The 144179-nt window shown below is 42.4% G+C and overlaps 2 protein-coding genes across 3 annotated transcripts; one reads left to right on the top strand and one right to left on the bottom strand.

Moving 5' to 3' along the window:
- The first annotated feature begins 41630 nt into the window (after positions 1 to 41630).
- Positions 41631 to 87808, top strand: Palmd (palmdelphin). Of its 2 annotated transcripts, XR_004945295.1 has the most exons (9): positions 41631 to 42143; positions 55856 to 55936; positions 60672 to 60796; positions 79215 to 79329; positions 79457 to 79490; positions 79609 to 79722; positions 82078 to 83175; positions 86227 to 87338; positions 87435 to 87580. XR_004945295.1 is itself a non-coding variant. In XM_036191448.1 (8 exons), exons 1-8 carry the CDS (start codon positions 42099 to 42101, stop codon positions 87476 to 87478), a joined length of 1656 nt encoding a protein of 551 aa, XP_036047341.1. In that variant the 5' UTR covers positions 41632 to 42098; the 3' UTR covers positions 87479 to 87808. The 2 variants fall into 2 exon arrangements, 1 of the variants encoding a protein (XP_036047341.1); XM_036191448.1 differs by lacking the exon at positions 86227 to 87338 and having other exon boundaries at positions 41632 to 42143; positions 87435 to 87808.
- Positions 87809 to 101694: 13886 nt separating this feature from the next.
- Positions 101695 to 143800, bottom strand: Frrs1 (ferric chelate reductase 1). The gene is made up of 16 exons (XM_036190964.1): positions 143775 to 143800; positions 133199 to 133415; positions 131479 to 131615; positions 129858 to 129952; positions 128430 to 128577; positions 125598 to 125780; positions 116599 to 116697; positions 114843 to 114990; positions 111460 to 111573; positions 110081 to 110196; positions 107338 to 107424; positions 105555 to 105652; positions 105245 to 105303; positions 102798 to 102941; positions 102266 to 102327; positions 101695 to 102188 (listed from the first exon to the last, which is right to left on the bottom strand). The coding sequence occupies exons 2-16, from the start codon at positions 133392 to 133394 to the stop codon at positions 102096 to 102098; spliced, it is 1779 nt and encodes a 592-aa protein (XP_036046857.1). The 5' UTR covers positions 133395 to 133415; positions 143775 to 143800; the 3' UTR covers positions 101695 to 102095.
- Between the last annotated feature and the right edge of the window lie 379 nt (positions 143801 to 144179).

The following is a 144179-nucleotide window of genomic DNA, read 5'->3' as shown; positions in this document are numbered from 1 at the left end:
CTTTGCAGAAATACAAATGGTACATGTTCTCATTTATAAGCAGAAGCTGAAAAGTTAATCTCAAAGAAGTGGAAAGTAGAGTAATGATTGCCACTGCAGGAAGAATATAACGAATAATTTCTAATATTCTATAACACAGCATGATAACTAGGGTGACAAAATCACCCATAGAGACAATCTGAAGGTGTCTGAACCAAAAAAAAAAAAAAAAAAAAAAAAATGATACATGTCTTAGGAAATAGATAAGCTGATTATTCTGATATAATCATTACATGTTGTATACATATCTTGAAAAAGCAGAGTATACCCTAGATTGCACAATTACAAAGTCAAGTAAAAATAAAAATAGATGTACAAAAGGACTGTCTCTTGCTAGCTTCCTTCAGAATGCATGCAATATGTCAGAGAGACAAGAGATTCAAATGCAGCCAAGACTCTCAGATACAGTACATGGTTAGCTACAGACTTTTGGCCTCACTAGATAAAGAAAGAGAGGATGGGTTTTTGTTTGGTCTGTTTGCTTGGTTTCATCATTTGGCGTTTTTTGCTGTTGTTTGATTTGTTGTCGCTTTGTGTTGTTTAGTGCTATGTGACTCACCCTGTTAGATGTGCTGCACTTACAAGTCACTACATGTTTAAACACCAGCAGAGTACAAGGTTGGGTTGAGACCAGAGACATACACACAAAATAATAACAATAACAATAATGAACAGCACAGTCCTTTCCAGATGCCTGCACCAAGCCAGGAAGATTGTAAACTTCTGTTCCTCCTGTCATCACCATTTTATCCGTGGTCCAGATGGACATTCATTCAAGTATGAGGGGTTTTCCCTTGTCAAAATCAAAACAAGCACGTCATCTTCTCAAGTTCTTCCCAGAAATCCACAAAGCCAACACTTTCTGTAGTGGTGTGTAACATCAGGAGCAAGGAAATCTATCTGAATATTTCCAAGGTTTCCAGTGTTTCCATGGGCAGCATCTCTTCACAACTGTGATGACTCGCCCAAGTCACCCGGTTCAATCCCACCCTTAGGTCATGACTAGCTATTTTTACTTCCCATGGAAACTTGCTAAAAAAGATATCTTCTCATGCTCTCCCTAGACATATTGAATCAGAAATTACTCTAATGGGAATGAAAAGTCACCTTAGTGAAGCCTCCAAGTGGATCTTACTTGCTTTAAGGCTTTAGAAACATTGGCCTTGTCTAGATCTCTTCACCTTAATTGTCACTGATAATAGGGAGAGAACAACCTAGGCTACAATGAAGACTTGACAAGACTAAGAGAGTCTAAAACTAGTGCTGTAAGGGATTCATTCAGCCAGAGCTGAGAAGGATTTGAACATGTTGCTAGGAGCAGGAGAAAGTCTACTAATAAAAAAGACATGAGCCAGTGAGGTGGTAAAGGCACTTGCTGCTGAGCCTGACAACCTGAGTTGGGGCTCCAAGACCCACAGGGTGGAAGGAAAGAACAGGTTCCCAAAGTTGTCCCCTGACCACCACACATACACCATGGTATATGCATGCCCACACACGTGCACATACCCAATAAATAAATAAACGTAAAAGAATCAACATTAACTTAAAAAAATTCCTGTATGTTAACTTTTAAAAAGTATTAATTGAATTTACAGACTTAATCCAGTCTTCATAAACTCCCACATCTTTTCTTGTAATCCTTCAGTTAATAAAACCAGACAAGGAGATGTAGAGCCCATGATCCCAGCAGTCTTGGGGCAGAGGATTAAGGCCAGTTCAAGGTACTCAGAAATACTGTAGGAACAGAGAAAGCACTGAGTGAGTAGAGCCCTGAGTATGTATTGTTGACATGAGCACAGTCATGTCTAGAACTCCAATGCCTCAGCACCAGAGGAGTAGCATAAGCCTTACCTGGGTGAGGCTCAAGGGGGAGGGATGACAAAGCTCTCCTCCAGGGACCAAGTACGAGTATTTATGGATGAGTGGTCAGTGTGTGCAAAGACTAGAAACTGTAGCTTTTTCCTCCTGAATGCTTACAGCCTGCGACTGCTCACCTACAAAGACATCCTACCAAGACTAGCTATCCCCTTCTCGTGTGCTGTAAGTACACTGAGGTTCTGGGTTGCTGGAGGTAGTAGATATACTCTATCACAGAGAGCATACACACTTGCACATGTACACACTTGCACACATAAACACTTACGCACACACACACATGCACACATACACACATGCACACGTACACACTTGCACACATACACACATACACACACACACACACACACACACACACACACACACACTCACACGAGCACATCCCAGCATTCCTGCACAAGTGTATGTTTGACCTTTCTTCATTTTCTCAATGCCTAGTCAGGCTTGTAGGGTGAGAGCAGCATGAGTCACAGCACAAGACTTTGTTAGAAGGAGAAAGAGAAAGGGAGAAAAGGATAGAGAGAGAGGAGTGGGGAGGGGAGAGAAAGGAGTAGAAAGAGGAGGAAGAAGAGGAAAAAGAAGAGGAAGAACGAAATTGAGTGAAGACACAATAAGAAAGAGACTATTTAGAGGAAGAAAGGAGTCCAGGAGGGAATAGCAGACAAGAGATGGTCAATAGTGTGGTGAACTTAAGGAAATAGCAGTCATATAGGAAACTGGCCTCATAAAACCCATTATATTTTATGCTACTTTTTTGAAGTTAATTTTAAAGTGTCTTTTTTAAAACATAAGATGAACAAGTGTACCTGTACCAGACTGGTACTATGTGGACTTAGTGGGTTTTCCTCCTTGCTTAGGTCCGAAGAATTTGGAGTACAAGAGGCATACGCATGGTTGGAAAGGAACCACAGTCTCCCTGTGTTCTCTGAAGGACAGTGCCCTGTTGCTGACATGCTGCTCACCTGCTTAGCCAGAGCAGCCCAGCACGTGACTTCCCATCTCCTGCTGAAACACCTGCTCCAGCTTCTCCAAGTCCTGAGCCAGGTATGTGTTTAGCTCTGTGGTGAGGACTGCCAGCTTCCCTTGCCGGACATGCCCATCAATCACATTAGAGGCTTAGAGTCAGGGAAAGAATGATTAAGTGCCAAACTGTCTTCAGGAACAGTCTGTGTTCTCTTCCCTTCTAGGCTGAGTATCCTGCAAACTGCAAAGACTCCATTACCAGATACAAAAACAAACAACAGCTTCCTATAAATCCTGCAATCAACTCCACAACTGCACACACAAATCTCTTTTAAAAACCCTTTCACAGTACATATGTGTTACTGATTTTTATGCACAACAAGGCATGTTTATATGTAGATATGGCTCTCTTTGCAAATTCTGGCAGGTACAGATATTTTTGGCACCTGGAAATGCTCTGTAGCAAAAACCTAAAATATAAGGGAACGATTAGAGATGGGGTGACCCACAGACCTAGGAAGACCTTGAAAAGAATATTAGTAAAACCTAATGGACTTGGAAGAAAGGGCTGGTGAAGTCCTGGGGTGCTTCAAAGAGGCTTTCAGCACACATTTTAAAGACATTGAGTGAACAGATCACTAAACTGTGACCCATCCAGATGACAGCGTATTATTCAGGGCTAAGAAGAAATGAGCTCGCAAGCAGTGAAAGGGAAGGGAGGAAACTTGAAAGCACGTTACCACGTGACTGAAGCCAATCTGAAAGGGTTGCATACTGTATGAGTCCGAATACGTGATGTTCTGGAAAGGGCAAAACTATGATGACAATAAAAAGAATGCGTGTATTGTGCTGGTTAGTTTTAACCATCAATTTAACACAGCCTAAAATTACCTGCAGAGGGAGTTTTAATAAGGAATTATATACAGCAAGTTGGCCTGTGGGCATGTCTCTGGGGGGATTTGTTAACTGATGTAGGAAGACCTAGTCCTTTGTGGGTGGTGCCATTCCCTAGTCAGGAGGGCCCTGAACCACAGAAGAAAGGAGAAAATGAACTTAGTGCAAGCAAGGATATGTTTATTTTCTCTTTGTCCTTGAGTGTGGATCTGATATGAATAGCTACTCAAGTTCCTGCCTTGATTTCCCCCAAAGTGATTAATTGTAACTTGGAATCATAAGCCAATTAAATATTTTCATACCCTTTATTGTTTTTTCCATAGTATTTGTCACAGCAATAGAGATGAAGCCAGGAGATACAGGGGTGTGTGTGTGTGTGTGTGTGTGTGTGTGTGTGTGTGTGTGTGTGTGTGTATTTGTACTCTATGTAAATGATACTATATGATACTATAATATTGGAAATATTGGATATATCTCTATATGTTTGTCTAACTCACAAAGAGTGAACACTAAACGGTGGACTCTGGTTGAGAATGCTGTGTCCATGCAGTCTCTCTGGCCATACAAATTCTCCATTCCACCTAGGAAGTTTATAGGTGAAGTCTCTCTGTCTGTGTCAGAGAAGGCATGTATGGGAACTCCTTTATTCTAAACCTACAATTTCTAGAAAACAAGGGGAGAAATCAAAATGCAGGATCCATTACTGGAAGATGGATGAAAAGGTGTCCTCCCCACATAGCCACAAAAAGGTTAGCAGTACCACCGTCTGCAGGAATGGGCAAAGTGGGAAATGTATTTAATGAACTGGAATGATCCCACTAAGGAGAGCTCCAGGCAGGCTGCTAACTGTGCCAGCTGGCTTCTTTTTCATGCTTACAGTTAAATAGAAGAGGAGAGATGAGCTGAAGAAAGAAGAAACACCATATAGAAAGCAGCCAGGGTTGGGTGAGTTTAAAAATGAAACTCTCATTCTCAGCTCTCTCAAGATTATCAAATTAAGGAATAAATTTAAATCAACAGCTAAATCCAGTGGGAACACTTCTAAGATCCTTGGCAAAAACCTTAGACATACCTCAGGGAGTGTCCAAGGAAAGTATGCACTCAGTCAACAGCCTAACTTCTCAAAGCTGTGTCTCCTTTAAAAAGAACGTGTTCTAAGACCTTTAAATGATTTCCTCAGTGGCCTTGGGGGGAAAGGTTGTGGTAAAGGGGATGCATCTTGAAAAGGCATGCCTGCTTGGCTTTTGTTTAATGGAACAGACTGGTTATTAGGAGCCCACAAACATTTAAAAGAATTAGGTTATATTAATAAAACTCAAAGAGATTTTGTATTCACAGTATAAAAACGAGAGAGTTTTGGAGCTTCAAACCACTATGAACAAGAAGCAAGTTTAGAAGATCACTCAGCTGTGAATTCCAGTCTAATAGAAGAAAAAGAAAGAAAGTTCAGGAGGTCCCCATAAAGATGCCTTCCCAGAGAGTAAGACAAGCACTCATCAGGGATTAGCAAGGAATGTTTGGCTATATTTCAGAACTACAGTGGGCCAGTGGTTCATTTTCTTCTCTGCCTATCCCATAATCTAGTGGTTGTGGGTCTATAAGAAACACATACCCAAGTCCTTAGATCTAGCAGAACAATATTCAGGGAAACACACCCTGATCTGACTGGTGTAATGTTGTCATAGACTTTGAAACAATACTGTAACCACATGAGACTTGAGAGTCTTTAAGAAGGAGATTGGTACATTTTTAAGTAGGAGGCACCTGAATCACAGGAGAAAAGAAGTTAGCCTTTGGTAATCAGCTTCAAACATAATCCACAGTGATCCTTGCCCTCACCTACTTCTGACCTGAACAGCTCCCTCTTCAGATGAATTGGAACCACCCCATATGATCAGTTTAATATGGCGGAAATGACTGGGTGTGACTTCTAAGAGTATAGACAACATCTCAGCTTCTGTCTTGATCTTTCAGTTCATTTGCTTTGGGGTAATGGAGCTATATACTACGGGAAAATTCAACATGACAACAACCACTACAAGAACAATAGAGGCAGCTGATTAATATCTACCTTAGGAGACTACCTTGTAAATGGAATCTAACTAGCCCCCGTCAAGACTTCAGCAATCCCAGCTGGCATGTGAATGCAACAACAATTTTAGGACATGATCCTAAAGCCTTGACCCAGAGAACCATGGGACAGAATTGCTTACTAATAAGAGATGATCACTATATTGAGCCACTAAAGTTAGGGGAGAGTTTTTTACATAAGAAGAGATAGTAAATAGAGCAAGTTTGAAAAGTTAGATCAGTGTGGGAAGGGACTCTAACACTGTGGATAGTACCTCTCTGTGATGATCAATAGTACCTTCCAGGATGCTTCAGAAAGCAAATGACGCTCAGAAGGAAGGTCATAGCTTGACAGAGAAGTTGAAAGTGAAGTTTAAACATTTTGAAATACTCTGGCATTCTTTCATAAAGTTACTGAAATGGTTTTACTTCCAGTGTTTAGGTAAGGATGGTTGTGGAATCAGTCGTGTGATTGAAAAAGACATTAGGAATAAATAATTTACATGTGTCTGATACTCAGGCCATTACTCTCACATTAACCCTTTGAGACTGTTATTATTAATTCAGTTTTGTAGTTGGAGAAACTAATACTTTAAAAACCATTGCCCTAAGGTCACAACAGCGGTGCCAAGACTGAACTTTGTGTCTGAGATAATCAAGACTTTCCTTTCTTCTGCCAGGTCCGTGTGGTAGATAAAAAAGCAGTGAAAATTTTCATTCTGTATTCTCAGACTCAAGTTTGTTGAGGATAAAAGTTGTAAATACACTGCATTGGTTACTTTTCTCTTGCCATGGTAAAATATGATCGAATCAACTTAAGAGTTTATTTTGGCTTATGGTTCCAGAGGGCTAGATATCCATGAGAAGTGTGGCGATAGCATTGTGGTCCAAGGCTCCCAATCAACCCAAGCAGACGCAAGAGGTCGGGAACAGACTCAGAAGCTGAACTATGACAAGGAATGTCAGTTGAAGCAAGTATTTAAGCATAAAAATCAAAAACATTTGTTGCCAAGTTACAGTTACAAATTTTCACCCATCAGAATTCAAAGATTAGGGGCTTTCCTTAAGTGGTCCACCATTGTCACCCAACATACAACGCAAACTTTTCAGTCCAACCAATCAGATTCATTTGTTCTTTCTGTTGCTAAGAACATCCATGTTGTTTCTAGAGAACTAAAGATGAATTTCTATGGTTTAAGGGGAAGGGTCAGCTATTGGAAGATTCCCAGCCCTCTAGGGCTTGGGGACCTGAACTTTGTTTCAACCTTCAGGTAAAATGGAGTCTGAAAGAAAAAAAAAATGGCAGTGCTTAGGACAAGATGCTTTTGACTGTTCCCAACAATCGAAAGAGAAAGCTCAGAGATCACATCTCAGCCACACATTGCTAACATAGACAATAAGCAGAAAGTGAAGCAAGACCCTGAACCCTCAAAGTCTTCCCTCAGTGACTGACTTCCTCCAGCTAGCCCATAACTCCTGAAGGCTTCGCAGTTTCCCCAAACACCACCACCAATAGAGAATCAAGTGTTCAGACACATGTGTCTATGGGGACAATTTCTCATTCAACCAATCACATATACCAAGTAGGTATTTCATGTTAACTAGCCATTTTTTTCTCATAGAAGCAAAGAAACAATGTAAACAGCAAATACCACTGAAATTCATAGAAGAAGGAGATTCACATGGGCTTTTAAATAAAGCTTTATGGAAAGAAGGATGGTTTTAGCAAATGAAGGATACAATTAGAATAGGGAAAGAAGAGGCTCGCCCTATCAAGAGCTGCTGAATAAATTTCAGCCAAAGCTCGGTGAGCCTGTATGTGCCCTGGGACTCTTAACTGTAGAAGTGGGTGGGTCTCTGACATTTTTCCTGTTCTTGGGACTTCTTTCCTCCTATCTGGTTGCCGTGTCCACCCTCACTATGAGAGTTCTTGCCTAGCCTTACTGTATTTCGTTTTTGTCCTGTTTGATTGTTGTGTCTCAGAGATCTGCTCTTTTCTAATGGGAAATAGAAGGGGAGTGGATCAGGGGAAGAGATGGGGAGGCTGGGAAGAGTGGAGGGCTGGGAAATTGTGCTGGGAATGTATTGTATGAGTGAAGAATCTATCTTCAGTTTAAAAAAAAAAAAACAGTCTCAGCCAAAGCCTCAAAGTGGGAAGCATATCATGTTTAGGAAACACAAATGAGACTGCTTTGCTCAACGAAAGAGTCATAGTGGACCCCTAATGAAGAGCAGGAAGTAAGGCGCCTTGGTGGCTGAAATGAGAAGGTTGAGCTTGCTGCTGAGTGCAGCAAAAAGTCATCAGATTTCTGAACAAAGCAGTGACCTGTGCAGGTGGTGATTTGTAGAGGTAAGGCTGTTTCCCAATGTCTGTAGAGGTGAGCCTGCCTTCCAGTGTCTGTAGAGGTGAAGCTGCCTTCCATTATCTGTAGAGGTGAGGCTGCCTTCCAGTGTCTGTAGAGGTGAGGCTGCCTTCCAGTGTCTGTAGAGGTGAGGCTGCCTTCCAGTGTCTGTAGAGGTGAAGCTGCCTTCCAGTGTCTGTAGAGGTGAGGCTGCCTTCCAGTGTCTGTAGAGGTGAGGCTGCCTTCCAGTGTCTGTAGAGGTGAGGCTGCCTTCCAGTGTCTGTAGAGGTGAGGCTGCCTTCCAGTGTCTGTAGAGGTGAGGCTGCCTTCCAGTGTCTGTAGAGGTGAGGCTACCTTCCATTATCTGTAGAGGTGAGGCTGTCTTCCATTATCTGTAGAGGTGAGCCTGCCTTCCAGTGTCTGTAGAGGTGAGGCTGCCTTCCAGTGTCTGTAGAGGTGAGGCTACCTTCCATTATCTGTAGAGGTGAGGCTGTCTTCCATTATCTGTAGAGGTGAGCCTGCCTTCCAGTGTCTGTAGAGGTGAGGCTGCCTTCCAGTGTCAGTAGAACTGAGGCTGCCATCCTGTGTCCAGTAAAAACAGCCATCTCCGTTCCCTTTGCAGTTGGTTGCCAGACCTGCTTCATCAGGAAGTCTATAATTGTTCTCTTTAAAATGCCACCTCTTTTTATCTTAATTGCCCAAGAATTCCAGGGGAATTCATAGTGCAGTTCAGGGTTCAGTCATTCATCCAAGTTTGAGGAGAACAGAGAGAATGGCGGATCTCTTGGTCTACTACCACCATAGCTTGACTCAACATTACAGAGTCCTGGGACTGTTATAAGGACACGGTCCACTGTTAAGGTCACAACTAAACTCACATATCAGAGATATGGCCATAGTGTTTTTACATATTTGGATTTCCAATTCATCTGTAATTCTCACCTGCTTGGGCCTTGTTCTGCAGTATCACCTCAGACAAGAACTGCTGGATCCAGGCACTCAACACGGATGAGTAACTCAATCACTCCCACCTCATCTCTGTTCATATGGACAATTCAAATCCCTGGCCCTCCAACCCTTCCCTTAAAGTAACACAAACAGGACTTAATACCTGTAAGTGGCATTGAGAATTAAGTGTGTTGAAAGATGTAAATCACTTACATAGGCTAGTACTTGGTAAGTTCTCATTAAATGTCATTATTCCTATTATTTATACTTGAGAATGCCTCCTGAGTAGCAGGAAGTGTCTCAGGGGTATAGACTAAGAACACGACTGTTACAAAAACTATGTCAAGCTCTTCTCGGTGCCTTGGAACTAAAATTTGATCACCTCTCTTTCCCACAGTAAATACAGAGCGCTGTCGAAAAGGCCAATGTTCATCACACTAGGTAGTTACTGAAAGTGAGAATGGATGAGTCAGGGTTTCCAATCCACACTGAGCTCTGTGTGATATAAATAGCCCTTTCATGTTCCAGTGAGCAAGCTGGAGCACAGAACTCTAGTAAAGAGAACAAACAGCCAAGTGGCTCTTCCAAACAAAAGGGGGTGGTCATTGTTGTGCCATAAAGGATTGGGTTCACTTCATAGAAAAGTGTGACTTTCTATATGGTTTTTGTGCTGTTAATTTAATATACAAAACCCTTCCATATCCTGTCTCCCAGCCCACATTGAGATTGTGCATATTAGTATACACATGAAACTTAGAGGAGACTATTATTTCATGCCCAGTATCTCTGCCATTAAGAACCACAAAGAAGGGCTAGCAAGATGTCTCAGCAGAGAAAGGCACTTGCCAACAAGTCTAGTGACCTGAATTTGATCCCTGAAACTCACACAGTAAGAGATAAGTGACTCCCCCAAGTTGTCTTCTGACCTCCACAGGCACTCCCATGCACATGCACGCACACACGCATACACATGTTAAGAAATTTCAATGTTCCTTTTTTTTTTTAGAAAGGAGAGTAGCGTGGTGTAAGTTTCCTCAGAAAAGCTGTGATGGGTAGCGTGCAGAGCAGGGTTCGATCTGCACATGCTGTCATTGACATGGGTCGCTTTTCTTTCTTTCAAATTCCAGTCTCCTGGTAGCAACAACACTCTACAGAGTCTAGTTCTTAAGGATGAACTCCTGGAGGAAAGGAACTCCTCAGAGTTCTTGGGGTCTGCTCCGGAAATTCCAACCCCTGCCAACTATTACTTAAATAAATACAGCCAAAGTTCTTTAATTTCCAGCTAATCTCAACACCCCCCACACACACTTTTATCCATAAACTGAGATTACAGTTTAACAAAAAATAAAAAATAAAAACAGTATTTGAAATTTGTCATCTGACGCCCAAATCTATTCTGAACCACAAAAGCAGCATTTCATGCTGAGAGAACTTGAACCAAACCATCTCTTCTCCTTGAAGATTTATTTCCTTCACTGGGACTCTTCAGCATCACATCATACCATATCTCACTGGGATTCAGTAATGACGCTGCCTTGGTAACCAAGAAAGCTATGCTATAATCATGTGTGACTGTGGGTTTCTGTCAGTCACATGGAAACAAAGAATGTTCTAGAGAGTAGCGGGAAACTTGGTGAGGTTCCTCTGCAGGTGGTCAGCCTCCTTTGTCCTCACCCCTGTTGGTGAACACTGTCCTGACTGTGCACTGGTCCTGCCCCTGTCGCTGTCTCATCTCCTTCTGTGGCCCCCCCAGAGTCCCGGCAGGATCTACATGTCTAAAGTTGTCAGTCCACCTACACTGGCTATAGCAGCTGACTGGCCCCAAAGCAGTAACAGTGGACAGAGAATGGAAGGCCCTGTGTTTCAAAAGCTGTTTTAAATTACAGGAATTATCTGTGAACAGCAAAAGCAATGTTGAGGGGTCAGCCCCTAATGAACAGCTGATCACCTTCTCAACAATAACGTGGACATTTATAATGTGTCATCTAACTGACAGGATTGGAATAGCCAGACTCCCTGGAACCAGAGGGTCAAATCCAAGCAAAATTAGCTCCCTAGAACCAGAGGGTTAGATCCAGGCAAAATTAGCTTAGCTTTCCATCAAGGTAATGACTGTAATCTTTAGCACTCCCTGGGGTGCTTTATAGTCAAGGTCCCAGGGAGAACAGGCCAGCAATTAATCTCAGTAGAGTCCTTCCAGTTTCAGAATAGACAATAAGACTCATTTACTCTGTTCTCCTCTGTAACATGTTCTTACTTGGAGCTGCTTGTGAGAACGAGTCTTTCAAGCCACATCCAATGATATTACACCTTTTAATAAGTTGATCCTATGGAGAACTTGATGGCCCACACTGAGCGCAAAAGAGTAGAGCTACATGACAGAGCTGGCTCTAAAATTGAGCCCTTAATGACATTGGGAAATGCATGGGTATTTAGCCACCAAAAGCCTTCCAAGACTGTTAGGGACCTGAAATTCACAAGCAGGAACTAGGCCTGGGGCCGAACCACCTTATATGAAATGTGCTATAAGCACAATAGTGTTTTAGGTTCAAAGCAGTTCCATGGAGAAAGAGAAATCCACCAAATAGAAGGAGCAGCGCCACAAGCATGGTGGAAATAGTCCCCTGTGGCAACCTTATTATCAATTTTGCTCATAAAGAAGAGGGACGTGTACAATCAGGACATTTTCAAACAGGAAAGGATATCATCTTTAAAAAAAAAATAAATAAAGTATTGATTTCCCCCCAAACAAGAATAGGTTTGCTTCAGAACAGAAGGAGCAGGTACATCAGAGCATCATTCACTCACAGAAGAAGAAAGAAGAGGAATCTCCAGGAATAAGCCAGAAGCTAGGGATTTGGAGGAGAAATGAGAGTCCCGGGAGGTCAGGGAGGCAAGAAGGCAAACCCAACACTACTTCAATCCCCATATTCAGACTAAATTCCCCCTCTACAAAGGCTGCAAACAAAAATAAAAGTCCCTGTTCTAGAACAGAGCAAATGGATTATATAACCTCATGCTGAGTAAAATTGCTAAGTACTTTTCTAGAGAGCCTTGAAAGCGCTCCCATCTCCTCTGGCAGTAAACACGTGACCTGGATCAGATACATTCTCTACCCTGAGCTCCCTCCTAGGAAAGTTTAAAAAGAATGAATACAAGAAATGAAAGGACTGGTGGTGTGGGCAGTGGGGCATAGGGTCCTACAAACTTACCCACCTGAAATTACAGCAATAAAATGAATCATTTAAAAGAACCACTATTAGCCAGGCAGGGGTGGCACATGCCTGTAGCACTAGGGAGACAGAGGCAGGCAGATCTCTGGGAGTTTTGTTCCAGCTTGATCTACAGAGTGAGTTCAAGAACAGCCAGGGCTACACAGAGAAACTAGCCACGACTTAAACGATAGAGTGTGATTCCCCAAGCTTTCTGACAATGCTATACGGTCACACTTTGCTTCTAAAAATTCTTTGCACAGCTGGCTCTATAGACGTTTACATTCAGAGTTATTCTCAGCTGTCGGCGAGATTTGCAGCAGTTGGAGAATTCCGTGGAGTCCTCAACACCACATTCCAGGACTTGAAGCTAATGCCACTATTTCAAACTTGTCTTTTAAAAATAAATGCATGTTACTTAGAAGGTTTCAGCTATCAAAAGAATGATGTTAGAAATATAACATATACAAAAAAAACCTCAAAGATTTATAGCAAATATTTTCTATGTATATAGCAATATTGTAAGATAAATATATATAGGCATCATGCTTAATAATGATTCCAGCACCAAAACTTCAAAGGGAGTTGGTATTTAGTAGAGTAGATTAGTAAATTTAAGTTAGTAGGTATTTGGTAGAGTAATTCAGTAAATTAGAAGAGCAATTTGATCAAGAAATTTAATAAACTATATTGATGCCAGTCTCAGGTTCAAATTAATCCACTAATCAAATATTTGCTGAGCAGCTACTGTGGTACACCATTGCTTGGAGCGAAACAGTTTAAAATCCCAAGCATCATGAAGCTAGCTAGCACCATAGTGTGAACAAACAGAAAGAAAGCACCTTTCCTCTCTCTCTCTCTCTCTCTCTCTCTCTCTCTCTCTCTCTCTCTCTCTTTCTCACTCTCGCTCTCGCTGTGTGTGTGTGTGTGTGTGTTGTGTGTCCATAGTTCAGGTGGGTTGTGCACTTGAGTGCAGGTGCAGCAGGTGCATGAGTGTGCATGTGCACATAGTACCTTGAGATCAATCTTAAATGTCTTCTTCAATTGCTAACCACCTTATTTGTTTTGTTTTGTTTTGTTTTGTTTTGTTTTGTTTTTGACACAGGGTCCCTCACTGAACCTAGGACATATCAACTTCACTAGTTTGGCTAGTCCATAAGCTCCAAGGATCTTCTTTTGTCCATTTCCCACACCTGCCTTTTACACAGGTACCATGGGTACTCCAGAACTGAAATAAGATCGTCATTTTTGTATGACAAGCACTCTACCAAGTGAGATGTCTCCCCAGAAGCCCCCAAAATAAACACTCTTGAAATAGGGAAATGATATGATGCTGTGTGTGTAAAAAGTAGCAAACACCATGCAGAAGCAGCTGAGTGGAAAGACTGAAGAGGAGCTGTCCTGCAATGCTAACTAAGGTAGTCTGAGTAAACTGTCTAAGAAAGCGATCCAGCAAACAAGAGAGGTGGCTGGGGGAGGAACATACAGACAGAGATCTGTGTGAAGACCCTGAGGTGCAGCATGCCAGTTTGCAGGAATAGGAAGAGGGGTGCAGAACAGTAGAAAATGAGGTGAGGGTTGAGGGAAACTCGGTCTGTACAGGTCAGGGTTGGTGTTTTGGCTTTTACATCAAAGGCTTTGCAAAGAGGAGTGAAATGATATCTTATGCTTTATCATAGCTGTTCTGGTTACATTATTAAATCCAATAGTAATGAGGAAAAATGGAATCATGGAAAACAAGGAGTAGAGGCAATAAGTGGCTTGTAGTAGTGTGCTGATGATAAAGATAGGGAGAATTGATCATATAAAATACTTAGTGCAATTTTAAAATGGACAAATGGGAGTTTCTGACTAGAAACGGTACAAAAGACAAAAATATAGGGTAATTAGGATTTGGTCCTGAGCAATTAAGAGAGTGGTATTGCCATCACCTGAAGCGGGGGTAACTGGGGGTGAAAGACTGCAAAGTTGTAGATCGGATTTCTACCTTGATGCATTAGGCTTGACTATTACTAGCTTTAATATAGTTGTGATTTCAATGAGCCACAGAGGCAACTGTTTCGAAGTGTTATAACAAATGAAAGCTCTAAATTGGCAAGTTCCAGACCTGTGTTGGAAAAAAAAAAAGTGAATGACACCAAAGGATGTTATTTGGTTTACACACACACACACACACACACACACACACACACACACACACAAAGTATGCCATACATGTGCGCACACACACGTAAATATGCACACACACTCAATATAAGAATAAAGTGCATGTGTTGTGCCTATAATAGTATATCTCTCTCTTCACATTAAAAGGCGATAATATTTCAGCAAACTGGAAACTGGACGAAACAGTTGAGACTGCAAGAACAAAGGTTTTCAGCAGGTGAGAAAAGAGGAGCTGAGCACACAAGGATCAGCCTTCTCAGTGAGGAAAATAAGGAGAAGCAAGCTCTGATGGTACAGTGCATGGGCATGGACACTGGTGGGTGGATAAACATGGTGTCTGAGGGCTGGAGAATTTTTTCTGTTGTAACTGAGGATTATGAAGACATATCAGGTTTGAGAGAAACACATAAATAAAAATTAACAAGCAAAGTGAGGAAGTAAATGAACCAGGGAATCATCATTCAAGACTACATGAGGACCACTGCATCAGCATCACCTGATGCAGTCCTTCACTCACTGTAGGGTTTCCTCCACAGTGGGGTAGTGTTTCCTAGTCCCTCCAAGATGCATCCACAGACTTAGCTTCTAGCCTTGGCGAGTAGGAACCTGAAACCAAAGCAAACCAGGAACCACTGGAATGGTTGAAAAATGGTAGACATTTGGTACAGAGCAAAGGGATGACATAAGACCAGAGATTTGGGTGGATATGGGAAATTCTGTCAGGACCACGCTCTGGAAAGAGTATCCTACAAGACACAGATGGTCTCCTAGGGAAGAAATTACAGAGATGCTGTGGTTCTAGGCAGTAATGAAATTCAAGATAATGATCTTGTGATTCTCCCAGGGTAAAGTACTGCAGAAAGGACAATAGAATGTAAGCAGAAGAAGACAAAAAAGGTTTTAACACAGCTTTGTGGGTAAGTAGCTTTCCAGAAACTTGAGATTGCTGAACTGCTTCTATGGGCACTTTGTGGGTGTGGAGAAAATGAGAGATGGCAGGTGGGGTCAGCAGAGGCCCTGCAGGACTTTATTTCTCCAAGGAAAATATCCACAGTGGTTTTACAGACTAGATGTTTATTGAGGTCATACATTCCCCCTTTTAAAACATATTTAAGTAACGTAAAAGTGTATTGCATGTTAGTGTACCATGTTAGCTGAAATTACTATTACTATGCAAATATGATAGACTAAATACCCTGGTTGTATAATTATTAGTTCTTGATTTTTTTTAAATGAGCTGAATATAATGGGGAAAATAGATATGCCAGGGAAATTGTTATCAAAATAAATATCTATTGGAAAATAAAATGCATTTAACATATGTTTCAGTTTCATTCTGTCACTGACAAATGCCATGACCAAAAGCAACTTGGAGGAAGAATGGATTTATTTGGCTTATACTTCCAGGTCACAGTTTATCACTAAGGGGTCAAGACAGTAACTCAAAGCAGAAGCAACTGATAAAGGCTACTTGTTGGTATGCTAGAAGGCTAGTGCTTTGCTACCTTCCTTATATAGTACAGGACCATCTTTCCAGGGAACGGTGCTGCCCACAGAGGCCTGGGCCTTTCTACATCAATTAACAACAAGGCAACTTCCCCCAGACATGCTCACAGATCAATCTGATCTGGCCAATCTCTCGGGTGACTCTAGGCTGTGTCTACTTAAAGCTAACTAAAACAGTGTGTTAGTCATCGATACCTTAATACAAATTGTGATCACTAAATTGACCCAGTGCTCTCTAATCCCTATACACAAGTCTGATGTGAAGAAATAGGAGTTCTCAGTAGGAAAATGAAAATACTGACTAATATTCTAATAGCTATTATTACTAATAGTCAAAACATAGAAACATTCCAAATGTTCATCAGTTAATGAATAGGTAAGTAAAATGTGATAAATCCATAAAGTGATATATTATCTGGCAATGAAATGTGTGAAGCTCTGATGACATCACAACATGAATGAGATTTATTATGCTAAAGAAAGGAAATCAACCACAAACCAAGCTAATTATTATACAATTCCATTTATGCAAAATGTCTAGAATTGGCAAATCTGTAAGATCATGAGTACAGAGATTGGGAATGACAGCTCAGAGGCAAGATATTTCTTCTAGTATTAATCAGAATGTTCTAAAACTAATTGTGATACAAATATACTTCTAGAAAACTGTTACACAATTACTTGAGTGGATTGCATGCTATGTGATTTGTATCTCTCTAAAACTATTTTTAATTTAAAAACATTTTCAGCTGGGGGTGTGGCTCAGTGGCCATGCATGTTCAGCCTGCCTGAGGTCCTGGGGTCAATCCTTGGCACCACAAAAGAAAATAGAAAAAAAGTGACAGAGGAGAGGAAACTCTGAACAAGATAGGGCGACCTTTGGAGGGATGAAGAGTGGCATTAAAATAGACTACAAGGAAAACATTGTCAAACACTAAAGGAAGCCCTGACTCTCTCGGAATTTAACCCAGAGCCCAGCTGGTATTCTGTACGCATTGCTAAACTGCCTCGACCACTATCTTGGACCCACGCTGCCTGAGATGGCCAGTGCTTCCACAGCAAACACATCCCAAGCCAACCCAGAGTTCTCAAAGCACCATGTGTGAACGGAGTTCAGTATCTAGTTTCAGGCCCAAATGAACTGAAATTATAATTCTGCTGCAGGCTGTGGGTGTGGCTTTAGTAGGTCTCTATGTTGCCCTTAGTCTCAACATCCAGTGGGAGAGAAAACCTGAAGTACCTAGCTTATGGTATCATTGTAAGAGTTAAATGAACTGAGCAAAGCAAATACTTATGAAGCAGCTGCTACACGCTGCCTGCTTAGTCACAGTAATAGTACCATTTTAGGACTGGGAAGGGAGCTGCCTAGAGAGTCCAGTGCATGTTCAGATTCGTGCTCCAGCAGTCTCCACTCCAGGCCATGGGAAGGGAGGACAGAAGGAAGAGAGGGAAGCAGGGAAGGAGGGGGACAGAGGGGGAAAAGAGGGAGAGACAGAAAGAGGGAGGGAGAGGGGAGAAAGAAGTACAGTACTTTCAAACTCTCCTTCCTTCTCTCCCAGATAGTACTACTCCTGTCTTTGGATGAAATTAATTCTTGCTATCAAAGACAGCTGTTACATGGATAGCTGTATCTCCTCCCAAATACTCAGACCTAATGTAGAATAACATTGTGTTAACCTGTTGAAATGAATCAGGCTCGATGCTATCAAAATGGCCTTTGTAAATTCATAGAAAAATTCTCCAAAAAAAAGTACCAGAAGAACTGAACACATTCAACAAATAATTGCTACCAGGAATTGTAACTTTCTGAATTTGTAGACCTATGTTCTAGCAGGCAGACAGATATTCTAATGTGTCTGAAATTGTAATTTACAAAGTAATAAAAAAATAATAGCTACTTACAAGTGCATATTATTAATAGTTATTATTTCTTACAGTCATAGAGTACTTACTAATAACAAAATTAGGCCTAAAGTATGAGGAGACACATGAGACAATGATTAATTCTGTCCCTCAAGGTGGGCTTCAGAGAGGTCTAGTCTCAGCAAGGCTTACAAGGGTAAGAACTTAGCAAATGGGTCTAGGAGCACCAATTAACTACCTTATCAACATAATCAGAAATTATGGAATGGATTAAAGAGGGAAAAGACGCTGACACCCTTGAAAGGCTCATGCAGAATTCCATTTCCTATGTAGTTATCAAAATGAATAAAGAACAGACGTCAGAAGATGTGGTAGGAGAGACACTGGGAGGAACATGTTTCCTTAGGAGGCAGGTGGTTCCTCTATAGGTAGACATTGCCTAAATTAATACTCCATTTCACACGACTAATTTCTGCAAAGAGCTGGCAAGCACTATTTGGGAAGCCATCATACTCATGAAAGTATATGGAATTACAAAAACCAAAGTAGCTTCTCACTGGGAGAAAGTATCTATTATCTCTGAAAATAGCTATGTTCACAGGTAGACCATGGCTATTATAGTCTTGAGTCAATTTTTTAAGTACCACCAATTACCTGGAGGCAATTTTTCCCAGTTAGAAGATACTATACTTATTAAAAGGAAAACAAACATGGAAACATGAAAAAAATTACCCACAGATTTAAAACAAAAAAAACACCATACACAGGCTGGGCGGTGGTGGCACACACCTTTAATCCCAGCACTCGGGAGGCAGAGGCAGGTGGATCTCTGTGAGTTTGAGGCCAGCCTGGTCTACAGAGTGAGATCCAGGAAAGGCACAAAGCTACACAGAGAAACCCTGTCTCAAAGAAACACACACACACACACACACACACACACACACACACACACACACACCATACACTTTGGCTTCAGGACAAAAAGAAGTTGAGGAGGTATTGAGCTGGAAACTCCTTTCTTGATGTGTGTTTATCATGCTCCAAGATGCTGTGAAGGGTACTGGGAAAGAACTGTACCTAACAATCCCACTTAGCTGTGGTCCCTTCATGTGAGATGTACTACTTGTGCAATAAAGGCTTGACTGTTATGAGGTGACCACTAGCTTTCTAGTCTGATTTTATGGCTGCTCTCTACAGGCACAAAATTCATATCCGGTACCGCATACCTGGCCAAAGGCCTGTGGCTGGGGAAGTCATAATGAGGAAGCTGCTGCTATTGTTCTGTTAAGTGGATGAAATGTACCTGTCAGGTTGCCTTCTAAATAAATAGTTGTGTCTGTGCCTATAGATTGGTGTACGCACTAGTGTTAGAGGAGTTTCTTTCTGCAGTGAGTAGCAGTTACTACAGACTCATAACTGGTCACAGTGCAGAGAATACGTGATTGTGGAATGTTCCTATACATTCCTCTGAGGTTCAGGGTGGGGAAAGGTTGGCCTAATTTAAAAATTGTAAATAAAAATAAAATAAATGGGGCTGAAAAAATGGTTCTACAGTGAAGAGCACTTGCTGCTCTTGCAGAGGATGTAGTTTCAGCTCCCAGCACCCACATAGTGGCTCATAATCATTACCTATAACTCCAGTTCCAGGGAATCCAGCACTCTCTCCCAGTCTCCATGGGCACCACACACATACGGGGCATATACATAATTGCTTGAACAACATTCATATTTCTCTAAACTTCATGGGTCCATGAGTGTGAAAAGAAGAATGTGACTCAGAAAGAACCCAAGTTTTCACCTTGAGAAAACTCAAGCATATCTCTTCAGAAAAACCTTCCAGGGTTGGGAATTTAGTTCAGTGGTAGAGCGCTTGCCTAGCAAGCACAAGGACCTGGGTTCAGTCCTCAGCTCTGGGAAAAAAAAAAAAAAAAAAAAAACCTTCCTCATGTCTCTGTCTAAATTAGATACATCCTATCAAAGTCACTGCCCCATCAACTAATTCTGAGTGAGCTCCTTCTTTGTTTCTTCTGTAGCATTTAACTCAGTGCAACATTTCATTTGTGCCTAAAGTCTTTCACCACAGAATCTGAGGTCCAGGAGAGCAGACAATGGCTACTTTTCATATTATTCTACCACTGCTCTTTATCTAGTACCTGCTCATGGTAGATGGGTCATAAATATTTGTTGCATGAACAGAATCAACTGCACCACAACAATCACAACTTTAAGATGTATGGCAGTGGAGGCGTTCACTTTGTAAATAGATGCTCTCAGAACTTTCCTTCATTATTTGGTTCTGACAACCTCTTATTATTTTTTTAATTATTTATTTTATTTTATGTGTATGAGTGTGGGGCCTGCGTATATGTCTTTGTACCACATTTGTCCTTAGTACCCATGGAAGTCAGAAGAGCATGTCACATTCCCCTGGAACTGGTGTTATGAGTGACTATAAATTATTGGTGAAATTATTAAGGCTACTCCATGTACAATGAAAGGAGAGAACCAACTCCCACAAGTTGTCCTCTGACCTCCATACATGCACAGTGACATGCATGCAGGTATGCACATAGGCATATGCGCACACGCACTAAGTAAAAATTTGAAGGAATATGAACCTTAGACTCACAAATATAAGATAGATAGGATATCTTCTTTAATATTGTAACTGTAATTCTTGCTTGATAATTGTTTTGTTATCTGAAATTTTACTATATAAAAGTTAAAACCTTGCTTTTTGAAAAAAAGAAAAGGGGAAGTGCTGTGGGATGTTTTGTATGTCAAATGTGTTGCTCTGATTGGGTAAAATAAATAAAGTGCTGATTGACCAGTAGCCAGGCAGGAAGGATAGGGTAGGCGGGACAAGGAGAAGGAGGATGGTGGGAAGTGGAAGGCTGGGAGAGAGGCACTGCCAGCCACCACTATGAAAGGAAGAAGTAAGGTACTGGTAAGCCACGAGCCACATGGCAAAGTATAGATTAATAGAAATGGGTAAATTTAAGATATAAGAACTAGATAGCAAGAAGCCTACCACAGCCATACAATTTGTAAACAATATAAGTCTCTGTGTACTTACTTGGGTCTGAGCAACTGTGGACTGGCGGGTGAGAGAGATTTGTCCTCACTGTGGGCCAGGCAGGAAAACTCTAACTGCAATAAATGGTCATGTGGATGCTGGGAATTGAACGTAGGTCCTCTGCAAAAAACAAGTGCTCTTAACTTCTGAACCATTTCTCCAGTCCCACAGCAACAATTTGAAACCAAATTAATTTGACATTCCAATGAATTTTTCCTTTCTAACTAACCACACAGACACCAACATATGACCTACTGACACACAGATAGTAGGTAGAATGGATGTTCTGTTATAGGCCTGATCTCAAGCTACTTCCTTAAGGAGAAGATTGCTTTTTAGTGCAAGGATTGACCACTCAACAGAGTAGAGTCTGAGTGTTTGATTTGACGCACATCTCATTGAGATTATGGGAAGTATTTTCACCACTAAATGTATAATTCAAGTTAACCTAAATGCTTGGAGAATTGGTAGACTAATAAATATACCTAGATTTGCTTCTGGTTTTCTCTAAAAATAATAAGTCCATGATTAAGTAGAGGGAAGGGCTTTGTTAAGTAGTGGGGATACATGAGGTAATGACCAAGAAGTCTATGCACATTTGGAGGAAAGAGAGTAAATGAAACCAGCCATGATATGAGATTAATTATGCATGCTACTTGAGTCAGTACGTTGGCTACAAGCTCGAAATGTGTTAGCACTTCTTGGTCTGGCAGAAAGAACCAAGAGCTATTGACAGAAATGGGAATAAAAGCTGCAGTGCTTCATTTTGTATCTTGATATTCCAAAGGCCATTGCCCACTGAAAAGAACTTTCCTCAGGCCACAGTCCAAGCAAGACAGCCAGGGAAAGCATGAAGGATAAAACTGAAATTGCAATTGCCTTTGACTCTCTTGTTCCTAGCCAGGGAGGGCAGAACACTCCTAAAAGCCCAAGTCCTTTCTCTTGGCCCCAGGAGGTTCCCATCATCTCTTACTCCTCTGTTGGAATTCTCTGTCTGTCTGTCCTCTAGTGATCTATATCAGCTGCTCATTCAGTGATACTGGTCCCTCCTGCTGGACTTTTCTCTGTTATCTACTTAATCACACTCAGAGCTTACCAAGGTTGGGAGAAAGGTCTCTTATGCTTCTTTGTCTTTAAAGGCAGCACCTTGAACTGATTGTCCAAGACTTATTTTTGTTTTATGTATATGGATATTTTGCCTACATGTATGTCTGTACAACATGTACATGCAGTGCCCATGGAGACCAGTCCTCTGGGAAAAGATAGTCAGTGCTCTTAACACTGAGCAATGCCTCCAGACCCTGTATTTAAGCTTTATATGAAGTCAGATTCCTTCATGTTCAAATCTGGGATGATTCGGTCATACACATAAAAATAACCTCCCCAAAAATAACTAACTGGTATCCCCAGCTCAGATACGTGTCTTTTCAACAGTCTCCCACATCAAGGTGAATGTTACACTCAAGGTACTAGGAGTTCCTGGAGCCCCTGAGTCAAAGAATACATAACATGGATGTCTACCCACTTCTCCCAGAATGCCACCTGCAAGTGCCCTGCTAATACCACATCCCCAAAATGATTCAAATTATGTTTTCTTGTGCTCTGCTTCCTCCTTCTCTTGTTAAGGAGAAACTCTGAGAGAGCCTGAACTTGGTCTTCAAAGCAAATGGAGGAAATGTAAAAGCTCAAATAGCTCAGAGCTCTTTTATTTGAAGAACCTTACATAAAACCGAGAAAAGACTTCATTGATTTAAAAAAAAAAAAAAAGAGTAAACTAAAATCAGTGGTTTGGGTCAATACGAAAAGAAATGCTGACTACGAATTGGGTAGCATTTAGGACTTCTTTGTAGGAGTAAATATTTCTCCCAAGTAGAGAGGGCAGTAGGCTGCCATGCAACATGTTCTGTGTCAGCTAGAACATTAGCTCTTTGGAATAAAGAGTCTTGTGAATAAAGCTCAATCCTGAGTTATTCCCCACGGAGAGATCATGCAGTCTCCTTTTTGTGAAATGTCAAGACTTAAGGAGGGGAAGGAGATTATCGATAAACGAATGGCCGGAGCTGAGTTGTCACATTCTTTTTTGGGCACAAGCCTGTCCTTATTTGGTGCCCTGTGCTAACAAGTCACTCCTCCTCTTTATAAATAGCTTGGCATTTGGCAGCTGCCATTTGTAATAGTGTATAAGGATCCCTCTGTGTATGTCCCCTGCTGTATACTCACTGTGCGCCTTCTGCTTGCCTTCCATTTGTCCCCATGTGCATCCACACTTGTGGATTTGTAGGAAAGGGGGAAGACCCTACAGTCCCGCAAAGCTCGTGAAAACTGAAGCTACTCACATGGTCTGACAAGCTCACTGGCTCCACTAGCTCGAGGAAACTACTCCATTCCCTCATGGTGAGATGCACCTCCTCTCCCCTTCACACAGAGGGACCAGCTAAGTTCAAAGAGGGAACTCCCAAAAAGGCTGTTGTACTATTTATTGTCTTGTTTTGTTTCCACCCCACCCATCTTCAAAGAGGAGATATGAACAAATGAAGGAGCTAAGGATACACTTCGATAAGAATAAAACTGTCACATGGAGAACGTTAGGCAATAAAGCCTTAAAGAAAATTAACAGAAGATGGTTATCTGGGTGGACCTTGGTTTCCAAGTTGAGCTGCTATTGTTATTCCACTCAGGAACTGACCTCTGCTGCTGCTTATGATGTGGGCACCCTGACAGCCTCAGATTTCATCTTAAAGAATTCCAAGTTTCCTGGGGGATGGGGGTGGGGAGAGACTGACCTTAGGAATTCCGAAAAGAGAGAAATTTATATTTTGTTTTAAAATTTCCCTTCAAAATGTATTTGCATAACATTTTCAATTAAATATATTAAAAAGATATTTTTATTGCTGGGATTTTAAGAATTGGGTGACACACAAGTGATGAGAAACAGGCAGCTGTCCCTGTCACTGCTGGGAGACATTCTAAGTCTTCAGATTCCATAGGAAATGTGGACTCTGGTTAAACTCTAAGGAGGTCCCTACAGATCTGTTTGTGGTGATTCTATTTCTTGGAGCTTGGTGCTGTTTAGAATCTCACCCCACCCACACCACAGCATGGCTGTATAATGCAATCCTTTCAGTCTTTGCCCTGAGCACACATTAAGCAATCTAACTCCTACACTTAGAATCTCACCAGAAAAGAAAAGGGAACAGAAGGAGAAGAGGGGGAGGGAGGAAGAAAAAAGGGAAGGGAAGGAAGGAAAATAACGGGTATGGACCCAAAAGAATTTCACTTTGTATGATAGATTCAATGATGGAACAACAAAGATATTTCCTGTTTTAGAGTGTAACTTCCAAATGGAAAATGATGAGGATTTTGGAGGGAGGAGGGCATTTTTAGGGTCCTTTGGAAAGGTCTATGTAAGGCACATATAATAAACACTGGCAACGCATCCATCTCTCTAAAAAGAGACCCATTAAATATTTTGGAAGTAAGCTTTCAGTTGGCATCTTTCAAAATACTTATTTCCAAAAATCCTGAAGCTCGAATTACCATTGTCTGGAACCCAATCTGTCAGTAAGCAAGCCCCCAGCCTTCATTCTTACCAGTGGAACGGGCTGAAGGGCAGACACATTGACAGCCGGCTCATTTCTGGCTTTGCTGTGTAAATCCACTTTAACATAACTGGCTCACACCCTGGCTTTTAGAGGGATGGTTCTGCCTAGAAGCTGAACTAATTGGATAAGCTTATAGAATATTTCCATAATGACAAAGAATCAAACCCAACCTTCCAAGATTTCCAGGCAGTCTAATGGAAAATCTGCTGGACAGGGAATGTTACCATTTAATGAACTGGCACCCTGCCCAAGCTGGCTTCAGTTTTCCCATGCTTGGAATAAAATCATTGGATGGATTTTTGATCCTGGAGAAGGATGAGTGTGCTCTTTCCCTTGAGCCAGTCAGGTATGGTATTGACATATATGTGTAGAGAGGTGCACTCGGCAAGTGTGAAAGCACTAAACGGAAAATAATGTACATCCTAGTTTCCTTTCCATGGCTGTGACAGCATACTCGGATTAAACGTAGTTTAGAGGATGGAACAGTTTACTTTAGCTTACATCTCCAGGCCACAATCTATCATTGGGAGACATCAAGGCAGGAACGTGATAGGCAGTCCTTCCTATTCCAGACAGCATCCCCTCCTACTGAAGAGTCCACGGGCAAAGAGAACCATGATTTTAATATGGGACTTGAATGTCACTAATAAATACATAGAGATAAACATTCTTTATCCCGTATGTGTATGTATGTGTGTACATAATATATGTGCAAATATAGTGTACAGAGAGACATACTTTGAAAATCACATGCCTTATGTGACAAACTGGCATTTATATGCCTGTATGTGACAACTGGGTAGTATGTCATCCATCATCCCCTAAGGAACCTGGAAAGAGTCTATGAAGACTTCAGAAAGCAAGGGCTTTCTGGGATGTTCCCTTTGCTTCCCCCTTTGAGCACTCCTGACTTGTTCTTGTCATTAACTCTGATTTGTACAAATCTAAAACTTTCAACCAGGCCCCCTGTCCTCTGTGCTAGGCTGAACCTGGCCATTCCTCTACCCTAACTCTGATTGTAGTGATCTTTTCACGTTCTTCAGTGTTTACTCTCTTCCATTCCCTCCGTCTTCTTCACTGAAATGAGTTCACTGCTTTATTTATCTTTGTAGTACATGGCATGTTGTTACCTAGTCAGTAGATGGTTTATGAAGTGTGTTTTGTATGGATAGAAGCAGGAAGCAACTGGAATTCAGAATTGTGAGCTTCTGCTCAGCAGTGCGTTCTCTTCACATTTCTGTATCCAATATCCAAATTGCTCACATGAGAGGTGGGAAAAAATGTTCTATGAAACTTCTTAGGGAATACAGTTATTTGAAGAATCCCCAAGTCCAATGTTGAGAAGCTAATAGAGTCATGGAATCAACAACTTGATCATGGGGAAACAGCTCTTAAAAGATATGTTTCAGGTTCTCTGTTGGCTTTAATTGGCTCTGTATAAATGCTGGGTGATGTTTTTTGCCATACCATCAACAAATGTAATTCAAGCTACAGAAAAAAAAATGAAAAGGGAATGTAAGATTTTAACCAGATAGAAAGGACTTAGCAGGGCAGTGGTGGTGCACACCTTGAATCCCTTTAATCCCAACACTCAGGAGGCACAGACAGGCAGATCTCTGCGAGTTGGAGGCCAGACTGGTCTACAGTGTGAGTTCCAGGACTGTCAAGGTAAAACAAAAGAAGGAGAAAAAGAAGAGAAAAAAGAATGAGAAGATTAAACTACGTTTAATCCGAGTATGCTGTCACAGCCATGGAAAGGAAACTAGGAGGAGGAGGAGGAGGAGGAGGAGGAGGAGGAGGAGGAGGAGGAGGAGGAGGAGGAGAAGAAGAAGAAGAAGAAGAAGAAGAAGAAGAAGAAGAAGAAGAAGAAGAAGAAGAAGAAGAAGGAGAAGAAGAACTAGAAGAAGAAGAAATTATTTTTGCAAATCTGGGGCCAAAACTTCCAGCTATTCAAATGTTAAAAAATGTTATCAGTTACTCATCAAACTAAAATCACAGACTTCTGGAGATAAAAAGAGAAGTAATGTTTCAAAACCCAAAGCAAGAAGACTGAAGAGGTGGTTCAGCAGTTAAGAGCACTGTCTGCTCTGCAGAGGACCCAGGTTCAGTTCTCAGAACCCATCTGGTAACTCACAACCCCCTGTAACTCCAATGCCCTCTTCTGGAAACCCCCTGTACTAGGCACACATGAGGTACACATACATGCATGCAGGCAAACATGCACATACATATAAAGTTTTAAAAATCATTTTTAAAAAGTAATAAAAGGTCAATATTTTTAGTGCAAAAACTATCAGAAGCAATCTAGGTATTTAAGTTTTAAATTTTAGTTTAACTCAGTTATTAAATCCAACATTTTCGTTAACTTGACAGTGTTTGTAGTTACTCAGCCAAAAACAAAACAGAACCCCAACAACCTTTTCCTGGAGAGGCACAGTAAAAAATAATTTCTTAAACAGGATGTGGGTTACCTAACAATGGTGTTTTGCGTGGGTCTCCATTCGATGCTAAAATGTAGGAGGGACAGAGATGTACTTAGCAAGGACAGTTTGATATGGGCTCTCACATATGATGGACGCTATTCAAACTACATTTTATTTCGGAAACAAACATTTGAAATATCACATTGGATTGGCTCTCTCAAACTGAAAGTGTCGTGAAGGTAGCACAGTGGGCCAGCGTTTTGGAAAGCCTCCAACACTGAGAACAGCTCTGAGGGAAGGGCGGCTTCCTTCCCTGCCAACAGAGGAAGGAGAGGGAGTCAGGCCAGCGGGCCTCAGGGAATGCTCCTGCTCACAGCAAATACAATTAGATTTGAACCAACGGGGTCCTTCCCATCTTCCACCTCAGTGCACACTGTACAAGGGACTGATGTATGAGTAGTAAATTCAGAGAGTGTCTCAAATATGCTAAATAGTAGCATGTTGTTTATGTGGGTAAGGGAAGAGATATAAATAAGGAACCGTTTTCACTTGGCTTAGTAGGCTTATGGGGAAATTACTGTGCAAGTTTTGTTTGTTAATATGCTGTGTTTTTATCTGTGGTTATTTGTAATAGGGTAAAAAACAGCTGTACCTTTTATTTCCATACAGTCAAAAAAATTATTTCATTAAATATCTTTTCCCAGCTTATTTTTTTCCCCAACAGTAGTTTGACCTCCAGGAAACCCAGTCTGAAGTAATTAATAATGCTTAAAGAGAAAGCAGGCTGCTAAGCCACACACAGTAGTCTAATATTGTAGTCATTTTTAGTACATTAGTGTACTTTCAGACTACTTTCTTTACTGAATAGTTACATCTTCCAGTAAGTGTCTAAGAAAGATGATTATGGATGTGCCCAACCTTTAAAAGTTTGATTTCATAAATCATCAAAATGATGAAATTTACATGCCATGCATAATGTATTATTTGAGGTACATGATTATATATTGTTTAACCTGGTAGTGAGGCATCTCATTATGATTATGTGAACTTAGAGGTGAGATGGATTATAGCACTAAGATGAAGCTTTGGGGCTAGATGCTCCTAGATTTAAATCCTCACTTCATAGCTCACCATATCTATGACCTGTTCACACTTTAATCTTTTTGAGTGTTAATTTCCCAAGCCATAGAAGTTATAGCACACAGCAACTAACAATGCATATTGCAAAATAACCAGAAGAAAATATTTTTCATCTTTTCATCTCAAAGAAATGGTAAATGATTGAAGAAATGAATGACCCTGATTTGATTCTTATGGAATATATTCATGTATAGAAACAAATATGATACTGTGCCCTATATGAGCACAACTAGAACATGTCTGTTAAAGATAAAACTTTATGACTGAGTGATGGTGGCATATGTCTTTAATTCCAGCACTCAGGAAGCAGAAGCAGGTGCATCTCTGAGTTCAAGGTCAGCCTGGTCTACAGAGTGAGTTCCAGCACAGCCAAGGGTATGCAGAGAAACCCTGTCTCAAAAAATAAAATAAATAAATAAATAAAAACTTAATAAATTCCCAGTCTACTAGGTAGACCTATAAAGCACTTGATAAATATTGAAAAGTCCAATGAATCAGGTGACCACCATTTGACAGTTAATTGGTGTCCATTAACTATCAAATCTACCTAAGCATTTAGAAGTCAAACAAAAACTCTTTGTTATGTAGAAGTTGCACTGTAGATAAAGAAGACAGACAACAACAGAAACACATTTGATGATATTGTAGAAAACAGTAAAGGCTGTAGTAAAAACAGAAAATAAAGTGGGCTGCTAAGGTTGGTATTAGCAGAAAGATCTTGGGTGTTAAACATGGTGTGGTCAAGGTAGGGCTCTTTGAGAGGAGATCATCCAGGGAGATGTATAGTTAAAAATAAGGGATTGATCCATGTGGGCGTGTGAACTCCCTACAGAGATGATGTCTGAAGCCTAGGGCAGAAGTCTAAGTTAGAGCTATAAATACACTTGGGCATCTAACTGGCATAAACTCTGTAAGATACATAGAGAATAGATTTTTTTTAAAAAAAGATCACCATCAAGTAGGCACTAGTCTATGACAATTTTAAGAGAAATAGAAGAAGGAACCAGAACAGAAGGCTGAAAGGACACCAGTGAAGAGGGATCAAAGTAGAGAGTGAGATGTTGGGTGACCATGAGGGAAAAGGAAGAGAAGGATGTACTCTGCACAGTGCTGTGTACAGTTCAAGTAAGATGAGCACCTACATTGTGGACCATACCAAAGTGTGTTTATCCTAGCAACCTGAAAGGTCAAATTACCTAGCAAAGAAATAAATAGTACTGTAGTTCTGACAATATAGAATGCCCTGGAGTGGAAATGCACCAGTGGGAATACACTAAAAAAAGAAAAGAAAAAGAAAATACACCAGTACCAGAGATCTCTTGTGGTGTGTGTGGTTTCCCTAGTCACAAACAACTGTGTTTCTTGCCCACATTAATTTAGTCTCATTGGGGGGTCCACTAGAGAAGGACACAGTTGGGGGAGGGGGGCTGTCACACTGTAGGAGTCAGGAAGAGCTGACTCTTAGGATTGGTTAACGTGGAAACCTGAGATTCCAGGATAGTCTGGATGAGCCCTTCCAGAGGTAGTATAAGGAGGAAGCTCTTGAGACCCCTGTGGTAGCACATGCCTGTAATAAGAGTAGTAGGCAGACGGGGCAGAGGATCAGGAGGTAGACACTAGCCTGGAATCCATAACAAGTTCAAGGCCAGCCTGGGCTATATAAGGAGACTCCACCCCAAACAAAATCTATAAAGGAAAAATTTCAAAATGACAAAACATTTACAAAGGAAACCAAGTGAGTATGGGCACATGACTGCAATCCTAACACTCAGGAGGCTGACAACTTCAACGTGAGCCTAGGCCTTGATCAGTTTTGAGACACTGAGAGTGTTATAATTTGAATGTAATTGACCCCTATAAACTCATAGGGAGGGGCACTATTAGGAGGTGTGGCTTTGTTAGAGTAGGTGTGGCCTTGTTGGAGGAGGTGGGTTACTGTGGGGGCGGGCTTTGAGGTCTCCTAGGCTCAAGCTACTCCCAGTGTCACCGTTGACTTCCTGTTGCCTTCTGATCAAAATGTAGCCAGCACCATGTCTGCCTGCCCTCTGCTATGCTCCCAGCCATGATGATAATGGACTGAACTTCTGAAACTGCAAACCACCACCTCAATTAATTTTTTTTTTCCTTATCAGAGTTATGGTGGTCATGGTGTCTCTTCACAGCAATAGAAACCCTATTTGGAAAAAAAAAAAAAAAAAAAAAACACAGTTTTTTAGACTCTTCTCCTTAGGCTTTTATACCAATTTAGGCCTCCAGAAGTCTGAAAAGGTTAGGAGTCCATTTCCTCACACAAGACCTTGTTTCAAAAGATTCCAGAAAAGATGTTTCAAATATTCATCCTAGAAACAGCCACTCGAGGATGTGTGTGATTACCTACTATTCATGTTTATATCTATAGGTATACCTAAGCACTGAGATCCCCCTTGCTTCATCCTTTCTACTCATCCATGTTTTGTGCTACTATAACAACGACCACCACCTACCACAGGCTGTGTAAATTAGAAATGTAAATTATACACAACAGAAGTTTATTTGGTTCATAATTCTGGAGACTGAGTATTTCAAGGTCAAAAGGTTGCATATGGAGGGGCATTTGGCTATATCATAAAGTGGTGAAAGTTATCATGTAATAAAAAGCACACACTTTTTTAACTAGTGTAATACTGACTCACAAAAGTACCCTTGAGTCTAACTGCTTCTCAAAAGTGCACATGGATTAAATTTCCTCCTGCATTTTGGAAGGGATGCTTAAACCACACCTGGCTTCTTGGTCCAGACCTTCTGAAGACTAGGAAGAATTCTGAGTATTTTGCCTCTTAACAATCATTAGCAAGGTTGTAATATTTTCCCATAGGCACTCACTCCCAGTGCCTATTTCTTACCTGTACTATTATAGTATTATTACTAAAAAAAAAGTTTCATACAATATATTTTGATCACATTTTCCCCAATTCCTCCCAAATCCTCCCTGTCTCCCTACCCACCCAATATTATGTTCTTTCTCTCTCTCTCTCTCTCTCTCTCTCTCTCTCTCTCTCTCTCTCTCTCTCTCTCTCTCTCTCTCTGTCTCTTTTAAACACAAACAAAAGAGCAACACAAAAATTAAAATTAAAACATGCAAAAGAACAATACAGGGAAAAAAGCCAAAACAAAGCAATATGAAACCAAAAGTCCACAAAAGTATCACTGGGTTTGTTTTGTGTTGGCTACCTACTCCTGGGCATGGGCACTGCCCTGAACTGTGGCTGATAAACCCAGTGAGGCTCCACTGAAGAAAACCGGTTTTGCCTTTATCAGCTGGTATCAATGGCAGATGGCTTCTTGGTTAGGAACGAGACTCCTTGTTCAATTCCCCTCTCAATGCTGGGACCCATCCGGCTTGAACCTGAGCAGGTCTTGTGTATGTTGCCACAGTCTGTGAGTTCATATGGGCATCGGTGATGTTGTGTCTGAGAAAACACTGTTTCCTTGGAGTCCCTCATCACCTCTGCCTCTTATAATCTTTCCACTTCCCTTCCGCTTAGATTCCTGAGCCTTAAGAAGTGAGGTTTGATGAAAAAAAAAAAAATCCTTTGGTTGACTGAGTGTTCCAAAGCCTCTGCTCTCTGCATGTGGTCCAGTCATGGATCTCTGTCTTAATTCCCATCCACTGCAAGAAGAAGCTTCTCTGATGTGGTTGATCAAGGCACTTCTGTAAGTATAGCGGTTCGTCATTGGGAATCATTTTAATGTTATATTCCTTTAGCAAAATACCAGTATTAGGTTTTCCCCTAGACGCACGATCTATGAGTTTTGGGTTCTTGGCCACTTTAGCGGTGTTAGGCATGGGTTCCATCTTCAGAGTGGACCATAAATCCAATCAGAAAGTACTTGGTTACTCCCATAACACCTGTGCCTCTGTTACGTTTGCATCAGTATATCGTGCAGGAAGGTGACTATTGTAGGTCATAGGATTCATAGCTGGGTGATATTAATGATTACCTTTCTCCTCTGCTAGCATGCAGAGTACCTTCCAGTACCTTGAATGTGAGTTACTAGATATGAAGCTTCTAGTTATGCACCAGCTCAACTTCTCTGTTCTATGACATATATACCAGTTCTCTTCAGCAATTGGACCTTACCATCGGGTTGTGAAGAGTAATCAATAGCCAGATAATACCCTGTGATATTTGAGCATTTCCATGGAGCCCCTTTGACAACTCACCAAAATGGAACCTACTCCTGGTACTAGTGATTTTCCTTGGTGCTATAAGATGTCTAGTCGGGCCATTGTCTTCTGTACTATTTAGTGACTCCATTTATATTATTTTCAAATATGTAAATATGTATGTATTTTAGGGAGCTTCAAAAGAGGGGGTGTCCCTATGGTTTTCAAAAGGCCTTTAGTGTTAGTTGTCCCTCCCATATTCTCTCCCTTACCCTTCACCCCCATCCCCCTTCCTATCTAAGCCTCCTATTCTAGTCCCCATTTGTCTCTCTGTAACACTGTACCCTATTTCCCCTTCCCTAGGGGATCCTCTCCTCCCCTCTAGTCCCTTACTAGGTACATAAACGCTGTGGTTATTCAGATTAGAGCACATATATTGAAAGCTTAAAGGCTAACAATCGTATCTAAGGGAAAACATACAAGATTAGTCCTTTGGGGTCCGGGTTGTCTCACTCAGGGTTGTTTTTTTCTAACTCTATTTGTTTACCTTCAATTTCATAATTTCAAATGTTCTTAACAGCTAAATGATACCATATTTTCATTCAGTTCTAAAAAGATTTTAATTTCCTTCTTGATTTCTGTATTGACTCATTTTTCACTCAGTAGTGAGTTGTCAGTTTGTCAGTTGTCCATGAATTTATAAGCTTTCTGTTGTTTCTATTGTTGAAATCTAGCTTTAATCCATGGGGTTATATAGGATACAGGGTATTGTAGTGGGTTGCCATCCCAGCATTGGCCTGGAAGTTCCAACCCCCATTGAGGCTTCGGTAATGGTCACGCCCAAAAGGCAGAGCTGAGAGAGGATGCTGAAGACCCAGGATCAAGAAGAGAGGCTTCTCTTGGTTCCAGGACCCCAGACACTGGAGTAGACCGAGCAGAATTCTCCAGAGAATACTGCAGGACTGTGCCATACCTTTCCTAGACCCTACAACCTATCCCTTTGTTTGTAAGTTACCCCACAAAATAATCCCTTTTAACTACGTGGAGTGGCCTTAATAATTTCACCAATATCTGGCACCCAATGTGGGGCACGAACCCATGACCCTGAGATTAAGAGTCTCATGCTCTATCGACTGAGCTGTCTTCAAGATTCTAATTCTCTCCATGCTTACTCTTGATTTCTTGGAATCCTTTCTTACATGTCATGTCATATTTAAATCCAAACCTTCCATTCTGATAAAAAATAAGTTTTTCCAATAGCAATCTCTGAAGTCTCCAGAAGGAAGATGGGGTCCCAACAACAACAACTCTACCCAATCCAGAATGATGCCATGGTAATCATCATCATACTACATTTCTTGCCAGAATTTCAGACAATCTTACCCATTAGTCTGAGAGTTGCTGCAGAATCTACAGTTAGTCTAACTGAGATTTAACTATCTGAGCTTTCTCATAATACCCAACAGAGATACCATTGCCCCCTAAACAGCAGGAAGCAGTTCTAAGAAAACGACGCCCCTTCTCCCTAAGGTTTCATATTTCTCAGGGTTATGGATGATGGTTCTAGGGTTGGGGGTGGAAGAAACTGTTAAACTCAGTACTCTCCTTAAGGAAAGAAAATATATCTCAAAAAAAAGGGAAAAGAAGAAATGGAATGGATAGGTATAAAATATTATGGTAGACTATCATATACATTAGTAAACAAATTTAGTAAAATAGCAGCCTTAGATAATTTGCACTGTAATTTGCACTGTTATGAATTCTTATATGTTGATACAAATATAAACTTTTTATATTCCTATTTAAGATAATTTGTATATTGATACAAATACAGAACTATGTTTGTTATAACACATATTTTTACTCTTATTTGAAATATTTGTATATTGATACAAATGTAAATTTATATTTGTCATACTGTATGTATGTTCTACTTCTGTTTAAGATATTCTGTATGCTGATATATATTTAGGATTATTATCATGTTGCATATTGCACTATACATTCCTACCTCTGTTAAAGATACTTTGTGTATTCTCACAATTTTAAAGTCATTGTCCTTTTACTGTACATTTGCTTACAAACTGTTTGCCTTGTTTACATGAAGCCTTAGTCCTTAGGTTGTTTAGGTAGGTAAGACTTATAGACTTATTGTCACCTATGCTTGTCATCTCTATAGTTATGTTAGTTAGGTTATCCAGATTTATAAATACATAGGTCAGATGGACAGGTAATCTTCAAACACTTCATGGACCTAGAGAATATGGCATTTAAATAACTTAGAATTCTGTTGACATGAGAGATAATTGCTCCTGGCAGCACCAATTTGATCCTGAGAGAATGTTGGGCTTCTAAGACATTTCCATTTGGAAGTTTGTCTTCTTGGCACAAAATGGCCTACTGGGCAAAGAACTGCCCTTGCCTCGACTGCTGACAGTATGAATGCTGTCCTTTCTGGACAAGCAGGACATAAGGAAAGCAACCACTGTACTTTGCCAAGACAGGGTAAGATGGTCTTTCAGAATTCCTGCTTCTGAAAATGGTCTGTCAGATACTCTAGGCCTGTGGCCAATTTGAATGCACCAATGATGCTGAGAAACATTAGGTGACTGTCCAGGCTGCCAGCTGTCTCTGTCTTCTCTTGCAAGACTCCTGAAAGTTGCTTGTGTCCTTCTCCCATTTCTCAGGTATTATTATATTCCTTCTCAGGTCTTTGATGAGGTTGAAGACTAGCAGTTATAGTTACAACTTTATATATATATATGAAATCTTAGATAGAATATTTTAAGTATTAGACTCAGGTTCTTTAGGATAGGACACCTTTTGGAATGATCTTTGTAACATGCCACCTACATACACTCGAGACTTCCCTGGATTTTAGTATGTGTTTTTTGTTTGATATTGTTTGCATTTATTGTAATTCCAATTTATCTAGGTCATTATCCCTCATTACTCCTGGACAATATTTGATAACCATTTTTTTGTATATAGTCTTGTATTAGGTTAGAACCTTCTTATTTAGACAAAAGGGGGAGATGTAGTGGGTAGCCATTCTAGCCTTGGCCTGGAAGTTCCAACCCCCATTGAGGCTTCAGTAATGGTCACACCCACAAGGCAGGGCTGAGAGAGGAGGCTGAAGAACCAGGATTGAGAGGAGAGGCTTCTCTTGGTTCCAGGACCCCGGATGCTGGAAGTAGACCGAGCAGAGTTCTCCAGAGAACACCGCCAGACTGTGCCATACCTTTCCCAGACCCTGCAACCTATCCCTTCATTTGTAAGTTACCCCACAAAATAAACCTCCCTTTTAACTACGTGGAGTGGCCTTAATAATTTCACCAATAGGGTATTACTTCAGTTTTCTTATATCTGTTGAGATTTGCTGTGTTTCCAAGTATGAGGTCAATTTTGGAGAAATTTCTATGAGCTGCTGAGGAGAAAGTGTATTCTTTTATGTTAGGTGGAATATTCCGTAGATGTATACTTCAACCAAGCTGTCCATTTCTTCCAACTTGTTTTCAAGATTTAAAATTCTCACTTCCATCTTCTAATCTGTTGGTAAGGCTTACATCTGATGTTTTTAATAACTTCCTAAAATTTTCATTTCCAGGTTTATTTCAGTTTGAGTTTTCTGTCATGATTCTACTTCTTTGTTAAATTCCACTTTCGTGTCTTGAAATGCTCTCATTATTTCATTCAACTATTTGTGTTTTCATAATCTTCATTAAGACATTTATTAGTATCCTTTTATAAGGTCCTTGAACATATTCACGATTGCTATTTGGAAGTATTTGTCTTAAATTTCAGCTAACTTGCTGTTCTCAGGGCCTATTGCCACAGGGTCACTGAGTTCTTCAGGAAGCATAGGGTCTTAGCTGTTCATGTTTGTGTTTGGGGGACAGGATCTACACATCTGGAGTCAGGACATTTGGGGGTTGTGTCTTTGATGGGTAGGTGTTCCATTCTTTGGTTGCAGTTGCCCATTCTGGATCCTAGGCAAGTGTGGTGGTTACAGTGTTCCTGGCAGAGTGCTTCTTCAGATCAGAGGCGAACACAGAGTGATGCAGGTAAGCTGGAAGGAAAAGCTGAGAAGGGCAAAGGACTGGGGTCCACACCAAGAGGCAGGGTCCTCCGGAAATCTATTTCCTACCTTCTGATAGCTTTTCTTGTCTCGTTTTTCCTTCTTCCTATGTATCCTAGGAAAAGGTGACATCTTTATTCTCCTAAAATATAAATCTGATCTTTCCTCTCCCGTGCCCTCCCTTCACTTTCCATTAACATCGATCTCTATGTACAGATACATATTTCTGCCAGTCTTTCTAATACTTCTCTCTGCTCAAGTAAGGATGATGATCTTTCAGTCCTCTAACCCTAGAAGATGTCTTTTCTGCATATAAGTCCAGCTTTCTCCTTGAGGTCACTTCCTGGCCCCTCCCATCAGTCTCGGTCTTCTTACACTCCCTTTGCACTTACAGCGGGTGCCACCACGGCTGTTACTCACACGCTCTACGAAAGGAGCCCAGTGGCAATCCCCGAACACCGCAGGATGTTGCCAGGGCAAGGTAATAAGGTCTCAAACAGTGTGATAGTTAATACTTCCTTACAGCAAGATGTAATGGTGGTTAGCTTATTGGTTTGTTTTGTTTTGTTTTGTTTGTTCACTTTTATTTTCAAACACAGATCTTGCCTCTCCAACCAGACAGTAAAATTCTTTGCAAAAAGAGGAACTGTTTAAATTTTTTTATGCCCCACTGACTCCCAGTAAAAGTCAGGAAATGCTATACTTTGAATGTGTGATGTCCCCACAGACTCGTGTGTTTGAGCTCTCATCTCCAGCTGATAGTCTTGTTTGGGGAGGTTGTGGATCCTTTGAAACAAGTGACAGGGCTAGCAGAGGTGGGCCCGTGGGGACTGGCTTTTAAGGTTATACCTCATCCCTGCCTCTGGCTCAGACTCTTTTATTCCTGATCTTCAAGATGCAGCAAGCCTGACCACAAGTTACTGCCACCTCAGCCTCCATGCCTTCCCTCCCATGGTCTATATCACTTGGACTGTGAGCCAACGTGAACCTCTCTTGCTTTAAGACGCTTGTTTTGTTTTGTTTTGTTTTGTTTTTTCTCTATGGCAGTATCACTATGTCCTGAGAAAGCATCTCTCTTGGACATCAAGTCCAGAAGCATGACTGAGCAAGAGTCTGGTTTGCTGTTCTCTGAACTCCATCTCTGGGTTTGTATCTAAGCCATGTATCCCAGCGGCTACTCCAGCCAGTCACTGAATAGGACACGATACAGGAGCACTCTGAGGGTTGCCCTTGGCTCCAGGACTCCCAGGTGTCATGGTCAGTGTTCCTTAAACAGCGCTGCAGAACCAGCTGCTTCCACACAACTCTCCCTCTCCCCTCCACTCAGATTGCCAAACTGTTCCAGTTTCAGATTTTTCTGATTCTCGCTCAGTTTTCTCTCATATATTCATTTCTCATAGTAAAGTTTTGTCCACATAGCCTTTCTTGGCATTTGTTTCTCAGAGGACCCAAAATAATACAATCACCCTCTGTATCGCATATTATATTTGCCTTTTATTGCTTACTAGAAGATAAATTTCTAGAGAACAAGAATTTTGTTGGGGCTGGAGAGATGGCTCAGAGGATAAGAGCACTGGCTGCCTTCCAGAGGTCCTGAGTTCAATTCCCAGCAACCACATGGTGCCTCACAACCATCTGTAATGAGATCTGGCGCCCTCTTCTGGCCTGCAAGGACACATGCAGGCCGAATACTGTATACATAATAAATAAATAAATCTTTAAAAAAAAAAAAAAAAAAAAAAGAATTTTGTTTAAGAATCTCAAACATGCCGGGCGGTGGTGGCACATGCCTTTAATCCCAGCGCTCGGGAGGCAGAGCCAGGCAGAACTCTGTGAGTTCGAAGCCAGCCTGGTCTCCAAAGCGAGTTCCAGGAAAGGTGCAAAGCTACACAGAGAAACCCTGTCTCGAAAAACAAACAAAAAACAAAAAGAATCCCAAACACCTAGTACAGTACTACCTGATGGGCATTCAGTAAATGAATGCAGGGTAAATGACTAAAAAGTGCTTGAAAAATATTATCAGTTTTAACAATATTAATTGTGTGAATGAATACACACACAATACTTATCAGCTCTCAAAATTCTGCTCTGTCCTAAATTCCTCACCTACAGCAGAAATGAGATTTGGGTGATAAATTGATTTTAGGAAAAGATCCATGTTATTAATTGGGTGGCTGCCCATTAGTTTGGGCAAGCAAATGCAGAATTCTGACTTGAGATATTCATCATGGCTGCTTTCTTGTCCTTAATATCAGTCAGGATCTACAGTTAAACAAAATCAAAAGCTTTGAAGATTTAATCCTTTTTTGTTGGTTTAAACATCCATCCAATAATAATCAAATTTGATCCCTGCCTAATTCAGCCTCTTATTCTCTACTCCTAAATGTCTCTCAAGAACAAAAGAAAAAAAGACCAATTTTTCTCCATTGTGATCTCAGATTCATTTTGAAATATACTTTTAGTCATGTGTATGGGAGGGGGTGCACAGAAGTGCAGGTGCCTGCAGAGGCCCTGAGTCAGATCTCCTGGATCTGAGCTTACAGGTGAGTATGAGCCCCTGACATGGATGCTGGGAATCAAACTCAGGTCATCTAGAAGAAGAAGACATGTTCTTAACCACTGAGCAATCTTTCCAGGACCCAGACTCTTTTGTTTTGATTTGATTTTTTTTAAGTAAGCTTACAAAGCAGTGTATTTCCAGACAGGATCTTCTGATACAATTCATTTTGACCTGTTCCTCACCTCCCCACTCCCTGCCCCCAGTTCTGTGCCTAGCCTTCCTTGCAGTACCCTTTCTTCTGTCATCCTCTCCTGTTCCACTTAGCTTTATTTTCTTTCTTATCCCCCTTTCTTTTTTTCTTTCTAGTCACATGGGACCTGTGGTGGTTTCAGTAAGAATGACCTCCACAGGCTCATACGTCTGAATGCTTGATCTGAAGTTAGTGGAACTGTTTTAGGAAGGACTAGGAGGTGTGGCCTTGCTGGAGGAGGTGTGTCACTGGGGATGGGAACAAGATGTGAGCTCTGAGCTACTGCTCCAGCACCATGCCTTCCTGCTGACATGCTCCCCACCATGATGGTCATGAACTAGCCCTCTGAAACTGTAAGCAAGTCCCCAATTAAGTCGTTTATTAGTCGCCTTGGCTTTGGTGTCTCTACTCAGCAATAGAACAGTCACGAGGACAGGACCCTTTAGTTTCCTCATGCTTACCCATGTTAGCTCTTATCTGTATACACAGTTAGCAGTTAGAGGCCACGATTCCCAGGAGAGAGAAAGAATATACAGTAATTGTCTTTCTGAGCCAGGTTACTTTACACAAAATAATGTTTTCCAGTCCCATATGTTTTCCTACAAATTTCTCTTTTTTTTTGAGCTGAAGATCAAACCCAGGGCCTTGCGCTTGCTAGGTGAGCGCTCTACCACAGAGCTAAATCCCCAACCCTTTCCTACAAATTTCATAACTTTGTTTTCTTTATGGCTGAATAAAATGCCACAGTTTCTTTATCCATTCATCTGTGGATAGACATGTAGACCGGTTCTGTGTCTCTGCTACTGTGAAAGGATTTGCACTAAGGATGGGTATACAAGTATCTTAATAGCAGGTATGGCATCCTTTGGGTGCATCCCCAGGAGTGGAAAAGCTGGATCATACCGTAGTTCTGTTTTTATTTTTTTACCACCCTCCACACTGATCTCGTGCACTGGATGCACGGTTTTCGCCGCCACCACCACCAGTGTCTGCGTTCCTCTTCCCACCTCCTTTCCAGGTCTGCTGCCGCTTGCTTTCTTCATGGTGGCCATCCTCGCTGCTTCAGTCTGTAATTCTGGTGGCAAGAGATGTAGAACGCTTTTTTACATACTTGTTGGTCATTTATCTTTCTTTCTTTTTTTTTTTTTAATTGTATCTCTTCTGTTTCCATCATTGGCCCATGTACTGATTGTCAACTTTATTTCTTTGGTGTCTAATTTTTGCTGTTCTTTATATATTCTACATATTAAACCCCTTGTGGTTTCAGATTCTTGAAAGGGATGAGCTTCCTGTGCAGGTGACTGACTCAGGATGTAGTCTCTGTGGTTGGGAAGATGGGAATAAAAGGATGAAGCAATCCTATTTCACTACGTTCTGTTAATTTCCCTAGAATAGAATAACACAGGGTTCTGCCTAAAGTTCTCCATCTAGCTGTTAAGCATCCTGGGAGCTTGGTGGAGGAGGCTGCTGTGGTCCAACTCCCTCATAAAGATCGACTTAACCTTCAGCCTGTGTCTCTCCTTGCCCTGTGTCCTCGGGCATTGCTTAATGGATGTGTGTTACAAAGTCAGACAGCTGACCTTCCCATCCCGGCTTTGCTACTCATTAGCCATGTGGCAAATAATCTCCCTGAACCTGTTGCCTCATTTTAAAATAGGAATAACAGCACCTATCACTCAACACCTCGCAGATAAATAAGATGAAATGCTTTTGTCTACGGACAAATATTTGCTACTACTATGACAAATATCAGAAAGACAAAGAAATGTAAGCCGGAGTTCTCTGTTTAACCTCTCCAGCTGTATGGTGATAGTAAGGTGCTGATAGCATCCAAACACATAATAACGTGGAGGACGGTAATTGGGGTTCATGACTTCAAACTACACCTAAAGAATAGGGAGGGGAAAGAAAACAAAAGTCAACAGGAGCGCTTCCTGGTCTCTGCTCTGACCTGAGTTTCACGGGGCCTTCCTCTCAAGGGTAGGGATTGTCCACCAAGGGTTACAGAATGCCTAGTCACATTCTCTTGTGCTCACTCCTTTTCCTGGCATAACTGCTGAGGTCAAAATGGGCACCCTCCCGAAACCGAAGAGTGTCACTTCTGAATGGGATCCAAAAACAGGAGCTGCGTTCCCCCAGACATCCCAGGATGGCACCAAGAACTCCCAGGGAGCCAGCTTCAGCACCTTAACACCTTTGATCTTCCCCAGACCTAAGATTCCAAGGTCTCTGACAGAAAATTGGAGGTGGGACTTTGGGAGGGGAGGGGAGATTAATGTCAATATTCTACTGTAGGAGTGTTTACAGGAGCCATCATTATTATCTAAAGCCAAGCAGGGGGAGGATGACAGACAAATGACTTAGCCCTTATGCCCCAGTCTCTGTCTCTGTGTCTCTCTGTCTGTCTCTGTCTCTCTGTCTCTGTCTCTGTCTCTGTCTCTGTCTCTCTCTCTCTCTCTCTCTGTGTGTGTGTGTGTGTGTGTGTGTGTGTGTGTGTGTGTGTGTGTGTAAGCTCTGTAGCCAAAGTGAGGTCAACTAATTGAGGTAACCTTAAGCACACAGGGTGTGCTGCTGCGGGAACCCCGGCTGCCCCTGAACACACACGCACGCACGCATGCAGGGCAGTTCCCCGTGACGCTCCTGGAAAATAATGACTTGGATAAGGAACAGTTAATAAGAAAATGTGCCTCGCTAACCGTGCACAGAACAACAAAGAGCTGGCAGCCCCTGAAGGAAAAGGGCTTGTGCGGCTGCCGTTCAAACTTGTCAGTCAACTGATGCCAGCAGCCTCAGCGTCTGCCTCCCCAGCACACCCTCATTACATGTGTCTGTCTGGCCTCATCTGTGCCTCGGCTCAGAGGCGCTCCTGACAAGCCGGGATTCTCTTCCTCTCTCCCGGGTACAAAGAGCAGATTTCTCTCCGAGTCTCCTCTCCCCAAGGAGGCACCTTGATTTATGGTAGCTTGGGACTTCCTTCAGCGTCTGCCTGTCCTTGACTTCTAGAATGGAAGAAGCTGAGCTGGTGAAGGGAAGACTCCAGGCCATCACAGTAAGTCTGCACAGAGTTTTAAGTCATTAAGGTGGCCGCTTAGATGGTTAGCTGTCCTTGTCTCCCAGGCAGTCGTCACAAGTGGAGAAACAGAACTGTCAGCCTTCATGGACTCCAGTCTGTTTCTCTGAACCCTCGGGACCCTCGGTGTGACACGGGGGCTTCAGAACCTGAGATCAAGGAAGATGTTTCTGGATTTTATAAATGGTGTTTGCATTTTAAAAAGCCATCAAGAGGTTTTGTTTTGTTTGTTTTTAAGTACTTTGTAAAGTCTCACTCACCTTCTGTGTAATATTAGAAATGTGGTTTTTTCCTTCAAGTTCCTTCTAGCAGACAAAAATTTTTAATAGCCACCCGATCATGAAACATTTTAAAGCAGTGAATATAGGCCCCAAAAGTTTTTTTTTTTTTTTTTTTTAAGGAGGATACCAAAAGGAAGAAGATCTGAAATTTTTTATTCTTAGTGTCATAGTATATTCCAGAAAACCTAACCGAATTAAAGCAAAGCTTGGCATATACTCAAGCGAAGTGTTAAACAGGAGAAAACTCGGGAAGGCTCGCATGAGAATATTTCTCAGAGATCAGTTTCCAGAGTAGACATAGCTCGGATAGGATCTCGATAAAGGAATGCCATGCATGAGATGGATTGGAAAATATTACCCTAATGCCAGGAAGAAAATTAGTACATTTTATGTTTATTCTGGGAAAGAGTCAAAGCAAGAATTCCTTTTCTTAAATGATACCATTCTTTTTCTTTTATTTCCCACGTGTTGTATCTGGCAGTAACCTGGAAACCCCGGCCCGGTCATCTATCATCATTAGCTGGAACTTGGGGTGGCATTTTGGAGGAAAAGCAGCTTTGCGAATCCACACCCCTATGTGTCACATTTTCTGCCCCTGAAAAGTGACTGTCCAAAAGAAGGAAATACTTTTTCAAAACTGATACTGAATCATGGAAGGCATGAGGTCATTCTGCTTTGCTCTTCAAATTCTCATCTTAATTAAGCTAAATTCTAATTTAGGATTTTTTTTTTAACTAAGTGAACATAGTAGGAGGTTTTTTCCTACCCAGAAGGGATTCAATAAATAAAAATATTTTCTCCACCAGTGAAAAGAAACCAAGAGTCCACAGATAAGATTGGGCACTTTTCTGTAGAGATTACTTTTTAATTTCTGAGTTCTAATCACTGTAATTTTCCTTTCGCCAAAAAGCCTTGGTCTGGCCTTTCGTTGGTTTGGTTTTGTTGTAAAATCCAGCCCCAGTCTCAGCTGTCCCCCTTGAAGGGACAGGAACTCCACCGCACTCTGTTGTTCTTGGCATGGCCCTTTTACATTACAGCTGTTGTCTGAAGGTTACTTCACTGAACTGGGTTGTTCAAAACTAGGCTTCTCTGCCCCTGCCCACTCACCCCCAAGATTCCATCTCCTAAATAACCAGATGAAGCCACAACTCAATGAAGCACACTTCTTCTGTGCTTCTGCTATTGTAGTGGGGAACATCTCATTTTAAAGTCTTGTTACGTGTGGTTTGTAGCTTAGACCATTTGGTGAAGTAGTCCATGGTCCAAACAGATGGCTGCATACAGTTATTCAGAGGGCCTAGGAATTTTCACTGAGGGGTCACATTTAAACAGATAGAAGGCAGGTCAAAATGCCTTAAAAGGGAATTGAGTGGGTTGATTCCTGAATATAAAGATATTTTTATTATTAAAAATAATAAACTTTTTTAAATGATCCTGTGAGCCTAAACACATCCCATTAGAGTTAATTAAGTCTTTCAAGTAAGGTCACAAAATTCAGCTTGAAAGTAAAATTCTTGCTTAAAGCCTGTGGGGCAAAAACTGGCCAAAGTTTATAGGAGCGAATTTCCATTAGTCTCCACCGCAAAGAGCTCAGTCTCACTTGTCACCACCTAGAGGGGAAATGAAGCAGTGCCGTGTCCATGGAGACAGCACAACTGCCCTCCTCCTGGGCACCCTGGGAAAGGCCAGCCTTCTCCACCCTGGCCTTGCCCAGGAAGCAGCCCCAGCTATTCTTTCTACCTAGGGAAAGAAAACACACAGTACACAGGGAGCTTTCAAGAATTATCTCATTTCTGAAAGGCATGAAAATTATGGGGCCCTGATCCAGACTGAAACTTGGAGATCATCATTTAACCATCCTCCTAGACTGAAATAATTTTTTATAGACCTCAATGACGGCGTCAGAAGCACTTTCCTAAGCAGCAAGACACAGCAACTCACAGACTTCATTTTGTAAGGAATGAAAACAATCAAACTTTGACACTGCAAGAACAGTTTGATTTTTTTACTAAATTATGATCCTCTAACTCCTAGCAATAAATAAAATAAACTTCATTATTATACTTCCTCCACAGGGTTTCAAGTGACTAAAAAGGCATTCTTCTTACTGTGAATAATTGAAAAATTCATCTGCATATAATTTGGCTGAGCCAAGTGACAATATTGCTTTAAAAATATTTTAACCCTGTGATGATGCCATTCATTTCTCATACCAGTAAATTTAATTTTAAGATTATTCATAAATTTTCTCAAAGACTTAAAAACAATGAAGGCCAAATTATGAAAGTATTTGGGAAGAGTTACTGAAAGGCGAGCCTTTCAGTCTGGATGCTCCAAACAGAATCTCTTATTTAGTTACCTTCCCATTCTGTCTTCATGGCTCCACCCTGTAGCAAATCTTCATTTGCTAAATTGATAACCAAAATACTCGTTAGTTAACAAGTTCCACTTCCAACTGTAATTTGAAAACAGGGAAACTTTACACTGACTAAATATTATATTTTGAACCCCAAAAGTTTCTTGAGGCCATTTTCAAGTTAGTACACATTTAACAAATAACTGATTATACAGACAAAGAGCTGTTGACATAGACTTTTAATTCCCTTTAAAAAAAAATGAGGTCCCACTATGTAGCCCCAGGTAGCTTGGAATTCACCATGTGGACTAGGCTGGCCTTAAACTCACAGAGATCTGCCTGCTTCAGCCTCCAAAGTGCTGTGATTAAAGGGTTGAGCCAATGCACTCAACTTGAAATTGATATTTAGTGTTACTGGAAATGGTAATACCAATTTCTCTAGTACTTTGAGGGGTATGCAGAATAGCATGTCACAGTGACAACAAGATCTCTACACAGCTACTCCCTGGAAGTAAACACAGTCCAAAGTGAAGAACAGAAAAAATTCCAGATGAGTTCCTAGAGAATAGAGAGATCCCCCTTAGATGAGTAAAATCTAGTCCGCCTACATGTTCTTCCATGGGGAATATACTGCTGTATCCTATTTCCTCTGGGAATATTAGAAAACACAGCACCTAACATTGCCCTACTCAAATGGAATTACTGGATCTTACCCATCTGGAGATGACAGACTAGGGAACACAGGGTATTTCTGGACAATGTTCTGACGAATTCTGAGAACTAATGTCAATTTGCAGAGAACTGACCCAATTAGGAGATGAGAAGTAATAAGTTGGCTGGTACATTTATTCTTGCTGAAAGGCTTAACTTTGATGGTTGAGGATGTGCCTATCAACTCATCATTCACACCTTTATTCAAAGGCTGATCATCTATTGAGTCTTACGCATTTAATTTGAAAGTTTTATGAGGAGAAACTGGGAGCATCAGGTGTGAAGATGGTAAAGGGCTGCAGTTGTGAGTGGAGTGATTTGGGAGGGTGGGCCTCCCAAAAAGGGTAACATCTGAGCCCAGACATGAAGGAGGTAGGTTCTCTCAAAAGTTAAACCACAGTAGGAATCCAAAGCCAAAGCACCTGCCTAGGCCTCCCTCTCTTTGGCAAGGGCCCACAGAAAGTCCTGACATTGCAATCTGAGCAACGGTGCCAGATTTGCAGGCCAAAGCTGCCCATGACGCAAAATAATAAGGCTCTCTCACATTTCCCTGGGTCCACTCCCTGTTTCTTTCCACTCCCAGTGAATATTTTCTTGACATAAAGGAATTTAGGAGGCAAGAAGTTCTTGCATAAATCAGAGGAAATCTCCCCATTTTAACAAGGTATATTAAAATCGCAACATAATACTAATTCTCGATAGCTCTTCAGTTCATAGTCCCTGTCCCTGGGCACTCCCATTCACCGTGCTCTGTCTTTGTCAATATTTGGGATCATCTAACAGTCAGTAAAGTAGCTTATCACCCAGAAGCAGGATATCCTGTTGAAATGTGAGGGCCACAGCACACAACCAAAATGCAAGAAGGACCCAATATTAGAGATTTCAAGATAATAACACCAAAATATTAGAATCAGATCTGGTCCTTTCTCGGCACACTGGCTCTTGTGACTTCACAGGTCACATGGCCTAAAGAGACCCTGTACCAGAATGTTTAAACAATGAAGCTCTGCCGATTTCCACCATGCTGTACCAAGATCACATGTTTCTTCCAGAGGAGGAGAGGTTTCTTTAAACAAATGTACCAGGCCACGTTTCTTTGCCAAACATAACAGCCCACCCATAAAGGAGGTCATGTGCTGAGGTACAATAATTTTGATAGCCCATTAAGGAAACTTCTTTTTGATAGTGGGAAGGTTTTTCCGATGTGCTGCTGAGTGATAAAGCTGCTCTGCTAGATCCTCTCCTGACAGAATTTTCTGTACCTCACTGGATGATCTAAAATAAAATATGCTTCTTTAGAAAACTATGATCAAACAAACTCTAGACTCAATGTTTAACTACAGTCTAAACAAATGCTGCCTACTTCAATGCTAATAATTGAAACAGAATTTCCACTTTCCCATCTCTAAGTCTCAAAGCATACTCATCATGTGCATCCCCATGAGGCAAGAAGTATCCCTGGTGGATTCTACTGACCCCCTTTTCCAACACAGATTATTGCTCTACCCCTGTAGTCTCTGGCCGCCTTCCTCAGTCTGATATGACTAGAAGTGGGCAAAGAGACTCTGCTGCCATTTCAGAAGCACTTGGCACTGTTTTATGAAGGTTTGAAGGACCCCAAGTCAACTCTCAGAGTGTACACTGTTCCAGCCTCCTTTACCTCCTCCCATCCCATAGCCATCACTCATCTCCCTCCTGCCAGGACTTAGGACAACCAGGACATCTTCACATCTTTCAGCTACCTTGGCAATGAGCTCAACAGTAGCTGATACACAATAATAATAATAATAATAATAATAATAACAATAATAATAATGAGGAGGAGGAACAGGAGGGGAGGAAGAGAAAGAGAAGAAGGAGGAGGAAGAGAAGAAGAAGAAGAAGAAGAAGAAGAAGAAGAAGAAGAAGAAGAAGAAGAAGAAGAAGAAGTTAATAAGTGAGCAAATACAAAAATACAATCAGGCTGTGAAGCAGAAGGAGCAAGCTGATAATCATGTAGCCTGCTAATAGATTTTTTTTCAACTGAAACCCAAGCCGATTTTACCATAGCCTCTTAATAATTCAGAGACTTGTTGTGCTTGTTAACTGTCCATGTTTGTGTTGTCACTGTTCATTAGAATAAACAAGGTCAGACAGAAGTGAAAGGACAGAGCCTAAGCTGTTAGAGTGTCCTGTAAGGCTAGAAAAGAAGGAGAGACTTGCAGAGCGAGTAACGTTGAGAAAGGTGGAGCTTGAACTTACTCTGTAAGGAGTGGTGACAATCCAAAGCCCTACCGCCATGGCTGACCTAAAAATCAAGGTACTGGGGCTGGAGAGAAGGCTCAGCCGTTAGGAGCACTGGCTAATCTTCCAGAGGACCTGGGTTAGATTCCCAGCATGCACATGATGACTCACAACCATCTTTAACCCTGTCCAGGGGATCCAATGTCCTCTTCTAGCCCCTGCAAGCTCTACACACATGACACACAGACATACATGCAAGTAAAACACACACGCACGTTTTTAAAAATACAAACATAAACATAAATACAAATAAAATAAAAATCAACCTATATTATTTTTAAAATAAAATAAATTGCTGGGCGGTGGTGGCACATGCCTTTAATCCCAGCACTCGGGAGGCAAAGGCAGTTGGATCTCTGTGAGTTCAAGGCCAGCCTGGGCTACAGAGTGAGTTCCAGGACAGGCTCCAAAGCTACACAGGGAAACCCTGTCTTGAAAAACCAAAATAATAATAATAATAATAATAATAATAATAATAATAATAATAATGGTGCTCCTTAACTACATGTAGAGATCATCACAGGATCCAGAAATCAGTGGTTTCTTTCTCCATGCTCTCATCCTCTTTTTTAATTTCAGTTGCTGCATATCCAGAACTTCTGGTGTGTGGTGGCTCTGGATGCTCTTCCATGTGGTAACGATTCTCTGGGTTTATTTCTTCTATTCATCCACCTTACCTTGGCTCTAGCCAATGAGGCCACATAGTTTCACTTAGTGAGCTTTCAAGTTTTCTGAAAACATTTTTAATAATGAAACCCCAGTCCATGCTTACTTCATCCTTGAAAGCTTGATACAGAAAGTTATCTGGATGGCTTCTTTTATACGTCTGGTGCAGTTAGTCTCCAATTTCTGTCTGTCTTCTCACAGGGCACTGCTTTTAAAAATACTAAGAGAGTTGATTTCAGGGAGGTAGCTCAGTTACTTGGTTCCTGCTGAGTAGACATTATTGATTTGAACCCCCCAGAACCCACATTATAAAATCTCGGTTGTGGTATGGTATGCTTGTAATCCTGGGAAGGTAGAAACAGGCAGACCCTGGGGTCTCATGACCAGTCAGCTCTAAGCCAGTGAGAGATCTTGTCTCAAAAAACAAGGTGGGGGCTTGGGGATTTAGCTCAGTGGTAGAGTGCTTACCTAGCAAGCGCAAGGCCCTGGGTTCGGTCCTCAGCTCTGGCAAAAAATAAAAAATAAATAAAAAGCAAGGTGGGTGAAATGTGAGGAATGATTCTCAAGGTTGGCTACTGACCTTCATAGGCACATGCACACAAGCACAATAGTCAATTTCAAATTAATATACCTTCCTGTTAACATTTGCAGAAACTTACAACACAGTATTGTCTTAGTTAGGGTTTTATTGCTGTGAGGAGACACCATGACCGTGGCAACTCTTGTAAAGGAAAACATTTAACTGGGGTGGCTTACAGTTTCAGAGATTTAGTCCATTATCATCATGTCGGGAAGCACAGCAGCCTGCAGGGTTGCTGGAGGAGGGGTTGAGAGTTCTATCTATCTGCCATCCAGACAGCTAGGCAGCAGGAAGTGAGCTGGCTTGAACATTTGAGACCTCAAGGCCTGCCCTCCCTAGTGACACACTTCTAACAACAAAGTCACATCTACTCCAACAAGGCCACACCTCCTAATAGTGCCACTGCCTATGAGCCCATGGGGGCCATTTTCTTTCAAACCACCACAAGTATATTTGATTTCTTTTTGTTGCTGTGATACCTAAGAGGACAATAAAGGGAAGAAAGATTTGTTACAGCTCAGAGTTTCAGGGGTGCAGTCCTCTATTGCTCAGCCTCGTGCCCTTGGGCAGAGCATCATGATGGCAGAGGTATGTGGTGGAAGAAAGAGAGGAAAAGGCTGAGAAGGAGGCAGTCTTCCCGGGCCCTACCCCTTCCTCTAGCTAGTCCCTATCTCCCTAAGCTCCCGCCACCTGCCACATTAGCACCACCAGCTGAAAACTAAGCCATCACCACAGGAATACATGAAGAACATTTCATATTCACACCATATAATGAGGCTTTGTGTAAGGCCATGGGGAAACCACAAAATACTGCATCTCTAAGATCCAGGTGTCTTTTCCTGGGTTCTTTCACATACATAATAGAATTATAATGGTCCCAACCTCACAGAGATCTGAGGAAGACTAAATAAATTAACATGTTTATAGCATTAAGTGCTTCCTGACTCTAAGACTTCGTCAGTGTTAGACATTATTTGGACTGTCATAATCCTCATCTCTGGATCTCGAAATAAATAAACAACACAAGGTCTGGGAGGTGTGAGTTTCAAATATTTGGGTTTGTTGTTTTGTTTTGGAGTGCTGAGGATGAACTAAGGCCACACACATACTAGGCAAATAGTAACATTAAGCTACATCCTTACCCTGTCTTTAATTTTCAGAACCAAACCCTGCCTCCCAGACATTTCTATCTAAATACAACATCCCTTGTCTAAATACAACTGGGCTCTAATGTTGCCAGGGAATAGTCAATGAATTTATCAGTCTTCAAATACTCATAATACATCGCTATACCTCTTCCAAAATTGGGACATTTGCCATTTTTGTCTTTTGATATTTTTTACTTCGTCCAAGATTCCAAGGAGTTTGCATCATATAATTCTTACAGTTGTGTTTATAAATTTTTCTTTCCTCCTAAATGAAAACCACCAGAGACTGAAACCTAGTGTAGCTGTTACAGGTTCCACTTCCTCTCAAGCATCAGCTTCTCCTTAGGTACTCATGTCCTGCCCTTTCTAGGATCAAGATTTTTCTCCTACATTATATATATAGTCATCTTACTACCTCTATTATTTTGTTATCAATTTAATGTGTCATTCACACACACACACACACACACACACACACACACACACACACACACTTGTTGCTCTGTGTCTTCCATCCTCATGTCATCCTGAATTTTTGCAGTATTTATACTATTATTAAAAATGGTTGTCACTATCTTATCGTTATTTTTTGGTTATGTGAGGCTATTGGGCAAGTCTCAGTTAGATATTAAACTACTTCATCTAGCTTATTTTATTTGTATCATAGCTTTCTTGTCCCCCTTTCTGAGATGATTTTTCATTGTGTTTAGACATTCCCATTCACAAACTACCCTTGTCTCATGATCTGTCTTCCCATTGACTTATTTGTTCCTCTTTCAAGAATTCGCTTCCAACACCAAGATCAAGGCCTCCTGCAGGCTGACAAGGGCTCTGCCCCTGCCTGGGCTATTCCTCCACACACATCGAAATTTCTTAAATGACTTTTTCCAAGAATTCTTGAAGTCTACTTTCACTAAGATCTAGTAAACTTCTTTACGGCATCAGAATTTGTCTTTAAGAAATGTGTGTTCGCCCATACCTTTCTCTCGGGGCTATCACTACTTTGCACCCTTAGCCCGCTCTGCGAGTTGGTAGTATTTAAATGAGCGACTTCTACTGCTGTTCTTCAGATCCTAAGGATGCAAGTAACAGCAAACTGGTCATGGCGTCACAAGCCACTCGGCTTTTCGCAGAATGGACCCGAAACCGTTTGACTCATCAAAAGCCCTCCCCTCACTCTGGCCTGCCTCTTCCAGTTGCTTCAGCTGGCTTAGGAAGACCCCACCAATGCTCTCTTTCTGTCCAGGTGGGAGCTAGTGAAATCGCCGGAGGCCTCGATTTCCTTTACTTTCGCTATCAATGCTCCCAACCGTGCTCCCTTCTTTCGGGGAGAAGTGAGTGGAGCCCAGGACTGAGAATTCCTGAGATCTTCTTCCTTACTAAGAAAAGCTTATGAAGCAAGTTGCGTTACTCCTTAAGGTAAACTCTTACATGTGAAGTGAAGTATTTGGACCATGTGAGCAATAAATCTCTTCTATCTTATAATACCATAGCACAGTTATTGTTTTGACCTCTTGCTTCTTGCAATCTGTTTATCTTCCAGTTGCTTCTTTTAGTCATGTGGCCCAATTCATCAAGTCTCACTATAAATAATGTCTGACTGTCTAAAATAAACTTCCGCGTGAAAGTTTCTACCCCTGAGGCCTAAGAGCTTTGGGAAGGACCTTCCTCAGCCTTTCCTCTCTTTCCATTTAAAACAAAAGCAAAAAAGTTCCCCATCGTGCCTCATCCATCCCTTCCCAATGTCCCAACCTTTATCTCCAGCTCAGAATCTTCTTTTCATCTCCCTCCATCCTTATTCCAAGCATCTAACACCTAGCTCCACCAAGTGGTGCCAAAAGCATCTCCAACTCAGTATGAGTTCCAGAGTCTTCTAGCCCTCTCCTGAATGTCCTGTTTCTGTGAATGATCTGCTCTTTTCTGTTACTGTATCTACCCCACGTGATCCCAGTTTGTTAAGGCGAGGGTCTCCCTTGTCTCTGCCTGTCTCTGTCTCTCATCTTACCAAAGGAGTGATAGAACTACAAATGAGCACAACCACATCTGCTTTTTGTTTGTTGTTTGTTGGTTGGTTTTGTTTTGTTTTGTTTTTTAAGACAGAGTCTCGGAGTTGGGGATTTAGCTCAGTGGTAGAGCGCTTGGCGCAAGGCCGTGGGTTCGGTCCTCAGTTCCAGCAAAAAAAAAAAAAAAAAAGACGGAGCCTCACGCTATAGCCCTGGCTACCAAGTAATGCACTGTGCTGATCAAGCTGTGCTCAAACTCACAGAGATCTGCCTGCCTCTGCCTCCTAAATATGAGGATTAATGACATGTGCCATTATATCTGGCCTGGTAGGTTTTTTGTAGGGTTTTTTGTTTGTTGTTTTGTTTTTCTTTTTCTTTTTTTTAGACAGAGTTTCTCACTGGAAACTCACTATGTAGAACAGGCTGGCTTCAAATCCATAGAGATCTGCCTGCCTCTGCATCCTGAGTGCTGGTATTAAAGTCATGCACCCTGCCTCACTTTCTTTTAAATGTGAGTTCTGGAGATCAAACTCAGGTCATCAGGTTGCACTCCAAATGCTTTTATCCACTGAAACATCTTGCCAAAACCTCAGTAGTTTCAAAACACTGAAAAACTACTATTGATATGAATATCACATCTGTACATAAGTATCTAAGTACTAAATAAATTAATAATAAGTAACTTAATATAAATCCTGCTTGGAAGAATCAATCATATATGAATATTGCTGATCAATAATTAATCAACATCTCCACAATACACTCTTAAGTATTGTGCTTACTTTTGTGAAGTATGAGATGGGGCAATATCATTGTATACTACATGGTCATCATGACTTTCAATTACACAAAGTGAATAGATTAATTTTCAAAATAAGAGGTAGTTTTTTATAGAGTTGAAACGTGTGGCTTTCAATGGCTGAAATAAGCTCAGTAAAGCAGCCAAAAACCCAGGCAGTTGATCACTGAGCAAAAGTCTAATAGAGCAAGAAGTCTAATTGTACATTAATGAAGTCATCAGCAATAAAAGTCACTCAGAATAGTCACAATAACAAATGCTCAGCATGCCAAGTTTCCTGCTTGGGAAATTGGGGGAAGCAGGTAATGTTTCTCATCCATTTGTTTCACACTAGGTTGCAGAGGGTCTAGCTGGCTGGTAACCTCTGGAACAGTAGCAGTAGAGCTCTATATAAAACTTAAGGTTGAGTTAGAGTTTATTTGGAAATATTGAAACTAAATTATTCCCAGAGTATTTTTCAGTAATGCTTATATATTACTATCAAATTAGTAAAGGAATGACAATCTACTCCTGATTAATGCCTTATGTGGGGGGGGGGGGCACTCCTATCTTAAAATAGGATCATGCCTTTAACATTATAAAATTACATTCCCACCTGCCTTGACTGATGGGAGAGCGGCATCACATTGCCTCCAAGTGACAAAACACTGGTATTCCTAAGCAACACTTGCATAATCCCTGTGTTGTCAAAACACTTTAGAAGTCCAACCTCAACCCATAGCTTCCACTATTTGATTACTAACCCCAAGAGAAGATCAACACACACTGGCAGCCAGTGATACGAGGGAGTTATTGCTGGGTTTGGCTGACACTGAGTCAGACGTCCTGTGCACCTCTCTGTGAGCTACTCCTGGCGAAGGGTGGGGAGCATCACCCCAGGGAACTACACTAATCATGGCTCCCACTTCTATCTGTCCTGAGGTCTCCAGAATGCAGGGAACAAAGCTGGCTTAAGGAATTTCCTACTTAAGAAAAGGCCGATCTCAAGTTGTCTGGTTCAAATCTTGGCTCTGTCTATCACTTAGTAGTTATGAAGATTTGAATAGTTCATCTCCCTAAACATCCATCTTCCCTTTTGTGAAAAGAAAATTATTATGGTATGTCTTTGTTATTACATCTTATTAAGTGAAATAGTGTCTCCGAGGCACTTAACAAAATATTTGGCACAAACCAAATGCTACTAATATCTGCTCAGTGAACATAGAGAATTGGCTCACAGAGGCTTACAGACTTTTGTGACCAATGTCTAGATTGCAACACACACACACACACACACACACACACACACAAACACGCACGCACGCACGCAAAAAAAAAAAAAAAAAAAAAGAACTTAAACTTATAAAGAGTGACTCTAAAGACCCATGCTTGTTTGTTGCCTGGTTGTTTTTCCCCAAAAGAACTATTTATAAAAAATACAAAAGCAATGTTGATGAAGTCATGTATTCTTCCTACACACAAAGGGAAGCCCAGCACAACAGCTGGGAACAACGTGTTTTTCGTCAACCAAGGTACCTGAACTCACACATCAAAAAAGAAGACTTTTAATCTTCAAAGGGATCACCTCAGGAAGCTGTGTGTACTTCCAATAGCTCGGCCAAATACTTTCATAATCTCCCGTCTGCATCAGCCCCTGGCTTGGCCTGGGATTCTTCCAGGTGCCTTTGTTGGCAACAAAATTTTATGCAGAGAATTTTCAGTTTTGAAAGTGGATTTAAGACAAACTCATGAATAAGATTGAAAATAATATCACCTCAGATTTTTGTTTGTTTGGTTGGTTGGTTGTGTTTGTTTTTTGCTTTTGTGTTTTTTCAGTTTTTAATGAGAAAATAAGACTTTTTTTTTTTCTTTTAACTTGGATAACCAAATATATCGATTCTAGCCAGTGCATCTCTAGGGCATTTTGGATAAATAGAAACACTGTCAGCGTGAGCCGGTTGCTTTCTATATGAATACTAATGTTACATAGTTAATTATTGAATTTTACTGAACAGACACCTCTTGAGCCCTAAGAACTTTCACAGGTACTAGTTTATCCTGTGTCCATGTCTTACAAGGTAGGGACTTTCAGTTTCCCCATTTCACAGTTTAGATTACTGAGGTACCATGGAATTTTTTCTAATGACATGGAGCAGAGAAATGGAAGAGTCAGAAGCCAAACCCAGGCTGCCTGTTGATCTGTGTTTACCGTTTGCTAGAGAACAGAACCTATCAGCAGAAACAACACTGCTCTTCTGATTGTAAGATTGTTTGATCACTTGGTTCGTTGACTCATTCACTGAGGTACTGGGTTTAAACTTGGTGGAAAATATATCTTGCCATGCATTATTATTATTTTTCACCTCAGCTGATGGAGAGTGACAGAGTAACATCTAAGCTCCCTTTCTTCATTGTCTTGTGTGTGACCCCAGGAGGAAGCTGCCCCACTTTCCAGCTTCCTCACTCTGTGCGGATCCGGCCCCTGGCTATCTTTCCTGTTTTCCACGTGTGGGCCTTTCACCCAGCACGTCTTCTGTCTGCGCCAGGAGCAGTCTCCCCCCACATGTTTCAAAACTCCCTCCTTCAAACTCACCTTTTTCCATTACTTCACTCCTAAGTCTACATCACCAGCCTGATGGCGAAGGAGAAACAGGGCAAAGAGAAAGAAAATGGTGAAACTTTCCCTCTCCACTAAAACACCTTTTTTTGTCACTGCCCACCCCCCACCCCCCCCACACACACACCACCAACTTTTCTCTCCTTTGTTGTAACACACAAGTTTCCAGGGTGGCCTCTTCCCAAGGCCAACAGTGTATGGATGCCTATCCTTCCAGACAATGGCAACCTCCAGATCTCACCCCTGTGTAAACTTTCTTTAATTTCAGGATAAAAGAAAAATCCAAGAAGAAATCTCACAGAAGCGTCTAAAAATAGAGGAGGAAAAATCGAAACACCAACATCTAAAGGTAACATCTGATTTCCGTTTCCTTTCAATGGTCTTGTGTTCAAACAGTCTGACAGCATTTACAAGCCCACCACCATAAAGATGCTTTAGGAGAGAAAGGCTTCCCAGGTTAGCTCAACCACCATCCTAATCACCCGAGAAGAGGCCAGTGACCCACAGATAATTGCATCTAAGATGAATACCTTTTGTCAAACCAGAGGAAAGTTGGGCACACAGTTTAATTGCATCTATGATTAGGTGCAGAGTTTCCAAATCTTCCTCAGTAACCTTGAGAAGTCAGCCTTGAGAATTTGATTTGGCCCTGGTACAGCCTTGCTTAACATCCCTGGGGAGTGGATCCAGCTAGGAAGTTCCTTTTGAAATCAATGAAAGGCCAGCCCTTCCCCAGGGGCTACAGAGCAGACACTGTCTCGCCTGGTCAAGGATGCCTGTGTTCCAAAGCTCCTTGCAATGAGTCCAATGTTGTTTGCATATGGTTGGTTTTCTATTTTATTTTGTTTTGACAGAACATGAGATCATAACTATAAATAAGTCTCCATTTGAAAACTCAGACTTTACATCTTCCACAGGGTGTGGTCATTCTGTAATTAAAGCACATAGGGTTTCAACATTGTATTACGTAGTTTGGTCAGAGGATCCAAGTAAAGGACAAACAGGAGCTCCTTGTGAATAGGCCCAAGCAGGAAACTGTTCTTATCTGGTAGGGCTGCTATCAATAGATCGAACAATTCTCTCAATGAACAATGCCGCACAGTGAAAACTCTCCCAACTTAAACTTGCCAGATTCAGCTACATCCACTTTCCTCATGGAAAAAATATTGACCTCTGAAAAGGCACATCATTCAGGACTCTGATTAGCCTCTGTCCTGAGGATTCTGTTGACTACTGTGTTCCCATTGAAGGTGATATTTCCACTGTTTTATGGATGACTGAAAGTCATAGTTAACCTGCTATTCTTACAAAATATCACGCTGAATTTGTGTTGAATAGTAGACACACTCAAGAGATACAATGTGTACACCCAGAAAAATCGATGAGATAAAAACAAAGCTTAGCAATTCAAATGAAGTCAGTCAATTCTCAATTGCTCGAGATAGATTCAGAATTATTGGCTCCCCTCCCCTTCCCTCTCAAATACACATACACAATTTGAGTCCTGCTATGAATAGTTTGTTAATTCAGAGTAAAACCATACATCTCTGGCAATCAAGAACTGCTACTCGTGCAGTATGGAAGGCCATGTAACTGCCAAGCTCACAATAACCAAAGGGGTTTGAATATTCCCTCAGCTCTTTTGAGGAAGTAAGTTTCACACAGGAAAAGGCTGACTCGCTCAAAGATTCATTTCTGAGGTGGCCTTGGTGGCAGTATGTGTCAAAAACAATCCCAACAAGAATCTGTAATCTCTCCTATTCCTGTGTTTTCTGAAACCAAGGAGCATCTTCTAATCCAGTCAATGTGTGTACCAAGCTTTGGATGGCTGTCCACTGTTGTGCAGATTGTGTAGTGCACCATGCAATGAGCTGCTGAAAACCCACCTATTGGTGAAATTATTAAGGCCACCCCATGTAGTTAAAAGGGGGGTTTATTTTGTGGGGTAACTTACAAGTGAAAGGATAGGTAACAGGGTCTGGAAAAGGTGTGGCACAGTCTGGCCGTGTTCTCTGGAGAACTCTGCTTGGTCTACCTCCAGTAGACCAACCAGATCTCAGGTCTTCAGGGTCCTCTCTTGGCCCTGCCTTGTAGGCGTGACAGTTACTGAAGCCTCAATGGGAGTTGGAACTTCCAGATCAAAGCTGGAATGGCTACCCACTACACCCACACACACACACCCTTGCCAGCTGTGTACTCTACCCAGGGCCTGCCTGTACCTGAAGCAAGAGATTTTCATTGTTTTCTGTTCCAAGGTGTTCTGTACTTTCCTTCAAGGACCCAAAAGGGAGGAGATGAGGGGAAGGGGGAAGTAACATGTCCTAATTTAAGAAATTAAAGATTAAATTTAAGAAGACAAGTTAAATGGTGGTGTTCCTATTTAGACAATAGACATTAACTGTGCAATGTGAAGATGTCAAAGAAAATTTTTGTAAAGATGTGGGTTTAAAGTAGAGAGCCTTAGATGGTAAGTAGAATTTACCCAGGTACACATAGGGCCTTTCAGTGAACATAGCACTTATTACTTTTGAGGTACTATGCAAGACCCTAAAAATACAACAAAGCTTGCCCTGTGCCTTTTAAAATAACAGGCACGTGACTCCTCGTGGCATTTGTCCTGTGATGAACACTGTACTGGGCACAATGACTGCTGAGGAAATACAGGGCAAAGAGTGGATATTGCAACATTCTTTCAAGTTTGCAGAAATTACTGGCTATTCCAACAGAAACCAGGCCCAATTCCAAAACCAGGCTCAAAAATGTGCAAAAGTATTTTTAAAATCAATTTTATGCTATTTCGCCTAGTCTTGAAAGTTCTATTACCTATTTTCTTTTCCATCCAGCTGTCCCAGCTCCCATGACTCTTCACTGCTGCCCTGATTGCAAGCTAGTTTATTACACCACAATGGTACACATAGACATTTGCAATCTTCTCCTCCTGTGCCACATACACACACACACACACACACACACACACACACACACACACACACACACATACACACACACACACACACACACCAGAATAGTTGGAATACCATGATCATTATCTCCTGATGCTTAGACCCATAATATGCATGCAAATTTCTGTGGGCATGCATTACATTACAATCAAATGATTCTGAAATGTGTCTACTGCAGACCTCCTTGCCTGTAATAGCATTCATCAGGAAAAACAAATTACAGTCAATATAGAATATTTTTTTCTTTTCTATAAGTCCATTCAACTCACAGTAAAAAAAAATAAAAATAAAAATAAAAATTTAGTCCAAGTCTGCTATAATTGCTGAGTACAATGTAGTAACACTTCAGGAGACCTTTTTATAAAAACTGACAAATATGGTTTGTATGTTACTATATCACTTGATTTTCATTTAGTACTTGAGCCTTTGGTTCTATTATTTGCCTTTGTGGTGATGGTGATTAAACCCAGGGCCTCATACATACTAGGCAAGCAGTCCCCAGTGAGCAACATCAGCAGCCCACACTGCTTTTGATTCTGAACTTCATTGTCATGAACTAGTTAACCTGGTGGTATCACAGATTACGTCTAGCTTAGTATCACTGAACTGTGCCATCTGAGTGTTTCTTAGATCAATAGGCAAGCAAATGGCACTGTCCTTATGGACTAAAGACTAGAACTTACTGATGTGTAAGAATGGATTTGCAAGTAAATAAGATTTAAAGGGCAAAGAAGATGACTCACTTGGCTAAGTGCTTGCCAGAGAAGCACAGAGACCTAAGTTGAGATCCTCAGTACACATATATGAAACCAAGCACACCAGTGTACACTTATAATCCTAGCTCTGAGGAGGTGGAGACAGGGGCTTGCAGTCAAATAGTCTGGCCAAATCCTGTCTCAAAAGTAAGGTAGAGAGCCAGCAAGATGACTTACTGAGGAAAGCTGCTTACTGCCAAGGCTGGTGACCTACATTCAATCCTGGGACCCATACAGTTGGGGAAGTCAACCAACTCCTGTATATTGTCCTCTAACCTTCATCATGCACCAGCACACAAGGCATGAGCACCACCCGTGTACACAAAATAAGTAAAATGCAATTTGAAAAATACCAAGTTGGAAAGTGAGAGAGGAAGACACCAGCAGTGACCTCTGACCTCCACATGTACCAACAAATATGCACATGTATAGTCATATGCACAAATATAGACACACACAAGCTTATATACACTCATACACCACACACACACACACACACACACACACACACACACACACACACACACACACACACAAGATTTAAATGTCTAAAAACTAGTCAGAAAAGAGCCTACAGGTTTCACAGAAGGAAAACACCAAATTCATGGAGGCACAAGACAGGAGAAAATGAGTGCTCTTTACCATGCCCACTATTAAAATTCATGACAGTTGAAGGCAACAAGAGATTTTTGAAATTGTTGACATATATAAGGAAATAAATGTCTTCTTTACTACACATTAACTATCCTCAAATTCTATCAATTAAAAAAATTAATTAAAATCCAGGTAAATTCTTACAATGCTGATCAGTTTTCTTGGTGTCTTAGCCCCCAAGACTCAAACATGGACCTATATTATTATTGATCACTGGGTCTGGAGAGGGACCAGTTTTGTAAACAGCTAATCAGCTATGATTATGAAGGTTTTGATTCACTGGGGAGACCCTCTGGCCCCAGAACAGTAACACAAACTGCTCTTGTGGTATGTGTTAGCCAGACAGAATGACTGCAAATTCTGAAAGGGTCAACAATAGGTGATGATGTAGGGCTCTTACTTCATCTAGTGGTCTGTAACCCAGGTTCTGCGGCATCTATCTTCAGACCTCCTTACTCTAAAGGATTTTTACATGATCATACCGGATATCTGTAGTTATTGTAATATTGATTTGGTTTCCTTTTAAAGAAGAAAGGGGCCAAGGAGTTTACAAAGATGGAAAGATGCCAGATTTATTGAGCTAAGTCGGTGGGAAAAAAATAATCCCTCTTTAATATGTCCACTGTTACCATTCATAAGACTCCCAAGCAATAAGAGATTTGGGGAATTGTTGGCAAATATAAGAACATACGTTTATATTTCCTGACATCAGAAAAAAGCCTTGAGGGAGAAATGGCTCCTGGATGGAATCAGCAGTGGAAAAGAACAGGAAGAGATGAAGAAGCAAAATCAGCAAGACCAGCACCAGACCCAGGTTCTAGAGCAAAGCATCCTCAGGTATGCCCTTTCTGGGGTACTTCTCCAATCTCCCTCCCTAAAAGAGAGCTGGCGGTCATGAAGAAAACTGGAAAGTTTAAGTATTAGATGGGATGATTAGTGAATCCACAAACTCGGATATCATGGGAGAAAGATGTAGGGGAGGAAAGAAGTTATTTTCCAACCTATATACAGAAGATAGATGGCAACTTTTCCTTTCGTGTGTGTGTGTGTGTGTGTGTGTGTGTGTGTGTGTGTGCATGTATACATGTGTGTGCACAGGTATACTCACACATAGCTATCCTATGTGTGATAGAAGCCAAAGGTTGATGTTGGCATGCCTTTCTCAGTGGCTTCTTCCATTATTTTTCAATATTCTATTAATTTTTGAGAGTTTCATATGATGTACCCCCAAGTACTCCCAGATAAATCCCTTTCTCCCTACCCCCAGAACTTCATGTCTTCTTTGTTGTTGTTGTTGTTGTTGTTGTTGTTTTAAATAAGCCATGGGCTCCAACATGTGCTAACCTGGGTGTGGGGACCTCCACTGAAATGTGGTCAGATGGCCAGAAGCTACACCTTTACAGAAAACTGAATTTGAAAACAAATTGCCCACAGCTCCTCATTTAGGGCTGTGGGCTTATAGATGCTTTCCCATTCCGTGCTAAAATGTTGACCAGCTTGACCTTGTATAGTCTTATGCCTCAACTGCTGTGCTCAACATGTCTTGGTCCTTGGAACCTGACTGGGGGTGGGGGCGTGTGGAAATACATAAAGAAAGGCTGGGATTGGGAGGGTTGTGTGTGCTCTGAAGGAGCTGCATCAACTGCCAGAACAGCCTGGAACCTCAGCATGTCTATTGTGCGCTGCACAGAGGGAGCAGTTAGCTGGTCTTGATCTGGAGGTGAGCAGTCTCAGGCTGTAAATATCCAGGAGCAGAAAGCTATAGTTGCTAGTTTTTGAACACACTGATCTATCATTTGCAAACACTCCAACTTGTGCCACAGGAAAGCTTTGCCAGTCTAAGCCTGACCTGTATGAACAAGACTTTACCAATTTTCCATGGGTCTGAGGCATTGGTCCTTGACATGGATGTGTCCTTCATCTGCTCTTTACATAGTTTGTCTGGGCTTCCTCAGCTTCCCCAAGGCTGTCATGTGCTCATGAACACATGATCCTGTCATGTCCAGAGATGCTGTTTAACTCCAACCCTCCCCAACATCTGGCTCTTACAGTCTTTCCAACCCCTCCTTCTTGGTCAGTGTTTCTATTGCTGTGATGAAACATCATGAACAAAATAACCTGGAGAGAAATGGGTTTAATTGGCTTACACTTCCACAACATTATTCATTATCAAAGGAAGTCAGGATAAGAACTCAAACAGGGCAGGATCTTAGAGGCGGGAGCTGATGCAGAGCCCCTGGGTGGGTGCTGCTTACTGGCTTGCTCCCCATGGCTTGCCCAGCCTGCTTTCTTACAGAACCTAGAACCACTAGTCCAGGGATGGCACCAACCACAGGGGCTGAGCCCTTCCACAAAAATCACTAATTAAGAAAATGTTGCACAGGTTTACTTACAGCCTAATCTTATGGAGGCATTTTCTTAATTGTGGTTTCCTTCTCTCAGATGATTTTAGGTTGTGTCAAGTTGACATTAGCCTATCCAACACACTGTCTTCCCTCATGGTCCCTGATCCTTGGGAAGAGGATGTAGTATAGATGCGATATGTGTGGCTTAGCACTCCATAGACATTTATTCTCTGCACTATGACCAGTTCTGAGTGTCCTCATTAACCACTATGTGCTGTACAAAGATGAGATCTGTCCTCATCTATGGGTAGAGAGACATACATTTTGAAGGCAATTTGATACTGTCAATTTTAGCAGAATATAGTAATTAGTTCAACCCTGGGATCTGTGAGCTCCCCAAGCATGGGTTCTTGGCCACATTTACAGTACCAAGCATGAATTTCCCCCTGTGAAACAGGTTTAAAATCCAATCGGAAGGTCATTGGTCCATCCTTATTTTTTGAGACAAGATGTTTCACAGAACTTGTAAGTCAGGATGTCTCACAGCATCAGCTAGGCTACTGACCAGCAAGCTGCTGGGATGACAAGTGTGCGCCATCAGGCCCTGCTTTTAAATAGATGCTGGGGACATGTTGGTGCAACAAGCTCTTTATCCACTAAGCCCTCTCCCCAACCCCCAAATATGGAATGTCTTGTGATTTAATCATGACAATGATTTAAAGTCTATTCCTCTTTGAAATCTAAGGAACTTCTAGGACCTCACTAAAGTGAGAACAGTGGGGAAGGGCTGAGCAGGAGGTGTGGTGTGAGAATCTTCAGCAGACCTGCTGTGACCACATTCTCTCCATGCTCACCAGAGAAGACAAACCGATCTCATCAGTCCTAAAATAAACGATTCAGGATAAAAGCCTTTTTTTTTCTGATTACTTCCACTGCACTTGCTCATTTACATGCATTTTATATTTAGTAGATTAGACTTTTGGCTGTGCTACCTTGCTTAGATGGCTTTAAATGAACAACTCTTAAACAGTAATGTAATTGAGATTTTCTTAATTCTTTTACCCTCTAACACTAGTTCTTTGCTAAGTATGTTTCCAAACAATAGATAATAAACATTGTCTTAAAAACCAAGAAACAGCAAGAACCAACTGCCTCTACAGTTGACCACTCCATCCCTTAGGAAGCCTCCCTTTAGCTCAAGCTTCATACCCAGAATCCATCCAGCTTAAGCTGGTGATGTCTTTCTCCATTCCCCAACACAGAATCCTTATCTCTAATGACTCCCAGGCTAATCCCCGTAAACCTCCCCTCCATGCTGACACCACCTCAGAACCTCCTTTTCCAGCCTTTCCACATATTGAACACCTACAGCTTTCCCTGTACCTGATGATAATTGAAGCGGCTATGTACAATCAGGGTGCAGGGGCAGGTCTATGTAGTGATTCTTTGTAATCCCAGAGTGTTTACTAGGATTCTCTGATTGCCTTTCAGCCTTGCCTGAATGCTCCAAGAAGCACATAGCTTCTAGCCATACTGATAGTGGCTGTCTAGACAGAGCTCCTGTCTCAGCAAGAATTTTAAAGAGGGAGGAGATGTTTAATGAGCTATAGAGGATATGCTGTCCCCATTCGGTCTTAATAACCTTTAGAGAAAGACATCCATCACCTTTTGCAGAGACATCTGAAAAAAAGCAGACAGACAGGTATTCCCTCATTCAACTCTCTCAGTGACTACAAAATGTCACACAGCAACCTCTAGGGACTCAAAAGGCCTCTCACAGAAAGCTATTTTCTCTCATAGGAAGAGTTCAGTGGTGTTTGTCCCTTTGTTCTGACCAGAAAACCTGCCCACCTCCCTCTATTCTCTTTATCAAATTGTCACTCATATGCCCTGTTTCTGGCATCTCGCTGGAACTTAATTTGGGCCTTTCAGGATGCTGTTAAGGCATCAGGGCTCCTTCTTGAGCACCAGATGAATTTAGTCCACTGATAGAAATAATAATAATCATCATTCTTTGAAAGGCGTCCTACAATTTATGAAGTATTTGCCCAAACATGAACCCTTTTAACAGTCACAGTGATCCTAAAAATAAAACACTAATAACTCCATGCCATCCATGAGGAAATGGCTCAAAGAAGGTATGAGACTTTGTGCCCAGCCACGGGGCCCAAGAGAGCAAGCCAAGCTCTAAAGTCAGAGCTCTGCAGCTAGAAAAGGAAAAGAAAACTTTAAGTAGAAATGTTTTGGAAGCAATGATACAGTTGATGTGGGCAAGAATCTTGAATAATCAACAAAAAGCTCTTTTCAAGGAACTATCCTAAAGAGATGTATTTGCAAGAAGTTCGTAAAGAATCTACATCTTTGTTGGCCTTTAGAGGCGTGTTTATCTTGTTTTTTTAAAATATGTGCAAGAACAGAATGTTCTGAAACAAAACATGAGTGTGAATAATATGTGTGCCTTTTCTGTATTTCAGCAGCCCAGCAAGTGCTCTGCACTGTTAAATCACATTGCCAAGCAGCTTTACCCAGCCTCTGGACAGGTTTTTTTCTCAGATATTTCTAAGAAATAAAGAATCAAGTGCATGTTTTTCAATTCAATCTTCTGCCTAAATAATTACCACAGTGCTTAAGAATCTTTTACTACCAATGAAATCAGTAGGTTCCTACTACTTCTCCATAGCCAACCAATACAGTGAAACCAAGCAAAGCTGTGCCTCCTTCGTGAGCAGAGAGAATCCAAGTGCTGCCTGTGATTTATCACTCAGGTGCCTGCCCAGGGGTGACATTTGTCGCTCTGCCAGGCCCCTCAGCAAAAGGATAAGAGTTAAACAGGGACATCAAAATAGAAATGATGCCATTACCTCAGAGTTCGCAACAAGGCCAGACCCTGCCTGGGAAGTGTTCATTCCTTCTATGTTCATGGTTTTGTGACAGTTTGCCTTCAGCTTCTTCATCTCTTCCACTACCCACAGTCTGTGAGCTCAGCTAGTCTGCTTTTGCCACTCTCAGCCTCAGTTTCCATGCTTGTAAGTTGGGATAGCTGGAGCCACACCACAGGACTCTTGGGAATACAGTGATTTCTCTGACACACGGTAGGTGATTAATATAAATATATTGGCAGATATATAATACCATTGTTCACTGAAAGTATAAATCAAAGAGCTAGGGAGCTGGCTAAAGCCATTGCTGTGCAAGTGTTCTAGTTAATTCCATGACCAAAAGCAACTTGAGGGAGAAAATGGCTATTTGGCTTAGAATTTACAGTCCTTTGGGGAACCAAGGCAGAAATCTAGAGGTAGGAACTGAAGTGGATGCTTACTGGCCTGCGTCCCCTAGCTTGCTCAGTCACCTTTCTTACACAGCCCAAGTACCCTTTCCATCAATTAACAGTAAAGAAAATTCCCCACAGATCAGTCTGATGGAGAAAATTCCTCCATATATACATGTCATTAAATCTTACACCCACCTGTGTGGCAGTTAACAAATAGAAAAATTAATATTAATAAGGGTTAACTCGCCCCTCATTGCACTGCTAAAAAGTTAGCAGCTCAGGTTTTAAGCTGAATTCCAATTCCTAATCATGAAACAGACTGTGTCTCCAATCCTGTGGCCCTATTCTACAAAAGTTAAGTCCTGAACACTCTGACAGCATTGTTTTATTTCCAACACAAGCAGCAGTTTCATTAAATGTCTTAGTATTTAGACATTCACCTGAGCATTTAACACAGCTGGAGGGGGCGAGGCGGAGCTCAAGGATTCCCAAACTCACATATAACCTTTAAGGAAAGCCGTGTCTTTTACTCATCTTGGTGGTTTTTTCCTTCCAAAGAAAAACAACATTGCACAAACTAAGTGGGTTTCCATGGTTTCTGTCCCTGAACCACAACTGCAGCCCAGGAACATATTACTAAGTATTTTGCCTGGTTCCCTGGTTAATACCTGAAGAGGCAACGTTCCCAGGAGAAAGCCACATTAGACATCTTCTAAACTACTTCACTCAGAGCTTTGGTTTGTCTCCTCTTAAAGGATCCCTGCTTGTCTTGTGACCTCTGAACCATTTACTTTATGATTGATGGTACAGCTACTCTGAACTCTTGATCCAGACCGCCATGCACACAACCTAGGTGGTGGTATAGGTGTCCTTCTCTGACACGTCAGTGCTGTTCTGCACCCACACACACACTTAATAGGACATCCAGGATTCTATACACACACACACACACACACACACACACACACACACACACACACACACACTCAAGAAGTCTGCAAAGGAGCTATGTTCCCAGCAAATTGTTATTACCATCCTGGGTCCTTTCCTGCACCTGTCCTATGGATCTCCATAATCGAAATTGCCTTCAATCAAGCTCCTCTTCAGACACTTTCTACTTCTTGAACTGTGTCCAAAGACCTCTGACTTTAATTGGCACATGCAGAGTGCCTGACAGAAATGTCATAAGCATAAAATGTAAAAGGTTAACTGCCAAGGAGAATGATGCAAACACACTAAATTCCCTTTGAGAAGGATAAGCTAAGCTACTTATGATTAAATGTTCTCTAAGCTTTTTTTTTCACATTCCCAAGGACCCTTCTGACCTTTTGCCTTCTGTTAATAAAGCTTTCATTGGTGCCTAGATAGTGAGAAGCTGCTTTATCCATATAGTAAAGTTGGGCCAGGTACGTGTGAAGTATTGGGTTTCTGTGTAATTCTGCAGTATAAGAAAGGCCAAAGAGTGGGTGGGGGCAACAGCTGAAGCCACATCCCACAGCACTAACCACACCCCTCCACAAAGGGGGATAGAATATGAGACAATCCATTCTGCCCAGTATCATAGAACAGGAACGCACTTGGTTAGCTCAGAGGGTAGTAGGCAAGATTCGATTACAAAAGGAAACCCAAAATGTAAAGTTCAGTCCCTCTTTGCTGCTTAGTGATGTTACTTACCCAATGCACAGCACGTGTTCCTTCATGAAACCAGCACCTCACCAAAGAAGTGAGAGGTTTGGATGAAAACAGCACATTCTAAGTGTTTCTGCCTTCCTACTTTAACCCAACGAAGTATATCTAGCACTGTATACCAAGGACATAGTCAAGCTTTTCTCTGTGACAACATGAGAGAGAAGGAATGAAGGGCGGGGGGACCCACCACTTGTCTCTTATTAAAGTTCTGTTGCCTAGAAACACTTAAGAAGTTATTCTGAGGCAATTACATGAGTCAGGATCATTCCAAGCATGTTTTTTCACTCTCCATCTTTGACTAATTGGTTTACCAGATTTGTAATAGTTCATCTGCTGTTGTTTTTAATTTCCCAGATAGACCGATTATTTTTAAGTCGGGAGCCTCAGTTTTAACTTAGCCAAATAAGCTAAGTAAAAACCCAACTCCCAACAAAGAAGGAAGCAAAGGCTGCCTATTCCACCAAATACACACCCATACCACACACAGTCCTCCATGTACTGAGAATAGCTCTGAATATATAGGTTATAAGAAGAAAAGTAGCCGATAGATGGGTCGATGGATGAGTGAATGATAGAAATAGAATAGCAAATAAGTTGTATAGTAATGAACTGGAAAGAAAAAACCTCCTCAAGCGTCTTTCAAAAACAAAAATAATGAACACACAATTATCTTTGGGTCGAGAGAAGGCTATATGGTAGCAGTGCCCGGGGTTTTGAGTTGTTGATGGCATGTTTTTAACATTTCACCATCACCTTCCCCTCCCTTCATGCTCCTTCACTTTCTCAGCCCACACCTGTGCCTTCTCTTGCTCATCCCTAACAGTCTCATTTCATGTCATCAGAAACAGAGTTTGAATGATAACTGACCCAGGATACACACCCACCACCGCGGTAGTTCAAGAGGTAGGTTAGAACAACCTCCAAAGGTCCTTTCATGACACCCTCAACCCAGTGATGCCAGCAGCCAAGCACTGTTCTAAGCCATCCTCCAAAGGCAGTCCCAACTGAGTTTTACACATAAAGCAGGAAGGAACAGAACATTATGAATGCAGTAACAGGCAGGCCTTGAGAAGGCTGGTTTTGGACCCATGTGTTCTTCAGTCATTTCCTTGAATTTGCTCTCCACTCTTCTGAAGGTGACTCCAGAGTCATAGACTCCCCCAGAAAACACATAGATTTAGACCCCTTAACTTGTCCAAGTATTTTTACATTTATTTTCTCATTCCAAATGGCACTCCATGTCTTAAAACACAAATTTAAAAGCCTTTACAAGGATGTGTAGATCTTTGGCTCTGATGATGAAAGAAAATACAGGGGAAGAAAAGCAGGAAGTAAATTGATTTTGAGGATTCATCCTCTAAGTCTCGGTTACAGAAAAAAAAAAATCTTCAAAAGCAGACACATTGCATCAGAGTAAAGATCTGTGCTGCCACGGGACCAGGCTTTTCTATTTCTGGGGAGTATTTACCAACTGGAAGATGGATCATGCCCACCCCTTGCAGCAGCATCCTCTGTCTGCCATCAGACAACCATTGCTGAGTCGGTTTGGACCACCCACAGCGGACTGGCCCCCAAGTTGTTTGTCAGATGTTATATTAGGACCGGAATTTATACTTGTTGGTCTTCAAATAATAAAACCCTCTCCTTGAAATTAAGTAAGGACAATAACACTAAGAAACAAAGTAAAACTGAAGTGCACAGATGATATAGAAGCTACTCTATGACACCATTAGAGACAGACGTTAAGAGTTACGTGGCTCAAAGCCATCGGCCATTTCTGAATGAAGGGAGTCAATGGCCGTGTAGATCCCTGACTATCCCTTTCACGTCATTGAGTAGTTTCAAATGGCTTGTTTACTAGATTTGATTTGAAATTTTTAAAAGTAGTTAAATAGCTATTACTTATACAAAATACATAATTTTGACATATATTATGAAAACATGGACTAACATTGATAATAAAAATGTTTTTAGAGTTTGCAGAATGAAGCACGGCCCTTAGAATTTGAGCAAAGTTCTGGGCAGGGTAATCCTCTCCTGGAACACCACTCTCTGGAGATGGAGGCAGGAGGATGAGATTTTCCAGGCTGACCTGATCTACCGTAAGGAGTTGAAAGGCAGCCAGGGCTACATAAGACTTTGTCTCAGAAATGAATGAGTGAATGAACGATAAATTAAAAAGAAATAAATGCCTTTGAGAAAACTTTGACGGAGTGTTAAAGTCCTCCCTTGGTATTGGCACAGACGTTAGCTAGATTTAACTTGTGGAAGAGACAAAACAGAGGAAAAGTAGGTAAAGTGGAGGAAGGGAAGCTGAGAGTCGCAGCTGATCTGGCCTCAGACAACTGTCAGCATGCTTTCTCCTCAGATTAGTAGTAGCAGTAGTAGTAGTAGTAGTAGTAGTAGTAGTAGTAGTAGTGGTAGTAGCAGTAGTAGTAGTAGTAGTAGTAGTAGTAGTAGTAGTAGTAGTATTCTCTCATATATTACATCCTCACCTAAGCTTCCCCTCCCCGGCCTTCCTCCACCCCCATACACTCTCTCCCCCATATGCATTCCCCCTCCATCTCCCCTCAGAAAAGATCTTGAGACAAGACCTTACTAAGCAGTTGTTGCTGGAACTCACTACGTAAACCATGCTGACCTTGAAATCTCCCTTTCCCTAGTGCTGACATTAAAGGCCAGCATGTCTGACCCTTCCCTAAGTTTATAACAATTAGAGGGGCCAGTAGCTGAATCATGGCTGGGCCATCTTGAGTTAGCTTACAGCGTGCTGGCTGCAACAGTACTTGAAAGTCACTTGAGAAACTCAAGACACCTAGGCAGAGATCAAATCTAAGTATTATTACAATTATTTTGCTCTTGTTAAGTGTTTGGCAAGTACTACTGGATTCTCCACATGCCCTACTTAAAATCTACACAGTCCACTTCTGTCCTACCAGATCATTTGAGGGGCCCCAACCTAACCAATTCCCTTTTGCCACTCCAGCCTCCAGTGTGTGTTCATTGGCATCCATTTGAAAATGACTTTTCTAATAACTTGCACGTGGTGTGGATGATTCTCTAAAGACCAGCTTTGTTTCTTATAGTCTATAATTGACACTCTTACTATAGGAAACCTTACTCTGATTGACCAAGTAGGCTTCTCCATGAACTCACTCTGTTCGAATGTCATTTGTCTGTATAGCAATAGCAAACCAGGATGGTCTTATCAGCCTGTCCAATACTTAGGATTCATGACAGAGTTCAATATATTAGGAGACCAGGCTGTCTGCATATGATCATAAATTATTTAGCTCTCTTAAACACCTACTGTCTCCAGTCCTCAGACTGATATTTGTTCCCACACCATTGTGTTGCCTCTCAACTTGTAGTCATCTGAAAGCTGCATTGTGTTCTCCGCCCTATTCTTAAACGTTCAGGATTAGGGTCAATAGATCTAGCTCAGGGCAAACTGATGCCTGCTATTATGAGTGCCCTTTCTTTCTGACTTGGGTACCCATAGCATGTGACTGTCACCCTGGTGGATGGGTCTTCTTTATTATACACATGCTTTTTACAATGAATAGCAATTCCTGTAACTACATGTCTATGCAATGTACATTGTCTTTTTGATATGCCTTCATGTCAGGTAAGCAAAGCAAATAAATTTGACATGTAATCACATTCTTAGTAAAGGTTTATTAGTGCTTACATTTTTAAAATAAAATAAATTTTTAAATCTTCTCCTTGATTGGATTACATACCTTCAATTTTTTTTTTGCTCCATTTGGGGATGGGGTCTCACATTATAACCCAGGCTGGCCTTAAATTCATAATAATATTCCTGTCTCTCCTCCTAGGTGCTAGGATTACCAGCATGAGCCAGTGTACCAGACAATATTCTCAAATTGTTGGGAAAATCTAGTTTGGCTGGCATCACAACATCTATAACTGTTGTTCCCCTGGTAGTAATTAATGTTCCCAGTGAAGATCATCTGACTGGAGTTATCAGTTTTGTATAATCAATAACATCCACTGAGTTTCCAGAGGGATTCACTCATAAGCTATGATTTTTAAAAAAATAAATTAAAAGATTGTTGTTTTTCATCAGAAGTTTTAGCCATTTAATATTGAACTGCTGGGCTTTTTTTCTAATTAAAAAATATCTAAGTGAAAGTATATGAGCTGTCAATATAAACCATGTTAGATTTCATATATCATTAATCATATATCATATAATCATTATGGTAAGTCTTTTCATTACTAGGAGGAAAGGCTTGTTTTTCTTTTTCTGCTAGTTTTACCCAAAATGCAAAATACTGCTGAAGAATTCTTTAGCTCAATGAAAGAAACTCAAAAATCGGTCACATGTTGACTTCTCCCCAGTGGAGTTATACAATGGTTAGTACACTAGTTCTGTTGATTTAAAGGAGTCTACCTAAAGGCTTTTTAGTATCAGATTAAAAGTCTCATTTATTTCACACAGAAAAATCTTAACTGGTAAGTGATCAAGAGGAGATGATACCAGTGTTTTCAGAGGTCAGAGAGAACCTGTTCCTTTTCATTTGTTCTTTTGTATGTGCTCAAAACAGCTCACCATGGCATTCCAAGTTAAGCAGGAGAGATGAATGCAGGGCAAGCTGCTCTATTTTAAGGATATAATCTGAAAACTATGGATATTTGCTAGTATCCTACACCATATAAATACACAAGAGAATGGGACATCTGGTCTACCCCAGATAGCCATTGAGGCAGATGAAATTCAGTGAAATATATCACTAAAAAAGAAAAAAAGAGCCAGGCGGGGGTGGCGTACGCCTTTAATCCCAGCACTCGGGAGGCAGAGCCAGGCAGATCTCTGTGAGTTTGAGGCCAGCCTGGGCTACCAAGTGAGTTCCAGGAAAGGTGCAAAGCTACACAGAGAAACCCTATCTCGAAACCCCCCCCCCAAAAAAGGAATGGATTTGGGAGCAGAGGGAATAAGGTTCTCAAAATAGAGTCAAATCAGATATAGTGGTATGCATCTATAATCCCAGTACTAGAAAATGGAACAGGAGGATTGTAGAAAGTTGAAGTCTACCTTGGTCTTCATGGATTCACAAGTATTATGGCAAAGCTGATGCTGGAGAAGTGGCACAGCTTTTTAAGATAAAACTTGAGGTGGAGAAGCTCCATAATAAGCACAAGTTACCCTTTTCTCTTCCTCTGTCTGCTGAGACGGGATGAGCCATCTATGACAATCCCAGTGAGTGAGACATGGGGGAGCTACCCTCACTTTGTTGCCATGAACAATAACACAACCTTTTTATACTGCCAGTCAACATGAATGCTATATCTAAGTTCACAGAAATAAATTTTCAATTTTAAGACTTATCTCCACAGTGGCTAACTGAGAAAGACGAAGTGGAGATCTGCTTTTAAATTCCATCTGGCCTCAGACTGCCGATGAAGCTCAGGATCCATCATTGCCTTTTTAGGTGACCTGCTTGCTCATATGTCCAATGGAGCTAGGAAGTCACTCATAGGTGGCAGTGAGGACAAATTATGCCACAGTTAATACAGTGTCGATATGGAGTGCTTGTTGAACAGTTTCTAATCACTAACAAGTCCAGTACTGAAAGGTTTCGGCTGTGAACCTATGAATTGGATTGGTGGTTATTTTTTCCCCATGAATTCCAGTCTGGCCCTGAATGGTGAACTTCATCAGACTGTTAGTCCTTGTTAATGCCACCAAAAACTAAACGAGATAAATGGACCCTTAGCTGCAGAAAAATTGCCTTCTAAAATTACCTCTTCTTGACATATACAGAATTTAGGTGCAGCAGTCTTCTTCTCTAAGGAAAAAAAAAAGTTTTCTTGTTGGAATTGGATTGAGGACATTATCTCCCAATCATTAAGGGAGGTTATTACCACCACAGAGCACAAAATGAAAGCCACCTGTTTTCACATAGGGAGCTCTTGGAAATAGCCCTCTTTCTCCCCTGAGCAAATGGGCAAGGAGAAGAAAGATGCCAATAATGGATAGCATCGAGAATGCTTTCTCGTGGACTCCACTTATCTAAATTGGCGTATGATGCCTGCCCACCATCTCTCAGAAGTTAAGAGAGAGACTGACTCATCCATCAGGCCCCACCTCACAGCCCAGAGGCACCTGAAAAGAGAGGGGTTTTTTCCCTAGGCTGCCTGCCTCTCTCTAAATCAAATCAGCAATTCAAAGAGCTCACTTCCCATTCTGAAAGGTTATACCCTCTAAAGACCAGAGGACAGCACTTAAGGAAATTCTAAGCCATCCACTGAAATGTAGTCCGGAGAAGGTTAAACTTAGCCCCAGTGGCATCCCTATATGATTTTCTTGTAAAAAAATAATAATAATAACTCTTATGTGTATCATGCATATATATCAATATGTATATACACAGGTACAGATATAGGAACATATAGCTATATATACATGTATGACCTTTTCTGACCTCTGTTAAGTACTAGGCATGTACTTGGCACACATCTATACATGCAAGCTAAATGCTCATACACATAAAATAATGTAAATAAATCTAAAACAATAACTAAGATACTGAGGAGCTATATACATGTGTATATGCATACATTTACAAGCACATACATGTATATATTTGTGATATTTTGGGAAGCTTTCAAAGAAAAAGCAAATCTCAACCATTTATCTCTTCACGGTAACATCCATAAATAAGAGAAATGGGTGAGAAATCAAGATACAATAATAAAAAGCTGAGCTTTGCCCTCAGTGGAAACTTCAGAAGAAATTCTCCATCAATAAGCTCCTCCTACCAGAGGCTACTAAGTAATTCCCACCAAGACATTTCCTTCCTGTCCTGGTTGAAACCAAGGAATGAGGACTGGGAGGGAAGCATTTGTTTTTGTTTAATTTTCACGCTCGTCAGAACGTGTCATTAAACTGTCGCCTCCTAATAATGCGGCTTTCACCTGAGACTTGCAAAGCTTCACAAACATTCATTCACAAATACTTTGGCAGGGTTAGCAAGGCTCCAGCCTCATATTCTTATCATATTATTCTAAAACCATGCATGTGACTCATACAGCATTCCCTTCTCCAGCGCCCTTTCTTCAGAGGGACACAATACCTGATACTGGTGCCCATCATAATTCACCAAGAAGATGCTGGCCAGGCAGACTAAGAGCTAAATCAGAAAGGGGCAGAGACAGAAAGGAAGCAGCACCTGCTGTGCATTCTACGCCTTTTGTTTCTTACTTAAGCCCTGATGAGTAGTTAACATTGGCCAGGCCTCTATTAATCATGATATTCAAAAATACATTCTTATTTACTTGTGAGGGAGTGATAAGGATCTACATGTGCCACAGTATGCCTGTGGAGGTCAGGGGACAGCCTGCAGGAGTCAGTTCTCTCCTTCCACCATACCGGCCCTAAGGATTGAACTCAGTTGACAGGGCTTGGCAGCAAGCACCTTTATGCCATCCTGCAGGTCTCAGGCTTGGAGAGTTTATCTATCACTTTTAGTTTCTAGGAAATCGTACCCATGCATATGGCTATGCATACTTACTCCTTCCCATTCACGTCTTCAAGCCCAGACTCTATCACCTCCACACCACACTTGACTGTCTGAGATTTAACCAAGGCCACCTGCCTCCTGCCTTCATCTCCCAAACAGTTACATTTCTGGTTTCCCAGTTACTCAGGTCCTAACAACGGCATCCTTCGCCTCATCTTCCCCCACACACCTGTACTCTATAATCAACAAATTCTGGAATCTCTCCCTTTTAAATATTTCCAGAACCTCTCCATTTCACACCCTTCTAGCCGCAACCACCTTAGATTAGGTCATCTTCCTCCAGACTATTAACAACTAATCTCCATGTTTGCCTCTCCAGTGTGGCCACCCATGCAAGTAGTAAACAGGCCTGACCGTGCTCAGCTTTTGAGGGCAATTGACCCTCCATCCACAAACCTTATGTCCAAGGTGTTGGGTCTTTTGCGGACCTCTTACCCTGTGAGGAAACGTCACAAAACACGACAGAATCCACTAACAAGAGTTTTATTAACATAAGAGAGAGAGAGAGAGATGTGCACAGGCCTGTGGAAAGACACGTGAGTGATGTGGGGCCAGGAAACATGGCGCCGGCTTATAAAGGCTGGGCCGCACCTGCGCACACAGACCCATGTGGCTATTCCACGCATGCACGTAGGATCACATGGTTGCACTGCATGCTTTAAGCAACCACACAAAGCCACAGGGTCCTGGTCACGCGAGATGTTTTGACCCAGAAATGACTAGGCAGAAGTGCTAGGTCCCACCGAGCATGCATGACCATGCCCAACCATGGGAGCATGTTGTGAATCCATATCACAAGGTCCTATATTACCACCTGCAAACTCCCCTCATTTATCAGCTCTTTCTTCCTTACTCTTTTAGCTCTTACCCCAAGATTTTCAGGTACCCTGCTCTCTGGGGAGCATATTTTTATGCCCCACCCCCACTTATTTTCACAAACAATATTTGTTTAAAGAGATTTTCCTGGATGATGTGGGCCTTGAATCCTAGTAATCAATTATCCTGTTCTTTTTTCACGGAAATATCTTTCTTCATACATAAACATATATGCTTATATACACATATAATAAATATATACATTGTACATAAGAAAGTGGGTGTGTGTACCCATACACAACACACATACATGCATGCATACATACACTTGTTAATGCAGGGGCGGCAAACTATGGCCTAGAATCCATCTAACTCTGACCCATATTTTTATTAACACAAAATAGGAATGATACGCACACACACACACACACACACACACACACACACACACACACACATTTATAAAATTAAAGGGTTATACAGCAAAAATAAGGGGGAAATGAATGAAGGAATAACATATGTTGACATTTGTGTCAGGTCTTTCACAGAACAACCCTGCCAGCTGTGTACTAATGTCAATTTCTCCATCCTTCACTGTCATGTCAATAGACTGTCACTGTCCTAGAAGAGTTCCTGGTGCAATGAAGATGCTAAATAAACATTTCTATGTGGGTGTGTAAGTGAAGGACAGCAACAATTAGTCTCAGTGATCAGTCTCAGGTCACACAGGAAGTTGGCAGATGAAGCAGAATTCAAGCCTAAATTTCTTTCATTCCACAGCTGAGTCCTGAAATTCAGGAGCTGTAGTCATTTGAACCTCCTTCATTTCTACCCAGGTTCCCCTTTATACACCATGTCTAACACATAGGTTAGGAAGACAACTCTTTGGAGGGTGAAGAAAGGAGACAAAGGCAGAATTGTTGTGGAAAGCCTTGAGAAGTCACTCCTGAATAAGCTTATGCCTGCCACCTGCCATGTTCAACTGGCGTGTATTCTCATTCTCTCCCCTACCACCTAGCACCGGAACAAAACATGCCAAGCATCCTTATTCTCATGACGCACATTGCAAAACTGAGCCTTGAAGAGGTTTAAGAAATTGACTACAATATGTAGCAAAAGCTGTGGAATCCATAGCTATCACTTTTAGTTTTCCACTCTACCAGACTGGACCAACACACATTTCATAATTCAGCACACATTTTATAATTCTGCTCATGGGAAAATGCTACCAGACACCTGGAGGAATTTTTTTTTGAATGGCGGGAATCTTCCGGCAACTCCTAAAAAACCAGGGATGCTATAATTCACTTAAAGTTCTGTGATGTGCAGGAAAACCTTCTCAGCTATAAATGGCCTATAGATGCCAAGAGGCAGCATCAATATCAGAACCTAGAGTTAAAGCAATGAATAAAAAGGCCAAGACAATCACATCCTAGGATCTTTATTGGTGTGACAATAGCCCAAGATTCTGGAGCAGCCAGGCCCATGGCCATCTTTAAGAAGGACCCCAAGAGAACTGACAGATATGTTAGCTGACATGAAGATCCACAGCTGTCATCTCTTGGACCAGCTGCTACATCAAATCATTCATCCTCTAAGGCAGCTGACTTTCGAGTTCAGAGTGTCTGGCTAAGACTAAATGTGTTTCATGGCTTAAGGGCCATCCTTAGTAACTGCAGCTGCCAGGGTCCATGGCACCACACAGAGGTCATGATGGCACATCCTGGGGTTCATCTGAATGCTGGTTATAAAGTCAGTGTATGTGTAACAGTCAATTTTAAAATGTGTCTCTGTTGCAGCAATTCTGCAGGTCGGCGGGGGACAGAGAAAAGCCTCCACTTACATGTCTCTTTGTCTTTCCAGTTCTCTTATGCATTATCAGGCTACACATATCTACTCCCTGCCACCCCCTGGCTCCCCAAATCCATCCACTATCACACCACAGAATATGGAGTCTCTATAACAGAAATGGGATTTTGTCCATTTTTCCATCTCTTCACTCTACTTTGAAAATAGCACAGTGCTCAAGGAAGTTAAAACAATGTAATTTTTGAGGATAGAATATTTTAAGGCCAGGTGTGGTGGCACATACCTTTAATCCCAGCACTCAGGAGGCTGAGACAGAAGGATCTCTGTAAGTCCTAGGCCCCCTTGGTCTACACAGTGAATTCCAGTACTGCAGTACAGTGACAACTACATAATGAGGCCATGTCTTAAAAAAGAAAAAAAAGGCAAGGAATTTACTCATTAAATATCTATGATTATTAATTCAAATTTAATAATAATAGTTTTTTTCTAAATATATGGAGAGTTGAGTAAAAAAAAAATTTAAATGACTATATGACTAGAAATGTACCATTCCTTTGAGTTAGTCTCTCTCTTTCCCTCCTTCCCTCTCTTCCTCCTTCCTACCCTCTATTTCTCATTTTGAAACATTGTTTGTAGCTCAGGCTAGCCTCAGACACTCATTCTTCCTGCCTCAGCCTCCTGAGTGCTATAATCACCTCTGTGCTGCCACATTCAGCTTAAAAAGTCTCTTTACACAATAAATTATTCTGGTTTATATGGAAGCAACATTACTCATTGCAGCATAGAAAATAAAGCCAAAGCTGAATACTATACTATTGTGCTAGTTAAGTTTTCTGTTCACCATGACAAAGGAGCAACTTAAAACAGGGAAGATGTATTGAGATGTTGTGGAATAATCCTCTTGTACACTGTAAAGATTTGTCACTCGAATTGGTTTAATAAAATGCTTATTAGCCAGTAGCCAGGCAGGAAGTATAAGTGGGATGACCAAACTAAGAATGATGGGAAGAAGGACAAGGTCAGGAGTCACCACACAGATGCAGAAAGAGCAGGAGATGAATGTGCCATGCTAATAAAAGTACCACCACATGGCAGAGTATAAATTAGTAATATGGGTTAACTTAAAATGTAAGAGCTAGCTAGTAACAGGTCTGAGCTATCAGCCGAGCATTTGTTATTATGAGCATTCATATTCAGCCTCTGAATCAGTTATGCGGGATTGGGTGGTTGAGACAGGAAAACTCCATCTACATTGGGACGCATGGTTTGAGGAGATACAGTCCATCATGGCAGGGAGGGCATGGCACCAGGAGCAACATGTAGCAGCTGATCACATTGCAAACAGAGAAAGAGGAATGTTAGCTTTCCTTTTTCCATCTCTGTTCAGTCTGGGTCCTCAGTCCTTGGTATGGTGGGTCTCCTCATCTCAGTTAAGTCTCCCCGGAAAACCCTTCACAGACATGCCCAAAGGTATGCACCTTTAATTCCCTGGGACTCTTCAATCCTATTTACAATCAAAACTAACCTTTATACCTGAAAAGTCCTTATGTTAAAAATAACAAAATAAAAGTAGGCAGACTTGGATTGAAAATTACTCGAGTGTCTGGAACTGTCAGTGTATTAGATGTGATAGCTGGTGTAAAGCCATGATGCTCCATAGGATGCTACACATTTGGAAGATGTCTGGCTCCTAAGTCTGCATGTGAGAAAGATGCATCTGAGACCCCTGCATATATACCACATTAAGCATTAAGAAATGTATCCTTTTTTACTGCCAGGCTTGAGAAAGAGATCCAAGACCTTGAAAAGGCTGAACTGCAAATCTCAGCCAATGAAGAGGCAATTCTAAAGAAGCTAAAATCGATCGAGAGGACTACCGAAGACATAATAAGAGTGAGTGTGACTCAGTTTTAAACAATGATGCCCTCTCAAAAGAACCCACAAAAGCCATTTCTTTAAAGTATTTCTAGATTTATATTTTTTTAAACTAAGTTCATAATGGAAATCTTTTATCTTACAGTCTGTGAAGGTGGAAAAGGAAGAAGTCCCAGAAGGTATGTCTTTAAGCAACCTGTCCCATGTTGAAGCAAGGTAATTTTCATAAAATCATGGGCCTTGTTTCACTATTAGATATATCTTACAATGTATTTTGAATTCATATCAACTTTACAGAGTCAATTGAGGACATCTATGCTAACATCCCTGACCTTCCAAGTTCCTACATACCTTCCAGATTAAGAAAGGAAAGAAACGAAGGACAGGATGATGATGAACAGAATAGAAAAGGTATCTATGAACCTACATTCAATGCCATGTTCTCAAATTCAGTGTGTGCGTGAGTGTGGATGCGCACATGCCACAGCATTCACGTAGAGGTCAGGGGACAATTTTCAGGAGTCATTTCTCTCTTCCTCCCTTGTCTGAGGCAGGATTCTCTTGTGTCTGCCAATGTGCATCATACTGCAGGCTAGCTGACACACAAGTGTCAAGCCAATTCTCCTGTCTCTGCATCCCGCCTCACCTATGGACAGGTGCATAACATCACAACTGCCTTTTTTTTTTTTTATGTTGCATTCCAAGTATTGAACTAAAGTCATTGGGTAGCAAATTTCTTCCCACTGAGCCATGTCCCTGGTCCTCAGTTTTAGAATTTATATTGTCTTCACAGCTTGCTTGTGTTTTCAGTTTAGGCATTTTAAGGTCCATTTTACACAGTTCCCAGGGCTACGGGACAGTTCCAGAACTTGCACAGTTAGGGATAAGGAGGGTGAAGTTTAGGCAGGAACAAGTAAGATAAGGTCTGAAACAGGCAAGAAACGCTTCAAAGCCTCTCTGCTCAAAAATGGCATCCCGTAGATGTTGAGATACTAAAAACATTTTTAAGTGAAACTGTCCCATTGGAAAGGTTGGGCCTTATTTATCTTCATAGGATAACGATTTTCATAAAGCTAATATTTTTAAGTCCCTACTAAATGAAGGCTCGGCCAAAGAGGAGAACTTGGAGTTTTAGAATTGGAGGAGAAGCTACTCTCTGTCTGCAGGTAGCAGTCACTTATTCACGCAACAGATATTTCATGAATAACTACTACTCTACACCAAGCTCACTTAGGCACATGGTAGGTATTCACTAAATCAGATGTTCAGGGAGTACAATACAGAAGAAAGGGGCAGAGATGTGAGGCAGGGGGGAGATGGGTGGAGATCTTCCAGGTTTAATTGGGTACCCAGGGAGAGCTGCGATACGTCAGGCAACAGAGGACATAAGAAATGTAAGATGAGCTGAAGGAAAATAGGAAGACATACCAAAAGCAAGGACTGACACATCCGAGTTCTACAAAGAATGCTGTTCCCTTCCCCTGTTAAAATTCCATCCACGGGGCTCTTGCCTGGCTCATGAGACAGACGTCGGCTCCCCCCACTCACCAGTCACCTCCAGTTGTCTCAGTACAATTGCAACTGCTCTATTTTAAGCCCTTCATCTGCTTGAAAGTGGTCTTAAATTAGGGGGATAAAAGGGAGGTGGCTAGAGAGAAGACTCAGCGATTAAGAGCACCTGCTGCTCTTGCAGAGGACCCAGGTTCAATTCCCAGCAGCCACATGGCAGCTCACAAACATCTACAACTCCAGTTCCAGGTGGTCTGGTGCCCTTTTCCGGTGTCCTTAGGCACCAGACGTACACATGGTGCACAGACATATGTGCAGGCAAAACACCCATACACATAAAATAAAACTTTTGTTTTTATTTTAAAAGAGAGGGAGAAATGGGACTCTAGGCTTCCAGCTTCTTCGGGTACAGTGGCACATCTAAGTATTCTCAATACTTTGAAGACCTCAGAGCACTTTACAGTTTCAATAGGCAGCTGAGCTTGCCACAGGGCTGGGACAATGAATTACCCTGCGAGGTGTTTTACCTGCTACAGCCCACAGTGTGACTGTTCTCCCAAAGTAAAGAGATTCTTCTTAATAAGTAAACCAAAGAGTCTAAGTCTGGCTGGTCACTTTTATTAACTGGAAAAGGATACCTTTTGGTTCTCTGTGAAAATACCAGCTACGTGGATCTAGTCTCTTCCTCACTCCTGCAAATTATTTTTCTAAAATTCTACACTTCCTAAGACCCAATGTGGCTACATAGTTGGTTGTTACAGAACTAATTGGTAAAACCAGGGAGGAAATTACATATGTAATTATTATGCATACATGTGTGTGCCTGCAGGTCCACTGGGAAGCCAGAGGGCATCAGATCCCTTAGAGATGGAATTTATAGAAGCTTGTGAGCCTCCTAGCCTGGATGCTGCGAATGTAACTCTGGCCTTCTTGTAGAAACATCTCTCCAGCATCCAAATCAGAAGGGGTTGGGGGCAGTTGTTTTGCTTTGCTTTGCTTTGTTTTGTTTGAGACAAGGTTTCTCTGTGTAGCCCTAGCAATCCTGGAACTCTCTCTGTAGGCCAGGCTAGCCTCTAACTCAACAAGATTCACCTGCTTCTGCCTCCTGGGTGCTGGGATTAAAGGTGTGCGCCACCACTGCTGGGTTAGAAGCTGCTAAATGTCACATAAAAGACCAGCAAAGGCTGTAAAAGCAAACAGACTAGTTTATAAGAGAAAGCCAGTACTCACATTTGTATTAAACTTGTCTTTTAACAGCTTTGTATGCCATGGAAATTAAAGTTGAAAAGGACTTGAAGACTGGAGAAAGCGTGGTTCTCTCTTCAATCCCTCTCCCATCAGATAACTTTAAAAGTACAGGAATAAAGGTCTATGACGACGGGCAGAAGTCAGTCTACGCAGTCAGCTCCAACCAGAACACCAGCTACAATGGCACTGACGGCCTCGCACCTGTGGAAGTGGAGGATCTCCTAAGACAAGCCTCAGAGAGGAACTCTAAGTCACCCACCGAGTACCATGAGCCCGTGTATGCCAATCCGTTTTGCAGGCCTACGACCCCGCAAAGAGAGAGAGCGAGCCCTGGACCAAACTTTCAAGAAAGGATAATGATGAAAGCTAACGGACTGGGCAACCATGCAAACGAACCCTTGCACAATACTAATGATTCGCTTTCAGAGGGGAGAAGCAACGGCGCCTCTCACACCAGCCCGACTCGGCCAACACCTCAGCCGCGAGCATCGGTTCAGCCAGCAGAAGAGATGGTCCACACCCGGCAAAAGAGGATGGGGGCTCCTTGGGAAGAATCGAACATGGGGCAGAACGAACATGAGGTTTCTCCAAGGGCGGGACTGAGCCCCCACAGAGCAAGCCCTGGGAAGTCAGGACCCCAGTGTTCTTCACCCATTTGCCAGGAGGAGGCTGAAGATGTAAGATATAACATCGTTCATTCTCTGCCTTCTGATGTGGACGACACAGAACCCGTAACGATGATTTTCATGGGGTACCAGCAGGCAGATGACAATGAGGAGGAAAAGAAGCTTTTGACAGGGTATGACGGGGTCATCCATGCTGAGCTGGTGGTGATTGATGACGAGGGGGAGGAGGATGACGGACAAGCTGAGAAGCCATCCTACCATCCCATAGCTCCCTGTAGTCAGGTTTACCAGCCAACCAAACCAACCCCACTTCCTAGAAAGAGATCGGAAATTAGTCCTCATGAAAACACAAACCATAAATCTCCCCACAAAAATTCCATATCTCTGAAAGAGCAAGAGGAACGCTTAGGCAGCCCTGCCCGCCACTCTCCCCTGGGTGTTCCAATGGCTGGAGATGGGACTGAGGATCCATCCTTAACAGGTAATAAAAATGACAAGGCATGCCACTGCTGTTTACTCATGTGACAGTCTTCTCTGTGTTAATGAGCATTCTGACTTTCAGCTTCTATGACCACCTCATAAACTAATACGCACTGACAGCTTTTAATAACGCTGAATTATTATCATCAGGGCAAAGTAAGTCACTTCAAAAGATAGCGAAAGCGAAAACTGTGTCCTGCTTTGTTTTAAAATTGCATTGACCTTAGTTACTGGAAATGTGGCTTCTGTGAGGGAGCAACACCATATGTGAATAACTGGGGATGCTAATTAACATCCTGATCATCAGAAGCATACTTTTCCCAGTAGAACCCAATAATGACTACTTGTCTGTGCCTCCCGGTGACTTACACTTTATTCATAAGTTAACAAGTAGCCTCAATTTTGCAAAGAAATAGAAAACATATACTATTTTCTTCTCATTTTATTACTTAGCTATATCCCCTTTCTCTATACTTTTGTTTTATTAAATTTGGCTCTAATTTTCTACACTTTAAACATAGAATGACATTTTATCTTGCATCATCTGACTCAACTTTTCATTGTCTTCTCCAACTTAGCAGATTTATTTTTTCTATTTTCTATATAGCTACATTTCTCATTCTCTATGAAGTTTTTATAGCTTTGTATCTCTTTAGCTAGCTCAACATTGAATGAAAAGTAACTGTAACACTTTTTCTACAAACTGACAGCTCCTCCATTTTAAATTCCTTGTTATCGCTCAAAATAGCAAATGACAAAAACAATTAGAATAACTGAGCAAATCCTAGCTAAAAATCTAAGTCAAATTACACAAATACACAGGTTCTAAATGTTAAAAATGGAAAGCAATTTTCAATGTTGCTAATTAAAGAATGATCATTAAAAAGCAATAGCTACTCAGTAGCTGACAGCCCGGTGAGTACAATGTGATAGTTTTCTAGAAGTGTGGCAGAAATTCAAGATGTTTCTTCCTCATCGAACCATAAGCCCAATCTTGTGTTGCTAATAACACAATAATAGGGAAACTCTTCCATTCTTCTAAGTCCTCGAATTAGGTGAAGCCGTTGGGAGTTTAATCATCTGAAGAATTATTCCTCCCCTCTTGAGAAATGTCCACTCATATATCTTCCTTAGACTCTGGAGTAATGTTCCCCACAATGGAAAGCTGCAGATAGTAAGTTCCTTTCCATTTGGAGAATGAGCTCTGTTTACAGTCAACTGTTTCCTTTGAAATTCATTCTGAAAACAATGCACAAGGCATAGAGAAAAGGAACGCCCTACTTTACGGTCAGTTACATAGACGTGAACCACTGTAAAAAACAAAAGCAAAAACTCCCTTTTTGATCTTGGATATTAGCCAGCTCCTCCCAAACACCCTTACTCCTTCTCCCCTAAACACATGAACATTTACCTCTAGAAAAATGACAGGAAGTGACTAACATTTCCAGACAACACTAGCCATGCTACTGAACTAACATTAGGAAAACAGGAAAACTTATGCCAGACAAAGTAACAATACAAAGTCTTGTCCTGTCAAACTAAATATCTCATAAAAAGAATGCTCCAGATTCCTTACATTTCATTGTGACGTTGTTTTACGTCTCGGCCTTCCAAATCACTACATGGATTAGAGTGGAGGTGTTTAGTATGGGTGAGTTTTACAAAATAAGTCAATCATATTATGCTTTCAGGGACCATCTCTGTACATTAAGAACATAGCTACCTATGTACTTCAACAAGTACATTTTACATCAGGCTTTCAACATTGCACACACACATCCATACACACAGAGTGAAATGATATAGTACTTAAAAACCCACAATTTAAGTCAATTCCTTTATTAAAATATAAATATCCTGTTAAATGTTAATAGTTCTGGTAGATACAATAATGAGGAATTATCTTTTCATTTGTTATACATATAGTTATCAAAATCTTGTCTCAGAAGCAATTCCTGGGAATAGGGAAGGTAGCTCAGTGGGTAAGAGCACTTGGTCTATAAAATAAGGACATGAGTTTGGTTCCATCTACCCACAGAAAAAGCCAGTCATGGGTGCGGGTGCCTGAAACCCCACCATTGCAGCAGAGACAGATCCCAGGGCCCTGCTGGCCACCCAGCCTAGCCAAAACTGTGAGTTTCTGATTCAGGGAGAGACCCTGTCCCAAGACAACAAGGCATGGAGTGATAGAGGACGACACCTGAGGTCCTGCTTTGGCCTCCTCTGCACACCAGTGCATGCATCTCACATACACACACACACACACACACACACACACACATAGAAGAAAGAAAGATGAAAACTCATCCAGTGTGGATAGTCTAAAGACAGTATATTTTAGTAAAAATTTGAACACTGTTAAACATGACAGAAAAACTTAGGTAATCTTATGTCTATCTGCTTGATAGGGTCCAGACGCACCCACTATTGTGTGGCTTCCCAAAGCTTTTCCATGAGATCCCACTAACCCCAACAACAACAACTAGATAGACAGCTAAGCTTTCTTCAGTAGACCTCACACACCTAGTCTAGTTCCAGCTCAATACTCTATGGTCTTAGAGGTGTCAATGGCACTTTGGGATGAAGAGGTAGAAAAACCTTAGCTCTGGAACACTCACACACCATTGATTCAGAAACTGCCAGGAGGGGTCAAGGAAGAAAACTGAGGATGAACGACGAACCTCTCTTTGACCAAGCTTACACAGCTAAAACTCTCGGTCTGTCTGGGTGGCTGCAGGGGAACAGGACTGGGATCAGAGGAGAGCAGAAACGAGGGGTGAGAGAACCGAGGGTACAGTGTTTGGGGAGCCGCTCCCTGCATTGCCTGGGCATGCACACCTCCAGCTGCAATTAAGGCTATTGCCACAGGCGTGGCAGAAGGAATGCTGGTGCTAGCTGACTTCACTGTAGGTCCTGGGACACAGGGTGGGCTCTATTTCCAGACTCGCAAGATGAGATGTTAACTATAGGGAAGAGGATTTTTGTCCCTGCCTTAAAACAGACCTTTAAACAATCCCTTATCCCTGCTCTCTCCCGGCACTGGTAATGTAAGGGGCCACAAAACCCAAGAGCAGCCCTTCTGAAGCCTTGCCTCCTGCCTGTTCTGCTGTGGGACTGCAGGCTGCTCCTCCGAGGTCACCACCCAGCAGCTCCCAGCAACAGAGCCCATCCTGCTGACGGAGCAAAGGAAATTCTCTCAACACATCCTGAAGTCAAAGGAATATTCTTGGTCTTGCTGTTAGAAGTGATTATTCCTCTTGTCTTCCAAGGGAAAGCAATGCTTTTTACCTTCCTTGAAATGAAACTATGTCACAGACATATGAAAATGACCTCAAAACAGTAGCAGGTCCCCATCTCTTCTTAGGTTTTTGTAAAAGGCCTCTTGGAGATAGGATCATTTCTTTGGTTAATAGTGTGACATAGAGATGGGGGGGGGGCATGTCTTCCCTTTTATTGTTTCATTAAAACAAAATTGTGCAATTAGTTAAATGGCTGCTTCTTGGGCCATTTTACACATGAATGTAATATTAAATAATTAATATAATCACTTGCTCAGTGCCTTGAAAGCATCTTTCAACTTTTGGAACATGACTGAGGCAGTTCTACTCAAAGGCCCTAAATATTAAGGCCTGATACCAGAACACCAAAGGAGCATTTTAAATTCCACACCTACATTTTTAAAAACGTTTTCTACAGCCAACACTTCTTCAGCAGTAGAGCATATGCAAAGATACACCTGCCATTCGAAAACATAATTAAACATTAATGTTTAACTATTAGTTCACATTGTTTCATACACAAATTTATTCTTGTCATTGCACATCCAAAGTTCAGAGAGCCTTTGGACAAGCAAGCTTAATGAGATCTTTTTAAGAAATCTAATCACTAAATATAGTTTAAGTATTAGTATCTTTTTTGTTCAATGGTACATAGTTAAGGATAAGCACAAAATTGATGTAAAGGAATATGTATCTAGGCTGATTGTGAAAATATGTAACATCCACCTGTACTGTGTTCGCTCTGCTCATTTTCTTGACCTTTATAGACGTAGGTTCCTCCTAGTTCTCAACCCACCCCTGCCCTAAGTTAACCAGAGCTCATTCTTTCTACTGTCTTTTTATGCCACTGAAACAATGCTTACGCTGTTGGATAAAACCATCTGAGGTATGTTCTCAACTCGCCTGTCTTCTATGAAATGGTCATTGGGGTAAAAACTATGATTCTTTTATAACTTGCTTTTTTTTTAACTTTAATTTACAGCTTTAAGGATAAGAATGGCAAAACTGGGGAAAAGGGTAATCTGAGCTGTAGTGCCCACCTGAAGAACCTCTGAGAAGAAGCCAAGAAATGCCTGAAAATTTCTTTTCTGAATACTTTTATTTCTTTTTCCTGAAGTCCAAATATATATATATATATAATTATACCTATAGTAAGCCACATAAATAAATAGTAGCCATTATTTGTGGGGGAAAATGCCCCCAAAAGCTGGGGAAAACAAATGCTAACTTTTCCAGTTACTTGACATGACTCAGTGGGTCGGGGGAACCAGTATATTTTTATTGTATTGATACCAAAGCATTTCTAATAAGAGCTTGTTAAATTTAAGAATAAAGTTATTTAAAATACCTTGACTATCTTAACTGGCGTTGTAATGTTGCTAATGCTAAGATCATACATAGGTGCACCTCATCCCAGAGATATCAGCCTTCCACTGGGATACGACTCTCTAGAAGTCAATAACTCTTGAAGGTAACTGAATTCTCGCACCAAAGGTCAATTCAGTTGGCTCAGTTGAGACTCCAAACCATCACCCGCCTCCAAAAGGCGTCGACAACCATTACGCTTACGGTTGGAGAGTGTGCTTAGATCATTTTGCTAGTAGACGCGGCCTTCTGGGAGAGAACCATCACACTCATTCTTCTTCAGGTGCCATCATCCTCTCTTTCACTCGGTTCAAGGCGCAATAAACGATGGTAGCTTAGGCGCTAGTAAAGAACATCCCATAGTCTCAAAGGTCACAAATCTGGTCTAGGTGCACAAGTTAGAATCTTCAAATTAAAACTAGAAAGAGGGGATGGAGGGAGACGGCTCAGTTGGTAAGTGTTTGGCTTGTACGCACAACTTCAGTCCCCAGAGTCCATGTGAGTGTTGAGCGCGGTGGCACGTGCTCGCCATCCCAGCATGGGAGAGGCACAGACAGGAGAATCTCTGGAGCTCACTGGTCAGCCAGTCTGGCTTAATTGGTGAGTTCCAGTTCAATGAAAGACCTTTCTAAAAGGGGGTAGACAATGTTCCTGAGGATGGCACTCTAGATGGCACTCCAGCCTCCACATGTATGCATGCATGTGTAGCTGCAAATTCACACACACACACACACACACACACACACACACACACACACACAGGAAAAAAACCCAAGGAGCATGTATAGCATGTCATTCCTAGGTATTCTTCCAAGGTGTTCAATCCTGATTTGAAAGAGAATATTTCTGTGCCAGTGATTATTCTGTCCTCCATCTAACATCCTCAAGACTGCTCCCCCTTGGGACTGGAGGGGTAGCTCATCAGTTAAGAACACTGGCTCTTCCGGGGACCCAGGTTCAATTCCCCACTTCCACATGATGGTTAGCAGAGGTTTGTAACTCCAGTTCCAGGAGATCAAAAGCTGGTCAAAAGTAGGCACTGTTTGTGTGATACACAGACATAAATGCAAGCAAAAACGCTCATGCACATAAAAATAAATACATTAAAAAAATAAAGACTGCTTCTACATATCTTTCCCTAGACCGTCATACAGGTTTGCATTACCCAGTTCCTCCAAGTTGAGTGACTAGCCTGTTTCTTCCCAGGACAGACACTGACTTTCCTTGCTAGAATGCTGTATGGTAAGGCTTTCTCTTAATTATTGGTCTAGAGCAGTGGTTCTCAACCTGTGGATCATGACCTTTGGAAAACACATTTCTAATGGTCTTAGGAAGCCCCAACCATAAATTTATTTCACTGCTACGGCATAACTGTAATTTTGCTACTGAGCAGTGTCTCTGTTCCTCAGGCCATCCGAAATATGTATTCTCCTATGGTGGCCACTCACAGGTTGTGAACCTCTGCTCTAGAGGCGGTAAGAGGTAAGAACAGTAAGTCCTCTCAGGAAGACAAGCATTAGCCCATGAAGCTATCTCAGATGGGTTGTTTTCCAAAGACCAGCTGTTCTCTGGCAGGAAAGAGCTTCTTCGCTGGTCTGGAAGATTCTGGACAACCAAACCGTTTACATTGCTGAGATAATCTCAAAAGATACCCTACTCTGGGAGTTGGGGATTTAGCTCAGCGGTAGAGTACTGGCCTAGAAAGTGCAAGGCCCTGGGTTCGATCCTCAGCTCTGAAAAAAAAGGAAAAAAAAAAAAAAAGATACCCTACTCTGGGTCCAAAGGACTCCTTCATTTCACGGTTCCAACTTTAGCATGAGTAAGTGACCTGAAATTAGCCTTGTGTGGTCCTGCCACTTTCAAGCTTGCAGTATGAGTTTTATTTTAAACACAGTCTGCAACACATGACACTAGGTATGCCTTGGAACCTCTCTGGCTTCCTGGCATTTCCCAGTAGTTGGCTGGTCTTGCCTGAATTCTTTTTCTTCAAGGTTTCTGAGACAATTATCAAAAAGGAGATAACTTTGGATTGCATACAGGTGGATTGCATACAGGTCAGTGCATAGCCATGCATTTGTCCCAACCAGGCAAATTCAAAGCTGCTACAGAATCTAACTGTTCTGGGTTTGTCCCCATAATCCCATTTCAGTGCAAGTGTGGTTCTTGGAAACTGTCACAGCACAGCCTGCCAGTGGCTGTCACCATCTACTTACCACCTTCATTGCCATCTGACCAGTGACTAGACACTCCTACTGTAACTAGTGATTTCTCGAAGAAATGATCTCCAAAGAAAGACACAGGTGAGAGCGGCCATTTACAGGGCAAGATGGTGCTGCAGGCAGCAAGCCTGACTCGGACCCTAACTCTACACACTGAATACATATAAATATGTCTGTCTGAAGGGGAGGGTGCCGGAAAACCAGCCCCCAGCTCTGCTTCCTCTTGAGGGTCACTACTGTGAGAACTGACTCTCCCACACTGTTGGATTGCACTTCCAATAAAGACACACAGGCTCCTGCAGCCTGGGAGATGGTTCAGAGTGAGAAAAAGACACGAGCGAGCAGAGGACATGTCGTGGAGACAGTGGTAGCATCTCAGCTTACTCAGAGTGGTCCACTGCCATGGTGGCAGAGCCACCAACAGCATCCGCCACACTTGCTGTTAGCACTCAGGCAAACAACCTTCCTGAACTTGGTCTCTTATCTCGAAAATGAGGCCAATTAGTGTCACATGCCCAGCAGGGTTGTCTGAGGACTCAGTAGGTGAGTCAGTGGACTATATCAAATGTCCCAGCCATAGTCAATTTTGGCTGAGAAGCCACATATCTAAGGATAACCCCCACAACACCCCTTTTTGTCTGTACACTTTGATGTTTTATAGGTCTAGTGCTTAAGTTAGAGAAATAAATGTTTATGGAAGGGTAAGTAAAACAAGAGGTAGGGTGAGCCAGGTGTGGGGCACAAGCCTTTGGTCACAGCACTCAGGCGAGCAAGGCAGGGGCATCTCAAATTCAAGGCTAACCTGGGCTGCCTTGTGAAACTGTCTTGAGAAATAAATCAAATGAATTTTAAAAATAAGAGAGATTGCCAGGTGGTGGTGGCGCATGCCTGTAATCCCAGCACTTGGGAGGCAGAGGCAGGTGGATCTCTGTGAGTTCGAGGCCAGCCTAGTCTACAGAGCGAGTTCCAGGACAGCCTCTAAAGCTACAGAGAAACCCTGACTCGGAAAAAAACAAAAACAAAAACAAAAAAAGAGAGAGAGAGATTAAGGTAATTTTCCCCCAAGAGGTATTCTGTTGCTGTCTTAGTTAGAATTTCTATTGCTATGAAGAGACACCATGACCATGGCAATTCTTATAAAGGAAAACACTGGAAGTGGGGTTGGCTTACAGTTCAGAGGTTTAGTCCATGATCATCATGGCAGGAAGCATGGTGGACATGGTACTGCTGAGGGGGCTGAGAGCTCTACTTCTGGATCCACAGGCAGCAGGAAGACAGAGACATTGGGTCTTGCTTGAGCTTCTGAAAACCCCAAAGTCCACCCCCAGTGACACACTTTCTCCAAGAAGGCCACACCTACTCCAGAAAGGCCACACCTCCTAATAGTGCCACTCCCTACCGGTCTATGGGGGCCTTTTCATTCAAACCACCATAGCTGCTGCAGCTCTTGATTGTTTAAAAACTGTATTTCCCACATTGAATTACTTTGACATTTTTGTTCAAAATCTATTTGCTTTTTAAGTGCTGACCCTTCAGACAGATGGAGTCTCTGGCTTCATTCAACTATATCCATCATGCCAAGACCACATTTTACCTCTAGTTGCTAATACTGCACCTTTGTAATAAGAACACAGATCAAGCCGGGTGGCAGTGGCCCATGCCTTTAATCTCAGCAGTCAGGAGGCAAAGCCAGGCATATCTCTATGAGTTCAAGGCCAGCCTGGTCTACAGAGCAAGAGGCCAAAACTAGACAGAGAAACCCTGTCTCGGGAGGGAAAAAAAAGAAAGAAAGAAAGAAAGAGAGAGAGAGAGAGAGAGAGAGAGAGAGAGAGAGAGAAAGAACACAGATCAAATAGTGGTGGGCCTTCCAAAACAACAAAGCTTGTTGGGCTCAAACAATCAAGTCTGTCTGTCTGTCTGTCTGCCTCTCTGTGTGTATCTCTGCCTCTGTCTCTCTGTCTCTCCATCCTCCCCTTCTCCCCACACACCTCGTCTGGGCTGTGATGGACGTTGCATGTTACCATTGCACATTTGCTGCAGTCGGTGTCTTACAGCACACTGTTACTAGGGTCACGTGGTTCTCAGATAGTCTCAGTTTTTGCATAACATTCTTTTATATCTCAGAACCCATCTAAAAAGCCACAATGTTTTTAGTATGTGTCCTTGGCCTCCTCTTGGCTGTGACCATTGGTTCAGACTTCAGTTGTTTTCATGACACTGACAATTCTGAAAATTGCTGGCTAGGTATTTTGTAAGACATGCCTCCATTACATACTTTCTGGTTTGTTTGTTTGTTTGTTTGTTTTTTGGAGTTTAAGCTGGAGCTGTAGATTTTGGAGAAGCTTAGAAATATAAAATGAAATTTTCATCACATATCAAGGGCACACGTTCTTTCAATGTGATTGAAAACTTTGATACACTGGAATTATCAGAAGAGTGTTGGACTATCATCAAAGCTATTTTCTTGCCCTTTGGGAGGGAGACTTTCTGCTTTGAAGGAATAGAGTATGAGTTCTCTCCTGGAGATCTGAGACACTGCACAATTCATTTACAATTCTTCTAAACAAATTTAGCTGTTTTTATCAATATTTTCATTAGTTTATTCAAGTTATTATGAACAAATAAATCATTTATCAGCTGAGATAATTCACTGCTCAAACTGTTCAAGTTTTGGCCATTGAAACCTCTCACCATTGCGTGCTGTTCCCCTCCTGTAGAGGACAACTCTTCCACCTAGGACCTTGAAGCACCACCCCTACAGATGTAGCAGGAAACTGCCCTTCACACCTATGACCTTGACGGACCTGCCCCTGAGGCGAGGCTCGGGGCTACCCTTATGACCTAAGATGCATGTAGGCTCTCCCTTCTCTTCCTCCTGCTGGGCTTGCATGCAGGACTGACTCAGACAGCAGAATAGCATTCCAGACACTGCAACAATTCTGTTGTGTGCAGTGAGTTTTTCTCCCCTAATAAATTCCTTTGCCCTTTAAGAAGATTCCATGGAATGAAAAAAATAAAAATAAAAAAAGATTTAAAAAAAAAAAGATTCCATGAATTTCTCGCTTTACCCTCCCCACCCCACCCCACCCCCACACACACACGGGGGTTTTTTTGTGTTTTTTTGTTTTTTGTTTTTTGTTTGTGTGTGTGTGTGTGTGTGTGTGGTATTGTGGATGGATTCTAGGACCTTCACATACTAGGCAAGCACTCTAGCCTCTGACAGAAACAATTCCTCAGTTGAGATTCCCACTTCCCTGATGTGTCAAGTTGACCAGAAACTAACCAGCACAGGCATTATTATCAACATTCATGAACTCATTTGGTGGACCTGTTTTCATTCCTGCTGCATACACACTCAAGATTGGTGAGTCATGCCATAATGTGCACATTTTGCGGAACTCGTAAAATACTTTCCAATAAGACTGCACTGTTTTAACATTCCAAGAAGCAATGCACAGGGTTCTAAATCCTCTACATCCTTGCCAACACTTGCTATTACTTGTCATTTTTTCATTATAGTCATTAGAGTGAGTGCACTGTGGTATTCAATGTGGTTTTGCATATCTCCAATGAGTAATCACATTGGGCATCTTTTCGTGATCTTACAGAAATCACTATCCAATCTATTTGACCACTTTTAGTTACATTGTCTCCTTACCTAGTTGTAAGAACTCCTCATGAATATGTGGAATGTGACTTGCAAAAATACATATTCTCCCAATGTATGCACTATATTTACATTCTTTGAGGGATGTTTTGGTTTGGTTTGGTTTGGTTGGTGGGAGCTTGTTTTAGTTTTTGGTTTTGTTTGTTTAGGTTTATTTTAAGTTTGTTTGAGACAGGATCTGTGCTGGCTAGTTTTATGTCAACTTGACACAAGCTAAAGTCATCAGAGAGGAGGAAATCTCAACTAAGAGAATGCTTCCAGGGCTGGAGAGATGGCTCAGGGGTTAAGAGCACTGGCTACTCCTCCATAGGTCCTGAGTTCAATTCCCAGCAACCACATGGTGGCTCATAACCATCTACAATGAAATCTGATTCCCTCTTCTGGTGTGCAGGCATAACACTGTATATATAATAAATAAATCTTTTTAAAAAAAAAAAAGAAAAAGAAAAGAAAATGCCTCCATAAGATCAGGTTGTAGGGAATTTTCTTAATTAGTGATTGATGGGGGAGGGCCCAAGTATCAAGTCTTTCTCTGTACCACCAGCTCCCAAATAATGACATGGAGACTTATTATTCATTATGAAAGCTTGGCCTTAGCTTAGGCTTGTCCCACTAGCTCTTATAACTTAAATTAACCCATTTATTTTAATTTGTGTTCTGTTGTGTAGTTCATTACCTCATCTCTCCATACTGCTCGTGCTGATTTCTCCGAGTCTGACTGGCAACCCCACCTGTCTTTCTCTCTGAGTCCTCTCTGTCCCCAGAAGTCCCACCTAACCTCTTCCTGCCTAGCTACTGGCCATTCAGCTCTTTATTAAACCAATCACAGGGAAACATCTTCACACAGTGTAAAGGAGTATTCCTCAAAAGCCCAACCCACTGTGGGTGACTCAATCCCTGAGCTGGTGGTCCTGGGTTCTATTGAAGAGAGCAGTGTGAACTCTTTTCATTAGAGCCAGCCATAGGGAGCAAGCCAGTAAGCAGCACCCCTCCACGGCCTCTGTATCAACTCTGCTTCCAGGCTCCAGCCCTGTGAATGTCGTCCTGACTTCCTTCAGGGGGTAGGCTGTGATGTGGAAGTGTAAGCCAAATCAACCCTTTCCTCCCTTCCCTGCTCTTAGTCATGGTGTTTCATCACAGCAATAGTAATCCTAACTAAGACAGGATCATACTATGTAACCAGGCTGCCCTGGAATTCAAAGCCATATTCATACTTTAGCCTCCCAGATACTGGAATTCCAGGCATGAACCGCCATGCCTGCAGGGTCTTTATAGTCCTGATATTGTCATGTGAAGCAGAAAATTTTTCTATTTCAGTTTTTTCTTTCATCTTTTATGCTACTGATGATCTATCTAAGAAATTAATGTTTAATTCAAAGCCAGGAAAATTAGTTTTATGTTTTCATCTACGGTCTATGATCAAATTTGAATGACTCTTTCTCTAGTGTGAGGCAAAGCTCTAAAGTCATCCTGCTGCATATAGACTTGGCTTTCTAAGCACTCTCTTTGAAAATGTCACATAATCTTTCTTTACATTACCTTAGTGTCTTTTTGTAGTTAGAGTTTTCCTGCCTGGCCCAGTCAGGACAAATCTCTCTTACCCGCCAGTCCCACAGTCGCTCAGACCCAACCAAGAAAGCACACAGAAACTTACATTGTTTACAAACTATATGGCCGTGGCAGCCTTCTTGTTATCTGCTTCTTTCTTAAATTAACCCATTTCTGTTTATCTATACTTTGCCACATGGCTTGTGGCTTACCAGTGTCTTTACATGTTGCTTCTCATGGCGGTGGCTGGCGGTGTCTCCCCAGCCTTCTACTTCCCAGAATTCTCTTCTCTCTTGTCCTGCCTATGCTTCCTGCCTAGCCACTGGCCAATCAGAACTTTATTTACACAGCGATATCCACAGCATCTTTTAAGAATGTTTATATGAGCTAAAGAGATGGCAGCAGTTAAGAGAACTGGCTGCTATTGCAAAGGACCTGGGTTCAATTCCCAGCACCCACATAGAGGGTAACAGCTTTCTGTAACTCCAGTCCCAGGGACTCCAATACCACCACCTTCTGCCCAGTACCAGGTATGTACATGGTACACAGATGTACATCAGGAAAAACACCCACCATAAAGAAATATTTTTAGATGATCATAAATGTGAAACTACTTCTGAACTCACAATGTGTTCAGTTAGCCAATACCTATCCTTGGAGCTAGATCACGTTGCCTGGATTACTATGGTTTCACAGATTCTAATATTGGGAAGTGTGTGTTCTCCTTCAATGTCCTTTTTTCATAGCATTTTGGCTCTTCTAGATCCTTATATTTGCATAGAAAATTTAAGGTAAGGGGCTGGAGAGATGGTTTGGTAGTTAAGAGGACCTGAGTTTGATTACCAGTGTATACATCCTGTAACTCCAGTTCCAGGGGAATTCAATGGGTGGGTATCCACATGCACATTCACATACCAACATACTTATACACATATTTAAAGTATTTTTAAAAGAAAGTTTAGGGTCAGTTTAACCAATTCCTACAAAAAGCGATAGCTGGCAGCCTGGCCATGACTGTGTTGACTCTGTAGAGCTATTTGGGAAATATTGCTACTTTACTGTTTTCTGATCCAAAAACATGGTGTTTACTTCCAATCCATTAGATCCTCTGATTGCTTCCAGCAGGACTTCCTAGTTTGCCACGTAGTCCTGCATTTCTTTTGTTAAATGCATTCTTAGTTTTTTGACACTATTATGAAGGGAACTGTATTTTTCAGATTTCATGCTCATGACTACCATGGAGAGATGCTGTTGGTTTCCACACAACGGCTGTGTACCCCACCAGCTTTCTGGGTGCCCCAGTTGGTTGGTTCGTGGGTCTCTTAGGTCTGTCTGCATAAGAGTTTGTGGCACCCATGTGCTTTCCTTCAGCCCCAACTACACGGTACAAAGTGGAGAGGCCAGACACTCTTTGTCCCGGACTGCATCACAGGGAGAAGTGTTCGGTCATTCACCTCCAGGTGTGATGTTTTCATAGGGCTTCCACTGAGGGCTTTCACGTCTGGAGTCAACCAGAGATTCGGGCAGGCAGGAATTAGGGTCTCCCTACCCCAAAACGTTTTTCCATCCAAAGGATCTTCTCAACCTATCCTTGGGAGCTGATGCTTTCCAAGCCGTGAATCCTTGGGTTTCTAGACCAGAAAACCTGCTAGTTTTCCTCGGGGTCCCTGACACTCAGTAGCACACTGATTGCCACAAATCTTGAAGTGATAGAAGCCAAGGCCCTGGCTCCAAAACAGAGCATTTCCCCTCAGAGTGTATGCTCCTTACCAGAACCTCGCTACATCTGCTTCCTCTAGAAACTAACCGTGTCAGTGTTTACACCAGCTGTCTGTCTGTCTGTTTGTGGGGGCTGGGCAGTGACTTACTCAAAACTTTTTTTTTTTTTTTGAACATCCAAAAACAGTGCTAATGAACACCAGATATTTAGAATCCATGGTTTGAGGAAATTTATTCTGATCACCATTATCAGGGCCTGAATGAAAAGCTAAAGGTTACTGAGGTTCCCACAGGGAAGCTGTGGAACTGTCTTTATATATGACACATTTGTCATATGAAAAAGACAAATTTCTTAGTATGTTCTTTTGGACCTTCCTCACCCCCAAAACAGAGTTAAAAGACCTGTCAGTGTACAATCACATTAACTTCTTTGACAACAAAATAAGCGACTACACTGAAACTAAGTTTAATGGCCAGCATGACCTCCAGATCTTTCTTACCTAACATTATAAATCCCAGAGCAACACAAAATTTAGCTGTCTTAAAATGGACAATCCTGGCATTCATCATGTGCCTCTATCAAGCTCCAATACATTTTTGTCAGATCAAAATAAAAGTTCACATCAACTAAGGAGTTTCCTCCCACACTCTGCCCTCACTTAGCCCTAACAAGCATCAGTACTCTTCCATTTCCTTCTGATTCAGCTGCTCTGACTATTCCATATACACAGAACTATATACAACAGTTAACCTTTGCCTCTGGCTTCTCTCACTTAGCATATTTTGAAGGTTCATTCACATTACAGCAGGTATCGGTGCCTTATTCCTTTGTATGGCTGAACAATGTTCCATGCCTGTACATTCTACAGTCTGGCGATGGGCATGTGGGCCCCTGGCTCTTTCTCATTTACAGTACCACCCATCATTTGATACAAACAGCACCACAGTGAGCATTGTTCTCTGCTTTCATGTTTATTTCCATGTCAATCATGTTTCAGTACAGAGTTCAGTGCATTAAATACATTCAGAAAGTTGTACAATCATCACTACCCATTCTCCAGACACGAACTTCCTACTCCTTAAATAACAACTCCCACCCCCTGGCTATCAGCTCTCCACCCACTGACCTGCATTCTACCTTGATTCTCTGCACATTTGACCCTGCTGGGTCCCACAACAGAATCAACCGTCCTTTGTGTCTGGACTACTTCATCTAGCACAATGTTTTCAAGATGAGCATCACATATTCTTATAAACACATTTCATATGCAAAACTATTAAAGTTTAACACTGTAACCAAGTGGCAGAGACCTTACCAGCAACATGTCCAAAGCAAGCACCTTAGGCTAGCATCGTTTTGCTCAGCCCTCACGAAGTTTAGTGAGATAGACTTCTGAAGAGGACACAGAACACAAATGACCCTACCATGAGCATGGAACTCAGGAGCAAATGTGGCTCCTCTGGCCTCTGAGCCCCTGGCTCTTTCTAATTTACAGTAGCATCTGCCTCCCCCACCACCACCACCACCACCACCACCCACTTACAAAGATGGTCAGGACAAGGAGAACAGTGTTAGGACCGAGATAAGGAGGCACCAGGGAGACGAAAGAACTTGAGTAAAACCATAAATCTGCAGATCCTGGCTAGGACGGCAAGAGAAGGGCACTGCAGGTGGGTGAGCTGTGGGCACAGGGGTGAGTGTGGCAAGGGTTAGACGAGGAAGGAAGAAGGACATGGGAGCTGTGAGGAGGCTGATCCAGCTTCTAAAGAACTTAAAAGAGTCCTTTCTCTAGGTCCATTAATAATGGATTATCTTGAACAAGGCCCTTTGTTCTTTGTTTCCCCTTACTTCACTAGAATACGCAGATAAATAGACTTGCAGCCAAGAGCCACACAGCCCCACGGCTTCCTGGTTGGCATCTGCTGTGGTGTCCTTCCCACAGCCTCCTAGGCTGGAGCCGGATACGGGGAGGGTGAGGTGTCACCCAAGCTCCAGCTCCAAGCCTGACACAAACTGAGAAGCCCTAATACAAACATGACTCCCATGTTCAATAGCAAGTTATAGGCCACCTGTGTCCTGCTTCATCTCCTCACCCCAGACTCGGTTTCTGCATGCTCCCTTAACCAGGATTTCCTAGACTGTTCTTTATTTCATATAAAAACCATATTGACGCCTATTTTATAGAACATCCCTAAAGAAAACATGATTTTACTGTTCTTGAAAACATGCCTAACACAGAAAAGTCACTGAACTTAGCAATTGTTCTTATCAAAAGATATATATATAACTACCCAGATTGTTTATTACAGAAACTGAGGGGTAAGAAGCAGCGTTTGTAATTTGTGGAGACAAAGTAAGCCCAGGGAGCCGAAGGGTTGTAATGTGTTCCTCAGGGAAACAACAGGCATACAGGATTAAGCAGCCCTGATTTCCTTGCACAAGTCAACGGAAGAACAACCCAGAGCAAGCACCCATGTGTACAAAGGAATATGCCGGGCAGAAACACAGCTGGTCACAGTGCAGGGAGTAAGTGTCTGATGAGCTCAGCTATAAGTAGGACCACACACCACCATATGTGGTGGAACACAATACCACCACACCTATGTCACCCCCCTCCCAAGGCTCTGGGACCATCTCAGAGGAAGAGGCGCAAAGACTGTAAGAGCCACAGGCTGGGGAAGAAGGAAAAGGTGAAAACTGTGTCTTCAGGATTGACAGGACCACCCCACTCATAAACTCACGGCCACTGCGGCTGCCTGCACCACACCTGCACAAGACCAAGCCAATCCGTGCTCTAGCATGGAGCGGGAAGAGGTCCATGCACCCCATCCCTGAGGACCTATGGACAGGCTTCCGGCGGGAGTGAGTCCATTTTCTTTAAGGGTGTGGCTTGTGATAAATCCACCTTGCTCCCCAGTGGGTGGCCCCCAACCCAGAAGTGTATAGATCATTCAAACTAGAGTAGAATATTATAATACATATACAAAGATGCAGTCTGGAAGTAGGGAAGTAGTGGCAGGTCTAGGAGGAGTTGGGGGAATATGAACAAAATGCATTATGTGAAATCCTTAAAGAATTAATAAAAATATTTCTTTTCAAAGAATACATTACAATATTGGTCTCAGCACTAGAAATCCAGCAAGTTCACCTGTCTGGGAACAGAACCCAGGCAAATTCCACCTTTTCCTGAAAAAAGTTTTTTTCTTGTCAGGTATTGAAAATGAATCATTAAGAGAGATGTTTTGGCCTTCAGCAGCTTATAATGGAAAACCAAAAGAAAATGTCTTCATATAGATGTAAATTGTTACTCAGAATGTCTTGTTTCTCCAATGCTAATATGAGGGCCAGGGTCTCATAAACGCTACTCAAGCCTCGCACTACTGAGCTACATCTCCAGCCCTTTTTCTTTTGAAATAAAAACATTCTCACAGAATAGTGTAAACTGTAACACGGAACATGAACATAGGAAATTCCTACCTGAATCCTAAGCTACTTGAAAAAAAAAAAAAGGAAATATTCACTTTCTTTGTTAGAAATAAAACCATGATGCTGAAGTCATTACTCAGATAGAAATAGGGTTTGGGGGCCAAGCAGAAACTATATCATAATCAGAAACAATATTCAAAGAAATAAAATATATCCCCTCCCAATCCTTTTATTTTTTAAATGTCCAATTTTGCTTGTTTCCTTTGCCTAAGAAAATTATCTTCATTTGCTACAGGGTTGGAGGAATATAAAAGAAAATATCAAATAGTCGGTATAACTAATTTTTTTTTAGAAAAATTAAGTCAGAATGTAATAGCACCAGTCACTAATTTAAGTTTCTAGAACCTACTACCCCAACTCAAAAAGAAAAAAAAAAAATTAAGAGCCATAGAGTGTAAGAAAATAGGCCCATTTAAAAAAAAAAAAAAAAAAAAAAAAAAACTTAAGGTGAACAGATGAGTCCTCCGGTGTTACAGCGCCACCCACTGGCTGTAAGCCCTCATAGCAAACATCAAGATAGAAATGATAAGTAGAGAGGGAAAATATCACTCACTGCCTGTGCTGAGTTACTAGTGCACCAGGAATGTTCCCAAGGAACCCGTCCATGTTATTTTATCCTCACAAGACATGAGAGCACTGGCTGGACACGCTCACAAGGGTGAGTTTTAGCCAATGTGGAATTCATGGCTTTGATCTCTCTCTCCTATAAGGACTGACTCATCTGAGAGCTGAAACAAAACAAAATGTCGTTTCAGCTCCATGGATGAAAAAAATTAAGGATATCTCTAAGCAGAAGATGCCCACTGCATTTCACTGCTAACAAAGAAAACGTAATATTCACAATATCATTAAATGTTAACGAAATGTACCAGAAGTAATGCAACACCCACAGCAAAGAACGTGTCCCAAACATGTTTTTTTCTTGTAGATTTTCTTTGTTTGGACTGTATGTGTGTGTGTGTGTGTGTGTGTGTGTGTGTGTGTGTGTGTGTGTGTGTGTGTGTGTGTGTGTGTGTCTGTGTGTGTGGTGTGTGTGTGTTCATAAAAACATCAAAATGTAGTAAGAATTTTTTAAAATCTAAGATCTCTAAATAAATTAGTCAACATAAATGTTTTCCTTGAAGTACCCACAGCAGCATTGTTATGAAAATTACAGTCCCTTTAAAACCAGATATAGTGGCACACACCTGTAATCCCACCATCTAGAGGCAGAGACAGGAAGATAGGTTTGGGGTTATCCTTGGTTACATAGCAGTTGGAGGCCAGCCTGGGCTACACAAAATCTGCCTCATTCCCAAAGATGCAATCTCCATTTATCCTTTGCCTGAGGTAATTCTCTTCATTTGTTAATCATTCTAGTTAACTGTTTTAAATATGGCATAGGATGTTGAGAGTCACGTCACCTGGAGTACAATGTTCCTTTTAAGATGCAGTAACACACAAAGGCTTGATTGACATCAGTGCACAGGCTATGTGGCCTGGCTGAATATAATCTGGATAAACCAGACTTCAGATCCTCTTTAGAAATGCCCATGGGTCTTCCGAATTAAAACACGTTCCTGGCAGTCAGCACAAGCTCCAGGTCTCCTTGTTTTGATAATTATGACCCAGGCCCACAGAAAAACAGTCTTTGCTTGCTCATACTTGGTTGATTGCAGATAAGAATATCATGAGGAAAGTCAGATTCCCACATATGTAAATCACCAACACCACCTTCTTAAAAACATGGCCCTGAAATAAAAACTGAGATTTAGCAGAAAGCACCATCGTTAAGATTTGTGTCAATCAACAAGAGAGGAAAATCTCACCTCTGCTTCAGCGACAGTTAGTGACTGAAGGATCTGAATTCTATCATCATCCAATATTTCAACTGTCAAGGACAAAGTATGTTTATAAGAATGGCGAGTAAACCAGTTGTCACAAAAAGAAGATAAAGCTTGAGTCCTAACATTTCCCAATTTTCTAGAATGTAGATTTGGCCATTCACACTATTAAATGTTGCAAACTTTCTGAACCTGGGTGGGATGGGGTGTGCGCGCACGTATGTGATTATACATGTCTGTGTTTGCACACATGCCATGTGCAAGCACACACAGAGACTCTTGGCCTTATTTTCTCCAATCAAGGTCTCTCCTGAACTTGGAGCTAGGCTGGCAGCCAGCAAATCCCAGCTACCCATCCTCCTGTCTCCATTCCTGCACAGCACTGGGGTCACAGACACACATAATCATACCTGACTTTTCATGTGGAGATTTGAACCCAGATCCTCATGCTTGCACAGCAAGCACATACCCTACACCATCTCTCCAAGCCCACAGTAGGACTTTTCAGGCTGGGTACCTTTTCGAGAGAGCCGATAAGCATGGATCTCCAGAAGCACCTCCGTCCCGATGTGCCAGACCACAAACCCCATCATGGCATAGGTCTTCTGTGGACTGGGGAGATTCAGTCCAGGTAAATCCATTCCTAGGAACATGGCTGCCACTATGGAGAAAAGAGGGGAAATAAAATGTACTCAAATATAGTGCCCAGTAAAAAGAATAATTGATGCATTACATTAATTAGAATATAGTAAACATGTATGAAAGGAATAATCTTTGGGGCTGAGATAATCTGATCTTCCTTATTGTAAGACTACATAAGACAAGATAGGAGATTATGATCTTACAATTGCTAAGAAAGCACCCACGAACTAGGGATGTAGCTCAGGGGTAGAGCACTAGCCAGCAGGCCTAAAAAGCCCTGGGTTCTATACCTAACATCAATAACAAGCACAAAAATACCTAACCTTTCCAGAAATGTAAGTCTGCAATGAAGAAAGGGTGAAGAAATGAAGACTTGATTGTTGACTTTACACTAATCCCACACTTAATCCCACAAGCAATAGAGCGTAAGGTGACAGGTGCCTCCCTCGGAGTCACAGATGTGCCTGGTGCAGGCCTCTATACCCAGCTGTTTGGGAGGCTGAGGCAGGCAGACCACAAGCTCAAGGAATGCCTGAGCTACAGAGTTAGCTCCAGGCTAGTCTGACAAACTGGTGAGACCTAGTCTCAAAATAAAAAGTATAAAAGGCCTGGATGCAGCTCGGCGCTAGTGTGCTGGCCTTCCATCTCTGAGGCCCTGGGGACTGAGTCCCCAGTGCTGAAAAGAAACACTGTATCAGAAAATTCCAGCTGCCCTCTGAAGACCATCTGCCCTGTAAGCACAGACAGTAGGGAAATGGGCTGGAGCCGGAGGGCTTGGACCTGCACACTCCATCCACCTCACCTGGGACCAGCACACCCCACCCACCTCACCTGGGACCAGCACACCCCACCCACCTCACCTGGGACCAGCACACTCCACCCACCTCACCTGGGACCAGCACACCCCACCCACCTCACCTGGGACCAGCACACCCCACCCACCTCACCCTGGGACCAGCACACTCCATCCACCTCACCTGGGACCAGCACACTCCATCCACCTCACCTGGGACCAGCACACTCCATCCACCTCACCTGGGACCAGCACACTCCATCCACCTCACCTGGGACCAGCACACTCCATCCACCTCACCTGGGACCAGCACACTCCACCCACCTCACCTGGGACCAGCACACCCCACCCACCTCACCTGGGACCAGCACACTCCACCCACCTCACCTGGGACCAGCACACTCCATCCACCTCACCTGGGACCAGCACACTCCATCCACCTCACCTGGGACCAGCACACTCCATCCACCACACCTGGGACCAGCACACTCCATCCACCTCACCTGGGACCAGCACACTCCATCCACCTCACCTGGGACCAGCACACTCCATCCACCACACCTGGGACCAGCACACTCCATCCACCTCACCTGGACCAGCACACTCTATCCACCTCACCTGGGACCAGCACACTCTATCCACCTCACCTGGGACCAGCACACTCCATCCACCACACCTGGGACCAGCACACTCCATCCACCTCACCTGGGACCAGCACACTCCACCCACCTCACCTGGGACCAGCACACTCCACCCACCTCACCTGGGACCAGCACACTCCATCCACCTCACCTGGGACCAGCATACTCCACCCACCTCACCTGGGACCAGCACACTCCACCCACCTCACCTGGGACCAGCACACTCCACCCACCTCACCCTGGGACCAGCACACTCCACCCACCTCACCCTGGGACCAGCACACTCCACCCACCTCACCTGGGACCAGCACACTCCACCCACCTCACCTGGGACCAGCACACTCCACCCACCACACCTGGGACCAGCACACTCCATCCACCTCACCTGGGACCAGCACACTCCACCCACCTCACCTGGGACCAGCACACTCCACCCACCTCACCTGGGACCAGCACACTCCATCCACCTCACCTGGGACCAGCACACTCCACCCACCTCACCTGGGACCAGCACACTCCATCCACCTCACCTGGGACCAGCACACTCTATCCACCTCACCCTGGGACCTCACTTGTCCTCCTCAAGAGTCTGGTCATTGTCATAACCTCATTTATTTGCAAAGGCAGATGCGAGGAAATAGAAAAGAAAGGACTGAGTTTTCAAGTTTTAAAGTCATTTTTTTTTTTAAACTTGAAGCTGAAATAATGATTTAAATAGTTACTTGTAGAAATTACTTTCTGGATTTCAATGTTTCAGGCTGATTTCTCCTCAACAACCAATTACTCCAATTACTAATGCATCTAAAATCATTTAAGCCGAATTACAGCTTTCAGTGTAAACAACCAGCAATTATATATGAGTAAGTGGCATTGCAGTGACTTACTTACCTGCTATTATTCTAGCAGCTGTCCCCACACTCCAGTGAGTCCAGTTAAACACTTGCCTCCTACCAAAAGAAAGAACCAGCCGCTAGTCTTTAAAGCAATGCAATAGCAATCTATCCCTGAGAGAATAAGAAGCATACAATTTCCCTATTGCCGGGGAACTGGGTATCTGAAACCCATTGTAAAGTCCTTAAATGTAAACACAATCAACCACCCCATGCTACAAATGCAGTGTTTCTACTTTGAAGAGAAATTAGTTACCCATCTAATGACACACACATTGAGGGTATTTCTATGTAAGAGCTGTCCGTACCTCGGGTCATGTAAAGATGGTCTGAAGGTGGCCAGCAGAGGCTGAAGGGCAGCTAAAGTCATCACCATACAGCCGACGTACGGGTGGTAGCCTGCGCGCTGAACAAAGGGCATCATGAATAGTCAGCCTTTCCCGCCAATGGAAATCAAATTTAAAACCATACATTGCGGAGGAGCTCACGGAAGGATTGTAAGAGCCAGAGGACCAGGAAGTTGGCTGTGAGATTGCATGTCCAAGAGATGACATAGAAACTACCCTCAGCCTGACTAAGACTTGAACACCAACAACAACAACAAGCATGCTAACACAGAAGGGGGAAATGTTGTGAAGTCCTACCCCGAGACAACCACAGGTAACTAACTACTGACTGCTGAGAGAGGGGAATTAGTCTCTCCCAGGGATGAGTCCCCTAATTGGTTATCCAATGCAAAGTGTCAACTCTAAAGTTATATGTACACAAGCAACACTAAATGGACACAGAAGGTGAAGTGGGTAGCCATTCCAGCCTTGGCCTGGAAGTTCAGCCCCCACTGAGGCTTCGGGAATGGTCACGCCTACAAGGCGGGGCTGAGAGAGGACACTGAAGTCGAGGGATCTCTTTGGTGCCTGGACCCTGGACACTGGAGGTAGACCGAGCAGAGTTCTCCAGAGAACATACCTTTGCCAGACCCTGCAACCTATCCCTTCATTTGTAAGTTAGCCCACAAAATAAACCTCCCTTTTAACTACGTGGAGTGGCCTTAATAATGTCACCAATAAGAAGGTTATATTTATATTTTTATGTTTGTGGTGTGTGTGTGTGTGTGTTTGTGAGTGTGTGTGTGTGTGTGTGTGTGTGTGTGAGAGAGAGAGAGAGAGAGAGAGAGAGAGAGAGAGAGAGAGAGAGAGAATGAAATAAAGAGAACAAGGCCATCAATTTGAGGAGTGAGGGGGAATGTGGAGAGCTAGAGTGAGGAAACATGGGAAGGGCTAAAGGGAATAAAGGACGAAAAGGGGACTGATGTAATTATTATATTTTAATTAATTTTTTAAAAATTGATAGCATATATACAGCACTTAGCAAGACTGCCCATATAGCAGAGATGCGATTTCTACTGGCTTATCGATAATCATAAGACAAAGCCACTTTAATTGATCCTGTTTCTTAGACATCACACTTGGGATGGAGAGATGGCTCGGAGGTTAAGAGTGCTTTCTGCTCTCTCCCAGAGGACCCAACTTCAGTCAGCACCCACATCAGGCACCTCACAACCACTATGCTTGCCCCTGGAGTGACACGGATCCACACAAATACACATACACATCATTAAAATAACAAAAATAGCTGGGCTATCATGGCTCATGCCTTTAATCCCAGCACTCAGGAGGCAGATGCAGGCGGATCTCTGAGTTCAAAGCCAGCCTGGTCTACAGAACAAGTTCCAAAACAGTCAGGGCTAACCAGAGAAACCCTATCTTTAAAAAAACAAATAAAATACATAAGTAAATACATAAATAAATAAATAAAAATCTTAGACCTCAAAGTTCAGATTTTCAACATTCTATAAGGAAAACACACTCACTAAAGGAGTACAAGGAATGAGATATGGCCTAAGTACCAAGCAATCTATATTCACAGCCTCCCTTCATTCCTGACCCCCCGCCAGGTGAAGTCATCAGCTAACTCAAAGCAAAAAGGATGTACACAGAAATGTCTCATTATCCACCTTTGAAAATATAGTAGCAATCTGCCTTGACATCAAAACAGATTTTCAGGGAGACATTCTGTCGCAGGCATACTTACCCGACTCCAGCCTCCTCTGTACACAAAAGGCATAACAAAAGCAGTGCAGGTGAGCACAGATGTCGCGAGCATGAGCATCCGATGCACCTGTGAGGGGAGATGACTAGCTTTATAAAAGACACCTGGTGTCACAGCAGGGCAATCATGGGAGATTCACTGAAGGCATACATTCCACTTACATCCAAACAGTAAAAGTAAAATGTCATAGACCATTAAGCTCAAGAAAACTCCATGCTGCTATCTCATCATTCAAGGGGGCTCACTAAGGCTTTGCCTACTCCCAACCACAAGCATGGATCGCTCACACACAAAGCTCGCTCACTTGCCAAGACCTTCGCTTCCTTCCAAAGGCGTGTATTAAGCTCTGTCATCATGCAGAGTAAGGGACAGCAAGGAAAGAAAAAAACACTGTATCCTGCAGGGCTTGTCATATAATCAGAAAAGATAAATGAACACTTTACAGAACATATAATTCTTTGTGGAAAATATTAAGAATGAAAATGGGCACTGTTCTGTATTGGGCAACTGGCTTAAGTCAAAATTGTTCCAGGAAAAGGTTACCCTATATGATATATAGTAAAATAGATAGTGACCCTATACGTTTCTGTGAACGTGTGACTGTCACGAACATACACACACACATCAATAGTATATGCTTAAGAACAGCAGAAAGATAAGATGACTCAGTGAATAAAGGCACTTAGTGCACAAGGCTGATGATGTTGAGTTCAATTCCTGATAGGCTCTGTCTCTTCACGGCAGCAGGAATGGGTATCACACACACATTTTGTAAAGAGAGAGTCAACTCCACAAAATTGTCCTCTGACCTCCACAGATGCTCACTATGGTACACACAGCCCCATGTGTGGAGGGGCCCCCAAACAGCTTGACCACACAGCAGCCATGACAGGCAATGGAGCCTAGACACAGCTTCTGTGACAGGCTTACTGGCAGGCAACACCCAGATCCAGGAAAAGCTTTAAGCTGATACCACCCAGAGATCCACCCAGGGATGAGGAAGTACCTGACATCCCAAACATCACAACCATTAGATAAGGTGGCCAGATGTCCCTGAATCTAGTACACCTATTTGTTATACAGATACCCCCCTCACTATGATAATAATAAAAAAAAAAAAAAAAAAAAAAAAAAAAAACCTCTGCCCCACCTGAGCTCAGGGCCCTCTGCTCTCACCGCTGCATTGGACAGACAGAGAGACCAAGCTCGGAGCTTGAAAAGAACAAAGGCTCTTTGCTTCTGCATGTGGGATTCAGTCTCCGTGGTGGTCTTAAGGGGGTTCCCGTGATCTGAGCATAACACATGCACACATCATGAACAGCCACATGACTGTGTGTGCCCCCACACACACACATTCATAAATAAATGTTAAAGAATAAAAGTAGTAGAAGGCTTGGACTGATAAAGGACATAGTCTTCCAGCTGGAAAATCCACAGAGCAGATTGGAGGAGGAGAAAAATAACGTGAGCAGGCATGAGAAATAACGAGTCACAGGCAAAGGCAGACAGAGTCAACACATAGCAAACAAGAGACTCACTAAGTGACTGGAGAAATGACTCAGCACTTGCTGCTCTTGCAGAGGACCCAGCTTCAATTCCCAGCACCCACATGTGGCTCACAACTATCTGTGACTCCAGGTCTAAGGGACCTGAATGCCTTCTACTGGCCTCTTCAGACACCAGCCATGCACGTGATGCAGACTCACATGCAAGCAAAATGACCATAGAGATAAGATAATGATAATAATACAACCATTTTTAGGAAGTGTTTTTAAAGAGAGTAAATAAAATAGATAACTGTGTCAACCAAGAAGAGAAATGAGGTAAGGTAAGAGAAACTCAAATCTATATGTCTGCATGAGTATGAAGAGTAATGGGTGCTCACAATGCCTCCATTTTTCCTAGACGCAGGTGTGTGCATTTTCATGACACGCCCTCACTGGTGGCTCCCTACATATGCAAATTCCCATCATCTACAGCCCATGGAGATAAAGCTGCTCTGCCTTTCTGTGAAAGGTTTTTGTTGACCCCCACTGTGTTCTGTAGGACCCTGACTTCCCATCCACAGGAAAGCTCAGCATGGAAAAGAGCACTTCCGGTTTCTCCTCCCACACATAATCAGACAACCTTGACTGTTAAATAGGGAGAGTCCAGCTCTCACGGGCTCACCAAGCAGAGGACAGACATGCAGTGAGCACCTCCATTTCTCTCTTCTGTCTGCCAGCCCTCCATACTTCAAAGTGACTTAGTGCAGTGAGCGAATCTCTCTCAGCTTCTCCCACTACAAACCTAGGGGTCAGGAAGGGTCATTTAACCCTGACACATTCTCCAATTCAGCCCGCCTCCTCACCAAGCCAGACTTTGTAAGGGATCTTGCATTGGCTCTCAGTTGCTTAGGAAACTGGGGGGAAGGAATGGATCGAAGACCTGCAATAGCTGTAATTGAGAAAAGGAAAGCACATGTGGGCCAGAGAGATGGCTGAGCGGGTAAGTGGATGGACGTGCTGGGAAGCCTGTTGACATGAGTGAGTGATCCCAGAACCCACACGGTAGAAGAAAACTGACTCCCAAAAGTTGTCCTCTGACTTCACACACACACACACACACACACACACACACACACACACACACACACTGAATTATGTAAAATCAAAAGCACACAAACTTCACAAGCTGCAGTGTTTGAATAACATGGAAATGGCTTTAAGCCTTCTCTGTCACCTACCTGAAACCAAGCTGCTTCACCGAGGAAGAAAGCTTTGGACCACACAGATCTGAAGAAGCGGGCAACCAGTACTCCTACACTAACTGTGGTCATCCATGCCACAAACATCAAGGCACCTGCAGGAGAGAAAGATGTAGTGATTCCTATCACAGAGTAAGTTAGCTGCTGCATCAATGGCCAAACCCAGTGCTCAGAAAATATAAACAACCAGCAAACTCCATTAAAGCAACAGAAATATGATCAGCCTCCCCGAGACACACACACACACACACACACACACACACACACACACACACACACACACTATATATATATATATCATAGTTTTTATTATGCCACCACTGTTGCTGCTAACAGCCAGCAAGGCCAGACCCTAGCTGTTACGAGGCACCCCAAGGGCTTTACATGTATTAGACAAAGTGGCCTTTGCCATTGTTAATGGGTATTTATATTGTCCCAGTTGGCTGGCTGGCTGGCTGGGGAAACAAAGGCACAGAGCGCTCACACAGCTTGACCCCAGGCACTGTGTTCTTAACCATCTTTCTCTTACAGCCTGGCTGCAGCTTTCTTCTCCCATACTCTTACTCCAAACAACAAATGAAAGATAAGGAGACATGTGACTTCCAAATCTAATTCCTGCCCAAGTGGAGGTGCAGCAGGAGCAGAGTCCGGCTGAAGCCAGGAAAGTGGCTTTCAAGGTGAGCTGTGGTGATAATCATGGAAAGCCATCGCCACAAAGAACTCTGGAGAACGTAAGGGGAATACAGTGAGAAAATCCCAAGAGGCTAACATGTTGTTAACGGTCAGTTTGCACTGTGTTCCTGCTTTTGAGTCCTAGCTTTTCAATGTAAGCCAGTGCGCTTTGCAAGAAGAATCAACTTTCACTGGTAGAGCCAAAGCATAGAAGAGCTTCTTGTCCAGGCACTATTCTCCCACTGTGGTGACACTCCTCATCCAAATAGCCAAAACCTAAGCACTGCACTGAGTACTTCCTGTGCTGAAATACTAACTCAAGAGTGAAACCAAACTACTGTTCCAACTAAACAACCAAAACCACACACCACTTTTGAATTAGCATTATTATTTTAATAAAAAAAAATCAAGGATTCAAAAGCATTAACTTCATTCATCCAGTAATACTCAACCCAGATGAATTTAAAATTCCCACTGCTGATTTTAATGTGCTGCTGGTGTTCGTACCACTGAATTAGATTTCCTTTCCCCTTTTAATAAAAACTGACAAACATTCAGAGAGACAAAAGATAAAAGAAACATGAACATTTGCTGGGTGACTCCTGCCACCATTCCTGATGCAGCCAGGGCCTGCTCACTGATTAGTGCATCCCACAAAACATGATAATGATGCTCTATTAACTTACCATGCGCCTTTAAAAGGGGTGACGAGTGGGACCCCCCTACGTTCTTTGGCGTGCCTGTCACATCGTATTTTCTGTACGTTATCAACGGTTGCTGAGAGTGCCTAAAAATTCGGCCTGAGAGGTGGACACAGAAAAGAAAATACCTTACAGTAATGAAAAATTGCCAGCCAGGAAGAGTTGACATCCACATGCAGAAGCAAAGCAAAGCAATGTTCGAGAGCCAGTGACTTTCCTGAAAATCAAGGAAATAGTTAACCAACAAGAAGATGAATCAAATGGAAGGATTAAAGTGAAAAGGACCAGTGTGTGCAATTAACAGGTTAAACGATGTCAAAATCACGGCTGATGACAAGTCACTGGAAATACCTGCTGTACTTCTCAAACACTGACGGATGTACTGTAAAGCTACAAGCCTTTAACCAAGCCTGCCTTCCAAAATCCCAGGATACGCTAACAGACACTGGGCCCGGGAAGACCATGCATAGACAGCTAAGAAAAGCATTTGATGATACAGAATTTGCCGGATGGCCAGTTCCGACTGGGTTTAAGTAACAAGTCAGAGTATCGTATACCAGTGACATAAAGGAACTGAGGGAAGAGCCGAGAGTTGGCTTGGTGCTAAAGAGCGCTTGCTCTTGCAGAGGATCTGGGAACCTGAGGCCCTCTTCTAACCTCTAAGGGTACCCAGGCACACACAAGGAAAACACCCAAACACACAAAATAACAAGAAATCTAAAACAACTTTTTTTTATAAAACTGAGGAAACATTATTATCTTTTTTCTATTTTTTCCCTTTCTTTCATTCTTTTGGGTTTTGTTTTGTTTTGTTTTTTTGAGATAGGGTCTCACTATGTAGACCAGGCTAGCCTCAAACTCATAGAGACCCACCTGCCCCTGCCCTGCTGCCGCCACTTCCTCCTTGGTGCTGGGATTAAAGGCGTGCACCACCATGTCTGGCCTTATTTGTGTCTTTTATTACTATTTGTTGAAATCAAATCAGGAAAATACAGGACTATTCCAAGTGTGTGCACATATGTGTGTATGTGCTCACTCTACTCTATAGGTAACATAACTTTTTAAACCCGGGCATCTGCATTGGAGAAAAATCTTTTTTCCCTTTCCCAGCAGGTATCAATTGCAGATAGCTTTGTGGTTAGAACCAGGACTCCCATGTCCACTTCCCCTTCTCCTTGACAGAATTTTGTTTGGTTTGAACCTGTGCAGGCCTGTGCACACTGTCACAGTCTCTGTGAGATCTCACATGCATCAGCCCTGTTGTGCTGGAGGATGCTGTTTCCTTGACGTCATCCACCTCCTCTGGCTCCTACAATCTCTCTGCCTCCTCTCTGCACAATGAACCAAAACTATAGGCACAAGAATATCCACTGCAACGTTTTTATATTGTTTAAAGAGAAAATGTAAACTAAACGTCCATCACTAGAATAGAATAAATTACAGAACATACAAACATATTTTAGAAAAATATGTGAGAGCAAAAATAGTTAAGAAACTTAATAGATACATAAACTTTTGTTGAAGACAAATGCTAGCTATCAGGTACCAGACTATAACCAGACTATATCACAGCAATTTCAAAGGGGGGGGGGGGGGCGGCCACGACACACGAATGTCTCAGCGGGTCATAGAACTTGCACACACACAAACACATGCATGCACACACAAATAATAATAACTGAAATAACTAAATTAACTTTTAAAAAATTATGAAAGATAATTAAAAATTTATGAAAGATACAGGTTATATTATCTGTATAACAAAATAAAAAGAGGGGAAGATCACCCAGCTAGATATTTATAACAGTATTTTTAATTTTTTAATAATTTATTTAATTTTATTCTTTTTTTTTAATGTGTATTGGTGTGAGAGTGTCATATCCCCTAGAACTGGAGTTATAGACAGTGTGAGCTGCTATGTGGGGGATGGGAGTTGAGCCCCAGTCCTCTGGAAGAGCAGCCAGTGCTCTTAACAGCTGAGCCATCTCTCCAGCCGCAACACTATCTTTTTAAACTATTAGTTTAAACAGGAAATCAAAACTAAAATCACAAGTCTTCTTAGAGATGCTAACAAGGAAGATACTTCAAAACACCTGGATGCAATCAAAGTAAAGACAAAGGATTGACATGATCATTTAATTTGTGGTTTAGTTAAAACAACAAAATGTAACCGTGCTGGTTAGTTTTTATCAACTTGATATAAACTAGAGTCACCTAGGAAGAAAGAATCTCAGTTGAGGAACTGCCACCATCCGATTGGCCTTTGGACACATCTATGGGTCATTTTCTTGATTAATGGTTGATGTGGTAGGGCCCAGGCCACTGTGGGTGGTGCCATCCCTAGCAAGTAGTCCTGGGGGACATAAGTAGCTGAGCAAGGCAAAGGAAGCAAGTCAGTAAGCGGTGTTCCCCCATGGTCTTTGCTTCGGTTCCTGCCTCCAGCTCCCACCTTGGTTCCTCCGGATGATGGACATAACCTGTCAAACAGAACCCTTCATTCCCACAAGCTGTTTTTGGTCAGAGCATCAGAGAAGCAAACTAAATCAGTAATCTAGAAAATCAGAAAAGAAATGTCAGTAGAATCAATTAAGTGTTTGGTAATTCAGAGCCCAGAAGTGTCACAGACAATGTTAGAAGTAAACAAGATGGCAAAGCTGCTGATATAGAAGATACTGTTGACGAAAAGGAAGATGAGGCTGTACATGGTGGTGCATGCTTTGAATTCCAGCCCTCAGTAGACAGATATGAGTGGATCTCTATGAGTTCAAGGCCAGACTGATCTACAGAAAGTGTCAAGAAGGACAGTTAGGGTTACATAGTGAGCTATCTCAAAACAAACAAAACAAACATTCAGATTCCTAAAGTATACTGGGATCCCAGGGCATCCATTTTACTTAGGAAATGATGGAGCAGAGCAGGCAGACACAAGCCCCTTCTAGCATGAATCACTGCCAGGGCTGGTACTCCACCTCCTGGAGAAGCTCATGTCCAAGGAGACCAGATCCTGACTGGATAGATTGTCCAGTATAGACTGAAGCTGGTATTTATTGCAACAATCATTTAAAAGGCACTGTTCCTAGGAAAGTACAGCAAAGCCCAAAGACTTACATAACTTCTTGCAAGGTGTTTACAGTTCTGGTGCAAATTCATTGTACAAAACAGACGCCTTTGAAATCGTAAGCAATGCTGCCTAGTAACCTGGCTGACATTCTTAGTATGAAAGTTAAGCCAGAAACTTAAACTCACAATCAAAAGAAAACCCCTTCCATACCTCAAAATGAGCAATTGTAGTGGTGTCTACAAAGGAGAGGGGAGAGGAAGAGAGAAAAAGGACGATGTGCAAAGATGGATTAAACCCAAGTGCTTACCGTCGTGGGCAGCACCTTCTGCTAGGAAGATGTAGTAGCTTTCGTTTAACACGAATCTGTTCCTAACCCCAGGCAGGGTGATGTTTCTTCTGAATGAACACTGTATGATGCCATCTGCCAGCCTCCAGGCCATATCCTTGAGAGGACCCTACAAACAAAGGGGCTTCTCAACACTTTCCAAAGATTTGCTAAAAAAAAATAAGACACGCTCAAAACCCTGCCCTGTTTCCTTTCTCTAAGGTTGGAGGAGCTTGTTTTATCTATAGTGTCCTTCCTTATCAAAGAACACCAAGATTTTTTTATATTATTATTATTATTATTATTATTATTATTATTATTCCAGTTTGTCTTTATGCCACTTGGCAAACATTATTTTTTCACTCTGAGCCAGACCTTCACAGTTCCTCTACCCAGCTTAGAAAATCTAACTGATGTGCTAACCCCAATCGGCCATCAGCACACCAACAGGAAACCTGAGGAACACCCTGGAGGCCAGCATGCAACACATATCTAGACAGGAGTCCCAGGCTTCTGAGCAAGCCAACCAACCTCACAGGAAAGCTAGGCACAGTGGCAGTGGTGTCACGAAGGGAAGCTGCTGCCCAGTCTCACTGCATTCACTGTGACATTAAGGAAGGGCCTACTGCTCCTTCATAGCACATTGGCTTGCCAACTGTCCTACAGAAAAAGTAATAGTTCACATTGGCACAGATGCCAACATGGGACAAGCAAGGCAACCACCTAGGCATCGGTGTTTACATGTGTTCCTCCTTCCTACTAGCCAAGAAACACTTGTGTAACTAACAGAAGGTTGGCTGTTTATCTGTTCGATTGACCGTTTTTGAGAGCAGGTGTAGTCTAGGTTAGCCTTGAACTCACTGTGTAACCAACAGTGATCTTAAAGTACCAAGCCCCCCCTTCAGTATTTACTTGTTTTCCTATATACGTATGAGTGTTTGACCTGCATATATGTATGTATATGCTTGGTGCCCACAGACGTCAGAAGAGGACATTGGATCCACTAGAACTAGGGTGAACCACCACATGAGTGCTGGGAACACAATCAGGGTCCCCTGCAAGAGCAACAAGTGCTCCTAACAGTTGAGCCATCTCTGCAGTCCCAATCTTGAACTTTTTCTTTTCCTCTTTCCTTCTTCTTTTTTTCTTTTGTTCTTCTTTTTTGGCTTTTCAAGACAAGATTTCTGTATATAACAGTTCTGGCTGTCCTGGAACTCACTCTGTAGACCAAGCTGGCCTTGAACTCACAGAGATTCACCTGCCTCCCAGGTGCTGAGATTAAAGGTATGGGCCTCCACAGGGGGTTCTGATCTTGAACTTCTGATCCTGGTGCTCCACTCACCTCGTGCTAGCATCACAGACATGCGCCTCCACACCTCACTTATGCCGTGCTGGGGACTGATCCTCGGCACACCCTTCCCCAGGTCTCATCTTAAAATCTTGTCCTCTAAGCGTTCTGATAATGTCAATAAGCCATAAAATACTTTTCCATAAGATGTAATGAAAGGAATGAAGTGATATGAGCAATAATTGATTACTTCCTACCAGAGAATTCTGTCCTGTGCTTTCTAAGTACAGAATGTTTCTTGGAGATCATGCTGAGAAGAATCCTGCTGTCCGGCCCTTGCCTGGGTGAGAGGCTAACCTCAGGGCTGGCTACACACACAGCCACATCAGTGGCAGACACGTAGCAGGAAGGTGGACCAACCACGTGCATGGCTAGCATATTCACACTCACCCTGGAGTCCATCACAGGATAACTTCGTCCCGTCAGATAGGAAGGCTGTATATACACTGTCTGGTCTTCACGAATGCATAAGTAAGCATCGTCGTCACCCTGGAAAACAAGCGCATTATTTTAAGGCACCTCTAATCAACCAGCATTTGATACTTTTTTTTTTCCAGAGCTGAGGACCGAACCCAGGGCTTCGCGCTTGCTAGGCAAGCACTCTACCAACTGAGCTAAATCCTCAACCAGCATTTGATACTTTTAAAACATAATTGACTCAGCAATAAATGATCTATGTAGTCTAGAGAACCAGTTGTTTATTTGTGAGCTAGAAAATAATGTTTTAGCTACGTGTGGTAGTACACACCTTTAACCCCAGCACTCAGGAGACAGAGGCAAGCAGATCTTTGTGAGCTTGAGGCCTGTTGGCACAGCTACATAGTAAGACCCTGTTACAAAAATAAATAAATATCTGGGAGTGGGGACACAAACCTTTAATCCCAGCCCTGGGGAGGCCGATCTCTGAGATCTAAGCCAGCCTACTTTACATGTCAAGTTGCAGACCAGTCAGGGCTACACAGTGTCTCAAAGATTAATTAAGAATAAAAGGGTGGGTCTGGAGAGATGGCTCAGAGGTTAAGAACACTGGCTGTTCTTCCAGAGCCAGGGTCCTGAATTCATTTCCCAGCAACCACATGACGGCTCGCAGCCGTCTATAATGAGATCTGGTGCCCTCTCCTGATGAGCAGGCATACATGTAGGCAGAATGTTGTATACATAATAAATAAATAAATCTCTTTTAAAAAAAAAAAAAAGAAAGAAAGAAAGAAAAGAATAAAAGGGCACTAAAATCCCTAAAGTAACATCAAAATAGACATGCTGGAGGTAGTGTACAACAGTAGAGCACTCACCCAGCATGTAAAGGCCCTGAATTGCTCTCTTTAAAAGACATACAGCCGGGCTGTGGTGGCACACACCTTTAATTCCAGCAGAGGCAGGCGGATCTCTGTGAATTCAAGGCCAGCCTGGGTTACCAAGTGATTTCCAGGAAAGGCGCAAAGCTACACAGAGAAACCCTGTCTCAGAAAAAAAAAAAAAAAAAAAAAAAAAAGACATATAGCATGCTTTCCTATTCCTATACCCACAAATGGATGCCACTGTTAGCGCTCCCATGCATACGGATTCCAACATTAGCATCTGTCTGTTTCTTCCTCCTCAGAGGAGAAAACAAGTTCTGGTACCTGCGTATCACTTAACTGTGAGCACTGTATGAGAGACTGACTTTCAAATAAATACACACATCATACACATTCATGACTGTGAATATGCAGCATTTATATATACAAAATATTGCTGCATATTGTACATATTCACTGGATTTAGTGTGGAATTTTGATGTGGAATATAAAAATACCTGAGTTGAGGTAGGAACTTCCTTTCAGTACAATTCTTTCGGATCCATTAGTCTCCAATATTCCTTAACTCTGAAAGTTACGTTATTCCTCTTTCGATTGGCTCTGAGAAGTCAGGCTGTGACTTCAGGGTACACTGAAGCAATGGTACAAATGTCAGCCTGAAGCCACTGTCTGTATCCCACTAAGCTAACGAGCCCCTTTAGCTACTAACTTCTTTTTTATTCTTCATTGTTATTACGTGTGTGTGTGTACATAATGTGCTCCGTCTGTATAATGTGTGTGTGTGTGTGTGTGTGTGTGTGTGTGTGTGTGTGTGTATCTTTTGTTTTCAGGGCTGACCATATGATATTGGATAAGCGTTGGTTTGCTCTTCCCTGGGGAAGACTATTCCCTCACTCTCAGCTTTCCATAGTTGCCTATAATTCTTTGTCTAGGGCTGAGGCCTCGTGAGCTTTCCCCCCTCCACGTTAGCATGTCTATTAGCGTTGTCCTGTTCAGGTTATATGTAGGCAGCCATGCAGGTGAGACTTTGTGGGTATGGCTTCGAACATTTCTAAGAGACAAAACCTCCCAGCAGAGGTTGGGGATTTAGCTCGGTGGTAGGGCGCTAGCCCTGGGTTCGATCCCCAGCTAAAAAAAAAAAAAAACCTCCCAGCAAACTCCCTGGTCCTCTGGCTCTGAGGACTTTTCCATGCCCTCTTTTGCACTGATCTCTGAGCCTCGGGTCAAGAGTTAGGTTGCAGATGCCCCACCTGGGACTGGTATGTAACAACAAACAAAAAGAGGTCATAAATTTGAAGAAGAACGGGGAATGGGGAGTTACACGGGAAGGTTCGGAGGGGGGAAATGGAAATGATATAATTATAAAGATAAAAACAGGATTTGTTTAAAGAAATTGCAGAGAAGCAATGAAATGACTCAGTGGGTAAAGGTGCCTGATGCCAAGCCTGGTGACCTGAATGTCATCCCTAAAGCCAACATGGTAACAAAAAAAAAAAACAGTACCCACATAAAAAGCCAGTCATGGCAATATGGCAATGTACACCTGCAATCCCAGAGCTGTGGAGGATGAATTAGTGAGAGCATCAGATTTAGTGAGACCTTGCCTTAAAACAAAAGGTAGAGAGCGATTGAGGAAGACACCTAACTTCAACCTCAGGCCTCCAAATGCACCTGCAAAGAAGTGCACGTACAAAAAAATAATAATAGCCGGGTGGTGGTGGCGAACACCTTTAATCCCAGCACTTGGGAGGCAGAGCCAGGCAGATCTCTGTGAGTTCCAAGCCAGCCTGGTCTACAGAGTGAGTTCCAGGACAGGTGCAAAGCTACACAGAGAAACCCTGTCTCGAGAAACCAAATAATAATAATAATAATAATAATAATAATAATAATAATAATAGTAATAATAATAATAGTAATAATAATAATACAGTCCAAGTAGTTGACTTAGAAGTGTACTAACTATAACTGAGAGGCATCCTGACTAGCGGAGAAGACAGGACATCAGAACGGGAGCAGAGAATTCAGTCTTCACCTCCCAAATGAACTCTTTGGAGTTACAGAAATCCATGTTGGAAGCATGGAAGCACACACTATCGGAAAGACAGAGGGGAGATTACAGACAGGAAGACCAGGGAGAGGGACAAGCCACACCAGGGACAGTGACAATGTGGTGAAGAGAATTAGAGCACAGTGCTGGAGACAGGGTCAAAGGTCCATGGGAAGGTTGGGAGGACAGCTCAGCAGGTAAAGGCACTCACTGCCAATCCTGATGACCTAAGTTTGATCTCCAGAACCTACATACTGGAAAAACAGTGTAGAATAAATTCCCACACAATGTCCTCTGACCCCCCCCCCACACACACACACATTTGTGCCCACACAGGGACACATACACAAAGTAAGAAAGTATAAAAATAATTAAGTTTTTTAAAAGCACGTTGGAGGGTCGATGTGGGCCATTCAGCAGTACTGAATACTTGCCTATCCTGAAAACTCTCCTCAAAATCAACCCACAGAAAGATACAGTATCTGCTAACATATTCAAACCTTAACTTCTACAAATTTTTGCTGCTAAAAAGAAACAGGTTTCTTGAGGAATGATGAAGTATGAGTGGAAAACATCTTTTGACACCAGAGAAATCTAAAACATGCTAAAAATGGATAGAGATGCCTAGAGAGGTCAGAAGGCGAGCTGAAGAGGCTTCCTCAATAAACTGCAACACAATGAGAAGGAAAAAGCCATCAGTCTAGGAGCTGAAAGATGGTTCAGCAGGTAAGCAGAGCAAGCCTGATGATCTGAGTTCAATATCCAGAGCCCGCAGAAAGGTAGAAGGAGAAAGCTGACTCCACAACGTTGTCCTCTGACCTCTACATGCATGCTACACACACACACACACACACACACACACACACACACGCACACACACGAGTGAATAAAATTGTTTAATTATAAAAAAAAAAATCCAATCCATCAATCCATAGAGTGAGTCTCTAAAGGAAGAAGTGTAGAGGAGAAGGCTCTTCTTTTCAGGGGACTCTCAACTGGTAACTCGGAAGTCACCACTCTGCAAAGACAGATGTGACAACTTGCTTTAGAGTCATCCCATGCTGAAGTCATTTGGCCATGGGTTACTGAAGAGCACAAAGTTCACAAAGAGTTAAAACATCACCCTGTGTATTATTTACTAAATACAAAGAGCTGTTTTTCATCTGCCCAATGGAAAAAGCTAGCAGATACCACAGACAGAACGATGTACACCTTAATTTGATTCATTGTTAGTGAGTCATTATTAGTACTTTGTCAAAATCCTACACTTACTTTGGGGTGTGTGTGTGTGTGTGTGTGTGTGTGTGTGTGTGTGTGTGTACATCACCCAAGGGGAAGTCAGTGAACAGCATGTGAGAATCATTTGTTCCCTGCCATTATGAACTCAACTAACCAAACTTGGTAGCAAGCACCTTTACCCACTGAACCGTATCACTAGCCCATTGTGCCAAAATTCTTATATTTTTGGTTGTGAACCTATCCTTTAATGGCTGAGCCATCTCTCCAGCCCTGTGACAAAAATCTTAATGCTGTGGGATGTCTTTCTGTATGCCGTGAATGTGTGTTGCTATGATTAGTTAATAAATAAAGCTGTTTTGGCCTATGGCAAGGTAGCTTATAGGCAGGAAGGAAATCCAAGACAGAGCAAGAAAAGCAGAGACAGAGGAGAGAGATGCCAGCTGCTGCCAGAAGAAGCAACATGTGAAAGAACCAGTTAAAGCCATAGAACATGTGGCAAAACATAGATTAATAGAAATGGTTATAAGTTATAAGAGCTAGCTAGCAAGAGGCCTGCCATAGACCATACAGCTTGTAAATAACATTAAGCTTCTGAGTGATTATTTTATAAGTGGCTGCAGGACCACAGGGCCAGGCAGGACCAGAGAAAACCTTCCAGCTCTATCTTAATATGAATCTACCATGTAAATGGCAGAACACGCAAGGTGGGCAGCGGTGGCACACATCTTTAATCCCAACACTCAACACTCAAGAGGCAGAAGCAGGCAGATCTCTGTGAGTTCAAGGCTTGCCTGGTCTACAGATTGAGTTCCCAGGACAGCTAGGGCTGTTACACAGAGAAACCCTGTTACAAAAAAAAAAAGAAGAAGAAGAAGATTAACTGCCAAAGTAAAGATCAAGACACATAAATGCATTGAAAGATAATTGCTCACTTTGGATAAGAATTTTCTTAAAAAAAATAGGTACAAGGGAACATTATTGGGACGACTGGGGAAAATGGAATATAAACTATGTAGTGCACAAAATGATAGCCTCATTATCAAATTTTCTCAATGTGATAAAATTGTGGTAATTACAAGAGAACATTCTTGTTCTTAGGAGAAAGGTGCCAAAATCTTTGAGATGAAATGCTGTCATGTCTACTTCCCCTCGAAGAGTTTGAGAGGGAAAACTGTATTCATATACACCACACGAGTCAACTGAGACAGAGTAATGGACCTGAACAGAGAAGAAGAAAGGTAAAGGGCAAATCTAGGTGAACGATTAATGGCACTCATTGGACTATTCTTTACACATTTCTGCCTTAAAGTTTGTAAAAGGGACAGTGAGGCTGGAAATGTAGCTCCGTGTGATGTGCACTGAGGCCCTGCGTTCGATTCCCAACACGCAAAAGAGAAACAACACAGGTAGAGAAACTTGAGACAGGAGGAAGAAGGAACTATGAATGGAAGGGATCCAAGTCACGGTCAAAGCCAAAATTCTTCCAAACACCAGGGAAGATGATGATAGCCATAAAAAAGGTGTCCTGTGATTTACCTCAAGTTGTACCTGACAAGAAGCCATTACACAATAATGCTAAGTGACTTAATATACAATTGCTGGCCACCAAGAATAAGGAAAACAAGGAGAGAAAATGATCATAAATTCAGTGTTACAGCGTTGATCTATGTTGTCCAAAAACAATCACTGGCATGAGACCAGCCAACAATGACCTCTACAATCCAGGGCCCAAGTAAGGTCAGAGCTGGGAATAACCTAGAGTTTGGTCACTGAAAGGTTATGTATGCAGCACATATAATACAGCAAGATACACATTCTGTCTTCATCCCCAGCTCCTGGTATAACACTCCTATAGCCTCTGGACTCTCCAAAAGTTTTTTTTGGGGGGAAGGGGTGTTAATAAGCTGACTGATGACTGGCAGCCCGATACCCATATGATTAAAAGATTAAGACCCTAATCTCACCCCTAATATACCAAGAGAGTAGAAGGTACTGAAGGTTAAGTAGGTCATCAATGGTCAAAGACTCGATGGATCATGCCTATGTGATGAAGTATGCACAAACCCCAGAAGGACAGGGTTTGGAGAACTTCCAGATAGCTGAACTTGAAGTTCCTGAAAGGAGCTGGAGAGATGGCTCAGCAGTTAAGAGCACTGGCTGCTCTTCTGAGAGACCTGGGTTTGAAAGATGGTGTGCCCAGAGAAGCCACGGAAGCTCCTGCCACACACACACATCTTGCCATGTGCACCTCTCTTTTGGTATCCTTTGACATATCGTTTATCATAAACAGAAAAAGAGTGCTTCCCTGAATTTGTTGAATTCTCCAGCCCCAGGACGGGGTGTTGAGAATACTGGTTTGTCATCCCTAGAGTCAAAAACACCGGGGTCTGACACTATCTCCAGGTTGAATGCCTGCTGCAAAATCAATTGCTTGCTTGGTGTGATCCACACTTAGGAGGATCACAGAAGCAACTTGTGTCGTGAGGGTATAGTTGGAGAAATGGACTATTTTCTACTTAAGAGGGGGATGGGAGAGAAGCTAGTAATGTGTTTTCTTGTTAAACTTTGTATAATGAAAACCACAGAGAAGACCAGAATGCAAAAATAAGCAAGCCAGTATTAGCAAAAATTTGGAAAATTATACTTTTCAGTTTCAGTGATGAAAGCAATTACTGTCAATTTATGAGACTTTTTTTAGGTAGACTTTAAGTTGTTAATCCAATCAGCATTTAAAATATCAAACATCTTCAGTATCTCAACTTATATGATATAGTCAAAAAATACCAGAACCCTGAATGTGGTGTCACATGCCTTCAATCCCAGTAATCAAGAGGCAGTGGCAGACAGATCTATGGAGTTCGAAGCCAGCCTGGTCTATAGAGTTCCAGGCTAGCCAAGGTTACCTAGTGAGACCCTGTCTCAAAAAAAAAGTTCATAAAAATACACTAAAGTTTTGAAAATAACAGCCTTAAATAGATATAACCACTTTTAAAGTATATTCTGAGGACGATCCATTTCCACCAATTTAGGCAACCAGGTGTACAACTGATTTTAATCATTAAGCAGGCTTCTCTCTGTAAACCAACTGCACCTGCATAATTAAGTCTTTTTATAAACACTTTTGATGAGTACTATAAGAGAAATAGGTAAGATTTCTAAGTGAGATAAAAATATCTCAAATTAGAGATAAATGCTTTTGTGCCATCTTGCCTACAACTTACAAGAACTAATCTGCCGGTGGGAAGTCCGCTATCACACTCAACACCAAAATCCTTCCCTCTTTCCCATTCCCTGTGGCCAGTAGGAGGAAATGCGCTATTACATTATAACATGAATTTGAGATATACAGTTATAGAAATAAGTTGTTTTTACTTTTCAAATGACAAATATATATGGTGTAATATGTCATGTATAATAAGGCATAACTGACATACATAAATGAATGCAGTGGCCCCGCGATCCACCTCAAGGAAATTATGTGTTTATCCTACAAGGCCTTTTAATTCCATCTGGGGTCCTCTTCAGAATTTGCTTCACAACCCATTCCATCCCGTTCGAATAACAAGCATTACCACGGCCTTTCCTTATTGCTTTAGAGTCACATTTGACTCTTATCTCAACCTCATTATTCATCTCAGGCACCAAATTTGATTCATTTTGCTAGTCCTGAGAATACCCAAAAGAATAAGCTGCCGGTCTGATGGTAATTACAGAGAGAAAGTAGGGGAAATATTTTGCACAATTACAGCATTATGTTCCATAAAATAAATATATAAAGCTTCCCATAAAAGTAACTCTGAAGAGAAAAGGCTGGAATTTTCTTCCTTCTGAAAGTGCATGAGGTAATGCATTGCCTTGTCACTATGGTTCCGTGTTTGGGGATGGGGCTTCACATCCCCATGCTGCTAGCCCCATGACCTCGAACCCCTGATTCTCCTGCCTTAATCTCCTGAACGCTGGGATGAAAGGCCTGTGCCAACAACTTGGGTGGCGTGCATTTTAGAATAAATCTTGGTTATTCTTTCACAGCCATGCCAGAGTTCTGTTATCCTTGGTTTTGTTTTGTTATTTTGAACTATGGTTTCCTCAAAAGGGGGGATGTCAAGTTTAGACCCTTACATGAAGAAAAGTCTCCAAAGACTGCCTTTCCTAATGAGGGAGTCACATTGGTGGCCATCCACTCGGCTTACTGCCGATCCTCCATGAAGAGGACTTACTCCTCTTTCCTCTCCCTGGGAAAACTAGACACTTCTGCAGCATCCTGCTTTTCCCCAGCAGCACAAGGCTGCCACCTACGGAATCCCTAAATCCACCCAGCAGCCCCCTCCCAGAAGAGAACGAATCAGGAAAAATACAGGCTGCCTTCCACACATCAGACAAAGAAGCAGCCAGAAAACATGGCCTGCACACAGGCTGCCCTCATTGTTGGGAAACTTGCTATGACTTTAAGACAGGGACACCACCAGTAGGGGGCGCTCGCTTCAGTTCTGGTGCCTGAGTGAACAATAGCCTGAAGGGCATGACAAGGGCATGACAAATGCGACATTTTATGTAGACATTTCTTCTGCCTGTGATTCCTGCTTTTTCACAAAGAGACATGAACATAGGATGGCAAATGGCCTTCCCAGCTGACCTGCTCTTAGAAATTACTGCCCAGCTATCGAGATCATGGAGCAGCCACTGAGATTCACATCCGTTCTTAGTATTTCCTTTCCTAGTCTACCCTCAGATCTGGAAGAAGCAGCTGACGTACTGCAGGTGTTAGCCTCTTGCTGTTGTCCCAAATGCAAGCAACAGATACAAACCATCCACCGGTCACGAGAAAATGCAAAGGACAGGTAGCCTTCACTGGGACCGCTCATTTCAACCATCACCGACTGGTCATCTCTGGTGAAGGACAAGAAGACACAGGCAGGCTCGTTCTCTGGATCACAGTTCAAGGGACTCCTGACACAGAACTTCGTGTTCCCACACTCGGAGGCACTGAACTAGAAAAACAACAAGAAGGGGAAGATCCTAATTATGAAACGAGCAGTTCACCGCCAAGGACTAGACAGCCATTACCTTCAAGTACGGGCTGCAACAAGAAAGCCTTCCAAAAAGGGAACAGAAGACACATCACAAATTAGAAATGGTCAGAGCATTCTTCAGCTGTGGATTTTTAAATGTAGTTAGTGTTAATTACAATTTGGAAAGCTACGCTAGTCAGCCTATAGTGGTACAAAAGTGCTCATGCTCATTTAATATATAAAATACTTCACACCATCCAAGACCAGGAGAAGCAAGTTTCCCTGCAGATTTGGGAAATTTCCTAGGACAAAGTCTACACTGGCAATCTTGTCTAAGCAGGTACCTTCTTATTTTCAAGAGGTAGTTTTTCAAAAGCAGGCAAGTCAAACATGGGCAAGTCTTTCTATATAGATCTTGGGAACAGCTTTTAAAATTTACAGTCAAAACTTGCAGTTAAGTGATACAGGACAAGATGGGATGCTTGTAAATACCACCACTGCAAATAACTGCAGGAATAACTCTATTGTGTCAGGAGGCACAGCCAATGTTCTACACTAACTGAACCCAGAGCCTCCTAGCGTAGTACCTAAGGGCCACCCACCGCACCACCTTAGGCTTAATAGAGCCACTAGGACCTTGGAAATGTGACTGTGGTCTGTGAGCTCCACTTTGGTCTATTCCACTTGTCAAAGAACCCATTCTCTAAGAGTCTCTTTACTTTTGGCAATCCAAAGGAGACTAGGGTCTCTTCTAACCCTAGAAATGCCAAGACTCTGAATGAATCTCCCTATAATTAAAGATGATCACCTTGGCACAGAGGCATAGTAAAATGTCAAAGAATAGGCCCCTTTTATTGACTACAGGAAAGGCAATATTTTTTATTAGGAAGCTGCTATACAAAACTTCATTTACTTAAAGCAGCTTTTAAATATGTATTAAAAGTGAAGTGGGAGCTAATACAGAAAATAACCTCTTCAATAACTTTTCAGTCAAACAAAAGTGCAGCATTATTACAATGTGATCAAATACAACATCCACGGAAGTGTTTCAAACTCTGGAAGAGAAGGATGCTAAATAAGAGTACTATTATGCAGATAAAATGGCTTATGTAGTCATTTTTAGTTTTGTGTGTATGTGTGTGTGTGTGTGTGTGTGTGTGTGTGTGTGTGTGTGTGTGTGTGTGTGTGTGTAAATGTATTGTAGGGGTTCAAGGAAGCCAGAAGAGGCCATCAGCTGGAGTTACAGGCGGCTATGAGCCGCCTGATGTGGGATTTAGAACTAAACTCGGGTCCTCTAGAAGAACAAGTGCTCTTGCCTGCTGAACCACCTCTCCAATCCCTTATTTAGGGAAAGAAGAGATACCTATGCAGACAAAATGCAAAGAGAACAGGACCTAGAGCAGTGTTTCTCAGCCTGTGGGTCGCCACCCCAAAGACCATGGGAAATTGCAGCTAGTTACATGACAATTCATAACAGTAGAAAATTACAGTTACAAAGTAGCAACAAAAATGTTATGGTGGGGGGGGGGGTGTCACCACAACATGAGGAACCGTATTAGAGGGTTGCAGCATTAGGAAGGTTGAGAACCTCTGCCCTCGAGTTTACCTCATACCTGTGTGGCACAAGGCACAGGTAAAAGCATGTATTCATTATTTTGATAGCTATTCTTGGCCATAAAGAGCTGCGCATGATGGTTTCTCACCCTCGAAGCTGACATAGGAATAATTTCCCCCAAAGACCCACGGAAGGCAGGCAAGTCAACACTTAGGCACAAGCTGGTTCTTGTAACTATGGCAACACATTCTGTGTGTGCACTTCTGTAAGAAGCCGTCTCATTCACCCAAATGTCCTCCAGTGAAAACCTTCCTGATGTTTCTAGTATGATTACCCTTTCCAAAAAAAAAAATTTTCAGTCATTCTTTTGAACCAGACAGCCTAAATGGAATTGCAGCTGACACAATTTGCCAGGAATTTTGAACTGTCTGGTACTGTTCAGGGATGGGGGGACATAGAGAGCAGAACCTCATGTGACCTCAAACTTTCATTTGTTTGTTCGCTGAGGGCAAGGGAGTTGAAATAGTCTTACTAAATGGTTCCGAGTGACCTAGAACTCACCACGTAACCCAGCCTGGCCTCAAATTTTCAACGATCCTGCTACCTCTGCCTCCTAACTGCTGGGATTCTGGGCAGTTGCCGTCATACCCCAGAGTCCCCCATTCTAATTGTAATAAGATAAAGTCTGTATTATACTCCACTTCAAGACTCTCCTCCAAATCTTGTCTAAGTGTAACTGAAACTTCCTCTCTGTGTTTAATATTCTGCAGGAAAGGAGAATGGAAAAAAGGAAGGAGACGTGAAGAGAGGGAGGAAGTCTTCTTGGCTTCCTTTTCAAGTGAGCACACACTCCCGGTTAGCGAAACTGTGACTTTTGCAGCTACGCTTTGAAAGGAGAAACTTTTACGTTCTTTACTCAAACCTGTAAATCAACGAAGACGTCCTTCAGACCTCTACAGAGAACCCCCAAAGCTCCCTCCCACAGCGCAGTCCAGCTAATGCTACCCAGAGGATCAGCTGCCAGGCAAGCTTCTCTCAGGTGCATTTGGTGAAGGAACACAAGCGTCACTCACTGGCTTGGTTAAGTGGGTGACAGAAGGTGATGTTGTCAACGGCTGGGCTGTGGCTTCAGGCGTCGTAAAGGGAGGAGCATTTGGCTGTGAAATGACGTGACTGGGAATCTTCACCCAGTAGATCTTATACTTCTCAACAACTGTGGCTCTGAAAGAGAGTACCAGTGAGATTAGACAAAACCCCAGCAGTGGCCCGTCCTAAGCAAATCAAAACTTTAAGTGAAAAATGGGTGAGGAGAGGTGAATGAAGAACACGCACGTATGTGTGGGGCACAGCTCTTATGACTGTCCTCCACTCATTACTAGACGAGCTTTATTTATTGCTCTCTCTCCCTGTCTCCCTTTTTTCTTATTGGTTGTATGCTTTTTTTATTAACAACAGCCACAAATGCTGTATTGCACAACTCAACTACATAGTCTTCCGCTCCCTGACAAGAACACACTCCTAATCGGTTCACAGTGCACTCGCCATACTCCTCCAAAGGGCATGTGTAAGAGGCAGCCACCGGCTGAAGCTCCGTAGAGACCGCCTAAGGCTAAGTGTCACTGAGGTCCACCTAACAACTTACACACGGGTGCAAAGCAGTGCTCTGGTGTGCTGGGGGCCTGTGAACAAAGTAAAGCAGAAAAGAAACATGTCCAGAGAAGACTCTCTCCTACAAGAATGACATATGTCTGGAACACCGCTCAGGAATCATTACCCGGCTTTATGGCATTCCATTCTGCCTTGTGCCGCTGAATCAGAAAAGGACCCTATGGTAATTCTGGTTTCACCATTCTAAGAGGCATGAAGCAGATTTATTTTCTGATAAGCTATCTACAAGTTGGAGCGCTGCCAAAGAAGTCACCCTACTTTCAGCCCTGACTTATTTGTGCTCTCATACTAAAAGTAGAAGTATCTCTCTACACACTACAAGCTCAAGTACTAATTGATTCTTCTTATGAGTCCTAAAGGAGTGTAATACTTCACTCACTCAACAATGCCTAGTAAGTGCCCCTTAAGTACCAAGTCATACCAGGCTCAGTGGTGCATGCCTGTAATCCAAGCACGTGGGAGAAAAAGCAGGAAGGGGCCTTAAAAAAGGAAAAAAAGACAGTGCAAAGTCCCGGGCTATGTGCTAAAAGTTTGCTATTGTAGGAAAGGGGAAAGAGAAAAAAGCCAGATCTATTTGGAAGTCAGAAGCAGGAGGATTGCTACAAGTTCAAGGCCAGCGTCATCTACATAGGGAGTTCCTGGTCATCCGATGCTGCATCACAAGATGCTGTCTCAAACAACAGCAAAGGAAAGAAGCAAGATAACCTTCCATCGAATGCTCTAACTGCTAAAGCTCACCTACACAGGTGAGTAGCCAATGGCAAATCGGTACACGTCGTTACAGTTTCCATCTCAATGGCAGTGGTTACAGAGGTGTGCGCTCTCATACTCACAGAAATCGTATGTGATTTGGGGCACTGCTTGGAGCGTTCCAGTATACTTTAATTTCTGTCTTCTTGGATGAACTCGTATGACTCACAGCGAAACCCTGAGATAAAGTGGAAAGGAACAACCATCCCATCACTGGACAGCCCAGCACGGTCAGAATGCAATCATTTGCAAAATAAATGATCACTAAATGCTCAGAGCATTTGAATGAAGACTATTATACATAGTTCAAGGCCTGGTCCTCAGTAAATTCAGACCCATTGGTTGACAATGTATTGTCAGTCATAGTTATCAATTCTGTGATAAAGTAGAGTTATCAGAAACTTAAATAGCCATGAATATTGGGTGTGTTAATATTATTTGAAGGTTTTTCTTTGCCTTATTTTACACTTTAAATTTGTATCCTTCCCATTAATAGACATGAATAAAATACAGAAGATTCCTTTTTTAAAAAAAGAACAAAAAACAAAAACACCAATTTCACACCTCCAAACATCATGTATCTTATATCAGCATTTCCTACTTTTGAAGGAGTCCTGTTCCCACTTTCTTTTTTCTTTTTGGTGGAGGCTGAGGACTGAACCCAGGGCCTTGTGCTTGCTAGGCAAGTGCTCTACCACTGAGCTAAATCCCCAACCCCTCTGTTCCCACTTTCTTGCACCTGCCAAACTCCTACACATTCTTCAAAGCCTAACTGAAAATTCCCATGCTCCAATTTGTGACTTCCTCTGCTACAATTCCCTGACTCTGTACACACGCCAACCTACGTTTTCATACTGTCCTACTGATGTCTCTGTCCTAAGTGGTATGCCACACCCTTGTGCCAGCTACCCTGTGACCACCGGCTCTCAACTCTGCATGAGAGTTTGAGGTCTTCAAGGAAAAGGAGTAGGTTTTGTTTGTTACCACATCCCTTGTACTGGGCAAAGCACCTGACATAGTGTTTATTGACTGAATGAATGAACATCAAACCTTACACCCCTGTCCCACTCTAAAACTGTCTCTTCAATGCTGAAATCATTTAAAGAATCAGTACACTGGGCCAGTAAGACGGCTCGGCAGATAGAGGCACTTGGGATCCAATGACTCAAGTCTGACATTTGAGTTTGATTAGCTGAGCACATGTAAAGATGAAAGGAGGGAACTGACTCCACTAGGTTGTCTTCTGACCTCCATACACGTATGAAGGCATGCCCCCTGCTGTTCCTCCTATATACACATACATACACAATTGTCTTTAAATTTTTGTTTGTTTGTTTGTTTGAGATGACAGGGTTTCCCTGTGTAGCCCTGGCTGTCTTGGGACTCACTCTGTAGACCAGGCTGGCCTCAAACTCATAGATCCGCCTGCCCCTATCTCCCTCGTGATGGGATTAAAGGCATGTAATTGTCCTACAGTTTAGTCAATATTTGCCAATGTAATGTAACCATCACCGAGTATAAAGTCTTCAAGCTACTACTCTCACATTCCTAGATGCTGCTAGGTAAACCAGTGGTCAGGTTTGGTGACTGTAAATCTGTCCAAATGCCTGCTACACATGGTGATGCCATCATTGAGCTAGTCATCATTGAGTTAAAAACAGCCCAAAGGAACCAACAGAAATCAACCTCAAACCACACACAAACCTGTACATCTTCACAAGTCAGAAGCTGCGACACTTCACTGTCAATCAGCGTGAAGGAGCCAAGGGGAGGACCATTCAAATCCTCAGCGTCACGAGCTTCTAAGAGGAAGCCTCGAAATGGCGGCCCCGATACAGTAACTGAGCAACCAATAAAAAGAGAGGTTAGGGTAAAAGTTTAGTAATATGCTAGGAAAAAGCGTTTAGAAAAATCCCATTTAGTTAGAATCGGGGCTATCTCTGCAAAACACACAAGATGGAAATCATCCTGCAGAAGAATGTCTAAATTATGTCCCATAGAGCACAAATGCCATGTTTGGGGAGGCTTGTTTTTGTTGTTTTGGGAAGGATGGTTGTTTATTCTGTAGAACTAGGTATTGAACCCAGGACCTTGCACATGCTAGGCAACCAGTCCATCATAGATCTATCTACATGCTCAGTCCTCTTATACTTTTTAATTGGAAACAGAGTTTCAGTAAGTTACCCAGGCTAGCCTTGAACTTGTTCTGTAGCACAGGCTGGCCTTGAACTTGCAATCAACTTGTCGAAGCCTACTGAGTGTCTAGGATCATAGACCGGTGCCTTTAGGCCTAACATCCTGAGATAGTAATAGCAGTTCCACAAGAGGGTAAAGCATGGATGATGACTAGGTAATAGTCTATAGAAAAATTAATTTAGAAAATTCTAGGCGAAAAGAACATGTTTCTTATTACAAAGCTGACTGACATTAGTACTCTTGTGCAGAGTAAAATTCTAAGAGATATCTAAAGCACACAGGATATTCCATATTTATTTCTTCATGTATCCTTTCTGTTAAGAGCTTCTATTAACAAGCTGGGCAGTGAGGGTGCTCGGCTTTAATCCCAGCACTCAGGAGGCAGGGGTAGGTGGATCTTCGAGGTCAAAGCAAGTTCCAGGACAGCCAGGGCAGTTACAAGGAAAAACTCTGTCTCAAAAATAACAAAACAAAACAAACAACAAATAAAAAATTCCTATTAACATTATGTATTTCTATAATACATAATTGTGAAATACAGGAATTTCAAATGCTATGACAGATATACTTTTTGTTTTGTTTTTCTGAGACAGTCTTGCTATATAGTCCAAGCTGCCTCGAACCCTGATTCTTCCTCGGCCTCCAGAGTGCTGAGATTAAGGCACATCTGGCTATAGATAAACCTTAACACTCAGCCTACATTTTGCTGAAGGAATTAGGGACCCATAAGAGATTGAACTACTTCCTAAAGTGGGGAGAAGTAAAACAATATAAAATATTTTTTTTCCTGTACATAATGAATGCAATGTTAACATAATAAAACAAACATATTCCTTGGTATTCTTTTTTTTTTTTTTGGTTTTTCGAGACAGGGTTTCTCTGTAGCTTTGGAGCCTGTCCTGGACTAGCTTTGTAGACCAGGCTGACCTCGAACTCACAGAGATCCACCTGCCTCTGCCTCCCGAGTGCTGGGGTTACAGGTGTGCGCCACCACGACCTGGCATTCCTTGGTATTCCTAAAAAAACTTATTTTAGACCTTGATCTTAACAAGGAATAGATGCCACTTGCATAATAAGACATCAGTGGTAAACAAAAAATGGAAGTAGATAATGCCGTGATACCTCAAGTGAATAGGTTAAAATGAAGGTGCTTCACTCCAGTCATAGTAAAAACAAGCAGAAAAAGAGTCAAACTCAAAATGCAAATCATTATACCCAGCACTAGTACCTTGAATCTGGTCTCCGGGTTTGAACTTCATCTGACTCACTGTGATTTGGTGAACAGGCTCAGACTGTGGGCTGTGGCCATGTTGGGGGGTCATCCCACCGCAGGACATTGTGACTTTTCCGTTGGGGTAACTAGCCACGGAACAAATGAGCAACGCAAACACGAGGACACTCATGGGGAACTCGGGGGCCGCCATATCCAAATGAAGGCACGTCACCTGGGGACATAAGCAGAATGCAATATGGCAGCTCTTAGAACGTGGGGCAGGAATCCTCCAGAATTACTTGCTTTCGTGCTCAGTTCTCCAAACTCTCAAGCTACATAATAAAGAGAGTGTGGAATGTGATCTAAATCTCAGTTTTATCAAACGCCAGCTGCAAGACTTCGAAAGATTCCATTTCCCTATCTGAAAAAGGAGTTCTTTTAATTTAACAAGATGAAAATACAACCTCAAAGTCCAAGTGAGCGATTTTATCAGTATGATAGAGCCAGGTCTGGTGCCAGCACTCAGGAAGCTGAGGCAGGAGGATCTCTAAGAGATTGACACCGGCCGGGTCTACATAGGGAGTTCCAGACCAGACACAACTAGTGAGACCTCTCTCTAAAGGAAAAAAAATATATATATATATATGTGATGAAAAGCAGCAAGCTGATCCAATAGAAACGAAAGGTTCCACTTTACCTTACCCTAAGAAGTGTAAAGGAACATCTCTTCTGGATTTTTGTCTTTGTTTTTCGAGACAGGGTTCCTCTGTGTAGCCCTGGCTATCCTGGAGCTCGCTCTGTAGATCAGGCTGGCCCCAAACTCACAGAGGTCCTCCTGCCTCTGTTCCTCAGTGCTGGGAAAAGGTGTGCACCTCCACCACCTTGATCTCTTCTGGATTTAACAATCATCACCTGAATAAATTTCTGGGGCGACTTCTCCCAACTTCCTATTAAAGTAGCTATAACAGCAGGTGTGTCATTTAACGGTAATATAGAAAACAGACAAACAATGTCCAGAAAATCCTGGGAATCCCAGACATTTCTGAATTAAGAAGTGACTGTCAGCTAAATGCCACACAAACCTCATCTTGGCTTCCTCTTCCCAGCTGTGTGTTAGAAAGCCAGCTACTCTGCACCAATCTGTACCCTGTAGCATGAATCCTAAAGAGTCTTATTAATAAAATGAAACCTAGGTATTGGGGTGAATGCTGGAAGATCAGAGAGACAGAACAAGCCACAGCTTCCTCACCTTGGCAGTTCCTCAGCTGATCCTGTTTCCTCAGGCTGGAAGCCTCTGAGTCCTCATCCAAATGGATGTCAGCTGAACTTCTCTGCTCAAAGCCTAAAAGCTTAACCAGCCAAATGCTGCTAGTTTCTGGTCTTCACGCCTTATATATCTTTCTCCTTCTGCCATCACTCCCTGGTATTAAAGGCTCACTTTCTGGGATTAAGGACGTGTGTTACCGTGCCTGGCTGTTTCCAATGTGGCCTTGAACTCACAAAGATCCAGACAAGATTTCTGCCTCTGGAATGCTAGGATTAAAGGCGTGAGTGCCACCATTTTCTAACCTCTGTATCTAGTGGCTGTCTGTTCTCTGACCCCAGATAAATTTATTAGGGTGCACAATATTTTGGGGAACACAATACCACCACAAATCCCACCCTCTTCAAGCCCCAATCCACAGTACTGAACGGGGCAGAGTCATGTTACACGGCACTATATGAGGTTAATGTTGTGCACAGGCTGCAGATGGAAAAGCTCAGAAGCAGCTCTTTTCCACAGAAATGGGAAACCAGTATCTGCTCTGGAGGATACACACTGTATCTCAGGGGCTACCAAACAGACGGCACAGGGTCCAAGAGTCCTGTGCACTCCTACTTTTTGTCAAACATCAGTTATACAGAATTAGTCTCTGTAAACATGATGAATGGAGGGCTGGAGAGATGGCTCAGTGGTTACGAGCACCGACTGCTCTTCCAGAAGACCCAGGTTCAATTCCCAGCACCCACATGGCAGCTCAAAACTGTCTGTAACCCCAGTTCCAGGGGATCCAACACCATGGCAAAACACCAATGCACATTAAAAAAATAAATAAATAAATTTATAAAAAAAATGATAAATCGAACCAAGGAACCAATCATGAGCTGCAAGAAAAGTATGGGAAGCATAATACTTCTAGGCATACTTAGAAAAAAAAAGTGTGACTGTGTGTGATATTTTGTTTGTACTCTAACAAATACAGCTTACCTGGAGACCACAGGGCAGAGCTAGCCACTAGTTAACCATAGAGACCAGACAGTGGTGGCACTTGGGAGGAGGAAGCAGGAAGATCAGGAGTTCAAAGCCACCCTAGGCTACACGAAATTGATCCAGTCTAAAAGAGAAACAGAACCAGGCGGTGGAGGCACACACCTTTAATCCCAGAACTAGGGAGGTGGAGACAGGAAGTGATATGACTGAGCAGAGAAAGGAATATAAGGTGGGAGGAGACAGGCGCTCAGCCCCCTTTAGGCTGAGGAGTTGGTGAGGTAAGAGTGTGGCTGTGGCTTGCTCCTTTGTCCCTCTGATCTTTCAGCATTCACCCCAATATCTGGCTCCAGGTTTTTATTATTAAGAGCAATTAGCATCCATGCTACATGTGACTTCAAACATAGCTGATGACTAGAAGAAGCAGAATACTAATGAATGTAACTGTTATTTAAGCAGAGCAGTTGGAGATTTTTCAAGTAAATCGTGACTTAGAAGGCAGTCTGTTAGGAGCTAACCTGTTACTATAATTTTAAAGGGAAAACCCCATCTCCAGGCACCCTAACAGGCTAAGCTCAGCCACCCATCCCAACACTCTGATTGAAGAGATATGTAGTAGCAAAAAGCAGAGACAAGGAGCTCAATCAATTCTTCCATTGGGAAGAGAGACAAGAGAGGGTCCAGTGATCTGAAGAACTGGGGCAGTGAGCAAGAGGCACAAGAGTGGTCCGGCCGGTTATAACGGCAGTTCTGGTCCAATGACGTTATTGCTGTCACTGCTGAGAGGAACAATCTGGTTCCCCTAAGAAGCCTGTACTCCAGGGTACAGCTTCACCATCGGATTATTGCTGGCTTCCTCTGCCAGCACCTGCATTCACATGCACGTATACAGAAACACACGCATAATTAAAAATAAAAATGAATCTTTTAAAAACATGAATAAACATGGCTGCCACTATGTCGACACTCTTAAAATTATCAGCAATTTACACTAATTTCTTCCAGACACTGCGGGGGTTAACAGCTGGGATTTTGCCAAACTTCTGCTTAAACTTTCTAAAGTATTTCAGAAACTCTAGCTCTCCTTCATTCTAGTAACTTTACTTTCCCAGAGAACTTCCACACTAAGGAATAAATTGACTTTGATAGCTGAATCTCAAATGATAGGGAAATCAGAAACTGGGTCAAGTATTTCCATTTGCCCAGATTTTAAAAAAAAAATTTGAAGTTCCAGACTTCATTTTCACAGCAGGAAACCGGGGAGGGGGGGGGGGGGGGACACGACACGACACGACTTTTTTAAATTAGCAATTGGAGTTATGACATTTTCAGGGAAGATTCTGAAAACCCAAGGGTGTAAACGGCCCACTGAATACCAGTCTGAGATCTAACCATTAGAAAAGACTTTTGAAAACCACGGTAGAGCTAGAGTAAATGCAAGATGAAGAAACAGGCTGAGAAGACCATGGGAGTGGGGGGGGGGGGGTGCTAGCTCACAGGCCACAGTCCAATCCTGCCTCTGTCCCTACCCACTCATCATCAGCAAGAGGTTTTCCCATAGTCCCCGGATTAATGATGGGAAGCAAGTATCTCATTCTGTCTTTTGTTTGCAGCATTCTATACGGCTATCACAACCATCCTTGTCTCGAAACAAAATTAGGTGTTAGTGAAGTAATGCAAAGCTAGCGGATGAGACAAGGCAAAACCCACTCCTCCATAGTTTCCTGGGGTAACTGTTTATCCGATGTCGGTCCTACCCCAGCCATCACCCTCCACGCTGTGCATGCATGGACTCTAATCCTTACAAGAAACATACAAAAGCTTATTACTGCTGCACATGAAGCTCAGAGGGCTTATAAAATAAAACACTGGTGGACAAGGTGGCACTCGGGAGGCAGAGGCGGGTGGATTCCTGTGAGTTCAAGGCCAGCTTGGTCTACACAGTGAGTAGTAAGTTCCAGAACAGCCAGGACTGTTTTTTAAGAACCTGAGATAACCTGACTCAAAAAGAAAAAAAAATTGCCTAGGATGACACAGGAACAAACTGGTTCATTAGAATAACTTACAGGTAGGGGAGAAAACAATACTAGAATACTAGAATACTAGAAATATTAAGAATTTCTAAGACGCCAGAGCATGGCTGCATAGGCCCTTAATCCAAGAGCGTGGGAGGCAGAGGCAGGTGGCTAGTCAAGAGTTTGAAGCCAGCCTGGGCTTTCTTCACAATATCCCAGAAGGCTGTGGGGGACAGGACTGTGCCAAATATCTGCAGCAAGGCACTAATTAAGACACCAAAGTCATGAGTGGTGAGAAAAGGGTCTGTCACACCTTCTGAGGTCAAATCCTTAGGTAGATAAGGCCTATGAAGGAAAAGGGATTCAGCTGAGTGTGATCTGAGTAAGAACCACAAAAGAAGCACAGGAAGACAGGAAACTGTGAAAGTGGACTTGAGGGGACGAGTGAAGGGCAATCTAATGGTCAGATGTCTCAGTCACTCTAAACATATGTAGGGCCACATATTTGCTCAATTGATAAGAGGGCTTCCTATCATATAGGAAGCCCTGAGGCTCCATCCACACCACTGCATAAAACCAGGTATGATAATGCACATCTGAAATCCCAGCACTAAGGAGGATACAGGGGCGGGCGGACCAGAAGCTCTAGGCTATCCTCAGCTACATTATAAAGCCAGGTTCTACCTCCTACTTCCACAGCAAGTACTTTACCCATTGAGCCAGCTCCCCACCTCATCTATCCCTGGGACTGTCAACCTTGGCCCCATCTTCCCATGTCTCACCCCCCCCCCCCGCCGCCGCCCCCGTTTCCCACTGGCTCATCACTTCTATGCTCATCATAATCTTTCCACAGTCTTGAGCCCACATCTACAATCCTGCGACGACGCTAAATCAATTTGCTGAATGAGATGCACACCTTTTCCTCTGGGCCGGTTCTTGTGTCTGGTCACCCTGGCCTGTCCACGTATTTCCCATCAGAAAGACTTAACACCACAACTTCTCAGAACGCGATGCCATTCATTCACACCCAGTCTGCTACCCCGCGCTGTGCGGAGCCCACCCACCACAACCGCCCGGCCCGTTGTCCCATCTTCCTTCTGCCGTCGGTTTCCTGCCTCTGCGGCAGCTGGCTGCTGTCTTCCTCTGAAGCCCTTCTCATTTGTCCCTGGCAATGAAACACTATCATTTCTATACTCTCTCTATCCGTATTAGTCAGGTGTGTGTGTGTGTGCGTGTGTGTGCGTGTGTGTGTGTGTGTGTGTGTGTGTGTAAATATATGGAATGTATTGGAAAGACTTACAGGCTGCAGTCCAACTAACCCAACAACGGCTAGCTGTGAATGGGAAGTCCAGTATTTGCTCGGTTCCACGAGGCTGGGTGCCTCAGCTGGTCCTCTGTACAAGAAGTGGGCTCCAATAACAGGGAAGGGCTGTGTGTGCGGGCAAGGCAAGGGCGAGCAGGCAAAGAACAAGAGCTTCCCTCTTCCATTGTCCTCATATAGGCTTCCAGCAGAAGGTGTGGCCCAAAACAAAGGTGTGCCTTCCCACCTCAAGATCTGAATCAAAGGTGTGTGTCATCTGCCTCAAGATCCAGATCAAAAGCCTGTGTCTTCCAGCCTCACAATCCAGATCACTTCTGGATTGTAGTTCATTCCAGATATAGCCAAGCTGACAACCAAGAAAAGCCATTACGTCACCTAATCTTACCTTACCCCACCAGATGGTTTTCTAAAGGACAATGTCCATCAATCTCCTCTTTCTCCATTCATCACCTACTCAGAAATGACCGACTAAGGGTGCCAGGAATAGCCATATCATGTTTCATACTTTTTAGCCTAATTCAAATTTCGAGGGTATTTTTCTCTATATTATACTGATGACGTAACGCGCACTAGAGCTAGATAATAAGGGTCACTCTTCTTGTTTTTCTATTCATGTTCTGCACCCTAATTGGGACCCCTTGTTTTCGCATCAATTTCCTACCTATATAAAAAAAAAAAAAAAACTATATATACGTGTGTGTGTGTGTGTGTGTGTGTGTGTGTGTGTATAGGGCCTGTGAGATGACTCAGCTGGCAAAGACTCATGTCACCAAGCCTGATGACCTGAGCTGAATCCTCGGGACCGATGTGGTGGAAAAAAAAAATCAAAAGAAGTTTTTTAAAAATGTTTATATAAAACTGGGCATGGTGGTGCATGCCTTTAATCCCAGTACTTGGGAGGCAGAGCCTGGTTACAGAGTGAGTTCCAGGAGACAGCTAGGGCAACACACAGAAACCCTGTCTCGTAAAACCAAAGAAAGAAAAAAAGTATATATACATGTATATCATACAGATATAGGTAAAACTTTCCATAAACTCTGCTTACATACCAGACACGTGCACGTGCGTGTGCGCGTGCGTGTGCGCGTGTGTGTGTGTGTGTGTGTGTGTGTGTGTGTGTGTGTGTGTTATCATTTCATTTGAAATGCAAATGACTCCTGCCTGGCATTTAGTCCCAGCACTCAGGAGGCAGAGGCAGGCAGATCTCCCGAGTTCAAGTCCAGCCTGTTCCAGAGTTCCTGGACAGCCAGGGCTACACAGAGAAACCCTGTCTCAAAAACAAAACACATACACACACAAAAGTGAAAGCATGTTAATGCCACTTTGAGAAACAAAAACAAAGCAAACTGCAAAATGCTGCGTAGTGTACTAAAACGGCGTTGCTTAAAAGGAAAAAGAGAAGGAGAAAAGCACTACCATGCTTCTAACAGTTCCCAACTGTGTGGTCATTCTCCTTAGAATGCACAGAAAGGGAAGTAGAGCTCTCTTCCTCTCTTTAATGCTCTTTCTCAGACATAGACAGACAGACAGACAGAGATAGAGACATATAGACACACATATTCACATCTACGTAAATAAATATATGTAATAAATATATGTATGTGTATATATCTTATACATCTATTCTATATATACACACACACATATATCTTTTTTCTTTTCAAAGTCTAAAACAGCACTATTTTATTATTTTAGGTAAGTATTGCTCCTATTTGCCATTAAAAGGTTACTTATGTTAATATGTGCTACTTAATTTTTTAAACTTCAGTTTGACTTTTTTTTTTTTTGAGACAGGGTCTCACTCTGTAACCTACACTGGCCTAGAACTTACCATGTAGCCTAGACTGGCCTCAAACTCAAGGCAATCCTCCTGCCTCAGCCTTCCAGGTGTTAGGATTACAGGGGTAAGCCACCATACCCAGCTCCAGTTTGAATTTCTAATACAACAAACACCCCAGCTGACACAACCCACATAAACAAAAGTTCCTTGACAGCTTCAATGATCTTCAACGAGAGCAGAGAAGGTCAGCTGGAAGTCAAGGTTGTGAACGAGGTCAAGGCTGTGAGCTGATGAGAAACAGTCCATCTTCTTTTTAAGAATTTCATGTGTGCATATAAGGCTTTGATCAAATCTCCCCATCCACTCCTTTCCAGTTCCTCCTGCTTCCCCCACTATCCCCTCCAGTTTGATGTGCTGTTTTTAAACACACTGAGTCACTTGGTGCTGATTGTAGGAGTACGGTGTAGGACCACCTACAGAAGCATGAGTAGATGTGTTCAGGGACCACATCCCTGAAGAAAACTGACTCTCCCTTCCCTAACACCCATCAGGTGCCAGGAGACTCTGAACTAGGGTGGGACTTCATAAACCCCTCCCCCACCATGCTAGGATGTGGCCTAGCTTGATCTTAAATACTATTATTCTGTTAAATGGACATAGTAAGAAACCACCCCTTAAGTTCTTACCTTTTACCTATAGATTATTGCATCTCTTAACCCTCATCAGAGAAGCTTCTAGTTGCTGTAGGTGGTGATTAATACAGAGACCCACAACTGGCCTATCTTCAAAGAATATAGCTCAGGGCTAAATGGGATATCTATATCTCACCACTTCCCCCAAAGATTTGGGGATCGGGAATATTACAAAGATTGTAAGAGCAGAGGTAGTGGACTGTTGGCATCAAAATAGTATTTGCCGGACATGACAGAGCCTTTGTACACATAACTCACAGGGGCTGTGACAGCATGCACAACACAAACTTTTGTTTTGTTTTGTTTTGTTTTGTTTTGTTTTGTTTTGGAGATAGTATTTCTCTGTGTAGCCTTGGCTGTCCTGCAACTCACTCTGTAGACCAGGTTGGCCTCAAATTCAGAGATCTTCTGCCTCCCCAGTGCTGGGATTAAAGACCACCACTGCCTGGCAAACATTTGTTTTTAAACACCTGAATCAGCTGTGAATATTTTGGAGAGCAGGAGAACTCATAAGGAAATCTGTACCTCTGGGTTCTCTGAGAAAACAAGCCATCAGGTCACACTAAACCACATTCTCACAAGGCCGGTGCTAAAGAGCTGCCCTTCTGGGGCAGGCAGAGGGGCTCTGCTCCCCTAAAAGCGCCACAAGCATTACCTGCCCAGGCTCCATGGGCTCTATATAATGGAGCTTCCCTGTCTCACCTTACATTAGGACTCACCCAACATTTAATATAATTTTATCCCTTACTAAATCCTCTGCAGTTTTGACCATTTATAGTTTTTTAAAAAAACTACTGCAAAAGCTGGGCGGTAGTGGCACATGCCTTATTCCCAGGAGGCAGAGGCAAGCAGATCTCTGAGTTCAAGGCCAGCCTGGTCTACAGAGTAAGTTCCAGGACACCGAGGACAAAAAAAACAAAAAACAAAAAAAAACTACTACAAAGTGCGAATTATATAATTATATAATAACTATTCAGAAATGCATTAAATTTACGGCACACCCCTTCAGTCCCATCACAGAGGAGGCAGCAGCAGATGGAGTTCCAGGACATCCAGGGCTACATAGAGAGCCCTCTCAAAAAAAGTTAAAAGAAGGAAAGGAGGGAAGGAGGGAGGGAGGGAGGGAGGGAGGGAGAGAAAGAGAAAAAGGAGAGAGAGAGAGAGGAAGGGAGGGAGAGAGGGAGGGAGGGAGAGAAAGAAAGAAGGGAAATCCGTTTACACTGGCCCATTACTTTTTAAATTGCACTTTTGGGGGAGGGGAGGTACATGCTATGGCACGCACGTAGAGGTCAAAGGACAGCATGCAGTGGGTTTTCTCCTTCCACCGTGTGGCTTCTGGGGTTTGAACTCCCGCCACCAGCTTCCCTGAACCATCATCTCCTCTGCCCTGACCTGACCCATTTACCCAAGGTCATCTGGCAGGGACCACCGTTGTGACCCAGGGCAAATTATTTATTCTCCTTCTCATTTTGGCAGCATCAGTAACACAAAGACTCACAAGGAATTAAACAAAACATCTAACCAGGCATGGCGGCACCCACTTTCAGTCATAGTATGGAAGGCAGAGGCCAGTGGATCTCTGTGAGTCTGTGGTCAGCCTGGGCTACAGAAAGTTCCAGGCCAGCCAGGGCTACTTAGGGAGACCATAAGTCAGGTCTTTATTGAAAAGAGGCTTCTTTCCTTGGAATCTGGTCTCATTGTGCCAACCCGACTTAAGCGTGCTCTCCTCTTAGAAACAGTACCATAAAACTTGTAACCCAGCTGGTGGCTCACGGGTAGCCACAAAAAAGACGTGCCTCAAGGCTTTCGTAAATTGCGTTTCAGGAGGGTCCGACATTCCATAAACAGAGAATGGCACTAAAAGTAGAGCAAAAAGGACACATTTGCCTGTTAAGTGACTGCTAAAACTCTGCTGAACAAAACCTGCCTCAACAAATTCCAGCTTTGTCAACAAGAACCCTACAGATAAATCCCACCTCCGTACAGAAAGCATAACAGACTCGAGAACGTAGCTGAACTGAAAGTTTAAAGTCTAGCTGTGTTAAGAAAAATTCCAAATACCACATTTACTAAGTTGAAAAGAGGGAAAGGGGGAAAAAAAACGAGGCGGTCGGGACACACACACACACACACACACACACACACACACACACACACACACACACACACAGCGCGTAACCTTCACACGCGCAATTAAGACTTTAAGTTTCAATGTAAAAGCCAAGTTGCCTTTGTTTAATTTCTCTTACGGTGCACAAATAAAGTCAGTACTCTGCAGGTCCCCCTACTTGCCTGTCCTTGCAACTACCCTTTTCTCGGGATTGGGGCTGGTCGCTCAAAGTCACAAGGCGTAGGAACCTAAATCCTAAGGGAGATCAGGAGAAGCCTGCTGGCGAGCGCGGCCCCCATCGCGCCTCCCCGCGGCCCCTGTCGGCGCAGGTGCCAACGCTCGCCGCTGTCGCCCAGCTGACTTCGATTTTTATAAGCTTTGCCAAGAGTCTTGACACAGAAAACTAAACAGAGCGGGACTCTTACCTTGAGCAGAAGCTGCCTGAGCGACTTCCGCCTTGGCTCCCGCGGGCACGGCCGAGCCCCAACTGGGCGGAGCCAGTGTACTACTGAGTAACCCACTGGGAAGGCTGGCGACCCAAGCTGCGCAACCTGATTTCCAAGCACTGGACGGACGGCTTGGAAAGGGGTTCTGTTTCTTAAAAAAAAAAAAAAAAAGAAAAGAAAGAAAGAAAGAAAGAAAGAAAGAAAGAAAGAAAGAAAGAAAGAAAGAAAGAAAGAAAGAAAGAAAGAAAGAAAGAAAGAAAAGAAAAATGCTCTTTAGGTTTATACTCACTAGTAATTGTTGCACTGGGGAAATTTCACTTTTTTTTTCTTACCTGTTGCCTATAACACTTAAGACAAAAGGCACCTGCTTGTGTCTAAGCAAGG

This window comes from Onychomys torridus, chromosome 6, assembly GCF_903995425.1.
Source record: "Onychomys torridus chromosome 6, mOncTor1.1, whole genome shotgun sequence".
In the NCBI taxonomy this organism is placed as follows: domain Eukaryota; kingdom Metazoa; phylum Chordata; class Mammalia; order Rodentia; family Cricetidae; genus Onychomys; species Onychomys torridus.
Note: the sequence above shows the minus strand (reverse complement) of the source record. Positions and strands in the feature narration are given on the sequence as shown.

What these genes read in the sequence shown, in the direction of transcription:
- Palmd (XM_036191448.1), top strand. Translation starts at nt 42,099, where the DNA reads ATGGAAGAAGCTGAGCTGGTGAAGGGAAGACTCCAGGCCATCACA. An exon ending in CGAAACACCAACATCTAAAG is followed by an intron (nt 55,937 to 60,671) that starts GTAACATCTGAT and finishes TCCTGACATCAG; the next exon opens with AAAAAAGCCTTGAGGGAGAA. An exon ending in TGAGGATCCATCCTTAACAG is followed by an intron (nt 83,176 to 87,434) that starts GTAATAAAAATG and finishes TTTAATTTACAG; the next exon opens with CTTTAAGGATAAGAATGGCA.
- Frrs1 (XM_036190964.1), bottom strand. Translation starts at nt 133,394, where the DNA reads ATGGCGGCCCCCGAGTTCCCCATGAGTGTCCTCGTGTTTGCGTTGCTC. An exon ending in ACCCGGAGACCAGATTCAAG is followed by an intron (nt 131,616 to 133,198) that starts GTACTAGTGCTG and finishes TTGGTTGCTCAG; the next exon opens with TTACTGTATCGGGGCCGCCA. An exon ending in ATCCTGTGATGGACTCCAGG is followed by an intron (nt 114,991 to 116,598) that starts GTGAGTGTGAAT and finishes CTTTGTTTGTAG; the next exon opens with GGTCCTCTCAAGGATATGGC.